The 144,179-nt window shown below is 39.4% G+C and overlaps 1 protein-coding gene across 2 annotated transcripts; it reads left to right on the top strand.

Annotated features, from left to right (window-relative positions):
- The first annotated feature begins 35,366 nt into the window (after window positions 1-35,366).
- LOC148873856 (E3 ubiquitin-protein ligase RGLG3-like) lies at window positions 35,367-133,687 on the top strand. 2 transcript variants are annotated; one of them, XM_088963637.1, is made up of 13 exons: window positions 35,367-35,740; window positions 61,921-62,094; window positions 62,556-62,648; window positions 63,188-63,272; window positions 63,367-63,507; window positions 63,595-63,708; window positions 72,812-72,909; window positions 97,529-97,608; window positions 97,681-97,786; window positions 132,412-132,536; window positions 132,627-132,798; window positions 132,879-132,935; window positions 133,315-133,687. In XM_088963637.1, the coding sequence occupies exons 2-13, from the start codon at window positions 61,954-61,956 to the stop codon at window positions 133,396-133,398; spliced, it is 1,296 nt and encodes a 431-aa protein (XP_088819763.1). In that variant the 5' UTR covers window positions 35,367-35,740; window positions 61,921-61,953; the 3' UTR covers window positions 133,399-133,687. The 2 variants fall into 2 exon arrangements, with proteins under 2 accessions (XP_088819763.1, XP_088819762.1); XM_088963636.1 differs by having other exon boundaries at window positions 35,552-35,740; window positions 61,908-62,094.
- The last annotated feature ends 10,492 nt before the right edge of the window (window positions 133,688-144,179 follow it).

The raw sequence follows: 144,179 nt of genomic DNA, 5'->3' as shown, positions 1-144,179 counted from the left end.
CCGTGCAAAAATGGAGAGAGAAAAGGAGCGGATTCTTGAAATTCTAGTCTATGCATTTTTTCATCTTGTGCTCCGATTGAAGGTCGTTTGCAGTCCGATTGAGCTAAAACTTTGTAGGCATGTTCGAGACTTAAGTTTCTTCAATCTGAACGGTCGAGATCTGGTTTGACTCACTGGTTTGTGAGATCTGAGTCCGCGAACAGTACCTCCGTTTTGGGTGAGATTTCTCCATTATCTTGAGATATTTGTTAGTTTCCAAGAAACATATTTTCTTGATGATTTGCTAATTGTATGCCTCTAGTTTTATCTAGAGAGAACCCTTGTACAACCACTTAATTGATAGTGAAAGTTTTTTGGGTGATCATGGATTTTTCTTTCCCACATCGGGAAGGTTTTTCCATGTAAATTTGGTTGTGTTCTTGTGTACTTGTTCTTTGGTTTAAGCTCTACTAAATTGTTTCCTAACAGATTCACACAAAGAGGGAGAAAATTATTTTTCCGCTGTTTTTTTTTTGTAACTTGGTTATAATTTGCTAGATTTTGTGATTCTCCCTACAAATATAACTATAGGAGACTTTCACAAACCAAAGACAAAATAAAACAAGCTTCCCAATAGAAAAGATAGGGTGAGGTTGGTCTAAGCCCTAACTGAGTTCAGGGTAAATAGTTTTGGATTTGGATTGGATCTAGTATAATCAAAGTGCATTTGGATTTACTCGGGTAAGTGCATTTACCCATGTTCTTTTATTTCCCATATAAATAAAGAAATGATCATTTTAGCCATAAAAATCTATTACTACAAGGGGCATTTTTATCCCATTTAAATGTTGGCAACTTTCCCCCAAGGTGAGAAAGTTATTTACCTACATAAGAGATGGGTATCACTTACCCGAGTAAGTGATACCCAGGAAAATAAGCTTTCCCTGATCTCAACATTAATCTGAAAAATGAAATTGGTATTCTTGGTCAATAGGAATCAAAATTCCATTGACCAACTTTCTCCCCTCTCAAAATCTAGAAAAAGAATGCCCCCTTAATTTTTCCAACATTCAGATTCTCTAGGTCTTATATCCCTGCAGTCTGAATCTAAACTTGATGAAATTTATCACCGACCTTAAATAAAATTAGGTCAGTTAAAATACTTGGGTCTGCTAGTAGTTGGAGGCCCAAAAGGGTCCATACATTTATTCTGGGGACAAATTTAAGCCCAAAAAGTCCTTCTAAAGTGGACAAGCCAATCCTTTTCCGTGAACAAATTTAAACCAATGAGAGCTCCATTCTCCAATATAAATTGTGGGTATAGGATTGTTGTGGCATCATCCCTCCACGTGGAAGAAATAAGATATATCTTGTAGAAAACAACCCTGATCAAACCAACACATTGCAACATAATAAGATAATAGGAAATTTATTTACACCTAGATGGAACCAATTCCAATGGCTTGAATAGGGTTTGGATTCAGAAGAGGTAGTGGTGCTGCCCTAGAGATCGGGACATAGACTCATACACAATGAAGAAGGGCAACAACCAGGCAAGGTTCAAAATATCGATAGTAATACATGTCGTTTTGGGACCTTTTCGATATGCCCCTATAATGAGTGAATCGGGAGTCTAACCATTTTAGAAGGTGAAGAAATTCTGAACCGACTCCTTGAACTGGTTTTGAAAAAAAAATAATAAATAAAAGATATCAATTCGCCCAATACATCTCTACTGGCATATCGGGGGTATTAATATTTTGAACCATAACCAGGTACTCTAGTTATTGATTAAAGTATTATCCTTTTCAGTTTTCACAGATGTATTGAGAAGAATGCCCACATGAGTTGCACTGCTCAAGCTTCATTAGCTCTTTTTTGAAGCCTAGCTTATTTAACTTTTTCCTTTTATTATTCAAATCAACATAAATGTTATTTACTTTTCCTTTGATTGTTGATGTTAGGCTCTTTTTCTTCCTAACTTTTTTAAGGCCTTGTGTATATTGCGGGAGATAAACAGGTCAATGGGGTAATTGACTAATTTTTCCACATTCAACTGTCAATATAATGGGTTTCAAAAGATTATTTTTTAGAGAGTATCAGTTCTCTAGGTTATCAATACTTTCCTACCCACCCGCTGAAAACGATAAAATCTCCCGCAATTTGCCCAAATAACTCTTGCCCAGAAATCATTTGCTCATATAAATAAATTGGTTATCCAAGTATCGAAAAAACAAATAAGGCCTAAGATGAAAGTACATTTAGGATGTATTTGGTTGCGGGGCAAATTTATTTGCACTTGTATAAATTAACGGGAGGGCAAATATAAAAAATGTAAAGTTTTGTTTACTTTTGTTTTGGATTACTTTATTCTACTTCATGTCTTAGTTCATTTCATTTGTACTGTAATTAAACAAAACAAATTAAAATTTGAAACAAAAAAAAAATTGATCAAAATTTACACTCAAATTATTTGCATTACTATAATTTTGTATTAGTGCAAATTTATTTACATTGCAACCAAACACAGCCTTAGGACCCATTATGTAGGCCCAACTTTGTCATGGACTGAATCAAATGTTTATTCTGATGGGCCAGGAATTGATGTTTTACTCACGGGCAAGGTCCAAAGCTTTATTATAAGAACATTACCAGTTTGAACTCAGCAATCAGCATGAACTGTTTCTTGTAGGAAGCCAGATCCGGATTATACATAGACGAGCTGAGTTTGACTTCAGTCAGGGCAAAGCCCGTTCAAGCAGCCTTTACTAGTGTGCATTGAGAATATCTCCTTACTTATGTGCTTTATTTTATAGGGAGATACTCCCAATGCAAGGTTGGGAAAGGCTGTTAGAACGATGTGGACACAGATTTGCCCTGATGGAAGCCGATCTCGAGACGGCCAGTATCCATCAAATCAAGAAAGATGAAACCGCAAATGTCTCGCCACTCAAATTTTCCATTTGGCCACAGATTCCATCTACCAGAGACTTGTGGGCCCAGAACCTGCCTGTTCATTTGGTGGTCCTTATGATGGGTGACCCAGATCTCAAAAGAATCATACCAAATGATTTGTTCTGACTTCAGAGAGTGCCAATGAGAAAACAAAATCGAGTTCAGATCTGCACGATGATGCATCAGAAGCAGAATCAATGATGTCATCATTGGGAGATGTTCCTAATACAAGGTGGGGATATGCTGTGGGACGTTAAGGGGTGCCCCTTGTTGGGTGCAGATGTGAATTCAACAAAATCAAGCATGGCTTTTTGGGTCATGGTCCACTTCTTTGATCATAATAAAGAATATATTGTGCTTTCTTGGGCTGGCAAGCATGAGAACACAGGTTCGAGTTTGAGAGTGACCACCCACAAAAAAAAATGCCAAAAGTTAAGACCATATCCAGTCTACCCTCCTAAAACCCAGATAGCTGGGACCAAATTTTGAGTAATGGCCCTTTTTATTCATTGAACTCCTTTCCTTGATACCAAAGTGGTGGACTTCTATTTTTTTTCTTCTTTTTTTTCTTTTTTGTCTTGTTTTTCTTTTGCGCTGGTGATCCAGAAAGGGTGTTTGGTTACAACTTTTACATGCATGACATTGGGGGAAACAAAGCCACACCTAAACAAATAGACGTTCCTATTTATACAACCAATAACTGAAAAAACACTAGGTTCCAACATATATATCCACCCAAAATAAGAGAAGTAATGAACCATCATCAAGGTCTTTATTCTTGGAGGTGTAGCTATATTTTTGCAAACAAAGGAAAACAAGCAAGAAAAGAATTCCAGGAAAATTGACAAGTAATATGGCATTGCTGCACTTATCAGTTAATCATCAACTACTCTCTGTGCTACTAACAATTGGGGAAACAAATTTTACGTTATATTAACACTGAAGAATAATACATGGCTGCTCAAATTATGTTACAGGAGACTGTTTCCGTAGTGTGTCAGCTCTTCTAGTCAGTTGAGTCCTACCTTGTGGTGTCTGGCTCAATTTGAAGCTACCGAACCTGGGGTCAGTTTTACCAACCGCTGGCCTCATTCATTGATCGGAAGACATGAAGTTGGCAATTCTCAAGACCCCACTAGACCTTTCCTTCATCTGAAGCAATGTGAAGCTCTGTATCCGTGGATGTTGAAGAAGCAGCAGCTACAGAATTGGTGCCTCTGGAGGGAGAAGAAGGAGGAGAAAGATCAAGCTTGGGCATCATCTGTTCCCAGTATCCAGTGGGCAACCTTGAAGCCTCTGAGAGAAGAATGAAGGCAAGGAGACTCAAAAGCAAGCCTTTGTACCACCAAGACTGAAACATCTCTTGCACTCAATGACCACCACCACAAGCTCCACAGACTGTAGCTTTAAGATACCCACTTGAGACTTTATGGAGACAGACATGTTGATTAATGTAATAATCCTGCCAACTAGCTTGTTTGGGAAAAGTTGTCACAGTGGCAGGCAAGAGAGCATTTGCTCAATATAAAACCCTAGCAACACATCTTCCTGCCTTTATTATGTACTGACATTACAAGTCAATGTCTATTAGTTTAATGGATTTGTCATTCCATCAGACCAAAATCAATTGGTTTAATATTCAAACTCTGGTAAAAAAAGTTGTTTGTTTAGTGACAGCTTTAAATTAAAAGATTTCATATCAGACTTGCTGTTGATACTGTAATTAGTAATTCTACTTGAGTAGATCCAGTCTTATTAAATGAAAATTTTACTAATCAAGTATCTTGATCTCATTTACAAAATGAGGATCTTATGGTGCCTTGGTATAATATTCCATGTGGCCAGATCATTATTTGCGTACTAAGAAACCTCCTTGATTGTGTAACGTGATGAATTTTATTTTACCTTCTGCAACCTTATCACTTATGTGTATTACACACAATCTCACATGCTTGGAGGATGATGATATCTACTATCTACTAGCCTAAAAAGTTGAGTGCAACTTGGGTCGAGTTAGGTTGAACATTAATTGAAATTTGAACCAGACCAAGCCTGTTTTCGGGGAGATTCTTCGAACCGGGCATCTTGATTTGTGGCCCTTAGAGAAATGTTAATTGGGTCAGGTACTTTGTCCTCAAGGGTGTCTCTTCCTGGTCCTACTCTTCCATTTAGGTGTGGCTGGATTTTACTGGTCTGGTTCAAGTTCAGACCAGACCAGGAGGGCTCATGGGTGGGGTCAGAGCAAGGTGCATAAGGACCACCCAAACAACTGGGTCATCGACAGGCCTACAATTAGATGGATTCAACAAGGATGGGCATCCCCATGTAACCCTTCAAATTGTTCTGTCCTTAACTAAACACATCACTGTTAGATCTTTCTCAAATCCATGGTTGGATAAACCCATACAAACCCAACCTCCTCTGTTCCTAAATACTTATCATGGTAACATGAGGAGCAGAAGCCTTTGTTTAGATAAATGGGAAGCCAGGAAAGCCTTACAAGAAAAAGTAGAGAAAAGTTGCAAGGAAAAGGAGTCCAAAAGAATCATTTTCTTATTCTGTATACAGTTCAGCCAACACTGAGGAGTGTTTACTACAGAAAAGAAGATTTATTTTTATCAGTTCTGTCAAGGGAAGTGAGATATTATCATTCCTTTTAAACTGATGAAGCCGAAGTATGTCGGATGACAGTATGTAATTCTTTTGTGGGTGTCTTGAGACAGGATGAGCTGGTGGGTGCGCTTCTGCAATCCTCTCTCAATGTTGCTGGAGGACCAATCTCCCACACTCTAAAAAAAAAATAACTCACCTTTTGATCTTTTCCTCATGGCAGTTTGTGCGGAGCTGTTCTGTCCTTCCAGTACTGGGTTTGTCCTTATTTGGAAGCTTTAGGCAATCTGATCTGGTGTAAGGGTGTAAGCTCTGGGCTGCCATTAGCATCCCAGACCTAAATTTATTCATTTAAATTACATTTGGCTTGATTTACTTCAAAATTCCTGCAGTGCCTCAGACCAGGAACAGCACATTTACAGCCATAATCTGATCATCTTGATCCCCAGAAGATTCTGGATCTGAGTTTGTGAAGTCAGAAAAGAATAAGATTGCAATTTGGGCAGGTTGAACCAGGTTTAGGGTTAATTGAGGCCCATCCCTGATATCTAGACTCAATTTAATCAATGCGACACCAGCCTTGTTAAACCTAACAGAAGTTGCTCAGAGCTTTGGATTAGGCAGGTTGATTGGGTTTGAACTTTGAAGGTTTCCTTGCGAATATTTGGTCCTCCCACCCTTCATTTTGGGGCCAGAGCTGCAACTGGATGGACTTGGGTTGAGTGTTTGTTAAAATTTGAATGGGCCTCAGCTCACCTAACAAAGCCCAATTAACCTGTATAACCATATCACATTTTATGATATGTTACTCTCTGTGGCAATGTCAGTGGACCTCACATGCACCCTGCTCTGTCCAGACCCCTTAATCCCTTGCTGTAAGGTGTAATATAGACTAGGAGTACCAATGTTTTAAAAAACAACCCAGAAATGGAATCGTTCTGGCCAATGGTTTTCAAGGTCGATGGTCCAACCGTCCAGTTTGAGTGGATGGCCTGTTCTGACAAATAAATTAAAAAAAAAGGAATTAAAAATAAAAATGATAAAAAACCGTTAAATGGGTCGACGGTTCGACCACCCGAGTCAACGGATTGTTGACTTTTTCAATGATTTTTTACCAAAAACCGGATTTTTGGTAAAATGAAACTAGTTGCCTGGATGGTTCCTAAACCGAACGGTCCGACCGTCCGGGTCAATAGAGATCCAAAAACCTTGAGGAATACAAATGCAAATATGTACTGTATAGATACAAGCAAAATAATACAAAATATAAGGTTTTGCACTCTAGTACTCCTATGCTCAGTTTGGAAGGAATACAAATACAAATATGTAAAGTGCAAAACCTTGTATTTTGTATTATTTTATATGTATTTGCACGGTACATATTTGCATTTGTACTCCTTCCAAACTGAGTAATAAGAAAAAAACTGAAAGAAAGGTTGCATTACGGTGTTCTTAATGCAGTACCAAAAAACAATGTTGTCTAACGGCACTCATTTAGCTACCTGAAACTCTGTATTGTACCTTCTTGATGCTCAGGATGATGATGCCCTGAATAGTTTTAAATTAGGGCTGCAAATCATGTTATTCAATTTGAAAACTTTTAACTATATTGGGCTCAGGTTAGGGTTTAGATCCATCGAAAGTTTAACAAGTTCCCAATCCAATCCAACCCAAGTTGCAATCTGTTGTGAATGCATGTCTTAAACAACTAAAATGTTTGTTCTCAGGGCCTACGTTATAATGACAATTGAAGAAGCCATGACCTAGTGCTGGTCCCAGCTAGATGTGATCTTCAAAAGGAAGAACTGAATGTCCAATCTCAAACACAAATCTATGCATGTTTTAAGTTAACCAAAGGAGATTGGCTAACATGAATTCTGGTTGCAGGAGTTCTCTAGCAAACTGCAAACTGAATGTGCTTGTTTTAAAAACAGTGTAGATTTGTAACCATATCAAGGGTGAGTTAAAAGATTCTACACTTCATCAGGCCCAGGCCCATGCAAAATTTGTCAAAATCTATTATTGTACTTATTGTACAATAAGCTCTGGGCTGCCATTAGCATCTCAGACCTAAATTTATTCATTTAAATTACATCTGGCTTGATTTACTTCAAAATTCCTGCAGTGCCTCAGACCAGGAACAGCACATTTACAGCCATAATCTGATCATCTTGATCCCCAGAAGATTCTGGATCTGAGTTTGTGATGTCAGAAAACAATAAGATTGCAATTTGGGCAGGTTGAACCAGGTTTAGGGTTAATTGAGGCCCATCCCTGAGATCTAGACTCAATTTAATCAATGCGACACCAGCCTTGTTAAACCTAACAGAAGTTGCTCAGAGCTTTGGATTAGGCAGGTTGATTAGGTCTGAACTTTGAAGGTTTCCTTGCGAATATTTGGTCCTCCCACCCTTCATTTGGGGCCAGAGCTGCAACTTGGATGGACTTGGGTTGAGTATTTGTTAAAATTTGAATGGGCCTCAGCTCACCTAACAAAGCCCAATTAACCTGTATAACCATACAACTAGTTACGAATTGGGGTTAACTGAATTCGGTATAGGTTCAGGTTACCCGAGAACTCAACCCAAGTCCAACCTGAGTTGAAAGCCTAGCCCAAGTTTCCAGGCCCATCTCAGTTCCGAGCTCAACCGACACAATGTGTTACTCGCTATATCACATTTTATGATATGAACTGAAAGAAAGCTGATGACCAATAACTGAGATGGTCACTCGGTGTCCTTCCAAACAGGATCAGACCCGTGTAACTGCAAGCTCTCTGTGGCAATGCCAGTGGACCTCACATGCACCCTGTTCTGTCCAGACACGTTAATCCCTTGCTGTAAGGTGTAATATGTAATATAGACTAGGAGTACGAACGTTTTAAAAAATAACCCGGAAATAGAATCGTTCTGGCCACTGGTTTTCAGGTCGACGGTCCAACCGTCCAGTTTGAACCGAATGTCCTTTCAAACACAAATCTATGCATGTTTTAAGTTAACCAAAGGAGATTTGGCTAACATGAGTTCTGGTTGCAGGAGTTCTCTAGCAAACTGCAAACTAAATGCACTTGTTTTAAAAACAGTGTAGATTTGTAACCATATCAAGGGTGAGTTAAAAGATTCTACACTTCATCAGGCCCAGGCCCATTCAAAATTTGACAAAATCCACCCGCCAAGGTGCACCCCAAACTCCCAAAGCTAAATAATCATGCGTTGTTAGAAAAGTAGTAGTTGAAATGGGGGCATTACTTCGTGTCTGAGTAAAAGATAAAAAAAAAACGGTAAAATCTTGAGCTTATAAGACTTGAGTTTAAGATTCAGAGCATTTCACTTTGTTAAAAAAAAAAAAGGTTATTTATCTGAAAATTCCCTTCGCTATTTTAACATTCTCTTAAAACTTATTGTACCTTTTGGATACATCTAGAATCCCCTAGGGATGGCAACTTCGTGGGAATTTCAGGGTATCCTACCCTGATAGGACCCGTTTATCAAACCCTATGGGATTTGGATTTTGACCTTAGGGTACATTAAAAGAAGCATATTTGGATTTTGGATATGTATGGAAATAATGGAAAAATTACGATACACATGAATATAGCATGGAAATTCAAATATTTATTAAAAATATGTGAATTTTATATAATCATGGAAAAATTAAGATACACATGGATATAGCATGGAAATTCTATACATAAGAAACACGTATTTTAATAGTTTTTAACTTTATGTGAAGTGTAATTTCACGATAGAAAACGAGGCATATAAACCATCAGAACGTCCCAAGGAAACATTGATATACACATGTATAGATTAACAAATCTCATTAATGATCATGTAAAAGGTTACAAAATTTAAAATAAACAAAGTTCTATAAATAATTGTGTTATGTGTAATAGAAAATTTACCTTCTCTTATGAAATCAGTCATCTAAAAACAATCTCTTAAATGAATAATTGACATTATAAGGGCAAAAGCATTCAAAGTTGGTTTGATTATGCGATTTATGGCTTGAGAACCAAGTATTTGCAACTGAATATTTTCTTTTTCTTTTGGTAGAAATAGGAGCTACACAAGACTAGGGGTAGCTTGGCCCCAAGCATCACAAAAACAAATTGAACTTAAATTCCTATGGATAAAGGAAGAGAAAAAACTGAAAGTGTTAAGAGGGGATGAAAGAGCTTGGTTCACCATCCAGTCTGCAACAAATTGAACTTATTTGAAACTGTAACTGACTCCACATTCCAAATCTCCAGCCAGTTTCAAACACTCCACAATGATGGTCTTCAGTCTCCGTAGGCAGTCCACTTTGTTCTTTAAGCACGATATCAGTAGAAGACAGTCTCCCTCAAAGAAAATGGGGAGACCCCTATAGTTAAGAGCTGTTGTATAGGCCTCCCATGCAGCCCAAGCCTCAACTACATTAATTGAGGAATTCCCGATAAAATAAGCTTTGGTCTCTAGAACATTTCTTCATTGATTTCTTGCAATGCGACCGATTGCACATTCGCCTTTATCATTTCTAGATGCATCAAAATTGATTTTGATAGAGCCCCCTTTTGGTGCTTTCCATTTGATAGGCTTCCATACTTTAGTCTGTATAGGGATGGAGTTAGAAATATTCACTACATTGTGATTAACATATAGAGACAAAACTCTATCTATAATGACTGAAGAGTGGCAACAACGGTTATGGAAGATTTTTTCGTTTCTATTCTTCCAAATCTGCCACAAGATAAAGCAGGATTTCACAGGGATCGTAGAATCATTCTGATTGTAAAGTAATTCATCCCACCACTCCCTAATTGAGGAGTCGTTTCCACTAGGCCCCTTAATATTTGGGTTTAAGATAATCCAAACTTGTTTAGCAATAGTACAGTTTTTAAAAATGTGATTTGTATCTTCAATTCCCTCGAAGAAACTACAAACTTCATCAATGGAGACACCTTTAAAACTCAAGAAGGACTTAGAAGGCAACCTAGAATCAAGCAGTAGGTATAAAAGGTTTTGATTTTAAGAGGGAATTTAAGTGCCTAGATCTTGCTGAGCTGAGGGTTTTGATCACCCTGACCCCTATGCATAATAATAGCTTTTTTGTAGGTTGATTTAACAGTAAAGTGTCCTTTGGGGTTCAGCCTCCAAATCAAATTATCCTCATTTGAGTCGGAGGGGATAATGATGGTCCTAATGCCACTCCAAATTTTGAGGGGAACTAAGTTATGGATCTTATTCTCCTCCCAAATATGACTTTTATGATTAATAACATCACTCACTAGCAACTCATCTTACTCAATTACAACCCTCGAAGGGTCTTTACTCAATATTCCTTCAATTGGAGCCAAGTCCAACCAATTATCTTTCCAAAACTTTATATTTTTTCCATTGCCAATAATCCAACCCATATCCTCTTTTGAGTAAGTCTCTGAAATTCAAAACTCCCCTCCAAGCCCAAGAAATCCCATTCTTAGGCTTGGTATTCCAGAAAAGTATTTGTAGGAAACCACTTGAACCCACAAATTATGTTTATCATTTATAACTTTCCAACCTAGCTTTGCTAGGCAAGCCTGATTAACCCAATGAAGGTTTTTAAGGCCCATGCCACCACAAAGAGTCATGGTTTGAAGTGATGAGAAATGACTTAAGAGCCCATAACTTAACAATGCATATGGCACCAAATAGAACACAATGGTGGAACAAGATTTATGTACCCAACCCATATATCTAGGACAAGGCTTAGTTGAGTTGAGTATTTTGACCTTTAGTATTATTTATCTTAAGCACATGCCAATGTACCTACCTAAAGTATTTTGACTAAGCTTCAAGTACAAATGTTGTCGATGAAAAATGGATTGATTTTACATCTAATGTACCTGCATAGAGTATTGTAGCCTATACCACTACCTCAAGCGCCAATCAACATAAATGAGGGATGCATTAAGCATGTCTAACCAACGAACTTCCTCTCACCATCCAATTGACGTGTACACTATGGCCAATATCACTAGTTCAAAAACCTCATTTGCAACAAAATCATCAACTCAAGCTTACCATATACCACTTCTTCTCTCCACATTCTCCAAGGAAATCTATAGGGAGAGTATATTGCCTCCACAACAACTAGATACAAGTCATTCTATGAAGAACCTATCAGCACATAGGCATTTTGATGTGTAAGGCTTGGGGAACAACTCTCAAGAAAGGTGCATGTCACAATCTGAAAGATCATACAATGTGCTCTCTAAGGGCATAAACGATAACCAAATTCTCATTCAATGTCTACATGAAGATACAAGAATTGTGTCAAATGACAAAGGCAATACAAAGACACCAAACTACTGAAGTCGGTCACACCAGCCTTCAAGCATCTCATCGACTCTTGATTTGTTGTAGCTTAATTATGATTCTCCACGCTGATTAGGAATGCCTAAAGTACATTGTATTCAAATATTTTGAAGTGGAGTGATGAACAGAGATTCAACATTCAGTCTCTGATGTTTGGCATAAGTTGCATGCTTTGTGGAAAGGTTGATGAAAAATGATGATACTTTTATGTAAATTGGTTATTCTTTGTGCGGGGTTATAAAATGATAACCCTCACCTATATTCTCTATGATTCTTAGAGGGAAAAATATCATACCTGGGAAGTTAGAAATTTCTTGATGTTTATAGCATGGACAAAGATCAAAGTCTAAACCATTACGAACCAATTTTGGATCTAGTAAAAAAATAAGAGGGAGAGAGACCCTTCAATAATTCTTATTATATTCCTTAAAGACATGAATGACTGAACTCCAACATAACCTTAAGTTAGAATAGAGGTACCAAGTATAAATAACAAACTATGAAATTTTTGGTGCATCATGGTAGCTCTAAATTACATAACACAATGTAGCACTCCTATCATCACTTTTTAAATCATATCCATGATAGTTATGTCATAAAGAAAAGTAATTTACCATTCTATGAGGGTTGTCAATGCTCTAGATGATGATTTAATATGCTTAGTCAAATTTTAGTTTGTTTCTCATAACAACCATTAGGCCGAAAACAACCATATCATCCCAAATTAAATGCCTAATAAAGTAAAATAATTTAACTAATAATCCCCTTGCAAATTATTGTACAATGATTAAAAATATTAGATAGGAAATCTTGTGCCATTACAATTACAACATAAACACAAGAGGCTGGAATTGATATTTTGTAGGTAACTAATTTCTTCCATGATAGATTCCTCCCCCAAACTCTATGTTATGAGGACTTCTAATTGAAAATTACCATTCAAATATGTTTTCCTAAGAAAATAATATGAAATTAAAATATTTCAAAAAGAAAAGAAAAGAAAAGTAAATCCATAAATAAGATTACCATTAGGAAAGTTGCATTAACAAAACAAATTTGAAAATAATAGCTCAAGAATGCACACCAACAATATGGGAATTTCAACAAAAATCAATACAATATAGGGATAGCAAAGCAAAGTACTTGTCAAGAATCTCTAAATATTGTTAATCAACAAAAGCAATATCCCTTTCCCTTTATGCACAATATGCATCTAAGCACAATAAACAAATGGCTTATTCATCTATATTCCATCTTCCATCCATATTAGACTCATAGTTTCATATTTATCATGTAGCATTATAATTTTTTATGAAAATTTAACACTTTAATCTACAACAATGCATATTTCATTTTGAAGGCCACAATACATACTAATATAGAAGACTATTACCTAAGTTCTAATGTTTATAGTCTTGTGGTTGTCTTGTACTACATGGGGAAAAGGTAACAAACTTCTTAACAAGCATATTTATGTCATGTACCCCTATCTTGACTCAATTCAATGCTAATGTGTGGTCTTATCAAGTACCATAACCCTTTTGCATTTAGTGTTAAACTATTAATAAAGTATCATCTGGGTGAAGCATAACTGTATAAAGAACTGCATTGCCAATCACCTAAAAAAATAGTGAAACCCTTAATTCTATTGAAATTTTGGAGTTTTAAGAAACATGAATGGAAAACTTTGTAATAATTAAAATATTTTTTCAATTTGACCAATTGTCGAACATGTCATGTGTCGGATGGAATTAAGTTGATTGCAATGGTAAATTATAGAAGCTCAATTATAAGAATTCAAAACTCCATATAATTGCTAATAGTGAATCAATCCATTTAAAGTCAATTTGATTAACACTTGATTAATAAATGCTTTCTTTATAACAAGTATCAAGAATTTAAACACGGAGGAAAGTAATAACAATCTACTTTGAATTGTAAAATCATTTCAACCTCTTGTTGAAAAATAACTAAGCTCTCTTAATCCTTTGCGTAGTAAAGGAATGGTACAAAGAAAAACATGAAACCAGGGCAGACACACAATATTGCTAATTATTTATCGAGTGTTTAGGAAGGAAAAACGAGTTTAAATCCAATTTGGTGAATAGACCAAGATTCTACCTCTACACAGGAATAAACATTAGCAATAAAGGTAAGTGGATAACAACATTTACCTTTTCCTAGCCAAGACTATGAAGAACATAAACACAGTCAAGAACATGAATATAATGAACAATGAGCCATGATTAGTAATTGTAAAGAGAAGAAGGAAAAGGGAAAGAAGAAGAGGAAGAGAAGAACAAGCCTAAGTCCATGCTTCTCGATTGTTGGGGGTAGAGAGTTTCTCTCATTCGAATTTCTGTCAAAAGTATTGGAAAGCTAAAAAGCCCAAATAAACCATAAGCTTGGCATGGGGTTTCTTAGATCTAGACCAGTTTGGTTTTTTAGTGTCTTTCTTGGGATCCTATATTTTGGTCTAGTAGGCTTTCAATAGTCAAATAGAAAAAATGTCATTTTTGGCCTATCAAGCTTCCAAAAGCCAAAAAGATCTTTCAAAAGGACTTGCCAAATAGGACTTGAATCTTGAGCATTCATCTTAACATCCTTTTATTTCCCATATGGTGCAAGTATCCTTTTTTTTTGTTCTCATTTACAAGTTTCTTCCTTTTTTTTTCAAATTGAATAGAGGCAACCTCAATTTGAACCTTGCTTCCTTTAGTGTTAGACTTTGGTGAGTTTAATCCTAGATGCCTAATGCATCATTTGTGATACTGGGAAAAGAAAATAAAGGTTTTTTGTAGGCTACAAGACCATTAACTAAACCAAAGGAAATAGTTGATGTGATGCAAGTTAAAGGTTTTAAAAAGGCTAATAAAGGCTGAGCCATCCAAGTTAGTGATGAAGTTCTCTCATTCATGTTGATCTATTCAACAAAAACACTTTCTATAGAGTACTTAACATGATTTTTTGTGATTGTGATTAAAAGCGCTTGCTCCATCATCTTTTCAGCAAAAACATACACTGACACAATTCTCTTTGTTGGCATCCATAATACTACTAAAAATATTTAGTAGTAGATTTTTTGTGCTTTAGTGATAGATTTATCCATCGTTATAGACCAGTTTTCTTACAGTGTATGCACGTATGTGGTTGGTGTGTAAGTTTGAGTGCACTCCATTTATGTTGCTTTGTGCTTAGAAGGCTATAATTACTTGCTATACTTTCAAGCTTGATTGTACTTAAGAATAAAATAAAGAGTGAATTTTGATATCCATGTTTGTCTTAGATTAGGATTATTATCAAGTCTTATTTCAATCTTATTAAAAGTTAAAGAAAAAAATTGAATCTTAAATAAATGATAACTATAAATAAGAAATCTATAAGAACAAATGATCATTCTAGGAGAGTTATGTTAGAGTGATAAACTAACAACTACTGACAATGAATTGTTATAGCGAGGTAAATAGTACCCCTAATTGTGATGTAATTATCAACCACCTCTACATGGGAATCTAGAACTCCATGATATGCAAATAGATGCAACTGAGCCTTTGGTTTTCTAACGTTAGAAGAATTAGATGTCTTTCCTTTGACCCAACAAACCATGGAAAACCATTTGTATTTTAGTAACTCAAATGATTTTCAACACCTTGCCTTCTACTTCTCCAAATATTCTAAAACTATTCAAAAAAAAAACAAAAACAAAATGCAAATAACATGGATTCAAGTTGTTTATATTTTGAATATTTTCTCTATGAACTAGAATTATAATATCTTGTCTCTTTGCAAAAAACAAGAAAACTACCATTCTCACTCCCTTTAATACGTGAAAATGAAGACAGAAATATAAATCAAATAAGGTGGCTCCTGTTAGTACCAAGGCTTCATAAAATTAAAATTTATATTGAAGCATTTGTATACTCGATACCTATCCAATCTAATATAAGCCATGCCTATCCAATACTAGAAACTCCATTTGGTTATTATAAATTACTTCTCCTTGAGGTTTAGCCACTTCTTAGTAGAGAGTTACCTCTAGCAACATGTTTAGAGGCAACTACTTTTTCCTAAACTCTCTCCAGGGGATGAGGAAAAGTTTTTGGGTTCTGTTTATTTCCATCTTTTACTCTATCAATAATGTTATAATAATATATCTAGTATATCTTAGTAATACTTCTTAATTATTCTACCAAGAAAACGGTATTATCTTAACATTATTAGATGGTTTAATTAAGAGTTGAAATTGTCTTAAAGGGTTGGACCTAAAATGGGTTTACCAAACCTAGGGAGGTAAACTAGGTATTTCAATAATCATGGAGCATCCTCTTCAACAAACATTTGAAAATACAATGTATATAATTATTTTTCTAGTTTATAGGATAACTTACTAGGGATAATTAATAATTTTAAAATTTGAAAAACTTAAGTAGGGATATCTAGGTTATTTTCTCAATTTCTAATTTTATGTGATTAAAGGTTCAAGTAAGATGATCCTTTATTGTCTCTGACATAGTCTCAATCTCATTTTGGTTGTCTTTGTGTAGGTAGGAATTGATGGAGGATGGAGTGCAACTCATAGTTTTATTTCATTCTTGGGACTTGGATTGGACAAGATAATTGCTTTTTTTTTGTTTGGAGATATGGATACCTCAACACCATATTCAAATTTTTACCATGCATAGGATGAAAGCAAATCAACCATGAACTTTGGGCATATTAAAACATTTAGGCAAAACAATATAGGATTGACTTGTAGATGAGAGACCACATGAAGATCATTAGAAGCACAAATTAGAATAAATTGTATGGAGACCACATAGCAATGAGAAGTAGATAATAAGGTTTTGAAGTTGAGAAGAAGAGGAAAATAGCAAGAAGGGAATTAAGGTTTTTACTCAAGAAGACTGAATAAAAGAATGAATAGAAAGAATCCCCATTCCTTCAAAGGAAGGATCTCTATTTATAGGTGAAGAGAAAATGCCTATATGCGGATGGAATGAAGAATTTCATAACATTCCTAAGGTGATTAAGATTAGATCCTTAGGCCAATTCAATGGAGATACATGTCAAATTGTAGAGTGGGAACTAACTAATAGCTTGTATAGGTTGTCATTATGGTAGATTCGAGCCGAGCCGAACCGAATATCTAGCTATTTGAGCTCAGCTTGCCAATAAAGTATAAGGCTCGAGCTCAAGTCAAAAGCTCATAAGCTCTAGCTTGGCTCAACTCAAGCTCGATTTTAACCAAATGTTTTATAAAATAAAAAAGTTATACATATAAAAATATTTTTTATTGACATATAAAAAATTGAGAATTATATAAACTTGCTATTATTATATATAAAAAATAAAAGTATTATATATAACAATTTTATTTTTAATATATATTCTTAAAATACCCTTATGGTTTAGATAATTAACTAACTCTACCCCTACTATTTAATTATTGTCTTGCGCTACTCCTATTGTTTCTGACAACTACCATCATCGTTAAATCATAACAAAACATATGAAATGTCTATTTTTTCCTTAAGTCAAAAACTCGCATGAAAGTTAAAATTATTTTTTTAAACCTTGATTTAATACATATGTGTAGGTTAATCTCAAATGAGCAAGTGGCTGAGTAGAGAAGGAGCACCGTCACCATCACTTGCAACGATTGTCGCTGCAACTCCCAACTGGTGGTACAACAACTAGAATTAGTGTGTCTTCAACATTTTTTTTTATTGTAAAAGAACTATTCACCATTTTTTACATTTTTTATTTGGGTTTAACAATAGTGGGTAGCTACAACGAGTTGCAACCGCCACAGGTTAGAGTTGCAGTAGTGGTGGTAGAACAGGGGAGGGAAGAAGGCTGAATCATAACATTATGTTTATTTAAGATTGAATCAGCTTCACCATTTTTTACATTCTCTCTTATTCCCTCTCACAGTGGTCACCTCCTATACCTTGTACACTCTTCTCTTGCCAAGCCCCTGTTTTGTTACTATTGTTGCAACGGTAGACTTGTATCACGTCACTGCTTTCCTTCAGTCTTTCTCTCACTCTCTCACTCTCTCCTCTCATCTATTAATCTTTTTTCTCTTTTTCTTCTACTGAATGCCTTTGTCACCATCACCTTCACTGGTCTCATCGCTACAAGTTGGTGATTGTTTGCAGAGGGTGAGGCAATTGATTACTATTCCTCAAATGATGAGAACCCAACTTAAATCCATTAGAGTTTCAAATTTAAAACCCCATCACAAAAAGAATATGCACGTTACCAATTTGATTATGGGGTCCACTGAATGGAAAAGCACCGTGAGTTGCTTCTACTACTGGGTTCTCTTCATCATTTTTGATAGATGAGAAGATGAGATAATTCTTAATGTAATCATGGAGATCAAGATGTTCTTGGGAATAGAATTTGAGGTCTAGATGAATGGCATTCCTGGGCTGCTACTACTTGGGGGGTGCACTTTAGCATTTTAGTATCATGGAATGAACCATAGATGAGATTGGTGAGGCGAGGTGGGGAAGTGAGGGTTTGGTGGTGATGGCATACCTGATCGATGACAATAAGTTCAAGATCTAGAAAGGTAGGAACATAGTAGGGGAACGTGCTTCCCTGGCCCTGTCTCGCTAAAAAATGTGTTGAAGGCATCATCACCCCCCAACGGTTTTGTCACTAGGAAAAGTGAGGGAGTGCATTTCTATTCACAAGGGAAATCTTCATTGTAACAACTACCACTCTGCCACTTTTGCATAGCTACAATTTAGATTTCTATATTCTCTCTTAAAGACCAATAGAAGTGGGATGACTGAATACACATTTTAGATCAGTTTCTTGTTTTAGAAAGAGGAGAAGAAGAAGAAGAAGAAGAAAGAGAAAGGTAGAGGGAAGAGAGAGAGAGAGGAGGAGGAAGGGGGTGCCGGTGTTCTAATGCTACATCGAGAGGAAGGGGAAGAGGGTAATATAAAAATTTTAAATGTCATGTAGTGTCACATGCATATGGATTTTGACAGAATATTAACAGACGCTAACGACAGGGGAAGGGCTAGTCAATTGTCAGAAACAGTAGGGGTGGTTTATGACTACAATAGTCAAACAGTAAGAGTACCGTTTGTCAATTAGCTAAATATTAGGGGTAGGTTTAAGAAAATTTCCTATTTTCTATATGTATAATATTTTATATTTATTATTTTTATATGTATATGTATGTTCGTATGTACATACACACACATATGTATGTATGTATGCATGCATGCAAGTATGTATGTACATATGCATGCATGCATGTATGTATGTATGTATGTATGTATGTATGTATGCATGTATGTATGTATGTAAAAGCTCGATTAGGCTCATGAGCCTCATGACCTGAGCTTTATTTGGCTCAAGCTCGGCTTGATTAGCAAACAGACCTATATATTGGGATCGAACTCGGCTTGAAGCTCGATTTAAACTGAGTCACACTGAGCTTTCACCTGAGTTGAGCTCAAATAGCTTATGAAAAGCTTGGCTTGTGGCCACCCCTAGTTTTCATTGTCATCTTCTCGAGATCTCTCCATGTGTTGCTCATAGAAAACACCTTCAGATTGTGCCTGCTATATGGAGGAGATTGTACACCTTAAGTTTGTAGATTTGTGTAAGAGGTCAATAAGGAGGCATGCCACATTCTGTGTAAGCCTACTCTCTTATAGGAAGTCACACCAAAATATGTAAACTCATTGAACAAGATGACTAAATGAAGTAAATTGATAAAGGCAAATAAGAAGACAACAACCCAACAAAAGAATAGGATAAGAAGAAGAAGAAGAACTACATATAGTTGCAAGGACATGTGAAACAAAAAATCAAAACAATAATAAACACAAATATGTAGAGAAATTGTGGTTGGAAAAACACTAGAAGAGCAATCTTACAAGGTTATAAAACTTTTTCCTATAACCTATATAGCATTGAACAATTTCAAATGAGAATAAGATGGGAACCAGATCTAAAAAAAAAAGAGATGCACAAGGTTACTTTCTCAAACTTGAAAAAAAAAATGAGGGATAAGATGGGAATCAGATCTACAACTAATTAACGTTTTTCCTTCAAATGTTCCAAGAAGAAGAAATTTTTTGTAATGGCTCTAGAGAATAGGGTTGAGTCTCGCTTCAAATGGGTAGGCAACTTGAAATCAAAAAATTAAACCAAAATCAATCACTAAGGGAGGTTGTATTTTGAAATCGAAAGCAAATTTGCAAGATCAAAGGTAGTACAACTTGTAAACAAGAATAGAGATTACCATTGTATGGAGTTTTTCTAAGGAAGAAGAAGAAATTGATAGCTCAAATCTTAGTTAGTGTCACAAGATTCACTAAAAGTATGGTTGGATTCACAGTTTTTGATGTCGCTAATGGTAGATTTCATAGGTCAGAAATCAAAAGAAGTTGTTCTCCTTTTTCTCCAAAGGGCTATGCAAAACTAATTCAAGAATGGAAGCAAATGAATTGCTTGTTTTCTTTGATAGAGAATGACAGATTGGGATGCAAACGGATCAGATCCAATTCAAATAAGGGTATATCCAAATCTGATCGACACTGTTAAGGGGAGATTCGATCCGATTGGATCTCATAAACATGGATTTGAATTCAAATTCGATGAGACCATTGGGTCTCCAAATCTTATCTGATCCAATATGATTTAAAAAAAATATATTAAAAGAAAAATAAAATAAAACAATTTAAGTAAAGAAAACAAAAAAATACAAGTATGTTTTCAACTATTTTGAACATATATATATATACACATGTTTTTATAAAAATGAATAATATAATAAATTTATAAAAATGTAACATAAATAATATATTTATAAATAAATAAATAACATATATATATTGGATCGGATCTTCTTGGATCGGATAAGGGGTGATCCAAATCCGGTATGACTTCTGATCGGATCCTATTATCCGATCCGATCCGAAGATCCGAACTAGAGAGATTTGAATTCAACAAAATAAAAGAAAACAAAAAATACAAGTATGTTTTCAACTATTTTGAACATATATATATACACATGTTTTTATAAAAAATGAATAATATAATAAATTTATAAAAATGTAACATAAATAATATATTTATAAATAAATAAATAAATAACATATATATTGGATCAGATCTTCTTGGATAGGATAAGGGGTGATCCAAATCTGGTATGACTTCTGATTGGATCCTATTATCCGATCCAATTCGAAGATCCGAACTAGAGAGATTTGAATTCGACAAAATAGGATTAGATCTTGGATCAGATCGGATCATGATCTGATCCATTTCCACCCCTAATGATAGCAAAATTTGCTTCTATTTGTTTGAAGCAAAATTTGATATTGTTTTCAATACAAACCTTGACACGTTTACAAATTTGCATCTATTACTGATGTAATTTCATGCTCTTACCAAATGGGTGTAAAACTGAAGTAGAGCATATATTTACAATGGTTCAAGGTTTGAACTCTTACCAAACATAACTTTTGTCAACACATCCTTAATGACAAAAGCAGGAAGTGTAAAGTTGGCATTATGGTGTCCCTAGTTTTATGGTCTCTTATTTCATGCAAAATATTAGTAACAACACAAGTGGGTAATTAGTTAATTTTGTTGGGCATGAACAATGTTTCATGCATAACATATTCAAAGATGTGAAACATACCTAGAACTCTTATAAAGAATCATAAAATGTTGTAAGGACATGATGAGCTAATTGGGCCTAAAAAAGCCTATTCTATGGAGGGTTGGGCCAGATATATATTGTGCTAGTCATTCGGCCATTAAGGAGCTCACTGCCTACTTAACAATGGATATGGCATTAATTTAAGTTTCCATAATATAACATTGGATATGGCATAAAACAAAATGGAATGGCTAAATATGCATTATTCATGTTGTCAAGCCCATATGGTTGGGATAAGGCCTTGGATGATGATGATGATGCCCACTTCATGACTTGTCCACTAAAAGAGAAGACTACAAGCCATTCAATTCAACTATCTTTCCAAACAATCCTTTAGACTCTTTAACCCTAATAAGAATTGTCTTGGAGGGATAGTTCCTTTTATATTTGCTTCAAATTTTTTTTATAGAGAGATGAATTAACATCATATATGAACCCAATGTGTTCAAATATATATACTTTCTATTTTAACACCTTAAGGAGTCAACAAAGTATATCATAGGCCATAACAAATAGGGATAAGGTGTGAAGGGCCACCACTCTTCTATGAAGGGCGTATAACTAAGGATGTCAATGGGTTGAATTCGTTATGAGTTTTCCTTGACCCTAACCTGATCCTCTAATGTTCCCATTGATGATGATTTCTGGAATTAGTGATTTTTGAAAAATCATCAAAATTTGTTGTTTGACATCATTTATGCCATGGAAAAATCAGCTTTGAGTCAGTTTTTATTGATTTTCAAGGGCCGATTATTTTGTATTAGAGTTATTATTCATTGCCATGTTGGATACCATGTCATCCTCAAAAAATTGGAATCAGTTAAAAATCAAGAAATTACCAGAAAAAAGGTGATCCCCGAAAAGGCCGATTATGTCAATAATCGATTTTTGGTTAATTTCCCAGAAATCGACATAATCGACCAACTAAAGAAGAAAAAAATCATTAATTCTTCAAATTCTGATGTGGACCCTACATGGCTTCGCTTTGTAGAAAATCATCATTGATGCCAAACATCACCTAAGATCCCAGTTCTTCCATTAATAAAAGAAGAAAATTCAAAATAAACATGAAAATAAATCCTAATTTGTAGGAGGTGCCAAGTGACGTGGGCATTAGTAGGCTAGTTGTGGTGGAGATGCATAAGCAAATTCACAAACATTTACCACGATTAGAAGTTGTTATTTCCATAGTGCACATCCTTAATCAAAAGGACGATGAGTGGCCAATTGAACTATCGAGTCATGGGCAGGATTATGTAAATACACATACAATATATAAAATATATGTACATTTTATAAAACATAAAAAAGTTTTTCCCAACATTTTTTTGGATTACCTATAATGATTTAATATAAAACAAGTGTAAGGGCTTGTGACATGCACATGTACAAAATAAAGGGGTAAAAAAAAGAGGAAAAATTTTGGATTTTAATTTTTACTCCACTTAATGTCTTGAAACATTTAATGGATTTAAAGATTAATCATGATATGATACTATTAAAAATTACTATTTGACTTTTATAGCTTGTATAAAAACTGATGGTGCACAATCTGACAGTTTCCTACTAGAGGACAACTTAGATGTTGGGCTGGTGAGGTCGCCTAGTCGAGCTACAAGAAAGAAGTGATCAGTGTCCGGGTTGCTTTATTTGGGGTGGGCACTCCGATACTTAAGTCAGCAAACTAATATTTGATAGCAAGAAAGCTAGAGAGCTAGAGTTTGTGAGAGCTAAATCTTGGGTACCTTGTGAGGTTGAAGGTGAGAGGCCTTTATATAGGCAAGCTACCATGAGCCTCATGAAGTGTGTCCGAGATCTCTGGCCCGTCTAATCCGAAGGTAGTTTCGCACCCAGAGACGGGCTCCACGTAAGCCGATAGCACTTATTTGGCTCCATCTGAAATAGGCAAGGCGAAGATCAGCTCCATAGGTGTGGCATCGTGATCCCAAGGGAATCGAGGACGATGACCCACCTATGGAGGAGGTCACCCGCCACATAGGTAGGTCGCTAACCATATTTGAGCTACTCATTTGTTGGACTACCGTGGTAATGCCATAGTGGGTGTGAGGTGTTGTCCAAAGTCCTCTTGGAGTTTACTTTCATGGTGCCGAGGTGTCACTCTACTGTTCCTCGTTGCCAAATATCATGATATTATTGGAGGACCAAATCACCCCTCATCAATTCTCCCCCACTCCCGAGTCCGATGTGACCAGCTCAGTGAGGGAGTATTATTAACCCAATGTGGTTTGGTCCGAGTTCTAGTTTTGACCACAGTTCGGCCAATGGCTTGGGGTTGGGTTTGACTTGATCGGTCCGGCTTGAGAACGAGGTTGCATTACATCCTTGTGAACCATTAGGTCCCACGGACGTCAAAGATGCGATGAATCAATTTCGCCTCAGAATACGAACCGTCACATCCTTGTGAACCTTTGGAACCAATCTATCTGAACCACCAATAGCTTGGCACAACTATCTATAAATAGAACTATCGGGGGCCCATTTCCCTTGTCCCTAACTTTGGAGTTCTAGTGCATAGTGAGATCACAGAGCTTGGCATTTTCGAAGTCATCGGTGTAGTCAGTGAGGTGAGTCATCTTCCCTTGGTTCTGTTCTTTGCTTTTATCATGTCTAGTGTTGAGTCTGGGGAAGATATGGGCCCATCCTACCAAGCCGATGAGGGGTCCTCGACTCAAGAATGGTGAGGTTCCCATAAGAGAGCCTCATCCTCCTATCGTCCACCTAAGACTAAATCCGAGTTCAGTCCCATCAAACTAGTTGTCAGGGACATTTACAAGCTTGTAAATTGATATAGGATACCGGACCAATCCAGATATTCCCTTCCCCTTGGATAGTACCTGTGGGCTCATGATGAAAATGAGGTCACTGTCTTCAAGGCTTGAAGGCGGGTCTTCAGTTCCCCTTTCATCCACTTATTCCCAAGGTGTTGAACTATTGCAACGTCAACCTAGGTTAACTTCACCCTAATTCCATTAGGACTCTGGTTGGCACCATCTCTTATCACCATGTCGGCTTCCCTTTATATGTCAAGACCTTTGTCGGCATATACCACATAAAGCAAAATCCCTCCTACCACTCTAGATGTAAGTTGTTGCACGGCTTTCCCTCCAAGGTTCAAGACTGGAAGAGGAGGTATTTCTTCCTTGACCGGAGTGGTGGATGGTCGTTCCCACTGGCCTAGAGAGAGGAAACTAGGGACACCGGGGAGGATACATTGAGTAAGCGGATGCAGATAAGGGTGCAGCTCTTAATGGATAGGACATTGGAGCTAAGTGAATTCTTGGCCGAGGAGAAGTTGATCCAGGTCGGGCTGAGTCCTCTAGGTAGGTCATCGTTTTAGGTTTTGGCATATTCCTTTCCCTCTTTTGTTTTGACTTATCCTTTGACTTCTCATGTAGAAAACATGTCAGGCGTGCCAACTTTCGGGCTGTTCCAAGCTATGAAGAGAAAGAAGAGGAAGGTGACTCCTCAAGAGGCTCCTCAAGTCATTGCTTCCAAGCTTGTTGGGCATAGTGCAGTTGAAGCCATGCCGGTAGTAGACCTCATTGAGGAAGACTAGACAGAGAGGACCTTGCTAGAACCCAAGGCTGTTCGGACTTCTGAAGAGCCCCTACCACAACACGAGGCTGGGGTGACCACTGCTTCAGACGCCAGGGACGTTATTGAGGAGAGACGTACCATCATGGACTTTCGGACTGCCCTAGTAAAGAGCAAGGAGATCGTCTTTCTAGAAGAGGTCACGGAGCTCCATGAATCACGTCCTGGTGAGCTCGGTGGGAAGCTTATGCGTTGCCTTCTAGTGGTATGTGTCCAACCTCTTCCTTTGTAGTTATGACATTTATTGTAAATGAATAAAGTGCATATTTGATTCATGTTCCTATGGTGTGTTTTTGTCTAATACCCTTAAATCGGACACTTACGAGACTTGTGTTGGTTTAGAACATTCACAGCCAGTGGGTCGGTCTGGGGAGACCTATCCTGATAAGGCTGACACTGATATGCCGCAAAGTCAGTTGGGGTGGCATGTCTCTGCCACTAGGGTGAGACCTGAGGTACATGCAATGTAGGATTAATTGAATATATGAATCGGACTAGATTTTCAGTATTGCCCTGGACCTTGGAGATTGATGGGCAAAACTAGAAAGTTACACCTGACCCCTAGACTCGATTATAATACTGCACTAAGTGTCGGATTGAGCTGTCTTTGATATGCCAATCAGTGAGATCCTTAGCGAGGGTCAAAACCTGGGTATGTTGGGACAGTCTAAGAATTCATCTGAGTGAGTGATCATAGTGACAGGATCAGCCTCTTTGTCAGACAAAGGTAATGATTGGGGATGCACTCTCTCTTATGGAAACCAAGACTACCGGCAACCGATTTCAATCGTTGAGATTTGTTTTGCAAAATATATTTTATATGAGATATAAAAGTATATATATTACGATTTCTAAATGTTTGCAAAAGGTTTTAATTCCCGGGATCCATGTGAGTAGAGAGTGCAGCACTGTTGGGCAGTGTTTGATCATTATGGGCAGAGAGGTTAAGTGTAAGGCCATTGAGGGTAATACCTGATGGGTTAATCTTGCATCTGTCCACAGTCCCTGGGTGTTACAAGGTGGCTTGGCCTAAGGACCACTTAGGGTAAGTGTTGGGCCCATAAAGCCCATGTGATGGGCTTCAGGGGGTGCACTGTCCATAACAGTGTATTCGGCCAGGCCTTGTAACAAAGGCTGGGCTGAACCCATGTGGCTGATGTGCAGATCAATGTTTGGGTCCCATGCCATACAAGGAAGCCCAACTGGGTAGCAATTTGGAAGGCTAAGTGAGCACATAACCTTATTGGGCCTAAAGCCCATTCTGAACTGGGTTGATTTGATCAGTTAAATAAAGAGCGAATTCTGATATTAGATTAGCATATAGGATTGGGTGTTAACCCTATCAACTCAGAGAGTCCAGATCTGAATGTGATTCAGATCTAGAAACCTCCTAATAGGATTAGGAGGGAGCTTATCTAATCTATAGATAAGATAATGGTTTACTCTTATCACTTAAAGGGAATTCTGATTTAAATATGATTTGGATTAGCAACTTCTAATGGGATTAGAAGCTGGTCTCTTTAAGCTTATAAAAGGAGGAAGGGGCGGCAACCTTTAGAAGAGATTCACATTTACATCCTCTTCAGAGCTGAAAACACAGAAGAGAGAATTCAGCATCACTACGCTAAATTCTTTCTTGCCGCCTCCTTCCTGCCGCCGCCATATCTGCTAGTTCGATCTCCTTTACTCAGTGGAAGTGATCAAGATTGGATCTTAATATCAGTCCTTTGTGAAAGGGCTGATTGGAAGTAGTGCTCACGTGCCATCCAGCTGACTCTTGCGAAGGATTTGGTTCTTTTGAAGAACGCTGTTGATTCTACTCCATCCTGTACTATGCCATCTTCAGTGGGAGCAGTTTTTTGTTCTTTCTTTGGGCGTGAACACCTCCATTGGGAGATACTATTTCTTTGTATCAGGTATATCCCTCTCCTACTATTTTTGTTCAGATCTAGTTCGGTTCTTGGTTCAAGATTGATCCTTGAAAAATATGTTTTCTCTAAAATAGGGAATACGATTCCCAATAGGATAGAGAGAAATTTTTGAAATTCGCTCATTCTATTCCGCAAGATTTGGGCATCCATACGATGGATATCTCATCCCTTCAACTAATACACTATTTTTTTTCTCAAGTGAACACCATGGCCCACGCATAGTTGGGTCAGGCTGAGAGGGGAATTGCAAGGACCTAGGCTCTTAAAGAGGAGGCAATGGAAAACTGATCTCGCTTGGAATGGGCTAACCGACTCGACCACTACTCAAAGGCTGAGATTGTTCAGGAACAAAGTCATAGTGTCGACATGGCGAGCACAATCGAGAAAGAAGTTGATCAACGAGCTAGAGAACATGGGCCATGAGTTACGAGAGAAGGAGGCCGAGCTTGTAGGGCTATAGGGGAAACTCCTCAACGACATTCGTGCTCTCGAGGTCCGAGCTATCAAAGACTTCAAGACCTCACTTGAATTTTTGAAGGAGAGGAAGGAGTTTAGGATAGGTGCCTTTTGTCGGGGTTTCGAGCCATGCTGAATGTTGGTGGCCTCAATTTGCCCCAACTTCGAGTTGACCAAGCTAAAGAGTTCGACGTGCACCGATGAAATGATGACTTGGGTCGACCAGGAGCCTGACTCTAAGGGGGAAGACAAGGTTGTTGAGGACGTCAAGGGCAGTGTGGTTGGTGAAGCTGGTACCAACACCAATGGAGTTGATGATGTGGGCGTTGAGGAGCCAGGAAATATTTGAACTTCTTACCTCTTTTCTTGGACCCCTTGTATATATTGTACGTCGAGCCTTCGAGCTCAACAACTTCATAAATATCTATTTCTTTCTTCTTATTTTTTTGAGTAATGATGTACTTCTTTTATTATTTAATAGAATTGGATTTTTGCATATATCGTGCTCCCCTTTCTCACCTTCTATTTTCTATCTCTAGAAAATAGGCTAAGTGTTAAAACGTGAGTCGAGGTTGCCGAGGTGCACCAATGCCTAGATGACAAATCAACTAAACTTGCGATTTCATCTAAGTCAAAACACTGCCAAACTGTGCATCTCCTTAACTAAGTAAAAGCACTGTCGAGTTACTGAACTTCCGATGTCTTCCATGGTCGACATATGGAGTTAAAAGTGGTTTGGCTTCCCCTTGTTCATTTCACAGTTTGACCAGGTCATCGTAGCGAGTAGTCTATACCTTTGCTCTTGCAGACGTAGCTTGAAACTTCTGAGCTCATAGGTAGTATTTTCTTAGGTTATCAACGTTCCATGCACATGGTACCTACCTCCTCTCTAACGTTTCAAGCTTATACATGCCTTCGCCGATCACCTTGAGTACTCTATAGGGGCCTTCCTAATTTGGATCTAGCTTTCCCATGCTGGGCTTAGGTACCATAACCTTCCTGAGTACCAAGTCGTCAAATTGAAGCTAGTGTTCTTAACTTGGGCGTTATAGTACTGAGCTACTCATTGTTGGTATGCCATGGTCTGAATGTAAACTAAGTCATGAACTTCCTCCACTAGGTCGAAGTTAGTCTGTAGCTTATCCTCATTAGCCTCCTCATCATACATCTCAGACCACAAGGTTGGCACTTCAATCTCGGATTGGATGACAACCTCTACCCCATACGTCAGGTTAAAAGGAGTCTCATCGGTTGCCATCAGGATGGTAGTTTGGTAGGCCTATAGAACACTGGTAACTCATCTACCCACAAGCCCTTAGTTTGGGAAAGTCAGGCTTTCAGTTCGCAAAAGATTGCCCTATTCGTCACTTTGGCCTGACTATTCGCATGGGGTGGGCCATTAAAGCGAAGTTATGTTGGATTCCCATCTCGGCACACCAGTTCTGAAACTTGATTTCTTCAAACTAATTCTTGTTGTCTGATATCAACACACTGGGGAGTTTGAATCTGTAGACGGTGTTCCTCTAGAAAAAAAAATCTGCTCGTTCCATGTTGTGATTGACACCAACGGCTCGACTTCCACCCGCTTAGTAAAATAGTCCACTGCAACCACTAAGAACCTCCTCTACCCGATCGCAAGTGGGAAGGGACTAAGGATATCTATCCCCAACTTTGTGAATGGCTACGGGCTAGTAAGGTATCTCAGGTTGGTGGCGGGTTGGTGTGGTATGCTAGCGTGTCATTGACATTTGTTGCACTTCCAAACTAACTCCATAACATCCACTTTCATTGTGGGTTAGTTGTAGCCAGGTTGGTGGCGGGTTTTCTGGGCTAGTGCCCTGCCCCCCCTTCCCCCAATTGTCTTCTGCAAAGACCTTCATGGATCTCACATAACACCTGGTAAGCTTCTATTGGAAGCAAGCAACACAAATAGATGAGCGTGAACGACCTGTGGTACAACTACTCACCAATGATAACATAGCGAGCTAACTACTGCTCTACCCTCCGAGCTATGCTACATTCTATTGGTAGGGTCCCGTGGTGAAGATAGTCAATGAGTAAGTCTATCCAGCTTGGTTCCGTAGCAAAAACAAGAGCGACCTCTTTTTCCACCCTTTCTATGTTAGGTCATGGTAGGTCTTCAATGTAAACTATTCTCTTCGTGATGTTTGTTGCACTGTCCATCTTCGAGAGCATGTCGGTCTCGGTGTTCTTAGACCTCGAAACTTGTTGCATATACCAAAAGTGAAAGTCGGGCAGGAGCTCTCTAACCTTGGCCAGGTAGGCAAATATGACCCGCTCCTAGGCCTCATACTTCCCATTCACTTGATTCACCACTAGTTGGGAGTTGTTGCACACCACGAGATGTTTTGTGCCAACATCCATTGCCAATGATAGCTCATCTATCAGCGCCTCATACTCAGTTTCGTTGTTCGAACCTTGAAATGTGAATCAGAGAGCATACTCCAACTTCACCTTGCCAGGTCCATATAGGATTAGTCCACCTCCGCTTGCATGCTGGTTAGATGAGCCATCCACATGAAGGATCTAGGGCTCCTTGTTCCAAGTCGGATCGAGCACCGCACTAGTAGATGCCTCTGAAGTGGCCATGGGCTCGACAATATCAGGGGCCTACGTGCTGAATAAGCACTCGATGATGAAATCTGCTAGGACCTGGGCCTTAATTGCTAGGCATGGCTCAAACCAAATGTCAACTAGTCAAGACTACAATGCTCAAACCCATTTTGTTAACCTTTCCATGACCTTGAACTTCTAAAGGACTTGCCTTAAAGGTCAACCAGTCAAGACTACAATGGTATGGGCTTGAAAGTAAGAGTGCAGTTTATGACCGTTAGCACTAGCGAGAACGCTAGCTTTTCGATGTTCGAGTACCTAGTCTCAACGACGTACAAGACTTTACTTACGTAGTAAACAGGTCGTTGCACCCTGTCCACCTGACGAATTAGAACCGAACTGATTACCTCGTTACTCACAGAGTGGTAGGGCTTTATCTCATCTCTAGGTTCTGACCTTGTTAGCAAGGGTGGTAAACTTAGGTACCCTTTTAGCTCATCAAATGCAAGCTAGTAGTCTTCGTTCCACTTGAAGTCTTTGTTCTTTTTTATGGCTTTGAAGAACGGAATGCACTACCTAGCCGACTTACACATAAACTGGTTCAGAGCTGCTATCGGGCTTGTTAGCCTTTGAACTTTTTTAATCGACTTAGGGGGTCTCATATCTAGGATGGCCTAAATTTTATTCGGGTTGACTTCAATGCCACGTCGGTTCACTATGTACCTGAGGAACCTGCTTGACGTGACCCCGAAGATGCACTTGTTCGGGTTGAGTTTCATGTTATATTTTCTTAGAATGTTAAAAACATAATTTAGGTAAAAAATTAAAAAGATCAAAAACTAGGTTTTAACAACCATAACATCAACATAAGCTTCTATTTTATTTCCAATCAAATCAAAAAATATTTTGCTTACCAGACGTTGGTAGGTCACCCTAGTGTTTTTTTTTAACCAAAGGGCATAACTTTGTAACAGTACAAGCCTGTTTCAGTTACAAAAGCTATTTTTTTTTGTTGGCTGGACCCATCTAGATTTGGTTGTAGCCAGAGTAAACATCCATGAAGCTCAACAACTCGAACCCTGAGGCCACATCTACCAGTCGGTCTATCATAGGGAATGGATAGTTATTCTTTGGGCAGGCTCTATTGAGGTCAGTGTAGTCAACATACATGCGCCACTTGCCGTTGGCTTTCTTCATGAGCATTGGATTTACAATCCAATGGATATTGGACCTCTTTAACGAAGTCTATTGCGAGGAGCTTTCCTACCTCATCGTCTACTACCCTCCACCGCTCCTGGGTGAGGTTCCTCTTCCTTTATCAGACTGGTCTGACTAAAGGGTCAACATTCAGCCTATGAGTTATGACAGAGGGGTCTATGTCAGGCACTTTTGTTATCGACCAAGCAAAAATATCTAAATTATTAATTAAAAAACTTACTAGTTGAGAGCGCAATGGTTCCTTGAGTTAGGCTCCGACCAGCACCATCTTCGTGGGGTCAGTATTTTAGACCAGCACCAGGACGGTGTCCTCCGTGGGGCTAGCTCTCTCATCACCGTTATCCGGGGTGGCTCCAAGTCGACATCGACAACCTACTTTCCTTTCCCTTTTAGCGCGGCCACGTAGCATTTTTGAGACCCGATCTAATCACCTCACACCACTCCAACTCCATAGTCTGCCAGGATTTTCATCGATAAATGGTAGGTTGACACCATGACTCTGAGGGTGTGTAGGATCGGTTGGCCCAAGATAGCATTGTAGTGTGAGTGAGTTGTAACCACTAGGAAGTTGTAGTAGAAGTGCACTTGGTTTAGTGTTGAGCTTGCTGTCACTAGTACTCCTATTTTCCCTAGAGGCCACACTACTTCTCTATTAAAGCCGACCAAGGGGATGTCAGCTGATGGCAGGTCCTTCCTCTCCAACTCCATCCTCTCGAATACCTCCAGGAGGATGATATCTGTCGAACTGCCAGAGTCAACCAGAATCCACTTTACCTCGAAGTCATTTATCACTAACTTGACCACGAAGGCATCATCATGTGGATATTGGATCCCGCAAGCGTCATCCTCAGTAAAGTAGATTACTTCCTCTAGATTCTCCTCCTCATGCACAAGCTCCCGAACTGAGTTCTTCTCGGTTGGTGTACTGCATCTTGCCACGATGGACCCGCCCGTGGTCATGTTCATTACTCCACAGATGGGCTGCTTTTCTAGTGGTGGGTCTCGTGGAGGCTGGTCCCTACTCAACTACTCTAACACTTCTCTTAGATGGCCAGTAGGTCGGTGTCAGTCTTCCTACTTGATGAATTGTTTCAAGTAACCTCGGTGGATCAACTCCTCGATCTCATCCTTGAGGTTACGACAATTCTTTATGTCATGGCCGATGTCCTGGTAGAAATGGCAGTACTTATTTGGGTTTCTACTAGTGGGGTCCCCTCTCATCCGAGGTGGCCATTTGACATACTCGACTGTCTTTATATCTACATCAGGATTTCTCCCCTCTTTTTGTTCAGTGCAGTGTAGTTACGGTTCTAAATGGGAGGGGTGCGAGAACCAGCCTGAGGATCTGCTACCTCTGTAAGGGGACCTGCTTCTTCTCCAAGACGACCTACTACACCGGTTACAAGGGGACCTGTTGTGCCTCTGCTTGTTGCTCCCTAGCTCGTCTTCTGATCTCTTTCGTTTTTCACTCGACTCTAACCGAGACTTGAGCGCTTCTTTGGCCTTCATGAACTTGGCGACCTGGTTGAGGAACTCCTTCATAGAGGCCGAAGGGTTCAACTCGACCTCCTAGTGCAAGTCAAGATGTTAGACGTCATTGAACTCCACGATGAGCTATACGGCTAGGTTGAGGTTGGGTATCTAAAGTCGCTCTAGGTTGAACCGCTTGATGTAGTCCCAAAGCTTTTTATTAGGTTGTTGAACCACGTTCAGAAGACAAGCCGCTGACTTTGGATGTTGCTTGCTAGTTGCAAAGTGAAGTGGTGAAGAGGTTGGCGAACTGGCTCCAACTCTTAATTGATCCAACGGGCAGTCCCGAGTACCACATTTGAACTGTGCCCTGGAAGGTGGTTGGAAAGGCAATGCAAAGGCTCATGTTGTTTGCCCCATATAGCTACATCAGAGCCTGGAATCTCTCGAGGTGGTCGACCGGGTTGGTTGTTTTGTCATAAGATTCTAGGCTAGGGGCCTTGAAGTCCTTAGGCTGTGGGGCTATGAGGATTTCAATGGCCAGTGGCGAAGTGCAAGTCACCGGCTGTGTTGATGAGGTGCCGATCTGGCTCGTCTCTTTCTTCTCCTCTTCTTTCTTTTCTGCCTCCTCGTTGTCATTCGGGACAAGGTAGCTCCTTCCTACATTGCGGTTTACATGTCTACGATGCCTTCTCCTGGACCCCTTAGTGGAGCTTGTGGCCTCGGACATCACAACTTGGGTCGATTCCATAGTGGAAACCTAGTTCGTATCGTCATGACGGTGAGGTGGGTCTGGTACTTGGTTATGGTTTTGGTCACCAGGCTGTTGATTCTAGTTCACGTATTGGCCGACATCTTGATGTTGTTGGTGTTGTTGCTGCTACTGCTATTGCATCCCTGCTATTGTCGCAAAATGACCTTCTAACATTCTCATCTACGGGTTTATCCCGCAGACAAATTGCACCATCTGGTGAAACTGGCAGCCATCAATCCCAATGGGAACTGTGGAGGGTTCGATTGTTGGAAGAGGCACGTTCATGGTGGGATGAGGGAGATTTGGATTCTACATGGTAAGGATGCTTGGTAGGGTTAGGGGCACAGTGAAGTGCTCGATAGTGATAGAAGGGACCTCAGTGTGCACGGTGTGCTAGTCCTGCCCCCTTGTGACTGCTCTGTCAATGCATGCGTTGTCGAAGGGGTTGTTGCTGGAAGATGCCATTGAGCTTGTAATTAGAGAGAGAGTGTGTGAGAATAAGGTTTTTGTGTAGCGTTTCCCATAGGCGATGCCAATTGATGGTGCACGATCTACCAGCTTCCCTAGTTTAGCAACAAGAAAGAAGTGATCAGAGTGTCTAGGTTGCTTTACCTAGGGTTGGCACTCCAATGCTTAAGTTAGCGAACTAATGTTTGATAGCAAGAAAACTAGAGAGCTATAGCCTGTGAGAGCTAAATTGTGCGTACCTTGTGAGGTTGAAGTTGAGGCCTTTATATAGGCAAGCTATCGTGAGCCTCACAAAGCGTGTCCGAGATCTCTTGCCCGTTTGATCCGGAGGTGGTTTTGCACTTAGAGACGGACTTCACGCAAGTTGATAATGCTTATTTGGCTCTGTTCGAAATGGGTGAGGCGAAGATCAGCTTCGTTAACATGCTGTCCGAAGACATGCATGCGTAGGTCGCTATGGAGGAGGTCGCCCGCCACATCGGGTAGGTCACTAACCAGATTTGAGCTACTCAAAGGTTGGCCTGCCAAGTTAATGCCGAGGTGGGTTCGAGGTGCTGTTCGAAGTGCTCCTGAAGTTTGCTTTCATGGTACCGAGGTGTCACTCTATCGTTCAACGATGCCACGTGTTGTGATATTATTAGAGGACCAAATCACCCCTCATAAAAAACCAACAAAAGTATCGATATAATATAATATATAAGCAAAAACAATTTTGATCTTATATATAATATGATATAATATATTTACAAAATATGATATAAAAACAAATTTTATCGTATATAATATGATATAATATATTTACAAAATATATATAATACAGATATGTAGATAAATATAGATGCTTACAATTGTCATTTTATACAAGATATAAGAAAGTTAGGGTCTCATCTACTTGGATCAGTCTTGTTTCAGGATAAGCATAGGGTCTAGGTTACTAGGTCGGAACTCGGAAACGGGCCAGTATTGATGTTTTCTTATTGGATCAAGAGTCAAGACCGGGTCTACAATGATAGATCCAGACCAGACTATTGACTATCATTGTCGACCCGGTCTGGTCTGGATCTATCATTGTAGACCCGGTCTTGACTCTTGATCCAATAAGAAAACATCAACACTGGCCCGGTTCCGGGTCAACACTTTGCACAATTGCACATCAAGAGTGAAAGCAGTCAGACTCACCGAATCCGATCCCAAAACTTAACCCACCGAATCCGATATTAAATTTGACCTACCAAGTACCAATCGGTCCACGGGTCCAACCCTACTTAGAAAACGTACCAACCCTTCTCGAAAATCTTATATTCCATGAATTTTTTAATGCGGAGAGATGCGTGTCTGAGGCACCTATATCGAGGAGAATATTAGAAAAACTTGGCTGCTTGGGAGCTTTCTGCGCATGACACACGTAACCATGGTTAAGGGGTAAAAGAGTATTTACAAGCAATAATCCTTAACTGAAAATACAAACCAGGAATTGAGTGGTGGTATCGTGTCAACCGGGAGAAGCTCCTACACAGCCAAACTTTTTCACATGCCAACTCAAAATGTCGCAGAGGTGGATCAGGATGATGATACGTCTATGACTTCTAAAAGTAGTTTGGCTTTTCTTACGGGAAAGAACGAAAGATTCATGGAATAGCCAGCCCACCTCTGCAAGTGCAAATTCGAGAAGGTGAAGTTCATGGTTTTCTCCCTTCCTATTATTTTTATAATAAATTTATCTCTGTTCAGTGTTTTAATTTCTTTTTGTTCATTCGTCTTTCATATATCTGTGTCTCTAAATTCAAGACTGTAACTGTTATTTCATTCAGATTTTTTGTTGAACTTCATTTTTTTTAATGTTGTTTTAGTTATATATCTGTTTGTTTTTGTAGTTGACGTTATGGGTTGGAGGGAATTAACCTTCCTTGTGCCTCAAATTGCTGGGGCCTCTTTGAACCAGTGGAGAATTGTTTATAAGGCCATAATAGAATCTCAGTGTAGGCTAAGGGAGAACAAATTAAGAACTAAATTTCAAATTTTAAACTAGTGGAGATTTATAGATTCAATGTTTCAACTAGAATTCTTTTCCTGGTTTTCTTTCTTTTTTTTCCTCTTCTGTTCGTTGGTGCATTTGCGTTGCTTGACCATTTAATTGTGGATATAAGATTCACAGAAAGTAAAAGTTACTTGAAATGAACTCTTGGGTGGATTTTATGGTTTTCTTGCTATTGAAGTAACAAAAGATTAAGAATTTACAGTGGATTTGGAGGCTGCGGAAGAAATCTCTCCACTTGCAGTTTGATTGAAAAGAGAGATATGTGAAGAAATCATTTTCTTCTTCTTCTTGGAACTCAATTGTTAAAAGTTGGTGGCTGTTTGGCACTTGGACCCTGGCAAGCTAATTTGTTCTGATTGACTATATCAACTTTTTCTGGTTCATGCTTGGTTCTCGTTGATTTGAAATGATCATTTAAATTATTTTGAATGGGAAACGCCGAATATGCAGTCCTAGATGATGAAGCTTCCAAGTATGTTCTATTTAACTTCAGGATGCCAAAGGTTAGGACCATATCTAGTCTACCCCTCCCAAGATCTCAGATAGCTGGGACCAACATTGGGTAATGGCCTGTTATGTGTCATTAATCATCAGTATAACTTGATTTTACATTGTAACCTTCCAAAAGAAGGCATGTACTGTTTTGATTTTATAATTCTTTCATGAGATAGTTGGAGCAGGTTAGGAATTCTAGATGTGCAAAGTCCTATCTATGCAGAAGAGTATTGTTACACATTACAAATTGTGGGTTTGTGAACTCTCATCAAAGAGAGATTAACTAGTAACTTTGAGGCCTTTTCTACCAACTATGGTATCCAGGCATGGCTTGGAAAAAATGTCAGGAACAGAATTTATTTTCTGGTTTGGTTACTTATTTTTTTACTGTAAATTCCATGTCCGATACCTGGCACAACTGTGTCTTTCCATATTTGGGTAACATAGGCCTTGATTGCATTGAAACTATATGACAGAAAGTTACATGAGATGGTGTACAGAGATACATAGTCTTATAGTTATAGATAGACAGTCCTACCCAATTCATAAACACACAAAGACACAAAAGGGAAAAAAACCTACTTTAGTGAGGATCATGACACAAAAGGCACAACTGTGTCACTTCCCAGTCTAGCAAGACCATCTGTGGCATTTTTATCCTTGTTTCTGTCTGTTTGAGCATGCGTATTGGTCATGATCTACCTAATTTCATTAAGGTAGTGGATCAACTGCTAAGGGCCACTGTTGACACTTTGATACCACAAGATCACATTAGCTGAATCTCCTTTAATGACCAAACAATAGAGTTTTGACTATTTTGCAATATGAACTCACATATGGAGGGCATGCACTTAACTTTGATTGAATCATTTCACTAATAGGACCATCAGAGGCCCAGAAAATGCTCACATCAGTCCTAAAAATAATCCTCCAATTTCTAGATGGACCAGGATTGCATCTGGAACTGCAATCCAGCTTCAACTTAACTCTCCATTTGGGGTAGGAGATGGGGCTAAGGGTGTCAATGGATCCAGTTGTGGATTGGACTCTGTCCAAACCAAAATCGACGGTTTGGATGGACCAACAAGACATATTGAATTGGACCAATCCAGTGCAAAATATTTATTGGATTGGATTGGACCTGGTCCCTCCGTAATGAATTTATATTGGATAGGGTTGGATTAAGCCAATATCTGGTCCATTGATATAAGATACAAACATAGGTGTCAATGGACCGGGTTTGGGTTGAAACCAATATAAATTAAAACGAATTTGAACAGATTGGATGATCCAGACATTGAATTGGACCAATCCAAAATGGTCCAAAATATTTATTGGATTGGATTTGACCTGGTCCATTTGTAAAGGACTCACATTGGACTGGATCGGATTGAACCAAATCCAATCCAATTGACACCCCTAGATGGGGCTACTTTTCTTGGGTCTTCATCAGAAGACTATTGGGGATTCTCTGGGAAGTTTCTCTTATGAGCTTTATTTCAACTCATCAACAACTAAACCTAAGAGCCTAAGTGGTAAAGTACCCAAATCCAATTCCTGAGTGCCTCAAAGGTGCTTCTTTGTCCCCGAAGATCTCTTTTATTTCTCTCTTCCACTCCCAGACTTCATCCTTTCAATGGTCCAATAAGGAAGTATATCATCAGTGCCACCTGGTGCTACTGCCACCCATCATTGCAGACCCACCAGCCCTAGAGAGAAATACCATATCTGTTTTGTGACTGCACAATGCAAGAGGATTGCTGCTATAGCTTGTTAATTGCCTTTGTGAAGCTTAATAATTTTGCATCTCTCTACCCCACATAAGGGTATGAAGTATAGGAACCTGATGGGAATGATAGAATGAGTTCTATTCAGATTTTTGTGGATGGGTCTTTCGACCCAGATTCTGGCCAAGCAGCTTATGGTTTTCTGTTAATGTCAGCAAATGAGAAAGTGCCAGTCGCAGCAGGAAATGAGTGCCATGCTCGTGGAAGTTCTGATGTTGAATGGAGAGCTATGATAGCTGCTTGAGGCTTGGATTTTAAAAATATCATTGTATTATGCGGGTTGGGAGCTGGAGACGATTGGTGAAGGTATAGGAAATGGGTTCAAGAGTTACAGGATTCATGAGGGTTGGGAGCTGGAGAAGATTGGTGAAGGTGGAGGCCAAAAATCTGCTGTTTGAGAGCTGCAGAACTCAAGGCAAACTCACCTTGAAGGTAAGGGAGATGAATGTTTCGATGGTGATGTTAGTGGGAAAAGAAGCAATAGAACGGTTTCAGGGGTTTGTAGTAGAAGCCTTATCTCAGAGAAGAGAGGACACCTGCAAGAGCATGAAGGTTGAGGCAAATAGAGAGTTTAAGGCGGAAAGAAAATCAAATGCTAAAGGAAGGTTCATAACATTTTATGATTTTTTTGGTAAAGGGAAAAACAGTTGATATGCTTGCCTGAAGGTTGGAAAATTGAAGGACGGAAGGAAATCTTAACAGTTTTGGGAGAGTTCTTGGAACAGAGTGAGCAGCAAAGACCCAGGTTTTTAACTTAGAAAGGGATACCATTCCAGTAGTGAATGATCATGTAGAATCAGAGCAGGTCATGAAAGAGCAGAAGGATCCAACAGCTGTTTCGATGGTAATCAGAAAGTCTAGTCAGGGAAGTAGGGTGATTACTTTTGGAGGTATGGAGGAATGGAAAAAGAAGTTGGTGATTAAAGCAGCCAGTGGATTGGAAGGTCATGGCAGAAATAGTGATGAAGGAGTTAAAAATAACAAGGTCCATTATTATTATCCCATTTGGAAAATGTAAGTCTCTAGTTGGTATACTGGATAATGAGAAAGAGATAGATGCAACAAACATCAGTTCCTCTTCTGTTCTGTGACAGTGTCAAGATAGTGTCCTTTGTCTAATGCTAGAGAAACTGGTATTAAAGATAATATCATTGTTAGATAATCAGGTTGCCCTTTCATCTGTGGAAAGAAGTTTTTGAATCCTTGGCATCCATTTGCAATTCTCAGTTTTGTGATCTTCATTCATCAGCCTTAAAGCTCAATGGTGTGAAACCAAAAGAAATATCCTGGAAGGTGGAGCTTGAAACAGATGGTTCATCTTATATTGTGTGGATGATAACCTCCATGGAAGCCTCACTGTGGAAGGAAGGTAGAAGGGAAGAAGATGAACAGGTGGAGAGGGAGTCTTACATGACAAATTCTGGTTTCTTGGGGCATTAGGAATTGAAAGTTTCACCAAATTGGAATAGCAGAGATGGAGTGTGGAGAAAGACAAATGGTAGGTTGAAGAGTTTTCTACTGAAAACAAAAAAACAGTGACAAGCAGCTCTTCATATGCCCAGGTGTTAAATTAATAGTTTTAAAGAAGACATGCATGCGTAGGAAAAAGAGATTTTAAACTCAGGCCTACGATTAGGGCGAGGAGTTGTTGGGGTCAATCAGAAGGGAGAGTCGAACCAGGTGGGCCTAGCAGCTCAGGCCCATCTGGTGACTCTTTAAGTAGTCATGTGAAGAAGGCTGGGCTTGAAGAGGGAATTGGGTCGAGTTTGTCAAAAGAGATATATGGTGATCAGGTGCTGGAAGGTGGGCTGACTTTAAGGCCCATAAAAGAGAGAGCACATGATCTTTTAAAGACTCGCGTGAGTCAGTTTGGGGGGACAATGGGAGACGGTACCTCAGATCCATCATTTTCCTCAGCCAAAGCTCAATAGTTGAGTGCAGGGATGGAAAAAACTCCCACACAGACGGATTTGAGGTGGCTCCTAAGAGAAGAAAACTTTGGTAGATCGTTGGAAAAGCACAACCCAAAATCTGTTCGATGCTCAAGAAGTTAGCATGGGTTGGGGTGTATAGTAGGATGGGGAAGGTTAGTGCATCTAACTGGCTGAAGGCGAAAAAAGTAGCAGGATTTAAAAATCATGCCTCAAAACCTCCCAACTGTTTAGGAAAGAGGAATAAGGAGGTTTAGGAATGGGTGGCTACAATGTTTGTTCGAACTGAAGAGCTGAGTTTGTCAGTTTGTCTGAGAAGTTTGAAGGTTGAATTAGGTCCAGTTATGATCCCAGCTAAATCTCAAGTGATTCTGCTGGAACCAAGTGATGGTGTCATGCAAGGAAGGGTTAAGGTAGAGGAGAGTCCTAGGGTCTCGACGGCAATTAGCTCTACTGAACCTACCGAGGTTAAAGGGGATGGAGTAAGTGCTCTAGGTAAGACATCAAAGAGTAAGGTAGTTTCAAGAGGGACTAGCAGTAGGGAGTCAAACCTGGTTTTTGAAGGAGAAATGAGTGTAGTGGATTTGGATCAGGTTTGTGAGGAGAAAATTTTGAGAAAATCGGTTTTAGTAGGAAAATTGGGGGTGGATTTAGGTAGGAGAAGGAATGAAGGAGTCTCAATGAAATTTTGCTAATGACACACTTCAAACAGGGGAGCTGAGAAAATCAACAGGGTTGGCAATAGGCAGCTGGTTCATGTGACCAAAGTATTTCATAGGCTTAAGGAAGGGCTAATTGGGGATGTCCCTTCCTGCAGATTCAAGAGAATCTACAAAAAGGAAGGGTTTGAAAATAAAGGCTAGAGGTCAAATTTTGATGAAAGATAGAGATAAGGTAACCTCTTTGCAGGCAGATGCAGCAAACAAGAATTCAGGTTCTCTCCCATCCAATGATAATGCAAAGGACTCACCAAGGGAGAAGAGGGAAAGAGAAGGGTTAAAGCTTACGGAAGAAAAGATGGGTCAAGAGAACTTCGCTGAGGAGGTCAGAGAAAAGGTTGCAGTGGAGGGAGGGGGGAAGTGTGCTAGATCTGGAGTGTTGGGAAATATGGCTGTTGTAGATTCTCGGTTTGAGGAAGAAGAGGTAAGGAGAGAGGGAGTTAGGGGGGAGTGGAGTTGAAGAGTCTTATAAAGAAGGCAACTTGGAGAAGGGGAGAGTGGGTATTGATCGGTTGGTGGATAGATAGGTGGAAGAAGTCTCTGGGGGAAGTCTTGGGAGGAAAACGAAGGGGCAGAGGAAGGAATTTTGGATGAAGAATGATAGGTGCTGGGGCGAAGTGGCTGCTGTCAAGGGGGGACGGAGATGCAGCAGAAGTCTTGGGCTTGGAGTGTGGGTTCGTTTATTCTGTCTTCAAGGTTATGGTTCAAGACTGTCTTTATCCTGGTTGGAAAAGAAGAAAGTCCTTTTTGAAATGCAAGGCCATCAGAGGATCAAGCTGTGGGCATATGCTGGTTTTCTGTTGTTTCAGAAAATTCCTAGGAGGGGCGGTTTTGTGAGTTTGTAATTTGGTTTTGAAGTTTTGTTGCCTTTTCTTGTGCCTGTTGTATAGTGATAGTACCCCTGCGGTACTATACACATAAAATAACATCTGTTAACACTCCCCCTCAAGTTGGAGCATAGATATCAATCATGCCCAACTTGTCACATAAATCATGATGTCTTGAGTGATGTAGTCATTTTGTAAAGATGTTTGCAAGTTGGTCCTCAAAGCTGACATAGGGAGTACACAATTCGCCTGTGATGACTCTTTCTAATGAAATGCTTGTTGACTTCGATGTGTTTTGTTCTATCATGTAGCATTGGGTTAGCAGCAATGTTTATGGCTGCTTTGTTATCACATAATAGGGTCATAGGCCTGTCCACTAGAAAACCCAACTCACTCAACAGATTCTTTATCCACATACTTTCAGCCACTCCATGAGCCATTACTCGATATTCAGCTTCAACACTGGATCTAGCCACCACACTTTGCTTTTTACTTTTCCAGGTAACAAGGTTTCCTCCTATAAAGGTGCAGTAGCCACTAGTATACTTTCTGTCATTTAGAGATCTAGCCCAATCTGCATCAATATACACTTCAACTTTCAAATGCCCGTGTCTTTGAAATAACAAGACAACACCTGGAAACCTTTTAAGATATTGGAGGATTCTTTCTACTGTTTCAAGATGAGTGGACATAGATGCATGCATAAACTGGCTAAGGACACCAACAACATAAGCAATGTCTGGGCGGGTCATAGAAAGATATAACAATCTCTCTACAAGTCTCTGAAACTGTCTCACATCCTTGATAGGTTCACCTTGGCTGTCACCTAATTTATGGTTGGGATCAATGGGAGAGTCAATTGGGTTCACTCCCATTTTTCCAGTATCCTAGAGTAAATCTAGGACATACTTCCTTTGGGAAATGAAGATACCCTTTTTTGAGCCGTTAACTTCAATTCCAAGGAAGTATCTTGGAGGCCCTAGATCCTTTACTTCAACCTCTGGATTTCATCCTTCCAGTCACTAGTGACAATTATATCATCAACATATACTATCAAAGCAGCAATTTTACCTTCTCCTCTTTTCACAAACAGTGTGTGATCAGATTGACATTGCTTGTATCCTTTCTGCTGAACCGCAACATGGAATCTGCTGAACTAGGCTCTTGGTGATTGTTTCAGCCCGTATAAAGACTTATTCAACTTGCACACCTTCTGTTCATTGCCTTGAGCCTAAAACCAGGGAGTTGTATCATGTAAATTTCCTCTTCAAGGTCCCCATTCAAGAATGCATTCTTGATATCAAGCTGATGTAGATCCCAGTCAAGGTTAGCAACGAGAGAATAGAACTCCAATGGAGTTCATCTTGGCAATAGGAGCAAAAGTCACTGCATAATCAACTCTGTACACTTGTGTAAACCCCTTTGCCACTAAACGAGCTTTATACCTCTCCACTATGCCATCGGCCCTATGTTTGACGGTGAACACCCATTTACATCCAACTGGATCATTTCCCTTAGGAAGATCTACAAGTTCCCATGTGCCATTTTTATGAAGGGCATTAATTTCTTCCTTCATGGCATCTATCCATTCAGGTACTAAAAGAGCTTCTGCCACATTCTTAGGGATAGGGACACTGTCAATGGAAGTAAGAAATGCATGAAAAGAGGGTGAAATGTTTTCATAGGAAACAAAGTTGGAAATGGGGTGTTTAGTGGTGCACGATCTAACACCTTTCTTGTGAGCAATAGGACGGTCATGGTCATTAGCAATAGAGGTATCAATTGTAATGGGGTCAGGGACATCATTGGGAACCAAGGTACTTGAGTGAGTATGATCCGCCCCCGAGGAGTTTGATGGCACTGGAGGTACAACTTCTAGATTCTCCACAACTCTTGAATTTGGTTGGCCTTTGTGACGATGGAAGAAGACACGAAAAGGCGGAGGATCAGGAAGAGGAGGGAGCTGAATCAGTTTCTCCTCATTCCTACACTCCCCCTGAGGAGAAACAGGGAAAATAAGCTCATTCTCAAAGAAAGAGACATCCATGGAAAAATAGAATTTTCGAGAAACAGGATCAAAACAATGGTATCCCTTCTGAGTGAAGGAGTACCCTAGGAATATGCAATGAATAGCACGAGAATCCAATTTCCCACGAGTGGGAGACAGATTTTGGACAAAGCACCGACAACCGAATACGCGAGGACGAATGGGAAGAAGGGGGGCCTTAGGGAAGAGAAGCTGATGTGGGGCTTTGCACTCTAACCAACGAGAGGGCATACAGTTAATGAGGTAGGTAGAACAAAGGACAGTCTCAAGCCAAAAACGTTTGTGCACATTCATATGGAGTAGTAAGCCTCAGGCCACTTCAAGGAGATGTCGGTTCTTTCGTTCAGTAACACCATTTTGTTGTGGTGTTCGGGCACAAGAGCTACGGTGAAGTGAACCACGCGAAGCAAAGAATTCCATGAGATCACTATGAAAATACTCTTTTGCATTATCTGATTGAAAATTTTGGATTTCAGTTTGAAATTGAGTGAAGACCATCCGCTGAAAATCTTGGATAATTTTTGGTACTTCCTCCTTGGTTCGCATGGGATATACCCAAGTATATCTAGAATAATCATAAATGATGGTAATAAAATACTTGTAACCACTCTCAGATGGTAAAGTAACAGGGCCCCACACATCAGAATGAACAATGTGAAAAGGAAATTCAGATTTACTATTTTTTGGAAGAAAATGAGTTCTACAATTTTTACTCAATTGACACGTTTGACAAGAGAAATCTGAAATGGACACTGACTTAAACAGATCTGGAAACACCACTTTCAAAGACTCAAAAGATAAATGACCAAGGCGACAATGCCATAAATAAACTTGACTCTTACAGGACTGACTCTTAGACTCTGTAACATGAAGACTAGCCTTATTCTCCAGCATGTAAAGCCCATCAACCATACGTCCTCTACCAATTGTCCTCCCCGAGGTCAGATCCTGGATCACATAGTAAGAAGGGAAAAAGGTCACTGAGCAGTTTAAGGAATTAGTAACACTACTAACAGAGAACAAATTAATGGGAAATTTTGGAACGTGTAAAACATCAAAGAGGGTAAGGCCGAGGGGAAGAGAGACGGTTCCTTGACCAGCTATGGAAGCATATGATCCATCAACTAGTCTCACCTTGTCTCTTCCAGAAAGAAGATGATAGGTTTGAAAGTAAGAGGACGTACTAGTCATGTGTTTTGACGCTCCAGAATCAATGATCCATGGAGAGTCAAGGGTATGAGAAGCAACATGGAAAGTTGTGGCAAAGTTACCTGATGTAGACGCAAATGAGGTTGAGGGAGGAGCATCCATCTGACGAATTGCTCTACCATAGAGCTCTAAATGGTCACGGAAGGAATTCATAATATCCTTCCTTGGGTTAGATCTAGATGAATGTGTCTGAGTTATAGTATGGATGGGGAGTTGATTCTCTCGAGTAGCCATGTTGGCCATAGTGTGTTTCTTTGTACCTTGCTGTCCTGACCTTTTATTCATATCTGAACTTTGCTTCTTATTCAGATCTTGAGCCCATTTCGGCTTTCCATTAAGATCCCAACATGTATCTCGGGTGTGTCGGGGCTTCTGGCAATGAGTACACCACAATTTATCTTTGTCATCCATTTTTTTCTGAAGATCTCATTTCTTGGAAGAATTTCCTCCACTAGTAGTAACACTCCCTTTCGCGGCCAACACAACTGCATCTCCACCAGAACTGTTCATCAAATTCCTTCTGCTTTCTTCAGATTGCACAAGAGCATAAACTTCTTAAACAGATGGAAGATCCTTAGAACCGAGGATCTGGACCTTGATAGACTCATATGTAGGGTTCAAACCATGTAAGAAAGCAAACACTCTCTGTTGGGAGACGAGTTTTTTGTACAATTTTGCATCTTCATCACACTTCCATTCCACACTCTGATAATGATCCAACTCCTTCTAGACAGAAGTCAAGTCAGAGTAGTATACAGATAGACACCTCTCCCCCTGTTTACAAGTAGACGATTCTGCCTATAGTTGGTAGATTTTTGCATAGTGTCGTAGTTCCGAATATGTTGATTTTGCTTGATCCCAAATCTCATTTGCCGTTTCAGCCCACATGAAATTCCTTCTAATTTGAGGTTGCATAGAGACTAAAAGCCAAGACATAACCATGTTGTTTTCCTGATTCCATCTATCATATTCAGCACTCCCAGAATGTGGTTCTTTTATTCTCCCATTAATATAACCTATCTTCCCCCTTGCAGTGATGTATAGCTTGATCCCTCTTGACCACTCTAAATAATTCAAACCATCAAGAGGGACAATAGCCATGGGAAAGGATAGGTCCACACCCCCACTCATTCCATTCAGCGTTGAGAAAACTCCGGATGTAGCAGAATCTTCACCACTCATGATTTTAGATTCAAAAAACAACACCCAAAAGAGGAACACAACCTTAAAAGTTGTTACAGAAGGTACCGACCACTTCCAGACCTTCAGTTCACCAAAAAAAAGCTGTTGTTGCAGCACATAAACAAGGTCCTTACGACCTACAGTTTCATAGGGATCAAACGACCCCACAAAAAAGGAAAAGAAAGAGGTGCAGCTCACCTCACATCCAATCGGCAGACCTAGTACAGGTCCAGTGCAGGCACACGACCAGAAAAGAGAAGAGAGTAAAAAAAAAAGGTTACTTCAGTCGAACATTAGGACAACCGAACAACAGATGAACAACAGATGATAACTTCTGAAAGTCTATCACCCTCGAAACAAAGTCTTCTACATGCTGGAAATCTGGTGCGAAGAAGAGGAAAAGACAGACTGCTCGACTTCACCCTTCAGACCTGGACGTCCTGCTCTGATACCATGTTGTACAGGAAGAAGAGAGAAAGGGAGAGAGGAGAGGAGAGACGAGAGGACTGAGAGCCCAAAAAGATACTGCAGGCGGCACAGTATGTTATATTAATATTAGGGCGACAACAACTAAACATAAAGAAAAGGAAAAGTACAATAGTACCCCTGCGGTACTATACACATATAAAATAACATCTGTTAACAACAACAAACTGAAATAACTACCAACTAACACTGACATAACTAACAAAGAATACATGTGCTTCCATATGAGCACATTGGGGACCACAGTCGTGGGGTCCACATCAATGTTTTTTACACTCCCACTCAAGTTGGGAATAGATATTTGTCATTCCCAACTTGCATAGGTTTGCCTCTAACTTCTTCCTTGGAACAACCTTGGTGAGAAGATCTGCGAGCTGCATGCTGGAGGTGATATACGGGAGACACATTTCTTGAGATGAAACCCTTTCTCTGACAAAATGTCGATCAACTTCGATATGCTTAGTTCTGTCATGCTATACCGGATTGTGAGCTATATTAATAGCAGCTTGATTATCACAATACAACATTAAGGGCTTTTCATAATCAATACCCAACTCTACAAGTAATGACTTCAGCCATAGGATTTCAGCCACACCATTAGCCATCGATTTATATTCAGCTTCAGTACTAGAACGAGAAACAACACTTTGTTTCTTACTCCTCCAGGAGACAAAGTTACCTCCTACAAAGGCACAATATCCAGAGGTAGACCTCCTTTCACCATCACTCCCAGCCCAATCAGCACCTGTATAGAGCTCTATATTCATGTGATCATTATTCTTGAATAATATACCTCTACTTGGACATCTCTTCAAGAATGCTAATATTCTCTCAACTGTAAGGAGGTGAGTAGTTCTAGGAGAATGCATGTATTGACTGACAACGCTGACTGCATAACTGATGTCTGGTCGTGTAAGACAAAGATAGAGGAGTTTTCCAACCAATCGTTGGAACATAGCTTTGTCTTCAAGAGGCTCTCCACGCTCTGCACTGATCTTGTGATTTTGTTCAATGGGTGTATCTGCAGGCTTAACACCCAACTTTCCAGTTTCTGCTAATAAATCTAGAACATACTTCCTTTGAGAAATAAAGATCCCGTGTTTAGATCTAGCAACCTCAATACACAAGAAGTATCGTAGCTCACCCAGATCTTTCTGAAAAAATGGTAGGATCCATCTAATGGACACCATGAAGGGTGCGGAATGGTGGGCGAATTTCAAAAAAATTTCCTACCTTCTTCCAATCTGGGAATCATATTCCTTAGATTTAGAATACATTATTCAAGGATTCTTCTTGAACCATAATTAAACCAGATCTGAACCAAAGGAAACAGGAGAGATTATACTTGATCCGGAGAAACAATATCTCCCAAAGTTGGTGTTCACGCCCAAAGAAGAAACCAAGGACTGCTCCTGCTGAAGACGACACAACTGTGGATGGAACGGAACCAGTAGGGTGTGTCCTACAAACTGGATTCTTCGCAAGAACCCTCTGGAAACCTTGAACACCGAATCCTTTTGTCTTTCTTGCAAAACAATTGTCAAGAATTGATTTCTTGACTTCCTGTTGCTGCAAAGATCCAATCTTCCAATAGGGAGTGGCGGCGGCTGGAGGAGGAGGAGATCCAGGGACGAAGAGGGCAGAATTGTCTCTTCTCTCTGGAGTCTGTGAGAGATCTAATCTCAATTCGCAGGATGTGTTTCTTGCTTACTCAAACCCCTAGTTCAAAATCTGATATTTCTGTTAGGGTTTTCTCCTCTTTCTTCTTGATTAAGAAACCTCCCAATATTTTTGGGAGTTATCCCAATCCATATCAGTATTTGGATAGGGGTTAATCTTAATCCTATTTGTAGATTAAGTTAGTTAACTCCTGATCTTATCAGGAGGTTACCAGATTCAAATCTAATTTGAATTTGGTCTCTTAGAGTGGATTAGGTCAAAGACCCAATCCTTTTACTAACATTAATCTCAGATTCGCCCCATGAACAGGTGATCATATCAGCCCAGTTCGAAATGGGCTTTTGGCCCATTAAGTGTTCAGTGTTTAACTAGTTTCCAATCTGCTGCCCAGTTGGGCTTCTTTGTATGGCGTGGGACCCAAGCATTGATCTACACACCAGCCACATGGGTTCGGCCCAGCCTTTATTACAAGGCCCAGCCGAATTCACTGAAAGACTCAGTCTTTGAGCCCATCACATGGACCCTATGGGTCCAACACTTACATTAAGTGGTCCTTGGGCCAATCCATCTTATAAAAACCTAGGGACTGTGGGCAGGTGCAAGATTAGCCCATCAGATATTATCCTAAATGGTCTTACACCTAACCTCTTAGCCCTTAATGATCAAGCACTGCCCGACAAGAGAAGACCTCTCTCTCAGCTGCCAGGAACAGTGCCACACTCTCTACTCACATGGATCTCGGGTATTAAAACTTTTTGCAAATCTTTTGAAACCATACATATATATATATATTAATTTTGCAAAACAAAATTCCAACGATTGAAATCAACTGCCGGCAGTTTGGTTTCCATCAGAGAGAGTGCATTCTCGATCATTACCATTGTCCGATAAAGGGGCTGATCCTGTCACTATGACCACTCACTCAGATGAATTCTCAGACTGCCCCAACATGTCCAGGTTTTGACCCCCACTAAGGATCTCACTGATTGACACATCAAAGATAGCCCGATCCGACACCTAGTGATGTGTCATAATCGAGTCTAGGGGTCAAGTGTAACTTTCCAGTATTACCCATCTGTCTCCAAGGTCTAGGGCAACACTGGAAATCTGGTCTGGTTCAAGGGTTCAAGGAATCCCATACTGCATGTGCCTTGGGTCTTACCCTGATGGCCAAAACAAGCCATCCCAACACTTGGTGGCACATCAGTATCAGCCTTGGCAGGATAAATCCCCCAGACTTATCCAATGGCTGTGAACATTTAAAACTAACACAAGTTTCTATAAGTGTCCAGTTTTAGGGTCTTACACAGAATTATACCAAACAACATGAATCAAACATGCACTTTAATTTATTTCCACTAAATAACAAAAGTACATTAAATCCGATTGAAGCTAAGGGCATACAAAACTGTCTAATAGCTCCCACTTGCACTTAGGTCCAATCTGGTACAAGTTGGAGTCCCATACTTTCCACGTGTTTCTCAAACACCTTCTGTGTTAGTGGCTTAGTCAATGAGTCTGCCACATTATCCGCTGATGCTACCTTCTGAATTAGGACATTCCCTCTACCAACGATCTCCCGCAGTACATGGTACTTCCTCTCGATGTGCTTTGACTTCGAGTGGGCCCGATGCTCTTTAGCTTGGGCGATCGCTCCATTGTTGTCACACAACAACGGGATGGGTGATGTGCTGGACAGAATCACTCCCAATTCGTGTATGAATTTCTTCATCCACACGGCTTCTTTGGCAGCTTCACTTGCGGCAATGTACTCGGCCTCGGTTGTGGAGTCTGCAGTGGACCCCTGTTTGCTGCTTTTCCAGCAAACAGCACACGATCCTATTGTGAAAACATACATAGATGTAGACTTTCTATCATCTGGATTCGACTGGAAATCGGCATCGGTATACCCCAGAACTTGTAGTGAACTACCATCGAATACCAGACAAAGCTCTTTTGTCCTTCAAAGGTATTTAAGTATGTTCTTCACAGCACTTCAATGCTCCTGCCCTGGGTTAGCCTAGAATCTTCTTACCACACTCACCGCCTGAGCTATGTCCGGGCGAGTGCACAGCATGGCATACCTGATGCTCCCTACGGCTGTGGCATAGGGAACGTCTCTCATGCCCTCAATCTCCTCAGAAGTCTTGGGAGACATCTTTTTGGAGAGAGTTACTCCATGTCTGAAAGGAACATTTCCTTTTTGGAGTTTTCCATGTTGTACCTTTTGACAATTTTGTCAATGTAAGTAGCTTGGGATAATCCAATTATCCGCTTCGATCTATCTCTAAGTCGAAGACCCAGTATATATGAAGCTTCTCTAAGATCTTTCATGGAGAACTGCTGTGATAGCCATACCTTGACCGAAGTCAACATTCCTACATCATTCCCAATGAGTAGGATATCGACCACGTACAATACCAAAAAGGTAATCTTATCCCCACTGGACTTCCTGTAAACACAGGGCTCATCCGGATTCTGCTCAAAGTCAAACGTTTTGACGGTAGAATCAAAACGGATGTTCCAACTCCTAGAAGCCTGCTTAAGTCCGTATATGGATCTATTGAGTTTACATACCATGTGTTCCTGACCAGTAGCAATGAAGCCTTGCGGCTGTTGCATGTAGATATCTTCACTAAGATCTCCATTCAGGAACGCGGTTTTGACATCCATTTGCCAAATCTCGTAGTTATGGTATGCTGCTATAGCTGGCAGGATCCTAATGGATTTAAGCATGGCCACGGGCGAAAAGGTTTCCTCATAATCGATGCCTTCTTTCTGAGTATACCCTTTCGCCACCAAGCGAGCTTTGTAGGTCTCAATCCTGCCATCGGGGCCCTTCTTCCTCTTGTAGATCCATTTGCAACCAATTGCTTTTACCCCGGAGGGCAGATCTACTAGAGTCCAGACTCCATTGGTCTCCATCGAGTCCATCTCAGCTCTCATGGCCTCCACCCACTTCTGGGAATCTATGTCTAACATAGCTACCGCGTAAGTCACGGGATCCTCTTCACTAGTCAAGGCTTCTACCAGGTAGGTATCCTGGTCATAACCATATCGGACTGGTGGTCTGGATACTTGGGTGGACCTTCTAGGTTGGTCACTACCTGGAACTTGTGGGACATCTCCCACTGCTCCTGAGCTCTCCTCATCAAGAACTATTTCCTGACGGTGAGTGTCCATGATGTATTCAGATTCTAAGAATTGGGCGTTTCGACTGCAGAACACTTTCTGCTCACTTGGGTCATAGAATAGATAACCCACTGAATCCTTTGGGTAGCCTATAAATAGGCAACGACTGGTTTTGGATTCCAACTTGTCCGCACTTGTTCTTTTAACGTGTGCAGGACAACTCCAAATCTTCAAGTGTCTCACACTTGGCTTCCTTCCGGTCCATAGTTCATATGGAGTTTTCGGAACTGATTTGGTTGGAACCCGATTCAGCACGTAGATAGCAGTCTCTAATGCATATCCCCAAAAGGACGTGGGTAATTTTGAGCGTACGAGAAGTGACCGGACCATGTCCAACAATGTCCTATTCCTCCTCTCTAAAACACCGTTGAGTTGAGGTGTAGCAGGAGGAGCTAGTTGTGACACTATCCCATTGTCCTTTAGTAGTCCCTGAATTCGTCAGAGAGATACTTGCCACCTCGATCTGATCGAAGGGCCTTAACTTCTCTCCCTAATTGTTTCTCGACTTCCTGTCTGAACTCTTTGAACTTTTCAAAGGATTCAGACTTGTGTCTCATTAGGTACACGTAACCATATCGTGAAAAATCATCTGTAAAGGTGATGAAGTATACGTGTTGATTCCGTGTCCTAACACTCAGGGGACCACATACATCAGTATGTATTAGGTCAAGTGTGCCTCCAGATCTTTTAGGCTTACCGTCAAATGGCCGCTTAGTCATCTTACCTTGAAGGCAAGGCTCACAAGTGGGAAGATTTTCTACGGTTAGAAAATCCAAAGGACCATCCTTTACCAGTCTTGTGATTCGGTCAACACCGATATGGCTAAGTCGGTAATGCTAGAGGCACGTGGGATTAACTGTATCACGATTCCTTTTCTTGGGATTTTCGACCGACGTAGTTTCAGTTAGGTTGGTTTCTAGAGAAGGATGTAGAACATAGAGACCATTCTCCAATTCCCCGTATCCGATGAATTTGTTATTCCGTTTAACAGTAATCATATTACTAAAATAAACAATATATCCATCAGCACACAGTTTAGGAACAGAAATTAAATTTCTTCTCAAGTTCTGTACATAAAGACAATCTTTAAGTACAAGGACTCTTCTAAAAACTAATTCTACGGTTCCTATCGCCGCAGCTGCAACACTTGCAGTCGTTCCCAAGAATAGTGTCACTTTGCTATCACTCAATCTTCTGCTAACTTTGAACCCCTGCAGTGAGTAACTCGCATGAGTTGAAGCCCCAGAGTCAACACACCAGGACACAGAAGCAACTAACATATTAGTTTCTATGACACAAGTTTCGATGTTACCTTTCTTAGATTCCAGGTAGGCAGGACAGTTCCTCTTCCAGTGGCCGGTCAGTTTGCAGAAGTGACAGACATCAGATGCCTTGTTCTTCTTCTGCTTCTTGGGTTTGGCAGCTTTCTTCTGGGGCTTCTTTGCCTTTCTCTTTTTCTTGCCCGATTTGTTAGCTTCAGCAAGCATAACCACAGGCTCATCCTTCCTTAAAAGATCCTCGGCCCTCTGCAACATATTGCTGAGTTCGTGGACGCTGACATTCAGCTTATTCATATTGTAGTTCATAGTGAACGCATTGAAGGAAGAGGGCAAAGAATTCAGGATGGCATCTACTTGCGTGCCAAGATTTAGCCCGGATCCAAGAGCTTCGAGTTCGTTAATGTATCCCATCATTCGAAGACAATGGTCATGAACTTTCTGCCCCTTGGACATCTGCGCGGTCATGAACAATTTCAGGACCTTTTGTCGAGTAGAACGGTTCTGCTCTTCATACATTGTTCTTAGACTGTCCAATATGTCATTGGCTAATTCGATATGATCGAACTGCCTCTATATTGAGTTGTCTAATGAGGCAATGACAAAGCAGCGGGCTAGGGAGTTCTTATCCTCCCAATCTTGGTAGTCCTTCCTGCGGGCCTCAGAATCCCTATCACCAGGACGTTCCGGGGTAGGATTTTTCACCACCTTATCCAACTTTTTAGAAGTTAGGACCAACATAAGATTTCTGTACCAGTCGGCATAGTTTGGGCCCTTAAGTTTGTTATCGTCTAGAAGTTTTGCAAATTGACCGTTTGCCATTTTCTGATAAAACAGCAAAACGTTAGTCCACAACCTTAGTTTGATTCATGTTACCTACATAGATATGGCTTTTAATCTATGTTCAATTCCCATTTATTCATCTCTGAGATTTTCCCTCCCTTCTCAGTGACGGAGACGACGGAATGTCTCTGGAAATGTGGGAAATCACATAGGGTGCGTGAAGCCAATTGTTTCAGCTGCATAACTCCACCACCTTTTTGTGACGGATCATATCCACTCATCAAATAAGTTTCCCTTTGGCCTCTGTCAGACAAGGTTCAGAGCCGTTTTTAGGTAAACCTTTCTGTCTAGTGAGTGCATACCCATCATATTTAGGTTACGGCAAGGTACCGTGAGAGAGTTCCCATTTTCTGGTGAAGCCCCTCCCACATCGGTCTATGACGCCCCTATCATCTAATGAAACACTCTAACAGATCCAACAACAAATGGATAGCCCAATTTTATGGTGTGTTTCCTCATTACTAATGGACCCATCATTGTGCTAATGACGGAAGGCCTTTAGAGAGTCCATCAAATGGATCTCCCTATCACACACATTCATATTTGCTGGAGGGAACAAAATTACGCCCTAGTTCTAATTTAGGTCAAACCAAAGTGGCTCTCACTGACTTTCATAAAGTCAGATTTCTGGTGGGCCTCAATCGGTTAGGGGTTTCGTACGCATCCCTTTTTAGGGTTGTGGGGCCCACCAAGTAGAGAGGGGGTCATCCAATGACCTTAAGGAACACCATGGCAATGATGTGCATTCAGCCATGGTGTGCGCAAGAGCCACTAACGAGTCAACATGGGCCAAGTGCTTATGGCCCATGGTCGTAGCACATCATACATCCAAACATCACATGTAAAGGAGGAATTGATCCAATCAATTAACTACTGTAAAGTCCATCGAATAGCCCATTTAAAAAACTTAAAGCATTAACAATTAATGTCTACTAGGTGTATGGGCTGAATAGGAGTTAGCAGTTCGGCCCATATAGCTTTTCTTACAATAATGGGCTTTTGCAGTTTTAACCCTTTAAAACTGGGCATTATAGGTGGGCCAAATTAATCCCTGTAATTGAACATCAGATTTGGAATAACCAGTGTGAGAAATATGGACTGAAAAACAGCCCCTTCGAATCTCAGATTCGGTCCAAATAGTTTTTGTCCAATCTAGTCCGAAATGGTCCAAAACTGATTTTCAATTCAAGAATTAATTCATGAGAGATCTGAAATTAATAATTTTGATTTTAGACAATCACAAATCAAATATGGACTGTTCGTACCACCTGCAAAACAGAGGTTAATCACAAATGTTACAGTTTCATAAACTGTAAATCGCAGTAGGCGATTTCTCCATCTGCAAATCTCCAACGCCGCCATCTTCTTCCTTCTTCTTTAATCAAGAAAATAAAAAAAACAGAAATCCTATTTCTATTAATTAATTACATTCTTGATCAAACCCTATACATTCAGTCTAGAAAATAAAATAAAAAAATTATTTACAGACCGAATTGAATAAAATAAATGAAAAAGGGTGCGCAGACCATCTGTGCCAAAACTGCACTGCGATCTCCAGGTTCGAACAGTCCATTAAATAAAAAATAAATGAAGAACACTTCTAAATAAATTTTTGGATTTAACAAAATTAATTTCAGATCAATCGCCCTTAACAAGAAACCTTTTCTTGGAAAAAAAGAAAGCAATCTGCGCAGATCTTGGCAGAACATCTTCTGTCCATCTGCGCAGTGTCAGATCTGATTTTCTTTTGGTTCAAGATTTGAACCTGTGGCTCTGTTACCACTGAAAAAATGGTAGGATCCATCTAATGGACGTCATGAAGGGTGCGGAATGGTGGGCGAATTTCAAAAAAATTTCCTACCTTCTTCCAATCTGGGAATCATATTCCCTAAATTTAGAATACATTATTCAAGGATTCTTCTTGAACCATAATTAAACCAGATCTGAACCAAAGGAAATAGGAGAGATTATACATGATCCGGAGAAACAATATCTCCCAAAGTTGGTGTTCACGCCCAAAGAAGAAACCAAGGACCGCTCCTGCTGAAGATGACACAACTGTGGATGGAACGGAACCAACAGGGTGCGTCCTACACACTGGATTCTTCGCAAGAACCCTCTGGAAACCTTGAACACCGAATCCTTTTGTCTTTCTTGCAAAACAATTGTCAAGAATTGATTTCTTGACTTCCTGTTGCTGCAAAGATCCAATCTTCCAATAGGGAGTGGCGGCGGCTGGAGGAGGAGGAGATCCAGGGACGAAGAGGGCAGAATTGTCTCTTCTCTCTGGAGTCTGTGAGAGATCTAATCTCAATTCGTAGGATGTGTTTCTTGCTTACTCAAACCCCTAGTTCAAAATCTGATATTTCTGTTAGGGTTTTCTCCTCTTTCTTCTTGATTAAGAAACCTCCCAATATTTTTGGGAGTTATCCCAATCCATATCAGTATTTGGATAGGGGTTAATCTTAATCCTATTTGTAGATTAAGTTAGTTAACTCCTGATCTTATCAGGAGGTTACCAGATTCAAATCTAATTTGAATTTGGTCTCTTAGAGTGGATAAGGTCAAAGACCCAATCCTTTTACTAACATTAATCTCAGATTCGCCCCATGAACAGGTGATCATATCAGCCCAGTTCGAAATGGGCTTTTGGCCCATTAAGTGTTCAGTGTTTAACTAGTTTCCAATCTGCTGCCCAGTTGGGCTTCTTTGTATGGCGTGGGACCCAAGCATTGATCTACACACCAGCCACATGGGTTCGGCCCAGCCTTTATTACAAGGCCCAGCCGAATTCACTGAAAGACTCAGTCTTTGAGCCCATCACATGGACCCTATGGGTCCAACACTTACATTAAGTGGTCCTTGGGCCAATCCATCTTATAAAAACCTAGGGACTGTGGGCAGGTGCAAGATTAGCCCATCAGATATTATCCTAAATGGTCTTACACCTAACCTCTTAGCCCTTAATGATCAAGCACTGCCCGACAAGAGAAGACCTCTCTCTCAGCTGCCAGGAACAGTGCCACACTCTCTACTCACATGGATCTCGGGTATTAAAACTTTTTGCAAATCTTTTGAAACCATACATATATATATATATATATATATATATATATATATATATATATATATATATATATTAATTTTGCAAAACAAAATTCTAACGATTGAAATCAACTGCCGGCAGTTTGGTTTCCATCAGAGAGAGTGCATTCCCGATCATTACCATTGTCCGACAAAGGGGCTGATCCTGTCACTATGACCACTCACTCTGATGAATTCTCAGACTGCCCCAACATGTCCAGGTTTTGACCCCCACTAAGGATCTCACTGATTGACACATCAAAGACAGCCCGATCCGACACCTAGTGATGTGTCATAATCGAGTCTAGGGGTCAAGTGTAACTTTCCAGTATTACCCATCTGTCTCCAAGGTCTAGGGCAACACTGGAAATCTGGTCTGGTTCAAGGGTTCAAGGAATCCCATACTGCATGTGCCTTGGGTCTTACCCTGATGGCCGAAACAAGCCATCCCAACACTTGGTGGCACATCAGTATCAGCCTTGGCAGGATAGATCCCCCAGACTTATCCAATGGCTGTGAACATTTAAAACTAACACAAGTTTCTATAAGTGTCCAGTTTTAGGGTCTTACACAGAATTATACCAAACAACATGAATCAAACATGCACTTTAATTTATTTCCACTAAATAACAAAAGTACATTAAATCCGATTGAAGCTAAGGGCATACAAAACTGTCTAATAGCTCCCACTTGCACTTAGGTCCAATCTGGTACAAGTTGGAGTCCCATACTTTCCACGTGTTTCTCAAACACCTTCTGTGTTAGTGGCTTAGTCAATGAGTCTGCCACATTATCCGCTGATGCTACCTTCTGAATTAGGACGTTCCCTCTACCAACGATCTCCCGCAGTACATGGTACTTCCTCTCGATGTGCTTTGACTTCGAGTGGGCCCGATGCTCTTTAGCTTGGGCGATCGCTCCATTGTTGTCACACAACAACGGGATGGGTGATGTGCTGGACAGAATCACTCCCAATTCGTGTATGAATTTCTTCATCCACACGGCTTCTTTGGCAGCTTCACTTGCGGCAATGTACTCGGCCTCGGTTGTGGAGTCTGCAGTGGGACCTAGATCTGATAAAGGGACTGTAGTACCTCGATCTGGATCTGCAGAAAGAACTGGGACTGGCCTGGACTACTGATGACCGAAATCAACCTGCCTTCACCGCTTGTGATAGACTTTCAACTCCTGACACCTCTGACAACCCTCCCCATTACATCCCTCATCACTCAATGGAATGGGTAAAGGAACTTCTGATGAGTTAACCCCACTCTCACAAACCCCATTCTCACTATTCTCCCCCTGAGGAGAAACCCTAGGGTAATAGGGTACTTTCTCAAAGAAAGTAACATCCGTCGAGACAAATCTCCTCTCGGAAGTAGGTTCATAGAAGCAATAACCCTTTTGAGTTTGTGCATAACCGAGAAAAATGCATTTGGAGGCCTTAGGGTCAAATTTAGAACGATGAGGTCCAAGAATCTGAACAAAGCAAGGGCAACCAAAGGTTTTAAGGGGAACAGTAAATAATTCTTCATCGGGGTATAAAAGGGTAAACGGAGGCTTCATGTCAAGAACCCGTGAAGGAACTTGATTAATTAGATACACTGCTGTAAGAATAGCATCGCCCCAAAAACGGATAGGCACATTGGAGGTAAACATAATGCTTTTATCCACCTCCAATATGTGCCTATTCTTCCTCCTGGCAACCCCATTCTGCTGTGGTGTATAAAGACAAGTACTCTGGTGAATAATCCCATGATCAAGTAGATAAGAGGCCAGTGGCTTGGTAAAGTATTCTTTTGCATTATCAGATCTGAGGATTTTGATTTTGACCCCAAACTGGGTTAAAATCATTTGATGAAAGGTCTGGGTCAGAGCAGGAACCTCATCTCGAGTACGCGTAAGGTAGACTCAAGAAAAACGGGTATAGTCATAACAAACAACAAGAAATATCTGTACCCCCCCCATAGAAGGGATGTGATACGGGCCCCAAACATCGGTGTGCATAACATTAAAAGAATTACTACTTTTATTACTCAAGCAATAAGATGTTCTACAATGCTTTGCAAGCTCACAACTCTCACATCTCAAATTTGACATCTGAACAGACTCAAACAAATTAGGAAACAAACTCTTCAAAGACCGAAATGATAAATGACCTAACCGATTATGCCAAAGCATAACCGGACTAACAGACTGAGAAACAAAAGACTTCTTATCTTCATGATCTTTCCAATGAGAACTCTCTCCAAGAAGATAGATCTCATTCGTCTCACGGCTAGTCCCAATCACTTTCCTTGTCTCCAAGTCTTGAAAAACACATCGGTCAGGGAAGAAGGTTACTGAACAGTTTTGATGTTTTGTAATACTACTGACTGAAAGCAACTTAGTATCAAGTTTAGGAACATGCAAAACTGAGGATAAGTAAATGGTATTTGACAACTTGATGTCTCCCTTGCTAGAAATGGGAACAAGGAAACCATTAGCAATTGACACTTTATCTCTACTAGAAGATAAGTGATAGGTAGTGAACAGTGATGGCAAGCTAGTCATATGGTCTGATGCACCTGAGTCTATTACCCAACAATGTTTAGTGTTACCTGGAGATGAAGCATGGTAAGCTGAGGCCCGAGTACCTGAATGAGCAAAGGCTGATGTGGAAGGAGTTGATGATGACTGAGATGATTGAGCTGAATTCCCAACTTCATTTTCCAACTGTGTTAGGGCAGCCCAAACAACAGCTAAGGTGTCTAGAGGCGTGCCTTTTGTGCTCGATGAGGATATAGAATTGGTATTAACAGCCATATGGGCATTACCCCTTTTGTTCCTCAGTTTTGTTGGGACTAGATGAGGGTGCAGCTTCCAACATGTGTCTTTAGTATGCTTAGGTTTCTTGCAATGTTCACACACTAGATCCCGCTTATTTTTCTTCTTTATATCCCTTTCTGTATCACCCCCAGACTTAGGTTTAGCTGCTGCCAAGACTGGTGGGAAGGGCTGATGCTGCATTATAACCTTTCTCCTAGTCTCTTCACTATGCACCAATGAGTAGGCTTGAGATAAGGTCACACTGTCCCTTGTTATTATCTGTTGTCTCACAATATCATAATCAGAATTTAGACCAGCTAGGAATTCAAAAACTCTATTAGTCTCCACTTGCTTTCTATGAGTCTGTGCATCCTTCTGACTTTCCCACTCAAGTGTTTTTAGATAGTCAATTTCATGCCACAAAGATTTCAAAGTAGAGAAGTAAATGGAGATTGGTTTCTCTCCTTGCTTGAGGTTATTAACTTCACACTTCAATTCATAGGCCCTAACAACATTAAGGGGTTGGGAGTAGGTCTCTTTCATGACATCCCAGATTTCCCTGGTTGTTTTTGCCCACAAATAGTTTCGACTGATATGTGGCTGCATAGAGTTGCACAACCATGTCATAACCAAGTAGTTCTCCTGAACCCATTTGGTATATATTTGGTCCTCCTTAGATGGTTCTTTCACATCTCCCAATAGGTAGCTAAGTTTTCCTCTACCCCCAATAGCCATCATGGCCGATTGGGCCCATTCTAAGTAGTTGGATCCATCAAACCTCACAGTTGTAATCTGAAATGCATTCTCAGACATATTACTAGAATTGCTAGTCCCAAAAGCACCTTCCCTTTGATTCTTGAACTCCATTCTTGGTTAAGAATTAGCAATCAAAAACTTTTGAAGCTACTGTAATAGGAAACAACACCTAAGCAACTAATAACAGCTGGCCTAGGTCTTCCACAAACAAGGGGAAAACAGAATTCTGTATGAACCCAGTTCCGATCTGATCTGAAACCAATTGACAGTTCTGAATTTTAGGGTGAACCCAGTTCAGATCTGATCTGAAACCAATTGACAGTTCTGAATTTTAGGGTTTTCTCTCAAAACCCTAAAGAGAAAAAAGTTTCATCCGCACCTCTCAGAATAGACCAAGATGGTTCTTTCAAGGTTGTTCTCAAGCAAAAAACTTACCTTGTGAAAGAAGATCTCTGGCCGCCGCCTTCTGTCTGATGCGAAACCCTAATCTTGGGGATCCAAAGCCTTTTCTAATTCTTCCTGACTACTGGAACTCTCCCAGCCTTCTACAATCTTCTTAGTAGTAGCCGCACACTACCAGTAGCCTCCAAGAATCAGCCGATCCTCCTTCTTAGTCTCCCAGCCCTAGGCAACTCTCATGTGGTTGGCTGGATCAGACTCACATGAGAAACCCTAATCCTTGCTCTGATACCAAGTAGTCGATCAAGACTACAATCAGTCTTGAATCCGAAAGTAAAAAGAAAACATTTCAGAAGGAGAAAAGAGGAAGAAAAGAGGGAGAAAAGCAGAAGCACACGAAGGGTTTTAGAAAATAAGAGAGAGAGGGTCGAATTGTTCTGATCTGCCGACCCACTCTTAATATTTATATGTTTACTAATTGTAAAAAAAAGGCTGAATTGCCCTTATTGCTTACATGGCAAATAAACTAATAATAAAGCTGAAATAACAAGCTGTAACAACAAACTGAAATAGCTACCAACTAACACTGACATAACTAACAAAGAATACATGCTGTGCTGCCATACGAGCACAATGGGGACCACAGCCGTGGGGTCCACATCAGTGTTCTCTACAATTAATATCCAGCTTATGTGTCCAAGTCTTATTGATAGTAAAGTATTACTAGGGAAAAGCAGCTTTGTTTATAAAGCAAAAGTTTTTTCATAATCAATTCCTGAGTTTGAATGAGATTGTAGAAACAAGTCTTGCCTTGTACCTACCAGTTGAACCATTTCTTTTTATGCTTTTAAAGTTTATACTCATTTTCATTATACCACACCATTTCCATCATAAGAAGTTGTTTACTTCATTTGTTCAATCATGCATCTCTTTAAAGATACTCAAGGAAGGATTCCTTTTTTGTATCATTATGTAAATCTTATATACTAAAACTTTTCATTTAAAGTAGTCCTTGCTTATTGGAGGTAATATGTGAGGTCTGTAAGAAATAATTTGTAGCATTAACACTTTCTTTTCAGATTTTCTTTACAGGACTATTCTTGAAGTAGGTATAGTACCAATACCATGGGGAACAAGGAATCAATAGATGACTCTTTCCATGATGAAACTCAACGGGGGCCAACTTATGCAGGGACTTCAAGGGAACCTTACTACAGTACACAGCAATCGTCATACATACCCGATAATTTTAGCTCTTTTGATGAGGTGTTTATCACGACTTCAACTTCCTTTTGGATGCTATTTAGTAATCTTGTTTAACTGAAGAACAACAGGAAAACATTTTCTTATTTAAATTTTTTAATGAGATGGCATGGTGCTTTGATATAGAGTGTACTGTGTTGGTACCATGAATGCCATGGCAATAGTAGGAACCATCACTATAGTGGTACCATTGCCATTAACTACCTTGACACCAAATCAATAAAAGAACAGGCAATACAAAAAAAAAAGAAAAAAAATAGAGAGAGAGAGAGAGAGAGAGAGAGAGAGAGAGAGAGAGAGGAAATGCCTATATTTTTGGTCAGTTATTTTTATTTCTTGTCCATTCATGTAAACTCCTTTAGTGAATCCTTTTCCTAAACTGTTAGTTTCCAGATTTTTGCTACCTATATTATCACAGGAATCACTAATCACTATATGACTCTTTCCATGATGAAACTCTGCAGGGGCCAACTTATGCAGGGACTTCAGGGGAACCTTACTATAGGAGTACACGGCAATTGTCATACATACCTGATAATTTTAGCTCTGTTGATGAGGTGTTTATCATGGCTTCAATTTCCTTTTGGATTCCATTTGATAATCTTATTTAACTGAAGATCGAAAGGAAAACATTTTCTTATTTAAATTTTTTAATGAGATGGCATGGTGCATTGATATAGAGTGTACTGTGTTGGTACCATGAATGCCATGGCAATAGTAGGCACCATCACTGTAGTGGTACCATTGCCATTAACTATCTTGAAACCAAATCAATAGAAGAACAGGCAAAAAAAAAAAAAAAAAAAAAAAAAAAAAAAAAAAAAAAACGAGAAAGATTGGCTTTCCAGTCTGCGGAATCTGACATTTATAGAGGAAATGTCTATATTTTTGGCCATTTATATTTATTTCCTGTCCATTCAAGTAAACTCCTTCAGTGAATCCTTTTCCAAACTATTAGTTTCCAGATTCTTGTTACCTAATATTCTCACAGGTTTTCATTACCTTTATTGCTGGTATATATTTAGTAGTAGGCTGCATGTGGTAGTCCTGTTTCAAATTAAAAGAACAAATAGAGATGTGGTACTCATATTTCCAGGTTATTTCTGCATTGAGAGAAGCTGGTCTCGAATCATCCAATTTAATCCTTGGTATCGACTTTACAAAGAGCAATGAATGGACAGGTGATATTTGATTGATTTACTCTATGCTGTAATCAGATTTTGGAAAATCTCCTCAGTTGAGGAAAAAGAAAACATCATCTTTTAATGATTGTAGGTAAATATTCATTCAACAGGAAAAGCCTTCATGCAATCGGTGGCATTCCTAACCCATATGAGCAAGCTATATCCATAATTGGCCGTACATTGTCTCCTTTTGATGATGACAACTTGATACCTTGTTTTGGATTTGGTGATGGTTAGTTTTGTTTTGTAGTTGAATTTGTAACTGAAATATGTCGTGGCTTTTCTTAGAGCTGGTTATCTGATTGCTTTTCCTTTGTAGTGTCAACACATGATCAATATATTTTCAGCTTTTTCCCTGATTTTCGATGTTGCCATGGCTTTGAGGAGGCTCTTGCACGATATAGAGAGATTGTTCCTTATTTAAAATTGGCAGGTTTGTAATGTTGTTCTTCCTTATTCCTTATCTTATGCTGTAAACTTCATTCTAGGGGCTGAGTGCATCTAATAATTATGAAATAATATGGGAATTCAGTGCTGCTAATATGAACATCCTAACATTTCTACATAATGTCACCATGAATTGGTTACATTGTGGCTTTGTTGATAATTGCACAATGCATACCTCTAATAGAAGCACCCAAACAAACTAAAAGTCAATCATGTTATTTAGGATTTAAGAATAGGAACCTGAAAATGATGAGACAAATAGACATGCAAAACAATTATAAAAGCTCTGATTAGAGAAAGATCCAAGTAATGTTTTAGTTGTCAAGAAGGTGACTAATTTCCAGTTTCCTCTTTTAACTTTATTGAGAAGCAAGAGCATTCATCACCTTTCTTTAAGTACTGTAGAGAGACTGGGCCGAATGGGCCCTAGTGTCTTATTATCTTTTGTCTTCTTTTATTTGTTATGTTTATGTTAATGGGCCTTGTTCATGTGGGCGTGTTAACCTTTTTTTATTTCTTTTAAGTTATGCTTATGAGCTGGCCGCCCCATTAAGGGCATCATTGTAATTAAACCATTGAGATTATATTAGTAAAATTAATTAGGAGAAAGGAGAGAAGATGGATTGATCTCTCTTCTCCTTCTCCCTTTTCTCATTTCTTCTTCTTTCACTCCTGATTTCTTCTACTTCTCTATCTTCTATCTAATTTCAGTTTCTATTGTTATTTCTTATGGACTGAATCACATCTAGTACTTACCCAAAATTTGTTTCAGTCCTTATCAATCTTTGACTTGAAAATGAAGCCATATATACTTTGGGGTCTTGGTACTATTGCATGGTGATGCGTAGGAATTGGAATGCACGTCTAGGAGGTCTGACTTTCAGGACAAAAAAATGGACTAAGAGGCACTAATACTGTTATAATAGTCTTATATTTGGAATCCTAACATAGTATACCCATTATTCTTTTTTGATAAGTACACAATATTTCATTAAATAAAAAGATAACCAAACTGCTCAGAACAAAAGCAGCTAGCCTGTAATTACAATGACTTCCTTTACATAAACCTACAAGAAAATAAACAGAGAGCTCTTACAAGTAGGGAATGCAATTTTCCCCATCCCTGCTGGGTACCTAGCCTCCCTGACCTGATGGGGGTCAGGGATGGAGATTGCCTTGGCAGGGGTGGCGATGGGGATGGGGAGTGAAGTCCCCACCCTGCCTTAACCACAATTATGTATTAAATATTGTTTATGTTAAATATATTATATATTAAATATATATAATATTATTTATATTACTTATAATGTTATTTATATTATATATCAAAGTATATTTTAAATATTATTTAATTAAAAAAATTTCCTTTATTTTAAGTAAATACATTTTCCATAAAAGCTTTTAATTAAAAAATTTGGAAATTTGGGTCCCCTACGGGGAACTTGTCACCGTCGGGGATTGGGGATGGAGGGTAACTTTTATGCCCAGTGGGGATTGGGGTCAGGATTGGGGATGGGGATTTGTTTCAAAGTCGGGGTTGGCGATGGGGAGTATGGTCCCCACCCCATTGCCATTCCTACTTGCAAGTTACAGCCTGGTCCTGGGCAGCCTCATTCCAAGTAAGCTCTCTCTACCCCATTTCTTGCCGAGTCAACTAGCATATTAACACTCCTAAGGATCCAGTTGAATGAGGTGTTCAATCTGGCACCTAAGGAATGAGACAACCTCACAATATGCCTGAACTGCCAAGGAATCTGGTCCTGAGATTTCATCCAAAATATTATTGTTTGACAATTCCCCTCCACTTCTATATTCCTTAATCTCTGCTGCAATATCAGTTTTAGACCTTGGCAATGTTCTATTGGAAAATTTTTGTTCATCATGTATATAAGCTATTCGGTTATGTGACCATGACTCCTAGAAATTACAACACCTGATCTTGCTCTGTGGGATATTGGGAGCTTCTTTCTCCCAATTTCAGCCCTAATAGGATTTTTTTTGATTGTTTACTTTTCATTTTATTGATTGATGATAAAAAATATGGCATGTGTACTTAGATCACCTTAAAGAGGTGCATTCGTGTCTGTTCTGGGTATTTGAGTGTTTGGTGCCCTAATGTGAGTGGTAATTACCTGTAGGTCCTGAAAACACAATAAAATGGTTAACAAACCACTTGGAAGCAAGCAAAGACCAATTTTGGACGTCACCTGTGAATACTCTGTTTTTGTCTTCGGAATACATTGTTATTGTAGTAAAATAGAGTATTCTAGAGTTGTGATACTCTGTTTTGCGCTGCACAACACGTGTGATTTGGCATTTTGGCTTATTCCAAAATGACTCAAACCTTAATGAAACTTGGAATAACAACAACAATAAGCATCATACAACCAAGAAACATCAAAACAACAAGGAACAAACATACAACACTTTCATCTTGAAAGTTGTAGCCGTAGTAATCCGGGGGTTTCATGACAGGGGGGTACTTAAAGATCATAACAGAACCATTTTACTTGGCTCTTCAGGCCCTATAGGACAGGGAGATTCCTTGAGTGCAAGTGATGGCCATGATTCAACATATGAAGTTAATGTGCATGCATGGGATGAAGGATGCGGAAGTGGAGGGAGATTGCTAGACAGTTATATATTGGCTTTAGAAGCAGGAAGACATTCCTTGGAGGTTCAAGCCCTTGGTTAGACAGGTGCAATTTCTAGGCAACAGAGTGAGCAGCTCATTCAATTGGGTGCCTAGAAGTGCAAATTCTATGGCTGATCCTTTGGCTAGGGCAGGGGCTCTTAAGGATCATTTGGTGCAAGGTTGCCTAGGGCCAGGCATTGATCTGTATGGGTATCTTATTGGGCTGTTTTTTTCTGTGTTCTGTTTGGATTTGTAGCTGTTCTTCTTTGGCCTGCTGCCCCTTTTATGGTGTAGTTGGTGATTTGTTTTGTTTGAAATTAAGTTATTTATCAAAAAAAAAAAGAAGAAATTGATTGGGACATTTGCAACAGAACTTGACTGAACCATATAATCTGGGAAACAAGTAACATGTTTGGAACTTGGGAAACATAAAGAGGAAAGGAAAGCATCATAATGTGGGAAGAAAATAAAAAATTGTCTGGCGAAAGATATTCTCTAGCTGCATTGTTGTACTGAAATTCTACTTCGCCTTAGATAAGTCAAATCTTTTACTTTGTCTTCTAAGTCAATTGAGAATTTGACATCTTGTTTTTTCATATTCCTTCTACATTCATGTTCAAGGGGAACAAAACTGATAGTAATTGTTAAGTGTTGATAGTAATCGTAGAAGTATCTGATTCATATAACATATTAACATTATCTTTCACATAAACTGCATAATAAAAAACTATACACTATCCTTGTCCCTCTGCAGTCCATTGCAGGTGATATTGGTATGATATTGACTTCGGTCAGGGCAGGACAGTGCTCACACCGTACCAACAGCCTCTTGCAACCTTGCATCGGGAATATCTCCCCATGAAATAAAGTACGTAAATACGGAAATATTCCCAATGCAAGGCTGTAAAGGCTGTTGGAATGGGCGCTGCCCTGACCGAAGCCGAACTCTATTGGTATTGGATCTTGTTGGAATAATGTTAGAATAACTTAGTTGCAGTTGTTAGGGCCTGTTTGTCTAATTAAAGTGTTTTTTTTATTTCGTTTTTTATTTCTGTTATGTCTGTTATTGTCCTCAGGGGCACAAGAGTCTTTTCCCTTGTTATTTCTGTCGCCCTATATATATTAAATAAACACTGGCGCCGCCAGAACTGTTGCATTGCAAACTCTCTTTTCTTTTCTCTTCTCCTCTTCTCTTCTCTTCTCTCCTCTCCTCTTCCACCTATCTCTGGCCGGCTACACTGTCAAGATGGTATCAGAAATACTGATTAAAAGAGAGCAGACCGATCAACCCTACTGTCAAGAGAAGATCGATCAACCCTACTGATTAGTGGAACAGGCTAGCAGAAAGGAAATCTGATTCTGGACTACAGAATAGCTACGAATGGTACAGTTCTTCCTCTATTTTTCTCCTCTTTACTCTCCTTGATCATGGGCCGAGTGAAAACCCTATGAATCTGGGGCGGCTGAATGCTATCGAACCTGTGTAACCCTAGTTGTCTTGGATGGTGTGATCCTGTTGATGTGTTAAGACAACTGTAGGTCAATGCTGACCTGTCTTCTCAAATGGTTTGAGTTGACTATAAGCAAGAAGGATCTCTCCTGCTGGTTAGTGGCTGTTAGCCATTCTAGAATTCTGATAGGCAGGTCTGAAACTGCCGTTTATTACCTCAGTTTTGTCCAGAATTTGGTACGGCTTGTGCACAATCTGGTTGGTAAACCCTAGTGTGTGGGTGTGAACTGAGTGGAGCATTGCTTTGTAGAGTAAGGAGGGGTTCTAAATCCGGTGTGTGGGACTGAGTAACTGCTTGACCATGTCGACTGAGAATTCTGCTACTTCAGAAATCTCAGGGAGCCACAATGGAGTGAGTGGGGGAATGGATATGAGCTTTCCCATGGCTGTCATTCCCTTTGATGGTCTGAATTACCTTGAGTGGTCTAGGGGGATAAAACTCTACATCACTGCTAGGGGGCGAATAGGATACATCAATGGGAGAGTAAAGGAACTGAAGTATGGAAGTGCTGAGCATGATAGGTGGGACCAAGAGAACAGTATGGTGATGTCTTGGCTCTTGGTTTCAATGCTGCCACAAATAAGGAAGACCTTTATGTGGGATGAAACTGCTTGTGAGATATGGGAACAAACGAAGTCCACTTATTCAGAACAGAGACACTATGCCAAGATATATCAACTACAAGCAGAATCTTCTACTTGCAAGCAGGGGGAGAGGAGTCTCTCGATGTACTATTCTGATTTGACATCAATATGGAAAGAACTTAATCACTATCAAAATGTGAATTGGAAGTGTGATGAAGATGCAAAAGCCTATAAGTCACTTGTATCACAGCAACGTGTGTTTGCCTTTCTCCTAGGGCTGAATCAGTCATATGAGTCCATTAGGGTACAGATCTTGGGTAGTAAAGACTTGCCATCAGTCCAGGAGGTGTATGCCTTGGTGCAGTCAGAAGAAAGCAGAAGAAGTGTGATGAATGGTGTAGAAGGGGAGTCAGTTGCCCTAGCGGTCCGGGCAAATTCAGATACAAATGTCGGAGGTGGTTTTAAAAGAGGTGACACTCAGAAAAAAACAGAAGATAAAAGCAAGCTTTGGTGCACTCACTACCAGAAGACACAACACACTAAAGATACATGCTGGAATCTCCATGGAAAACCTAAATGGGCACAGGATTTGGGTAAGAAGTCAGCACCGGATCAGGGCAAGAAACCAGGCCAGCAGAATCAAAGAAGGTATAACTCAGCTAATCTGGCATCGACAGAGACTAGTCCTTTTGTAACTCAGGAGAGACATCCCGGTTCTGACCCTAAGGAAGATATTATCAATTCCTTCCGTGAACATTTGGAATTGTATGGTAGGACTCTCCACCAGGTGGATTCTGGGCCTACTCCTTCTACCTCATTTGCATCTACATCAGGTAATGCCACAGCCTTCCATGCGTCATCTCATACTATTGATTCACCTTGGATTATTGACTCCTGAGCCTCAAATCACATGACCGGTAAGTCAAATTTGTTCCAGACATATAACCTTCTCTCTGGGAGAGATAAGGTAAGACTGGCTGATGGTTCCTTTTCTACCATAGCTGGCCAAGGCACCATATCTCTCCCACTTGGCCTTACTCTACCAAATGTCCTGCATGTTCCGAAATTACCTATTAATTTGTTGTCCATTAGTAGTATTACTCACTCTTTGAACTGCTCAGTCAAATTTTTTCCGTCTTCATGTGTGTTTCAGGATTTGACCTCGGGGAAGACGATTGGTAGAGGAAGCATGGTGGATGGTCTCTACGTGTTGGAGAATAATGCTGGTCTAGTGGCGACTGAGTCCACAAGTTCGGTGAGTGAGAGTCGGGCCTATTTATGGCATAGTCGTTTAGGTCATCTTTCTTTTGAGTCGTTAAAAGTTATGTTCCCAAAGATTTTCGAGTCCTTGTCAGTGAGTCAATTACAGTGTCAAACTTGTCAGTTGAGTAAACATTGTAGAAGCTCTTTACCTTTAAGAAATAAAAGATCTGAATTTCCATTTCATATTGTTTATTCTGATGTTTGGGGCCCTGTTACTTTACCTACTGCGGCTGGCTTTAAGTATTTTGTTACGTTGATTGATGATTATTCTCGATACACTTGGGTTTATCCTATGCGATCTCGAGATGAAGTGCCACAAATTGTGAAAGATTTCCAATGCATGGTGTTCACTCCGTTCCAAACGGAAATTCATATTTTCCAGTCGGACAATGCAAAGGAATATTTCCATAGTGATCTCACGAAGTTCTTTGCTTCGAGTGGGTCACTTCAGCGAAGCTCTTGTGCCAGGACACCCTAGCAAAATGGTGTGGCTGAACGAAAAAATCGTCATCTACTCGAAGTTGCTCGTGGCTTACTGATTCATATGAATGTGCCGAAACAGTTCTGGATGGATGCAGTATTGTGTGCGACATATATCATCAATCGCATGCCCTCTCGGCTACTAGAGTATAAGGCCCCACATCAGCTCCTGTTCCCTACAGCCCCGCTGTCCACCATTCCGATGCGTGTCTTTGGGTGTCGTTGTTTTGTCCATAACCTATCACCTACTCGTGGTAAACATGACCCTCGAGCTATTCCTTGTGTTTTTCTTGGTTACCCTTCATCTCAAAAGGGGTATCGTTGCTATGATCCCATTGCCCGTAAGTATTATGTTTCCATTGATGTCTCATTCTTTGAGAGTCAACCGTTCTTCTTGGTTTCTCCTCAGGGGGAGAGTAGGGTTGAGGAGAAACAGGCGACGACTTAGATTCAACTACCTTCTTTACCCGAGCCTCCTCCGTTCCGGGTTTTCCATCGTCGTCATAGGAGCCAGCAGAGTTCAAGAGCCGTGGAGCCAGACACTATGCAACCAACATCATTGGATTCACCCGAGGCAAATCCGTCTCATCAGCCAGGTACACTTGCTCCCATTGCTCCTTTAAATGTTGATTCACATGTCCCCAATGATCTTAATATTCCTATTGCTAAGAGAAAGGGTGTTAGATCTTGTACCACTAATCATCCTACCTCTAACTTTGTGTCCTATGAGCATGTTTCACCCTCGTACCGTGCCTTCCTCTCCTCTGTGGACAGTGTTCCCATCCCTAAGACCATGGCAGAAGCTTTGTCAAAACCTGAATGGACAGATGCAATGCAGGAAGAAATTGATGCCTTACATAAAAATGGTACGTGGGAGTTGGTAGATCTTCCTGAGGGGAAGGAACCAGTGGGGTGCAAGTGGGTGTTCACAGTGAAACACAAAGCTGATGGAACTATTGAAAGGTACAAGGCTAGACTAGTAGCAAGAGGCTTCACATAGGTATATGGAGTGGACTATGCAGAGACTTTTGCCCCTGTAGCGAAGATGAACTCCATCCGGATTCTCATTTCCTTGGCAGCAAATCTTGACTGGGATCTTCACCAATTGGACATCAAGAATGCCTTATTGAATGGTGACTTGGAAGAGGAGGTGTACATGACCCAACCCCCAGGGTTCTGTGCCAGAGGCAGTGAACAAAAGTTGTGCAGGTTGAAAAAGTCCCTATATGGAGTGAAACAATCACCTCGGGCTTTGTTTAGTAAGTTCCATGTAGCAGTCCAACAAATGGGATTCAAACAATGCCAATCAGATCATACCTTGTTTGTAAAAAGAGGTGAAGGTAAAATTGCAGCTCTTATTGTGTATGTGGATGACATAGTGATCACAGGTGATTGGGAGGCTGAAATCCAGAGACTAAAAAAATTCTTAGCCACTAAATTTGAGGTGAAGGATCTAGGCTCCTTACGATACTTCCTTGGAATTGAAGTTGCCCGCTCTCACAAGGGCATCTTTATTTCCCAACGGAAGTATGTACTAGATCTACTAGAAGATACAGGCAAGTTGGGGGTAAAACCATTTGATTCACCTATTGAACCTAATCACCATCTGGGAGACAATCAGGGAGAGTTTTTGAAAGATGTAAAGATGTTCCAGAGACTTGTGGGGAGACTTCTGTATTTGTCTATGACCATGCCTAATATTGCCTATGCAGTGGGTGTCCTTAGTCAATTCATGCACAGCCCGATGACAACTCACTTTGAAGATGCAAAGAGGATCTTGAAAGTGGAAGTATATACTGATGCAGATTGGGCAGGAGCAGTCAATGACCGAAAGTCCACCAGTGGTTATTGTGCCTTTGTAGGAGGAAACCTTGTCACATGTTGAAGCAAAAAACAAAGTGTGGTGGCTAGATCCAGTGCTGAAGCAGAATATAGAGCGATGGCTCATGGGGTTGCGGAAATCATGTGGATAAGAAATCTGTTAGGTGAACTGGGTTTTGCAGTAAAGAATCCTATTTCACTCTACTGTGACAATAAAGCAGCCATCAATATTGCTGCTAATCCAGTTCTGCATGATAGGGCGAAACACATTGAAGTGGACAAACATTTTATCAGAGAGAAACTTGAAAGTGGAGAAGTGTGCACACCATATGTCAACTCGGAAGAGCAACTTGCAGATATCTTCACCAAAGGTCTTCATCATGTGCGGCACAAAGATTTGTGTGACAAGTTGGGCATGATTGACATCTATGCTCCAACTTGAGGGGGAGTGTTGGAATAATGTTAGAATAACTTAGTTGCAGTTGTTAGGGCCTGTTTGTCTAATTAAAGTGTTTTTTTTTTATTTCGTTTTTTATTTCTGTTATGTCTGTTATTGTATTTAGGGGCACAAGGGTCTTTTCCCTTGTTATTTCTGTCGCCCTATATATATATATTAAATAAACACTGGCACCGCCAGAACTGTTGCATTGCAAACTCTCTCTTTTCTTTTCTCTTCTCTTCTCTTCTCTCCTCTTCCACCTATCTCTAGCCGGTTACACTGTCAAGAGATCTCAAAAGACCTTTATGTATGATTATAATTGTTATTATGTTCTCATCAATTGTTTTGTTGTACAGGTCCAACATCATTTGCTCCAATAATTGATGCAGCAATTGATATTGTGGAGAGAAGTAATTGGCAATATCATGTCCTTGTCATTATTGCTGATGGACAGGTTTGTGAATTTCTGTATGCTGAGATGTTGGGATGATACCGGATTCTTTTGTTTCTTTTATTTTACTTTTCTTTATGGTCTTTGGTTGTGATGGCCTAAGGATCCTTTTTATAATTTATTCTTGCAGCCACACCATTAGGGGTGTAGAGAGACTGGGCCGAATGGGCCCTGGTCCATTAGTTTCTTTCTTATTAGTTCTTTCTTGTTATGTTTTCTTATTGAGCCTTTAGCTCTTGTTCATGTTTTCTAAGTATAGTGCTGATGTGTAAGTCTACTTAAGGGCAATCTTATAATCAGTAATTATTGGTTTGAATCACATCTTTGTATCAGAGCGGGTCTCCCTTCTGCTTTTCCCTTTTTTTTTTATTTTTTTCCCATACACTTTTTTTTAATCGAAAGGTGTATGGAGAGACAAATTGCTGATTATTCAGAGATCTTGTTTGCCTAGTTGGTAAAGGGTTTGGAGAGTCAGAATCTGGCTGAAGGTTGCTAAGAAAGTGGGATTGCAGATTTTTTTCCCAAAACCCTAGCCGACTAGAGAATTTCTAGTTACGGGTTGAAGAGGCTATTTGGGTGTGGCACTCTAGGCTTGGAGGGTTCCTTTTTTATCTCCAAAAGTGGGTGGCTACAGTTGGAAGTGGTTTGGATAGATCTGGTTTGAGCGGCTACCTCTTATCTCTCTCTCTAGAGGTTGGGTACGGTGAAACCCTAGTTTTGGGACTTTTGAGTGCTTGGCTGACCTTAGTTAGGTTTATAAAGGTTGAAAACATTGTTTTTTGATTTTAGTTTGATTGATGGAGCAATCTGGAAGTGAGGTAAAGCAGATCCTAGTGTCGGGGGTTGGTCCTGTAGATTCCATTCTGACAAGAGTGACTACAATTAAACTTGATGGAACAAATTACCTCGCTTGGGCACAATCTATTACGATCCATGTCTTTAGTAGAGGTAAACTAGGGTTTCTAACGGGTAGTAAGGTGATGTCAGATGAAATTGATCCTACATATGAGAAATGGATGCAGGATAACTACACAGTTATTGGGTGGTTGGTAAATTCTATGCAACCCCACATAAGTCAACACTATCTGTGGATGACTTCAGCTAAGGAGATTTGGGATATTGTGACAAAGATGTACTCTCAGAAATTAAATGTTGCAAGGGCCTACAAACTGAAGAATGATGTGAAAAATTTAAAACAGGGGGAGAAGAGTGTGGCTGTCTACTATTCGATGTTGAAGTCACTATGGCAGGAGATAGATGTTATGGAAGCATTTGTATGGAAAAGCACCAAAGATGCAGATACTTTTAGGAAATTTGTGGAAAGAAACAGGGTGTTTGAGTTTCTTCAGGGCTCAATCTTGAATTTGATATTACAAGGCAGAATATCCTGGCCAAGGATGAAGTGTCACTTGCTTAGGCATACTCTGGTGAGTAGTGAAGAGAGCAGGCGATAGGTACAGTTACAGACCCCACCTCCTCCAGAACATTTTGCACATGCTGGAATAAAACCAAAGGGTCTAAATGAAAAAAAAGGAGGTGATATATGAATACTGCAAGAAATCGAAACATACTAAGGATTCTTGTCAGAAGCTTCATCTAGATCTTCTTCCTGAGAGGTTTCGGAACAACAACTTTAAGAAGGGTGGCCAGTCTGGAAAGCCCAAGAATGCAAATGTTGCTACAGTATCTGAATGTGAATAAAAATCTGCTGTAGAACAGCTAGCAGCAGTGAAGGCAGAATTTGAGAGATTTGGGAAGTTGATAAACCACTTGGAGTCTACTGTTGCATCTTCCTCCTCAGGCACCCCATCTACATCTGCTTTTGCCCATTCAGGTATTCGTGCTTTTGCAAATCATGCTACAGCCTCAAGTAATCGTAGAATTCCTTGGATCATAGATTTTGGTGCATCAGACCATATGACTAGCATACCCAACCTTTTTTGTTCATACTAGCTCCTCTCGGGTAAAGAGAAGATTTCTCTTGCCGATGGGCCTCTTGTTCCCATCTCTGGCAAGGGGAATATTAAAGCCTCTGACTCACTTGTATTATCCTTTGTCCTTCATGTTCCCAAACTTAGCATTAACCTTTTATCTGTTAGTAGTTTAACAAAATCAATGAACTGCAACATAACCTTCTTTCCTACTTATTGTGTTTTTCAGGACCTGAAGTCTCAGAGGACGATTGGGAGTGGCCATGAGGCGAATGGGATATACTTGCTGGATGTCTCTGATCAAAGTCCTAGATTACCTAGTGGAGTAGGTTTGAAGTCAGTTTTATCAGAGTCGGTTAATGAAGTCATGATATGTCATTTCAGATTTGGTCATTTGTCTTTTTTAGCTTTGATTTAGTTGTTCCTAGAAATGTTTAAGGGAATACCCCTATCGAGTCTTCATTGTGAGTCATGTGAACTTGAAAAACATTGTAGACAATCTTTTTCAGTGATTAATAAAATATTTGTTTCTCCTTTCCATATTGTGCACTCTGATGTGTGGGGGACATATCATTTACCTGCTATGGGGGGTTACAAATATTTCATTATTCTTATTGATGATTTCTCTTGTTACACATGGATTTACCTTATGAAATCTCGGAATGAAGTATCAAATATTGTACAAAAATTTCATGAACTTATAGTTACCAGTTTAACACTCGGATCAAAATATTCCGATCTGATAATGCAAAGGAGTATTTTGAGAAGAGTCTTTCCTTCTACTTTGATACCTTTGGAGTTATTCATCAAAGTTCCTGTTCCTACACTCCTTAACAAAATGAAGTGGCAGAAAGAAAGAACAGACATGTGGTTGAGGTTGCGAGGAGCCTCCTTTTTGCTTTCCATGTTCCTGTTAAGTTTTGGGGTGATGTTGTCCTTACAGCTACATACTTGATAAACCGAATGCCTTCTTGAGTTCTGGGGTTTAAAACTCCCTTTAGCTTGCTTTTCCCAAATGAAGATCTCTTCTCTCTTCCTCTTAGGGTGTTTGGGTGCACTTGCTATGTTCATGTTCACAGCCATCAAAGACATAAGTTTGAGCCTAAAGTACACAAGTGTGTCTTTTTGGGATATGCCCCCACACAGAAGGGGTACTGCTGTTTTCATCTGGTTCGTGGCACTCACTCTGTTTTTAAAGATGTCACATTTGCAGAATCTGTTCTTTTCTTTGGTACTTATCTTGAGGGGGAGCATTCAGAGGAGTTATTTGAATTGTCACAATCTGTTCCTCTTCTAATTCCCATTGAATCTTCTATAGAATCTCCTCTAGTCGAGTCATCTATCCCTGCTCCCCCTCCTCTTCCTACTCACCCCCCTACTTTTCCTTCCCATCCTATTATCTAGAGGTGGTACCAGAGACAAAGACTCAGAGACATGCAAGTTGTTTTCACGCCTTAAGATGTGCCTCTTGTTCCTCCCATCACTACTGAGGTAATAGGTTAGCCCTCTTCTACCACTTCGGATACCTTCCCTGACCTTGATCTCCCTATTGCCCTTGGCAAAGGCAAACAGAAATGTACAAGTCATTGCATTTCCAAACACCTGTCCTACAACCTTCTTTTCCCTTCCTACTATTCCTTCATTGCCTCTGTTTTCACACATGTGACTCCCAGATCTGTCCCAAATGCCTTGTCCAAACCAGAATGGAGGGATGCTATGATGATTGAACTAGATGCTTTGCATAAGAACAATACTTGGGAAATTGTGGATTTGCTTGAGGGAAAGGAACCGGTTGGTTGTAAGTGGGTGTTCATTATTAAGTATCATTCTGATGGTACTGTTGAGAGATATAAGGCCCGTTTGGTTGCTAAAGGATATATTTAGATGTATGGTATTGACTATTTAGAAACTTTTGCCACAGTAGCCAAGATGACTTCAGTTCGAGTTTTGCTATCTTTAGCTATTGCTTTTGATTGGCCTCTTCATCAATTTGATGTAAAGAATGCTTTTTTGAATGGGGGCCTACATGAAGAGGTCTATATGTCTTTACCTCTAGGGGTGTATGGGAAGGAGATGCAATGAAAGGTCTGTAAACTAAAGAAGTCTCTTTATGGCCTCAAGCAATCTCCTAGAGCCTGGTTTGACAGATTTCGGGCTGCTCTTGTTGCTTTTGGGTACACACAGACTCAGTCGGATCATACTTTGTTTGTTAAGAGGAGAGATTCCTTATTGACCCTTATGATTGTCTATGTTGATGATATTGTTGTTACTGGTAATGATACTTAGGAAGTTGTTCATCTCAAAAGCTTTCTTAACATTGAGTTTGAAATTAAATACTAGGGAGAACTCAGATATTTCTTGGGAATTGAAGTTGCCAGATCTAAGGATAGTATCTTCATTTCTTAGCGGAAGTATGTTCTTGATCTCCTTATAGAGACTGCAAACTAGGGGCTCGACCTACTTCTACTCCTATAGATGTAAATCATAAGTTGTCAGCTACTGAAGGTGAATTGTTGCCTGATAAGGGAGTGTTCCAGAGACTGGTCGGGAAGTTATTATACCTTTGCATGACTCGACCAGATATTTCCTATGCAGTTAGTGTAATCAGTTAGTTTATGCATTCTCCCAGAGATACACTTTTAGCAACTGCTGAGAGAGTTCTGTGCTATCTAAAAGGGACTCTAGGGAAAGTATCTTGTTTGCTAAGCATGGACACATGAAGCTAGAAGCATACACTGATGCTGACTAGGCCAGATATACTGATGATAGGAGGTCCACTTCAGGTTACTGTGCTATGGTAGCAGGGAACATTGTATCATGGAGGTGTAAGAAGTAGTCTGTAGTGGCAAGATCCTCAACTGAAGCGAAGTATAGGGCAATGGCACATGGAGTTTCTGAACTTTTGTGGTTGATATCACTTTTAGATGAATTGGGTATAGACTGTGAGAAGCCAATGATGTTATATTGTGTCAACTAGGCTGCTATCAGCATTGCACATAATTCTCTCATTAATTATGATGGGATCTAATAAAACTCAACTAGGGGGCTGGGAGACAGCTATTATTGTTTTCTCTAAACCCTTCTTTTCTTCTTCTTCTTCTTATCCTTTCTCTTCTTCCTTTTATTCTAAATCAGTTTCTTTTAGGTGACGTTTGGCAAGTCTTTCTGTGCAGTCTTCTAGGCTTCAGCAATTTCCGAAGACCAACAAATTGGTCTTTTTCTGTTTGGTAACCAAAAGCTGGAAAGACCAGAATATGATGCATGGATGGTTCCAAAAAGACAAAAAATGCCGAATTTTGAGAAGCTTCAAATGAAAATTTTTTGTCTTTCCATGTGATAAATAGCCTTTAAATGTGTTTTTAAAAGCTCAATAGACTGAGCCACTTACCAAACAGTCTTTGTCTTTAAAGACAAGACCCCAAAAGCTCAATACGTCTTTTGACCATTTGGGCTACTGGAAGATCCTTCTAAAAAGACTTACCAAATGGCATATTAATTTCTTTGATTGAATACATAGATTTGTTGCAATTTATCAAAAAAAAAAAAAAACATAGATTTAGCAGTTTTCATCAACTTGGTATCAGATCCAAGCCGCCTTCATTTTCTCTTTTCTTTCAACCCATACACTCCAGGATCAGCAGTGCGTGTGGAGTACTAAGTTTCTGATCATCTATAATTGATTTTGCCTGGTTGGTGATGCTTTAGGAGTATTGTTTGCTGCCCGGAAAGATTACTGGAAAATTTTGCCCTAAATCTGAACAAAGTCAACCAACCCTGGTGGGCCCTTGTTTAGATCGATCTGCATTGGAGGTTGTTTGGTGTTTACTGGTTGGAGTGGCTTCACTTTCTCCAGTTTCTCCTAGGTCCCAGGTTGAGGTCCTAATTGGAGTGGCTTCACTTTCTCCAGTTTCTCCTAGTCCATACATATTTATTTGGAGTGGGTTCAGTCCTAATTGTAGGTCAATTGATTCCACGCAATGTACAAATCCTGGAGTTGGTCTAGTAGGGACTGTAGAGAATTTTTACAATCCTATGACTATAGTAAATCTAGGTGGGATGAATTATTTGGAGTGGGCTCAGTCCATACATATTTATTTGTATATTATAGGGAAGCTAGGTTATCTTACAAGCAATAGTAAGAAACTGTAGACAATTTTTACAATCCTGGAGTTGATCTAGTAGGGACCGTAGACAATTTTTACAATCCTATGACTGTAGTAAAGCTAGATGGGACGAATTATTTGGAGTGGGCTCAGTCCATACATATTTATTTGTATATTATAGGGAAGCTAGGTTATCTTGCAAACAGTGGTAGGAAACTTGAGGAGACTAATTCTTCTTTATAAGAAGTGGAGGTAGGAAAATTACATGGTAATTGGATGGCTTGTGAATTCAATACAACCTCACATTAATAGGTATTATCTGTAGATGGATTCACCCAAGGAAGTACAGGAAGTCTTGTTGAGACATTCTTAGAACTTAGAAGATGAATGTTGCTAGGGCATACAAGCTGAAAAATGAAGTCAATAATTTGAGATAGGGTGAGAAGTCTTTGGTGGTATACTACTCCATGTCGAAGTCTTTATGACAGGAGATTGATTTACTTGAAATTGTTGTGTAAGGTTCAAAATATCAATACAACCTAATACAACAGAAAGGGGTGTATCAGTACTTTGAACTTCATTCTTTATATTTATATTTTTAGTTTTTTTTTCAAAATTTTAAAGGGGCCTTTTTATGTTATTTAATTATTAAAATCAAAGCTTTTTAAAAATACTTTAGAAACGGCATATCGATCACGAAAAGATACTTGTCGTATTGAAAATTTGGACCTTGTTTTGTAGAAGAGTACCAAGGATGCAAAGACATATAGGAAGTTGGTTGAAAGAAACAAGTTGTTGAATTTATTATACAACTCAACCATGAATACGACGGCATTATAAGGCAAAACATACTCTCCAAGGATGACGTTACTTTGTCCCAACATATTCCTTGGTGAGTAGTGAAGAGAATAGGAGACAAGTGCATCTCATGGTGGTTCCATGGGCCATTTTTTTCATGCTGGTGTGAATCCAAAGGGTAGTAAAGATAAGGAGAAGGTAAGCATCTATGATATCTGCAAGAAGCCCAAGAATACTAGGGAAAGTTATTGGAAATGACAACCTCATTTGATGTTTGGTAGGTATAGAAATAACAGGAAAGGTGGAAGTTCTAATGTTGTTACATACCAGAAGGTAAAAAGGGCCTAGTGAGGAAAAGTTTAATATGGAGCAGTTGGTAGTTGTGAAGGTTGAATTTGAGAGAAGTATGGGAAAATCCTCAATCATTTAGAAAAGGAAGTTGCATCCAACCCTGTAGGCAATGCATTTTCTACCACATTGGGGCCTTTTTATGTTATTTAATTATTAAAAACAAAGCTTTTTAAAAATACTTTAGAAAAGGCATATCGGTTACGAAAAGATACTTATCGTATTGAAAATTTGAACCTTGTTTTGTAGAAGAGCACCAAGGATGCAAAGACATATAGGAAGTTGGTTGAAAGAAACAAGTTGTTGAATTTATTATACAACTCAACCATGAATACGGCGGCATTATAAGGCAAAACATACTCTCCAAGGATGATGTTACTTTGTCCCAACATATTCCTTGGTGAGTAGTGAAGAGAATAGGAGATAAGTGCATCTCATGGTGGTTCCATGGGCCATTTTTTTCATGCTGGTGTGAATCCAAAGGGTAGTAAAGATAAGGAGAAGGTAAGCATCTATGATATCTGCAAGAAGCCCAAGAATACTAGGGAAAGTTATTGGAAATGACAACCTCATTTGATGTTTGGTAGGTATAGAAATAACAGGAAAGGTGGAAGTTCTAATGTTGTTACATACCAGAAGGTAAAAAGGGCCTAGTGAGGAAAAGTTTAATATGGAGCAGTTGGTAGTTGTGAAGGTTGAATTTGAGAGAAGTATGGGAAAATCCTCAATCATTTAGAAAAGGAAGTTGCATCCAACCCTGTAGGCAATGCATTTTCTACCACATTGGGGCCTTTTTATGTTATTTAATTATTAAAAACAAAGCTTTTTAAAAATACTTTAGAAAAGGCATATCGGTTACGAAAAGATACTTATCGTATTGAAAATTTGAACCTTGTTTTGTAGAAGAGCACCAAGGATGCAAAGACATATAGGAAGTTGGTTGAAAGAAACAAGTTGTTGAATTTATTATACAACTCAACCATGAATACGGCGGCATTATAAGGCAAAACATACTCTCCAAGGATGATGTTACTTTGTCCCAACATATTCCTTGGTGAGTAGTGAAGAGAATAGGAGACAAGTGCATCTCATGGTGGTTCCATGGGCCATTTTTTTCATGCTGGTGTGAATCCAAAGGGTAGTAAAGATAAGGAGAAGGTAAGCATCTATGATATCTGCAAGAAGCCCAAGAATACTAGGGAAAGTTATTGGAAATGACAACCTCATTTGATGTTTGGTAGGTATAGAAATAACAGGAAAGGTGGAAGTGCTAATGTTGTTACATACCAGAAGGTAAAAAGGGCCTAGTGAGGAAAAGTTTAATATGGAGCAGTTGGTAGTTGTGAAGGTTGAATTTGAGAGAAGTATGGGAAAATCCTCAATCATTTAGAAAAGGAAGTTGCATCCAACCCTGTAGGCAATGCATCTTCTACCACATTGGGGCCTTTTTATGTTATTTAATTATTAAAAACAAAGCTTTTTAAAAATACTTTAGAAAAGGCATATCGGTCATGAAAAGATACTTATCGTATTGAAAATTTGAACCTTGTTTTGTAGAAGAGCACCAAGGATGCAAAGACATATAGGAAGTTGGTTGAAAGAAACAAGTTGTTGAATTTATTATACAACTCAACCATGAATACGACGGCATTATAAGGCCAAACATACTCTCCAAGGATGACGTTACTTTGTCCCAACATATTCCTTGGTGAGTAGTGAAGAGAATAGGAGACAAGTGCATCTCATGGTGGTTCCATGGGCCATTTTTTTCATGCTGGTGTGAATCCAAAGGGTAGTAAAGATAAGGAGAAGGTAAGCATCTATGATATCTGCAAGAAGCCCAAGAATACTAGGGAAAGTTATTGGAAATGACAACCTCATTTGATGTTTGGTAGGTATAGAAATAACAGGAAAGGTGGAAGTGCTAATGTTGTTACATACCAGAAGGTAAAAAGGGCCTAGTGAGGAAAAGTTTAATATGGAGCAGTTGGTAGTTGTGAAGGTTGAATTTGAGAGAAGTATGGGAAAATCCTCAATCATTTAGAGAAGGAAGTTGCATCCAACCCTGTAGGCAATGCATTTTCTACCACCTTGGGGCCTTTTTATGTTATTTAATTATTAAAAACAAAGCTTTTTAAAAATACTTTAGAAAAGGCATGTCGGTCACGAAAAGATACTTATCGTATTGAAAATTTGAACCTTGTTTTGTAGAAGAGCACCAAGGATGCAAAGACATAGGAAGTTGGTTGAAAGAAACAAGTTGTTGAATTTATTATACAACTCAACCATGAATACGACGACATTATAAGGCAAAACATACTCTCCAAAGATGACGTTACTTTGTCCCAACATATTCCTTGGTGAGTAGTGAAGAGAATAGGAGACAAGTGCATCTCATGGTGGTTCCATGGACCATTTTTTTCATGCTGGTGTGAATCCAAAGGGTAGTAAAGATAAGGAGAAGGTAAGCATCTATGGTATCTGCAAGAAGCCCAAGAATACTAGGGAAAGTTATTGGAAATGACAAACCTCATTTGATGTTTGGTAGGTTTAGAAATAACAGGAAAGGTGGAAGTACTAATGTTGTTACATACCAGAAGGTAAAAAGGGCCTAGTGAGGAAAAGTTTAATATGGAGCAGTTGGTAGTTGTGAAGGTTGAATTTGAGAGAAGTATGGGAAAATCCTCAATCATTTAGAAAAGGAAGTTGCATCCAACCCTGTAGATGCATCTTCTACCACCTTGGCCCACTCAGGTGCTTGTGCCATCACTAATCATGTCCTATTTAGGTAATCACAGTATCCCTGGATTATTTATTCTGGTTATTCTGAGCCTCTTTCACCTCCTATCAACTTTTACTTGGATGAGATAAGATCTCTCATTGATGGTTCTCTTGCTTCCATTATTGGAAAGGGAGACATTAGAGCCATTGAGACCCTTAATCTTCCTTTTGTCCTTCATGTACTTAATACCAATCTTCTTTTTGATAGTAGTTTGACCAGACCCTTGAATTGTTGTATAATCTTTTATCCAACACATTTTGTTTTTCAGGACTTAAAGTCTTAGAAGGTGATTGGGGTAGCCATGAGGCAATGGGAGGTTATGTTACGTCATTTCTGTCTTGGTCATTTATCTTTTTTGTCTTTGCATTTCTTATTTCCTGAATTGTTTAGAAGTCTTAGTCCATCTAGTCTTTAGTATGAGTCATGTCAATTATCAAAGATACCATTTGCCTTTTGATATTGTGTACTCTAATGTGTGGGAGCTTTACCATTTATCTTTATGGTGGTTACAAATCATTTATTTTGTTATTGACAATTTTTCTAGATACACATGGATTTATTTGATGCATTTTTAGGATGAGATTTCAAAGATAATAAAACGGTTTCATGATCTTGTTCTTACTCAGTTTATAGCCTGTGTCAAACTATTCTAAACATATTATGCTAAGGAGTACTTTGATAAGGGTCTCTCCACCTATCTTAAAAACTTTGGGGGTATTCATTAGAGTTCTTATTCTTACACCCCTTAAAAAATTGGGATGACTAAAAGGAAACATCAACATATGTTGATATCGCAAGACATATTTTGTTTGACTTCCATGTTCCTTAAAATATTGGGGAGATGCTATTCTTATTTCAACCTATTTGATTAGCCATTTACCTTAAAGGGTTCTTGGGTTTCCCTTTTAGTCTTCTTTTTTCTTGATGAGGATGTATTCTCTATCTCTCTTAAGAGTGTTTAGTTGCACTTGCTATGTCTACATTCTTAGTTTTCAAGGACATAAATTTGAACCTAAGGCCAAGAGATTTATTTTCCTTGGTTATGCCTCCACACAAAAGGATTACTACTGAACCTAGTTTGTTTCCATAGATGCCATATTTGCTGAGTCTATTCCTTTCTATTTTGTTCCTTTTAAGGGGCAGAATCCTACTCTGTATGATATTCCCCTTCCAACTCTCGTCCTTTGTGATGTTTCCAATGAATAATCACCAATATTGATTCCTCTACCTCCTTCTCATGCTCCCTCTTCTCCCCCTATTGATCCTTCTGCTGTCCTTCACCTTCTACCACCTAATGGATGTTGGTATATCTTAAGCATACACATGGGAAGATTATTCCCCCTGCATCACAAGAGCCTCTTTCACCTCCTATCACTAATGATGTGACATCCAACACCTCCCATCTTGCCTTCACCTACTGTTCTTGATTTTGACCTTCCCATTGCCATAAGAAAAGGTAAACGTAAGTGTACTGCACATTGTATCTCTAAGCACCTTTCCTATAGTTTCTTATCTCCCTCTTATTATTCTTTTTAGCCTCCATTTCTTCTCAACCCATTCCCAAAAATGTGTAGAAGCTTTATCTAAACCTAAATGGAGGGATGCTATGAGAGCTAAAATGGAAGCACTTATTAGCCACAATGCATGGGAGATTGTTGGTTTGCTTGAAGGAGTCAGTAGGTTATAAGTGGTTATATACTATTAAATACCATTCTAATGGATTTATTGAAAGGTTTAAAGCAAGGTTGGTTTTTAAAGCTTATACTTAGGAGTTTGGGATTGATTACTTGGAAACTTTTTCTCTGATCGCTAAGATGAATTTTGTTCAGGTTCTCTTGTCCTTGATAGCTTCTTTGTATTGGCCTCTATATCAATTTAATGTAAAGATGCCTTGTTAGAGCTAGCCAAATAAGGGTAGATTAGTCATTTTATTCAGTTTAAGTTATGTGCTTATGTGGCAGTTCTAATATAGACATCCTGTACCATACTTAAGTGGGGCAGTTTAGTCATTGTACAATTAATTAGAACCACTAATCTACATTATGGTTGACTGGTAGGGAGAGGCTATCAAGTTCGACTGTGTTAGAATTCGGCCTGCCTTTGAGTTCTGTTAGTTTGATAACAGTCAAGAAGAAAGAGGAAGAAAGAGGGAAGAAAGAGAGAGAAAAAAGAGAGAAGAAAAGTCTAGTTCGAATTAGGGTAAAAATCACACTCCCATTCGGCCAGACATGTTTTTATATTATTAACATAATGGAAAAGACACATGTATCCTTATTTAAGTGAGGGACACTAGTTCTAATATAATATTACAGATCAGCAACCTCAAACATAAGTATAAAGAAAGAAATACCCCTACACTAACACTCCCTCTCAAGCTGGTGAGTATATATTATAATCCCAGCTTGTTACATATGTAGTCCACTCTTCCCCGACTCAACTCTTTTGTAAATAAGTCTGCCCACTGGTTCCCTGTATTAACGTATGTAGTGTCTATCACTCCATTCAGCACCTTCTCTCTCACAAAGTGACAGTCAACCTCTATGTACTTGGTTCTTTCATGAAACACCGGATTAGAAGAAATATGAATTGCAGCCTGATTGTCACAATAGAGTTTCATTGGAGTATTAATGTTGTATCATATCTCCTGTAGAAGGTTCCTTAGCCACACTAATTCACAAGCAGTATGTGCCATAGCTCTATATTCTGCCTCGGCACTGCTTCTTGCCACGACTGTCTGCTTCTTACTTTTCCATGTCACCAGATTACCCCCCAGAAAAGTGCAATAACCTGTGGTAGACCGCCTATCAGACATAGAACCAGCCCAGTCAACATCAGTATACCCTTCTATTTCAAGTGTTCCACCACTTTTGTATATCAAACCACGAACAGGGGCCCCTTTTAAATACCTCACAATTCTTAGAACCGAATTCTAATGAGGAACCATAGGTTTCTGCATGAACTGACTTACCACACTAACCGCAAATGAAATATCTGGCCGAGTAATGGTTAGGTAGTTTAGTTTACCTACAAGTCGTCGGTATCTGCCAGGGTCTTCAAACACTTCGCCCATATCATTGCTCAACTTAATATTTGTTTCCATAGGCATTTCAGCTGGTTTAGCACCTAACAAACCTGTTTCCTCCAGCAAATCAAGCACATATTTCCTCTGACACAAATTAATACCATGCTTAGACCTTGCTACTTCTATCCCCAAGAAATATTTCAATTTACCTAGGTCCTTTGTTTGAAAATGTTCCTCTAGAAAAGTCTTCAACCTGTCAATGCCCATTTTATCATTCCCGGTAATAACAATATCATCTACATACACCATCAATAGTATTTTTCCTGCCGGAGAGTCATGACTGAAGACGAAATGATCAACTTGGCACTGTTTCATACCAAACTTCTTTACCACCTCACTAAACCTACCAAACCATGCTCGAGGAGACTGTTTAAGCCCATATATAGCCTTCTTGAGTCTGCATACCTTACCATCCTCCCCCTGAGGAACAAACACTGGTGGTTGCTCCATGTAGACCTCCTCAAGCAAAACACCATGCAAAAAGGCATTCTTGATATCAAGCTGATATAGGGGCCAATCATACATAGCTGCAAGAGAGATCACAACACGAACCGACCCTATCTTAGCAACTGGGGAGGTCTCTGTGTAGTCAATACCATAGGTTTGGGAGTACCCTTTTGCAACCAATCGAGTTTTCAGGCACTCAACACTATCATCAGGCAAATACATAACAGTATAAACCCACTTACAATCGACAACCCGCTTCCTAGGAGGAAGAGCGATGAGTTCCCAAGTATGATTATGAAGTAGAGCTGAGAGCTCTTCTTCCATTGCACGGCACCACCATGGAGAGGCAAGGGCTTCCTGGACATCCTTAGGAATAACAACTGAGGATAACAAAGAAATAAACTGGCGATGGGAAGCGGAAAGGTGAGTGAGTGAAACATGGTTAGAAATAGGATGAAGGGTGCAAGTGCGTTTAACTTTTTGCAAGGCAATGGGAAGATCAAGATCAGGTACGGTGTTCGGGGCTGGTGTGGAGACAACTGCCGGATCTGTCGGCGGTGATGGAGCTGGAGGAGTAGCAGCCGGTACACGTGGGCAATGTGTATACACTTGACAGATAGGTGGGCGTTCAACAGGTGGTGGCATCGGAGGTAAGGACTTGGTCACGATTGGAACAAGGGAAACTGAATCAACAACTGGAAGTGGAAGAGGGGGAGGTGATGAGGAAGAAGAAGTATCACCGGACCCCAAGAAAAATGGAGTAGACTCAGAAGGTAACATCATCACACACAAAGGAACGGTGAGAACTAGGATGGTAACACTTCTACCCTTTTTGGGTCCGAGAATAACCAAGGAAGATGCACTTAAGGGATCGTGCATCTAACTTGTCATTCCCGGGGCCCAGATTATGGACGAAGTAGACACACCCAAATACCCGGGGAGAAAGAGGAAACAGAGACAAGGTGGGAAACAAGGTAGTAAATGGGTAATGACCATCAAGGATAGACATGGGCATCCGATTAATCAAGAAGCAAGAAGTAAGCACCGCATCACTCCAGAAGGGTTTGGGAACATTCATGTGTTGCATGATGGATCGAGCTATTTCCAAGAGATGACGATTCTTTCTCTCAGCCACCCCATTTTGTTGTGGGGTGTAGGTACATGAGGTCTGATGTATAATGCCATGTTGGTCCAAGTATTCTTGAAATGATGAAGATAAATATTACGGCCATTATCAGAACGAAAAATTTTAATGTGAACACCAAATTGATTGTGAATCTCAGCATAAAATTTCTGGAAGATGGTAAACATCTCACTTCTTTCTTTCATTAAATAGAGCCACGTCATCCTTGAAAAATCATCAACAAAAATGACAAAATATCTATATCCATTGTATGACATCACTTTATAAGGACCCCAAACATCCGAGTGAATCAAAGAAAAAGGACTCGACACACAGTTATCAACTCTAAAACTAAAGGGAACACGATGGTGTTTCCCAAACTGACATGACTCACAATCTAAAACAGAAAGTTGACTCAACGAAGGGACCAAAGATTTCAAAACTTTCAGCGAAGGATGACCAAATCGACAGTGCCACTGGAGAGGAGAGAGAGATGACTGGAGAGCTGTTGATGTTCTTCAACCACCATCGAGATAATACAATCCACCAGCTTCATGCCCTTCACCAATCTTCACCCCCGTCTTGAGATCCTGAAAAACTCACATAGAAGGGTAAAAGGTAATGGAACAATTAAGTGACTTGGTCAGCTTACTAACAGACATAAGGTTAAACGGAAATTTAGGGACATACAAAACTGAGGATAGGGATACAGGGTCCAGGTCAACATTACCAACACCAATGGAGGATATGGAACCATTAGCAAGGGTAATAGATTGTGATGTTGAGCAATGAGAGAGGGAATAAAACACACCTGGAATTCCAGTCATGTGATCGGAGGCTCCAGAGTCAATAATCCAGGGATTGGGTGTGGATGCCAAACAAGCCATACCTGAGTCAGTAGTCGTGTTCTGCTGAGATGTGGATTGGACAAACCTCTCATACTCATCACGTGGAACACTCACCATCTCCTTCCCAGAACTATATGTGGATGTAAGAGGCATCTGATCAGTTGACGATTCTCCTGTCTGGAACTGGAACTGGTGTCACTAGTCATGGCATGATTGGCCCAGGTTGAGGGTGGACCATGCAAGTCATAGCAATAATTAATGGTATGTCCATCCATACCACAATGAATACACCTCCTCGGACCTGAGCCACGTCCTCTACCATGGGCTCCCCCTGAATCTCTACCTCCAGTACGAACACTACCACGGTTATAGGTAGGTCCACCACCGCCACTCCGGCCATATACCGGACCACTGCTACCGCCACGGCCAGACTGAGCTCCTCGAACTCCACCTCTACCACCACTACCCCTTGACACTACAAAGGCTGATCTATTTGAGACATTAGAGTTCTCAGTAGATCCAATAGGAATCCTCCGAAGTCGAGCAAACACCTCTTCTAAAGAAGGGAGAGCTGACCCTCCTAGTATCTGAGCCCGTACTGGTTCATACTCTGACTTCAGCCCCACCAAAAATCGAGTCGCGTCAAGCTGTTCTCTTTGTTTTTGCTGAATTTTGACATCAGAAGTGAGGGGGTGATAAACATTCAACTCATTATAGATGTTTCTCATACTAGCATAGTACTCCTCAAGACTCTGATTGCCTTGTTGTAGATTAAAGTATTCCTGATACAACTGATATGCTCTGGTTGTATTGTCTTGACCAGAATACAACTTCTTAGCATGGTCCCACACATCTTTGGTAGTGTCAAGAAACATGAAATTTACACTAATCTTGGGTTCCATACTATTCCATAGCCATGTGATAATCTGTGCATCCTCTTGTTCCCAGTCTTCATACTCATGAGAATCAATGGAGGGTTTCTCCTCCCTTATGTGTTTCACCTTCTTCTTTGCCTTCAAAAAAACTTCTACAGATTTAGCCCAAGGTACATAATTCTCTCCATTCAGTTTAATGGAGGTCATTTGAACATTCAGGTAGTCAGTAGGTATCATCACATTAGATTTGCTATCACTATTATCTCCCACTGCTGAATTCGGCACACAGCACACTGTTTGAGCACACTGATCACACTCGTTTCAGCACTTGTTATTGCTGAAGACTGCACTCTTTTACACCACAAACCCTACCCTACAACCACCTGAAATCTCACCACTATATGAGCACCACTCCTTCGAATCACACACAAAAAAAAAGAGCATAAACCCTAGCACACTACAGTCTGAAATTCCATCATACGATCTGAAACATAATTCCTATTTGATTCATAACAGAAAATATGCACAGAAATCTCTTACCTCATCACTTGAAAGACAAACCACACGAGAAGAAAATCAGTCCACACAAGACACCTACTGCACCACACGAATCAGCTCTCTTCTCTTTATCGATTAGGGGAGGGCTTCTTAGAAACCACAGCAACACAAGACACAACTGGAGGCATATAAACCTCCAAGGGAAGAGGGCGACCACTCCTTTTCAGCCCTTTCCCTTATCTCCAATCGATGGTAGAGAAATCAAGTGAAAACCCTAGATTGAGTGCACAGAGAAAAGAAATCTAGGCAGATCCGAGTTGCTTAGTTTGCTCTGATACCATGTTAGAATTCGGCCTGCCTTTGAGTTCTATTAGTCTGATAACAGTCAAGAAGAAAGAGGAAGAAAAAGGGAAGAAAGAGGGAGAGAAAAGAGGAGAAAAAGAGAGAAGAAAAGTCTGGTTTGGATTAGGGTAAAAATCACACCCCCATTCGGCCAGACATGTTTTTATATTATTAACAGAATGGAAAAGACACATGTGCCCTTATTTAAGTGAGGGACACTAGTTCTAATATAATATTACAGATCAACAACCTCAACATAAGTATAAAGACAGAAGTACCCCTACACTAACAGACTGTTCTTCTTCTTCATCATCATCTTCTTCTTCTTCTTTCTCCCTCATTCTCTACTAGTTCGAACTACTGAAGCACAACTGTTAAAACATGGCATCAGAGCCATAAGTGAAGGAGAAGAAGGCTGCGATTTCAAGTTTTCCATCCTGCGACTTCAAGTTCTCCCTCCTTTTTTTTCTTCTTCTCTGGGCTGCGAATCTGAGGTACACAATCTGATAACTGCAGCACCTGTTTATTTTTTTTAGGACTGCCACAATCCCTATTACAAGTGTCAGGAAGGTGCGGCAGCCCTAGGATATCAGTCTAATACTGCTGTCACCTTGTGTGACAGCCCTAGTCATGTGGTGGTGTTTGTGGTGTTTACCCTCTACTGAACAATTTCAAGAGGGTTTGTGTGTGGTTGCTTGAGTTGTTGAGTTGCTGTCATGGTGACTAATATTTCTGGGTTGTCAGTAGTGGTGTGAACAGATTTTTTTTTTTGCTGAAAGGATTGTTCGAATATCTCTGCCTAGTAGTTTTCATCAATGTTTTAATCTAGATGGTAGTCGAATCTATTTGAAACATCCAGTTCCTAACCTGAATGTTGGTTTACATCAAATTGTTGATTGTGACTAGTTGTGAGATTGTTATCAGTGTTTTGGAGACTGCCGTAGTGTTGCCTTGACAGCAGTATTTGTTTGGTGACTAAGAATTCAGCATTAGAAATAGTAGCGGGGGACATAATGGCAGCAACTGGAGATGGTTCTAGTGATCAGAAACCGAGTGTGATGATCCCCTCCGACTATCTGGGTGTGCAGATGACTTCAATTAAACTTGGTGGTGAGAATTATGTGTCATGGGCCAAGTCAGTGGAAGTTTTCTTCGAGGCAAAGAGGAAAGTGAAACACGTTAAGGAAGATAAACCATCAGCTGACTCTCCGGGGTTTGATGACTGGGAACAGGAATATGACCGAATCATGACATGGTTATGGAACAATATGGAACCCATAATAAGTTCCAACTTTATGTTCTTAGATAAAGCTAAGGACATATGGGAATATGCCAAGAAGTTTTATTTTGAGCAGGATAATACTACAAGGGTATATTAGCTGTATCAGGAGTATTTTGATCTACAACAAGGGGATAAACCCTAGAAGAGTACTATGCTAGTATGAAGAACCTCAGAAATGAACTCAATGTCTATCATCCCCTCACTCCAGATGTTAAGGTTCAGCAACAACAGAGGGAGCAACCAGATGTCACTAAGTGGGGCTGAAATCGGAGTATGAACTAGTTAGGGCCCAAATATTGGGAGGCTCTACTCTTCCAACACTTGAGGAAGTTTTTGCATGGCTTCGTAGGATTTCTTTGGGATCTACAGAGTCCCACACTGTCTGGCAGATCAATAGTTGTGATAGCCAGAGGATGTGGACGTGGTACTAGAGGGGGAGGACATGCTTCCCGAGGAGGTCGTGGTGGTTTTATATTTGGCCATGGTGATGGTCGTGGCTCAGGGGGAGGCCGTGGTAAAGGAAAAAGTAACTCTACTAGGAAGTGTACCCATTGTGGTAGGGACGGACATTTAGTGAATTTCTATTATAATCTCCATGGCCCACCTTCTACATGGGCTAATCATACAGTAGCTGGTGGGGTTGATGTTAGTGATAACCAACAGACAGATCTAACACCTTCCACATCTACATCTGTTTCCGGGATAGAGATGATGAGTTTACCGCACGATGAGTATGAGAGGTTCCTCCAGGCTACTTCACAACATACTATAGCCACCCTTGCACACTCAGGTATAGCTTGTCTGGCATCCAAACCCTCTCCTTGGATTATTGACTTTAGAGCCTCTGATCACATGACCGGGACTCCAGGTGTGTTCTCTTCCCTCTCTGAAACTTCCACATCTCAAACAGTTACCCTTGCCAACGGTTCCTCTTCTCCCACCTGCAGTGTTGGTAATGTTGACACGACTTTTCTTTCTCTATCATTTGTTCTATATGGACCTAAAATTTCCATTCAATCTTATGTCAGTCAGTAAATTAACTAAGACCCTTAATTGCTCTATTACATTTTCCCCTTCCTTTTGTGTTTTTCAAGATCTCAAGACGGGGAAGAAGATTGGTGGGGGTCATGAAGCCAGTGGATTGTATTATTTTGACGGTGGTGGATCGTCAGTTGCACTTCAGACTTCACTCACTCCTCTACAATAGCATTGTTGGTTGGGACATTCATCTCTCAAGGCACTCAAGATACTGGTTTTGTCTTTGAGTCATTTGTCGTTTTTACAGTGTGAGTCGTGTTAATATGGGAAACACCATTGGGTTTCCTTCAGTCCTAGAGTTGATAGTCGTATGTTGTGTCTTTTTGCTTTAGTTCATTCAGATGTTTGGGGTCTCATTAAAATAGTCTTATAATAGTTACAAGTATTTTGTCACTTTTATTGATGATTGTTCAAGGATGACATGGATTTATTTAATGAAAGAAAGGAGTGATTTATTTTCCATTTTTCAAAAATTCCATGTTGAAATACGTACACAATTTGGTGTTCCAATCAAAGTTTTTCATTCAGATAGTGGTTGTGAATATTTTCTTACTTCCTTTCAACAGTATTTAGAACAGCATGGCATCATTCATCAAACTTCATGTGCATCAACTCCTTAACAAAACGGGGTGGTTGAACGAAAGAACCATCATCTCCTTGAAACTACTCGGTCTATTCTTCATCATATGAGTGTTCCTAGACGATTTTGGAGTGATGTTGTGCTTACTGCTTGTTTCCTTATTAATCGGATGCCTTCCTTCATCCTTCATGGCCGGTCTCCCTTTTCTATTCTATTGCCCACCTTGTCTCCCTTTCCATTAACACTTCGGGTCTTTGGCTGTGTGTGCTTTGTTCACAATCTCAGTCTTGGGTTAGACAAACTGGATGCATGCTCTATTAAGTGTATCTTTCTTGGCTACTCTCAGACCCAGAAAGGGTATAAGTGTTACAATCCCATTATTCGGAAGTTTTATGTTTGTCCTAATGTCACATTTTTTGAGTCCGTCCCCTTCTTCTCGAGACCTGAAGTATCGGTATCCCCTCCTTTGCTTCCTCTTTCTCTTCCATTCTGTGATCCCGTTCCGATTGTTCTAGTTGGGGCTGACCCTTCACCTCCTCCAGTGTAGATTCCTATTGAACGACCACCGATCTGGCACATGTATACTCATCGACAGACACTGGCTCCTCCTCCAGCTTCTACCTTGTCTACGGATCCTGTTGTTGCTCCTGTCCCAGAACCTTCAGAACTTGATCTTCTCATTGCTTTACGAAAAGGTAAACGTAGTTGTACCCTTCATCCCATTTCCAATTTTGTTTCAGTCTCTTGCCTTTCCACTTCACATTGCAAGTTTGTTTCACTGTTGTCATCTATCTCTATACCTAAGAATGTCCAGGAGGCCCTTACCTCATCCGGGTGGCGTCAAGCAATGGAGGAGGAACTCCCTGCTCTTCAGCATACTCAAACGTGGGAGCTCACTACTCTTCCTCTCGGTAAGCATGTTGTGGGTTGTAAATGGGTGTATACTATTAAATACTTGCCAGATGGCAGTGTGGAGCGTTTGAAGGCCAGACTTGTTGCTAAAGGTTATTCGCAGTTGTATGGGGTGGACTATATGGAGACCTTCTCTCAAGTGGCTAAGATTGGCTCTGTCTGTGTCTTAATTTCCCTGGTAGTTATGTATGATTGGCCCTTGTTTCAACTTGACATTAAAAATGCCTTCCTTCATGGTGACCTTATGGAGGAGGTATATATAGAGCAACCACCTTGGTTTGTTGCTCAGGGGGAGGATGGTAAGGTGTGTAGACTGAAAAAAGGCAATTTATGAGTTGAAACAATCGCCTCGTGCTTGGTTTGGGAAGTTTAGTGAAGTGGTGAAGAATTTTGGAATGAAACAACGCAGGTTGACCACTCAGTGTTCAGCTATGATTCAGAAGCTGGAAAGATTTTATTAGTAGTTTATGTGGATGATATTGTCATAACTGGCAGTGACAGATTGGGGATTGATAAACTAAAGGTCTTTATGCAAAATCATTTTCAAACAAAAGACCTTGGGAAGTTGAAGTATTTTTTGGGTATAGAAGTTGCCAGATCAAAACAAGGTATAAACCTGTGCCAAAGAAAATATGTTCTTGATCTGCTAGATGAAACAAGACTGTTAGGTGCAAAACCGGTTGAAACTCCCATGGAATCAAATGCTAAGTTGAGTAGTGATACAAGGGAAATATTTGATGATCTTGGAAGATACAGACGATTAGTGGGGAAGTTGAATTATTTGACTATCACAAGACTAGACATCTCCTTTGTAGTCAGTATGGTGAGCTAATTTATGCAGAACCCTCGGATACCTCACTAGGATGCAGTTCTTAGAATTGTAAGGGAGATAATTGGGCATACGGATGTAGATTGGGCATACGGATGTAGATTGGGCAGGCTCAATGTCGGATAGAAGACCTACTACAGGTTATTGCACATTTCTTGGAGGAAATCTTGTGACGTGGAAGAGTAAGAAGCAGACCGTTGTGGCAAGGAGTAGTGCTGAAGCTGAATACAGAGCCATGACACATGCTACGTGTGAATTAGTATGGATGAGGAACCTCATATAAGAAATTGGATTCTCCATGGATAGACCTATGAAATTGTACTATGACAATTAAGCTGCACTTCACATCTCATCTAATTCTGTTTTTCATGAGAGAACAAAGCACATAGAGATTGATTGTCACTTTGTGAGGGAGAAAGTCCTTACTGGAGAGATAAGCACAGAACATGTGGGCTCAGGTGATCAATGGGCAGATTTGTTTACAAAAGGCTTAAGCTCAGGGAGAGTGAACTATATACGTAACAAGCTGGGATTATATGACATATATTCTCCAGCTTGAGGGGGAGTGTTAGAGCTATCCGAATAAGGGTAGATTAGTCATTTTATTCAGTTTAAGTTATGTGCTTATGTGGCAGTTCTAATATAGACATCCTATCCCATACTTAAGTGGGGGCAATTTAGTCATTGTACAGTTAATTAGAACTACTAATCTACATTATGGTTGACTGGTAGGGAGAGGTTATCGGGTTCGACTGTTCTTCTTCTTCTTCTTTCTCCTTCATTCTCTACTGGTTCGAACTGCAGAAACACAACTGTTAAAACATGCCTTTTTGAATGGAGACCTTCATGAAGAAATATGTGTCTCTTCCTCTAGGTATATATGTAAGGTAAGGAAATGGCAAGGAAGGTTTGTACACTAAGGAAATCTCTCTATGGGCTCAAGCATTCTTCACCAAGGCTCAAACTATCAATACACCCTTTTAAGGGGTGTATTGGTACTTTGAAACTAGCACTCTTTCATTTTTTAGTTTCTTTTTCAAACTTTTAGAGGGGGTGGAAATGATGCTATTTAACATTTTCTTGACAGTTCAGCTAGTGGGTCGACAGCTTTATGGGCCCAGTTTTCTTTTATGTTTTTATGTTTGTTATGTTCTTTTAGTTGATTGGCCTAAGCCCACTTGTTTTTATTTCTTGTTTTATATTTCTAAATTAGTGGTCCCTCTCAGCCCAGCTGTCCTATTAAGGGCTATTTCATATTTTATACTGCAGATTTACATATAAATAGAATTGGAGGCAGCTACAGAACTTTTTGCCTCTCCTCTTTTTGTTCTCTTACTCATTCTCTGTTTTTTCTTCTTCTTCTTCTTCTTCTCAGAAACCTACTTCTTTCAATTTCTTTCAGCAATCTGCCTTGATTTACCAATTCCCTACTCATTTAAAATTGACTTTTTAAAAAACCTTAAAAATATTGTATCAGTGACATGTTGATATGTGTCGAAATTTTGATCCTTGGTCTCCACAAGCTTGGTTTTAGAGTTTCCTTATTGATCTTATCGGGGTTGGCTATACAGATTCAATTTGACAACACCCTCTTTATAAAAAGGAGAGATACATTGGTTATTATTCTTATTGTATGTTGATGATATTGTTGTTACTAGGAATGATGTGGAAGAGACTAGGAATCTTGAATACTTTCTCAGTACTGAATTCGAGATTAAGAATCTTGGTGAGCTATGATACTTCTTAGGTATTGAAGTGGCAAGGTCCAAAGATGTCATTTTCATTTCATAGAGGAAATATGTGCTTGACTTTGTTGATTGAAAGGGGTAAACTTAGTGCTAAACTTGTCTCCACTCTAATTGATGCTAATCCTAAGTTGTCTACCATGGATGGGGAGCTGTTGGCTGATAGGGGAGTGTTTTAGAGGCTTGTATGCAAGTTGTTATACCCATGTATGATGTTACCTGATATATCTTGTGCAGTGATTGTGATCAACTAGTTTATGCATGTTCCTAGAGACACTCATTTGGTTGCTTTTTGAGAGGATCCTATGCTATTTGAAGGGATCTCCTGGAAGAGGCCTTTTGTTTGCTAACCATGGACATAGGAGGATAGAGGTTACATGTAGATTGGGCAGGTAATATTGATGACGTGAAATCTACATTCGGATACTATACCTTGGTTGTTGGTAATCTAGTCTCTTGGAGAAGTAAGAAACAAAATATAGTGGTAAAATATTCAGTAGAAGTGGAATATAAAGCAAGGGCTCATGGAGTGTCAAAATTGTTGTGGCTCAGATCTCTTCTAGAGTTGGGTATTAATTATAATAAACCAATTATGTTGTATTGTGAAGTAGCTATCAATATAGCTCATAATCCTATTCAGTATGATAGGACCAAACATATCGAGGTAGATAGATACTTTACAAAAAAGAATTGCATCTAGTGAAGTCTGTCTATCATTTGTTGCTTCAGAGGAGCAATTGTTAGATATTCTTACTAAGGGAGTTCCTAAGGCTAAGCTGCAACATTATGTAAACAAGCTGGGTATGGTTGATATCTATTCTCAGCTTGAGGGAGCTGGGAAACTGCTATGATTCTTTCCTCTAAACCCTTCTCTTCTTCTTCTTCTTCTTCTTCTTCTTTCTTCTTCCTTACTATTGTTCTAGATCAGTTTCTCTTAATTTCTTTGATTGAATAAACAGATTTATTGCAGTTTTGTCAATGACTCTTTACAATTAACTGCTATTCATTTTTTTTCCACAGATTGCTAATATAATTTCTTTTTTCACATTGTGCACATAGGTCACCAGGAGTGTTGATTTACCACCTGGAAGGTTTAGTCCACAAGAACAAGCAACTATCAATTCTATAGTTGCTGCTAGGTAAAACATTCTCATGTGGTCAGTTTGCACCAGAACTATGCTCTTTTTCCTAAATTAGATTTTGATACACAGTCAATATCCTCTCTCAATTGTTTTGGTTGGAGTTGGAGATGGACCATGGGATGAAATGCAAAATTTTGATGATAACATTCCTCACCGGGCGTTTGATAACTTCCAGGTACTTATGTTACGATGGTGATAAATCTGATTTACTTTTCAATTCATATTTTTTTTTCTAATAAGGTCTAACATGCATTACCATTCTAATACTCTTTCTAATTCAATTGTTGTCATAATCTGTCCTTGATTACGAGTTTAGTAAGTCTTGCATGCAATGCAAGAAAGTTGGTTGCTTCCTTTTTTAGAGTTTCATGCTTTTATGCTTTTACTGTTTTTTTGTCCTACCATTCTCCATTTTCTATTTGAGTTGGGCTTAATTTGGCTTTGTTTTCAATTTGTTAATCAGAGAGGCTGATAAGTTATGATATCATGGTCTAGAAAATAAAACTATTTTTTTAAGATGAAAGAAAAAACTATTTAGAACCATCATCCCATAAGGATAAAGCAAATTGAAATCTAACACATGATTCAAACATCAATGTCATCAAAATTCCTGCTGAATGGGCTCAGTGGAGTTCCCAATTTATTAATGTGCATAATACAGAAAGAGTATTGTTTATTCAAAACTCTTAACATTGTACAGAGCCAATGCCTGCACTTTGCATTGTACCTATAGTGTTGCCCTTTGAAAAATTTTCCATTGACCTTAGAAGTCGTACATGGTATCTTCAGTTAAGAGTTAAAGAGCATCAATGCTTTAACCCAATGTACCACCATCATTTAGATACTACAGTTGTTGATCACCAAATCCAGTTAAGACTAAGAAGAGGAAGAAAGAGTAGAGAAGAAAGAAGAGAATAGTATAGGATATATTTGGTTGAGTAATGCATAGTTAGAGGAGTCTCCAACCAGCCTCTGATACATGGCATGATCCTCTATAAGCTTCCCTTGATAGCACATACTTCCTCTTAGATTTAGCTGCCTCAGTGCCAAAAAGGTACCTCAACCCACCAAGATTCTTAATCTCAAATTTTAAGTCTAAAAGCTACTCAAGCAAGATCATTTGTTTCATTTCCATACATCATTTTGTCATCAACATACACAATGAGTATGGTCATCAATTAACCATTCCTTTTAATAAACTATTAAGTGTGCACGTGCTTTGCACGTGGCAATTCTAGACGATGATAATGATAGTAACAATGTATCCAAAATTTTCAAGAAACTTTATGCATTTTTTATTTTTTTTGTTTGTATATCTTGACAGTGCAGCCGGCCAGAGATAGGTGGAAGAGGAGAGAAGAGAAGAGAAGAGAAGAGAAGAGAAGAGAAAAGAAAAGAGAGAATTTGCAATGCAACAGTACTGGCGGCGCCAGTGTTTATTTAATATATATAGGGCGACAGAAATAACAAGGGAAAAGACCCTTGTGCCCCTGAGTACAATAAAAGACATAACAGAAATAAAAAACGAAATAAAAAAACACTTTAATTAGACAAACATGCCCTAACAACTGCAACTAAGTTATTCTAACATTATTCCAACACTCCTCCTCAAGTTGGAGCATAGATGTCAATCATGCCCAACTTGTCACACAAATCTTTGTGCCGCACATGATGAAGACCTTTGGTGAAGATATCTGCAAGTTGCTCTTCCGAGTTGACATATGGTGTGCACACTTCTCCACTTTCAAGTTTCTCTCTGATAAAATGTTTGTCCACTTCAATGTGTTTCGTCCTATCATGCAGAACTAGATTAGCAACAATATTGATGGCTGCTTTATTGTCACAGTAGAGTGAAGTAGGATTGTTTACTGCAAAACCCAGTTCACCTAACAGATTTCTTATCCACATGATTTCCGCAACCCCATGAGCCATCGCTCTATATTCTGCTTCAGCACTAGATCTAGCCACCACACTTTGTTTTTTGCTTCTCCATGTGACAAGGTTTCCTCCTACAAAGGCACAATAACCACTGGTGGACTTTCGGTCATTGACTGCTCCTGCCCAATCTGCATCAGTATATACTTTCACTTTTAAGTGACTGTGTTTCTGGAACAACAAACCAGCCCCAGGAAACTTCTTGAGATATCTCAAGATCCTCTCTGCAACTTCAAAGTGAGTTGTCATCGGACTGTGCATGAATTGACTAAGGACACCCACTGCATAGGCAATATCAGGCCTGGTCATAGACAAATACAGAAGTCTGCCCACAAGTCTCTGGAACATCTTTACATCTTTCAAAAACTCTCCCTGATTGTCTCCCAGATGGTGATTAGGTTCAATAGGTGAATTAGATGGTTTTACCCCCAACTTGCCTGTATCTTCTAGCAGATCTAGTACATATTTCTGTTGGGAAATAAAGATGCCCTTGTGAGAGCGGGCAACTTCAATTCCAAGGAAGTATCATAAGGAGCCTAGATCCTTCACCTCAAATTTAGTGGCTAAGAATTTTTTGTCTTTGGATTTCAGCCTCCCAATCTCCTATGATCACTATGTCATCCACATACACAATAAGAACTGCAATTTTACCTTCACCTCTTTTTACAAACAAGGTATGATCTGATTGGCATTGTTTGAATCCCATTTGTTGGACTGCTACATGGAACTTACTAAACCAAGCCCTAGGTGATTGTTTCAATCCATATAGGGACTTTTTCAACCTACACACCTTTTGTTCACTGCCTCTGGCCCAGAACCCTAGGGGTTGGGTCATGTACACCTCCTCTTCCAAGTCACCATTCAAGAAGGCATTCTTGATGTCCAATTGGTGAAGATCCCAGTCAAGACTTGCTGCCAAGGAAATGAGAATCCGGATGGAGTTCATCTTCGCTACAGGGGCAAAGTCTCTGCATAGTCCACTCCATATACCTGTGTGAAGCCTCTTGCTACCAGTCTAGCCTTGTACCTTTCAATAGTTCCATCAGCTTTGTGTTTCACTGTGAACACCCACTTGCACCCCACTGGTTCCTTCCCCTCAGGAAGATCTACCAACTCCCACGTACCATTTTTATGTAAGGCATCAATTTCTTCCTGCATTGCATCTGTCCATTCAGGTTTTGACAAAGCTTCTACCACGGTCTTAGGGATGGGAACACTGTCCACAGAGGAGAGGAAGGCACGGTACGAGGGTGAAACATGCTCATAGGACACAAAGTTAGAGATAGGATGATTAGTGGTACAAGATCTAACACCCTTTCTTTTAGCAATAGGAATATTAAGATCATTGGGGACATGTGAATCAACATTTAAAGGAGCAATGGGAGCAAGTGTACCTGGCTGATGAGACGGATTTGCCTCGGGTGAATCCGATGATGTTGGTTGCATAGTGCCTGGCTCCACGGCTCTTGAACTCTGCTGGCTCTTATGACGACGATGGAAAACCCGGAACGGAGGAGGATCGGGTAAAGGAGGTAGTTGAATCTGAGTCGTCGCCTCTTTCTCCTCAACCCTACTCTCCCCCTGAGGAGAAACCGAGAAGAACGGTTGACTCTCAAAGAATGAGACATCAATGGAAACATAGTACTTACGAGCAATGGGATCATAGCAATGATATCCCTTTTGAGATGAGGGGTAACCAAGAAAAACACAAGGAATAGCCCGAGGGTCAAGTTTACCACGAGTAGGTGATAGGTTGTGGACAAAACAACGACACCCAAAGACACGCATCGGAATGGTGGACAGCGGGGCTGTAGGGAACAGGAGATGATGTGGGGCCTTATACTCTAGTAGCCGAGAGGGCATGCGATTGATGATATATGTCTCACACAATACTGCATCCATCCAGAACTGTTTTGGCACATTCATAAGAATCAGTAAGCCACGAGCAACTTCGAGTAGATGACGATTTTTTCGTTCAGCCACACCATTTTGTTGGGGTGTCCTGGCACAAGAGCTTCGCTGAAGTGACCCACTTGAAGCAAAAAATTGTTGAGATCACTATGGAAATATTCCTTTGCATTGTCCGACTGGAAAATATGAATTTCCGTTTGGAACTGAGTGAACACCATGCATTGGAAATCTTTCACAATTTGTGGCACTTCATCTTGAGATCGCATAGGATAAACCCAAGTGTATCGAGAATAATCATCAATCAACGTAACAAAATACTTATAGCCAGCCGTAGTAGGTAGAGTAACAGGGCCCCAAACATCAGAATAAACAATATGAAATGGAAATTCAGATCTTTTATTTTTTAAAGGTAAAGAGCTTCTACAATGTTTACTCAACTGACAAGTTTGACACTGTAATTGACTCACTGACAAGGACTCGAAAATCTTTGGGAACATAACTTTTAACGACTCAAAAGAAAGATGACCTAAACGACTATGCCATAAATAGGCCTGGCTCTCACTCGCCGAACTTGTGGACTTAGTCGCCACTAGACCAGCATTATTCTCCAACACGTAGAGACCATCCACCATGCTTCCTCTACCAATCGTCTTCCCCGAGATCAAATCCTGAAACACACATGAAGACGGAAAAAATGTGACTGAGCAGTTCAAAGAGTGAGTAATACTACTAATGGACAACAAATTAATAGGTAATTTCGGAACATGCAGGACATTTGGTAGAGTAAGGCCAAGTGGGAGAGATATGGTGCCTTGGCCAACTATGGTAGAAAAGGAACCATCAGCCAGTCTTACCTTATCTCTCCCAGAGAGAAGGTTATATGTCTGGAACAAATTTGACTTACCGGTCATGTGATTTGAGGCTCCGGAGTCAATAATCCAAGGTGAATCAGTAGTATGAGATGACACATGGAAGGCTGTGGCATTACCTGATGTAGATGCAAATGAGGTAGGAGTAGGCCCAGAATCCACCTGGCAGAGAGTCCTACCATACAATTCCAAATGTTCACGGAAGGAATTGATAATATCTTCCTTAGGGTAAGAACCGGGATGTCTCTCCTTAGTTATGGAAGGACTAGTCTCTGTCGATGCCAGATTAGCTGAGTTATACCTTCTTTGATTCTGCTGGCCTGGTTTCTTGCCCTGATCCGGTACTGACTTCTTTCCCAAATCCTGTGCCCATTTAGGTTTTCCATGGAGATCCCAGCATGTATCTTTAGTGTGTCGTGTCTTCTGGCAGTGAGTGCACCAAAGCTTGCTTTTATCTTCTGTTTTTTTCTGAGTGTCACCCCTTTTAAAACCACCTCCGACATTTGTATCTGAATTTCCCCGGACCGCTAGGGCAACTGACTCCCCTTCTACACCATTCATCACACTTCTTCTGCTTTCTTCTGACTGCACCAAGGCATACACCTCCTGGACTGATGGCAAGTCTTTACTACCCAAGATCTGTACCCTGATGGACTCATATGACTGATTCAGCCCTAGGAGAAAGGCAAACACACGTTGCTGTGATACAAGTGACTTATAGGCTTTTGCATCTTCATCACACTTCCAATTCACATTCTGATAGTGATCTAGTTCTTTCCATATTGATGTCAAATCAGAATAGTACATCGAGAGACTCCTCTCCCCCTGCTTGCAAGTAGAAGATTCTGCTTGTAGTTGATATATCTTGGCATAGTGTCTCTGTTCTGAATAAGTGGACTTCGCTTGTTCCCATATCTCACAAGCAGTTTCAGCCCACATAAAGGTCTTCCTTACTTGTGGCAGCATTGAAACCAAGAGCCAAGACATCACCATACTGTTCTCTTGGTCCCACCTATCATGCTCAGCACTTCCATACTTCAGTTCCTTTACTCTCCCATTGATGTATCCTATTCGCCCCCTAGCAGTGATGTAGAGTTTTATCCCCCTAGACCACTCAAGGTAATTCAGACCATCAAAGGGAATGACAGCCATGGGAAAGCTCATATCCATTCCCCCACTCACTCCATTGTGGCTCCCTGAGATTTCTGAAGTAGCAGAATTCTCAGTCGACATGGTCAAGCAGTTACTCAGTCCAACACACCGGATTTAGGACCCCTCCTTACTCTACAAAGCAATGCTCCACTCAGTTCACACCCCCACACTAGGGTTTACCAACCAGATTGTGCACAAGCCGTTCCAAATTCTGGACAAAACTGAGGTAATAATTGGTAGTTTCAGACCTGCCTATCAGAATTCTAGAATGGCTAACAACCACTAATCAGCAGGAGAGATCCTTCTTGCTTATAGTCAACTCAAACCATTGAGAAGACAGGTCAACATTGACCTACAGTTGTCTTAACACATCAACAGGATCACACCATCCAAGACAACTAGGGTTACACAGGTTCGATAGCATTCAGCCGCCCCAGATTCATAGGGTTTTCACTCGGCCCATGATCAAGGAGAGTAAAGAGGAGAAAAATAGAGGAAGAACTGTACCAGTCGTAGCTATTCTGTAGTCTAGAATCAGATTTCCTTTCTGCTAGCCTGTTCCACTAATCAGTAGGGTTGATTGGTCTGCTCTCTTTTAATTAGTATTCCTGCTTTGATACCATCTTGACAGTGTAGCTGTCCAGAGATAGGTGGAAGAGGAGAGAAGAGAAGAGAAGAGAAGAGAAGAGAAAAGAAAAGAGAGAGTTTGCAATGCAACAGTACTGGCGGCGCTAGTGTTTATTTAATATATATAGGGTGACAGAAATAACAAGGGAAAAGACCCTTGTGTCCCTGAGTACAATAACAACATAACAGAAATAAAAAACGAAATAAAAAAACACTTTAATTAGACAAACAGGCCCTAACAACTGTAATTAAGTTATTCTAACATTATTCCAACAGTATATTTTTTTGTTTTTTATTATTAATTGTATGCAAATTGCAAAATACAAATCTGATTACATAAACACCTCATCCAAATATGTGATAATTGAATCGAGTTGTGAAGTTTCAAGTATCATTGACAAGCCTACCTGCTTGGCTAGACTCTTTTTTTTGTAATATTTTATCTTTTTGCTATATCTTTTTTTCTTCATTTATAAAAAAAATGTAAGATTTAAATAGAGGGAATTGAATGAGGTGAAAAGTAGTAGTTCAATTTACAATTTAAACCTTACAATTAAATAGAAACTAAATTCAAAAATGAGTATTTTAGTCAAAAGAAAATTCCACAATCTTATTCATATTTTTAATAGTAGTGTAAATATAGAATTATAGATGTGTTTAACTTTTTCTATATTTTTTTTTGTATTTCTGTGTGAAAATAATTATGGTATGTCACACTTTTTGCAAAATTTATGTATTTTATATTTTATTATTTATTTATGACATTAAAGGTTAACACATTTGACCCAAAAGTTGAACTATTGATCTTTGTTAAACAACAAAATAATTTAGGGGCTGTTTGGCAAGTTTTTTTGGGAAGATCTTCTAGTAGCTCTAACAGTCGAAAGAAGCATTGATCTTTTGCATGAAGATCTGAGCAGCTCGAAACTAGTTTGGCTATCATTTGTCTTTTTGTGTCTTTATTCTCGCGTGGAAAGACACAAAAAGACAAATGATAGCCAAACTAGTTTCGGGCTGCTCAGATCTTCTAGTAGCTCTAACAGTCGAAAGATGCATTGATCTTTTGCATGAAGATCTGAGCAGCCCGAAACTAGTTTGGCTATCATTTGTCTTTTTGTGTCTTTCCACGCGAGAATAAAGTGAGAAAGATGCGAAAAGCTCCATTTGGAGCTTCCCGAAATCAGCCCAAAATGGGCTTCTTGTGTCTTTTTGGTGCACCAACTTATGGCAGTTAGATCTGTAATGGACCAAATGGAAAAAGACCGCGGCACGGTCTACTCAGCTTGTAAATAGCCGAAAGACGCGCCAAATAGGGCCAATTTTTTGTTAGCTCTAAATTATGTATTTCTTTTCATTATCAATAAAAATACTTCATGTTTATTACTCTTATTTTTTTTAATTTAAATAATAAAAATATCATAAATGTGTTTAAATTTTTCTACATTTTTGTAATTTTCTATGTTTATTTCTATTTTTAAAATTTTATTACTTGACTATGACTTCATAGGTTGATGTTGATCAAGTTGATTTGGATGGTTGAATTTCTTAGCCACCACTTGGATAAAGAATGGTTTTGTTTTCGAGTCAATTTTAAAATATATGGGTTTATATTGTTAAAAATTTTGACATAGATCTAATTTGTAACATTTATTAGTGAAAAAACAACTTAAATATAGTATTTAATAACAGAAAATGAGAGTTAATACCTTAAGTATAAGACTTAATGAGGGATTAAATGAGGGGGAAGTAATAATTGAAGTTGAATTTTCAACCCTTCCAATTAGAGATGTACTAAATACACAAATATGGGCATTTTAGTAACCATTAAAGCTAGCATTAAAGCAGTAATAAAATGGCTTTTATATTCTTTCTCAAATAAGGAAATAAAAGGTAATTTTAGTCCAAAAAAACTTTCACTCTACATCCACACTTTTATATATAGTTTAGATTAGACTTGTTCATGGGTCGAGTAGCCTGATGGCTCAGCCCGGCTCGACTTGTTATAAGTCAGGCTTAGTCATTATTTTAGGCCCGCGAGCTCGAGCTCGGGCCTAAAGCACCAGGCCCGACTTTTTTCCAGGCTGGGCTCGGGCTTTCTCAAAAAAGCCTGGCCTAAGCCCGAGCCTGACATAATACTATATATTAAATAATAAAAAATATATATACAATATTTTTTCTTTGTTCTCTTTTTTTTTTCAAGTAATAGTGAGATTTTTATTATTTTTGAGTTTTAAAGGTTTTTAATATAAATAAAACACTTTTTTATTGAACAAAAAAAGAAAAAAAATTATGTTTTCAAATTTTTGGCCAGGCTCGGGCTCGGTTCTGAATGTATTTTGTTGATACATAGACAAAGCCTGACCAGGACTTGGCTCGGCCCGGCCTATGAACAAGTCTATTATAGATATAGTATGGTCATACTATTGGAAGGATTAGAAATCAAGTTTCAGATGGCTGAACCAGGTTTGGTGGCTGACCGAATTTTTAAATTCTTTTAACCCAACCCGGTAACTGATATCCCGGTGATTTTGAAATTTGAAATTTGAAATTTTGGGATCAATCTTGCACTGAACTCGACTAGATTTGAAACCCAAATTAAAGTTGATCATACTTGATATGGAGACCATAGTGTGCAGCTCCCAAAGTGGTAGTTCATGCCCAATATCAGTTCAAAGTCGGTTTCCAACTAAAGATGGCGTAGTGTGTATGTGAAGCCAATTCAATAACACCGTTTTAGCAAAACCGTTTCCTAACTTGTTTGGATCGATGTGGGCATGTGAACTTGATATCCTCTGATGTTTTTCTTGCGAAAACACAATAGAGAACTGATGGAAACCAGTCCCTATCACAGCTAAGTCAAATTAGGGTTTTTGGGAGGCAAGGGAGAAGAGAGCAAGAGATTGGATAGAACTAGTGAATTTTCCCCTCCCCTCTTAGCCTTTATATAGAGCACTCTCCTAATCTAATTAGGAGATTATCCAAATCCAATTTGGATCATGACTTTATCTTTAATTGATAAGCATTATCTTCTTAGGAGAATGGGTGCTTCATACCTAGATTTGTGCTCATTTTCAACCCAAATCACATAAGTTGTCATGTGATCTCTTAACTAATCATATTAGTAAAGGGCCTTAGGCCAATTTTTTAATGGTTCACGTCCCAAAGTGTTGCATGGCCACTTTGGGCCTGAATATTGTATGGTGTGGAACCCACAAAGGTCTCACACAAGTCTATAAGGGTTCAGCCCTACCTCTGAAAGAGGTTAGGCCAAATTCATTGCTTAGGGGCAGTGAACCCCTGACCCAATTACCTTGGGCTTAGTTTGGGCCCAACATTTATACATTGATCCTAGGATTCAGCCACCCTATGAAGACCCAAGGGCAATTGACTTATTTAAGATAAAGCCCATCATGTAACTAGCCCTGTAATGGTCTCTTACACCTTGCCTCTTGGCCCATAATCATCGAAACACTGTCCACAAGGAAGGACCTCTTCCCTGATTGCAAAATGCAGTGTCACACTTTCTGCTTGGATGAATCCCGAGATTAAAACCTTTTGCAAACATTTTCATAAAATAGTAATATAACATTTAAATATATTTTGCAAATCAGATTTCAAATATAGTTAAAATCCACTACCGGTAGTTTAGGTTTCTATCAGAGAGAGTGTAAACCCTGATATTCACTTTGTCTAACAAAGGGGCTGATCCTATCACTATATTATCACCCACTCAAGTAATTTCCTAAACTACCCCAACATACCTAGATATTTAACCCTTAATGGATTTCACTGGTTGGTATATCGAAGGCAATTCAATCCAAAACTTAGTGCAGTATCATAGTTGTAAATAGGTAAACTAGTCCTATTCAGTTCTAGGTTTGAAGTATGTAAGAAGAAGAGAAAGAGAAGAAGAAGAGTTCGGCTAGGAGAGAAAAAGTCCCACAGCCTAGCTAACCCACTTTGTATTTATAATATATAATCTGAATTACAAAAGACAATATTGTCCCTTATTAGAGATGGAACACGTAACTTAAACTTGAATAAAATAGACCATTCACTTTTAATTAGATAGACAAAAGACCAAAATACCCCTGTACTGTCGAATCTAACACTCCTCAAGCTAGAGAATATATGTCATATAGTCCCAGCTTGCCATATATGTAATTTACTTTGCCCCGAGACAACCCCTTTGTAAATAGATCTGCCCACTAGTTTCCTAAACTTACATGAGATGTAGTTATCACTCCATCGATCACTTTTTCTCTTAAAAAGTGGCAATCAACTTCAATATGCTTTGTTCTCTCATGGAAGACTAGATTAGAAGAGATGTGCACAATAACTTGATTATCACAGTATAACCTCATGGGTCTGTCAATTGAGAACCCCATTTCTTGTAACAAATTCTTCAGCCATACTAGTTCACATGTTGTATGAGCCATAGCCCTGTACTCAGCTTCTACACTAGCCCAATCAGCATCTGTATACCCTTCTATCTCAAGAGTTCCTCCACTTTTGTATAATAGACCATGACCCGGAGCACCCTTCAAACACCTAACTATCCTTAGAACTACTTTCCAATGAGGAACCCGAGGATGTTGCATAAACTGACTCACCATACTTACAATAAATGATATGTCTGGCCGTGTGATAGTCAGATAGTTCAATTTTCCCACCAACCTCCTGTACCTTACAGGATCATCAAACTCTTCACCTGCATCAATACTCAACTTAGCATTTGGTTCCATAGGTGTTTCGGCTGGTTTGGCACCTAACAACCCTATTTTTTCAAGCAGGTCAAGGACATATTTCCTTTGACATAAGTTAATTCCATGTCTTGACTTTGCAACTTCTACTCCTAGGAAGTATTTCATCTTACCCAGATCCTTCGTGTGGAAGTGATCCTGTAGGAAGTTTTTCAATCTGTCAATCCCATTGCTGTCACTGCCAGTTATGACAATATCGTCCACATACACCACTAGCAAGATTTTCCCGTCTTTTAAGTCATGGCTGAACACAGAATGATCTACCTGGCACCGTTTCATCCCAAAGTTCTTCACTACTTCGTTGAATCTACCAAACCACACACGATAAGTTGTCTTTTTAAGTCTACAAACTTTACCATCTTCCCCTTGAGCAACAAACCCTGGTGGTTGCTCCATATATACTTCCTCAATCAGATCACCATGTAGGAAGGCATTCTTGATGTCAAGTTGTAAGAAAAGCCAGTCATACGTTGCTGCTAATGAAATCAATACCCGAACTAAGCCAATTTTAGCCACAGGAGAAAATGTCTCTATATAGTCAACACCATACAACTGAGAATAGCCCTTGGCCACTAACCTGACCTTTAATCATTGGAAGATACTTCACTATTATAATCTCTCATGGAGAGTGGGAGACGAGAGAGAGAGAGAGAGGAAGAGAAGAAATGGGAGATACGATTGAAAAGGAAGAAAGTTACTACTGGCTGCCGCCAGTTCTTTATTTATATTAACTTAATAGAAAGAACAGAAATTACAAGTATGCCCCTGGAAGCACACCTTAGAACCAAACTAATAAGAAAAAAAAAAGACAAGTACCTAACTAACAGTATCTTAAGAAGTCAGCCTACTAACAACAACAATACAGTAACAATTAAATAAGCCTTACAACAGTCCCCCTCAAGTTGGGTTGAATATGTCTATCATGCCCATCTTGTCACATAACTCATTGTGCCGCGAGTATAGAAGCCCTTTTGTGAGGACATCAGCAAGTTGTTCCTTGAAGTTGATATAAGGGATGCAAATTTCCCTTTTTTCCAATTTTTCCCTTATGAAGTGTTTGTCCACCTCAATGTGCTTGGTCCTCTCATGTAGGACAGGGTTGTTGGCGATGCTTATTGCAGCCTTGTTGTCACAATAAAGAGACATAGGACTATGAATAATCACTCCAAGCTCCCCTAGAAGATTCTTTAGCCAAAGGACTTCAGCCACCCCATGTGCCATAGCTCTATATTTAGCTTCAGCGCTTGACCTCGCTACCACACTTTGTTTCTTGCTCTTCCAGGTCACTAGATTTCCTCCCACAAATGTGCATTACCCACTTGTGGACTTTCTGTCATCCACAACTCCTGCCCAATCAGCATCTGTAAAGACTTCCACCTTTAGGTGATTGTGTTTACTGAATAGTAGACCTGCTCTAGGATATTTCTTCAAGTATCTAAGAACTCTCTCCGCTGCCTCCATGTGTGGTTTCTTAGGAGAGTGCATGAACTGGCTTAGGACCCCAACGGAATAGGCAATGTCTGGATGGGTCATGGACAAATAAATCAGCTTTCCCACTAACCTTTGGAACTGTTTCACATCTTTCAGAGGTTCACCAACACAGTCGCCTAACTTGTGGTCAACATCCATGGGAGTATCTTCAGGGGACCTAGATCTTTCACTTCAAATTTAGATGCAAGGAATTGTTTAAATTTTTGTCTCTCTGAGCTCCAACTTCCTGTAATGATGATATCATCCACATACACTATCAGTACAGCAACCTGTTCCTGACATCTCTTCACAAAGAGTGTATGATTAGACTAACACTGTTTGAAGCCCATTTGTTGAACCGCCATGTGAAACTTATTGAACCAGGCTCTGGGAGACTGTTTTAAGCCATAAAGAGACTTTCGCAGCTTGCACACCTTATTTTCACTTCCCTTGGCACAGAATCCAGGGGGTTAAACCATGTATACTTCCTCCTCAAAGTCACCATTCAGAAAAGCATTCTTTATGTCCAGTTGATGAAATTCCCAATCAAAATTAGAAGCTAAGGGCAGGAGAACCCTAATTGAGTTCATCTTAGCTACTGGAGCAAAAGTCTCATCATAGTCAACCCCGTATACTTGTGTGTACCCTTTAGCTGCTAATCTTGCTTTGTACCTTTCAACTGTTCCGTCTGCCTTGTGCTTAACCGTGAACACCCATTTACACCCCACAGGGTCTTTCCCCTTTGGAAGATCCACCAATTCCCAAGTTTGATTTTTTTGAAGAGCATTAATCTCCTCCTTCATGGCATCTGTCCATTCAGGGTATTTTAAGGCTTCTACAGCATTTCTGGGAACAGGGATGTAATCAACTACAGATAGGAAGGCTCGGTATGAGGGGGAAATGTGATCATAGGAGACAAAATGGGTAATGGAGTGTTTGGTAGTGCATGACCTGACTCCCTTTCGTTGAGCAATAGGAATGTCAAGGTCATCCACAGTAGGAGTAGGGTTAGGGAGTGGACTTACCTCCTGGGAGTCTAACGGTGTCGGTTGCTCAGTGTTTGGCTGCTCCACATCTCTATCACACCGCTGATCTCTACGGCATGTACGTTGGAAGACACGAAAGGGAGTAAGGTCCGGAATAGAAGGAAGAGATACCTGAACCTGCTTCTCCTCTTCCACACTAGTACTCTCCCCCTGAGGAGAAGTAGGGAAGAATGACTCAGACTCAAAGAAGGACACATCCATAGACACAAAAAACTTACGACTAATGGGATCAAAGCACCGATACCCTTTTTGAGAGGAGGGATACCCCAGAAAGACACAAGGAATTGACCGAGGGTCTTACTTACCTCGAGATGGAGACAAATCATGGACAAAGGCACGACAACCAAAGACTCTCATGGGAATGGAAAATAAAGGAGACTGAGGGTACAATAACTGATGAGGGGCCATGTAGTTCAGCACTTTGGAGGGTATGCGATTGATGACATAAGCAGCTACAAGTATAGCATCCACCCAAAACCTTTTGGAACATTCATATGTAGCATCATCCCGCGAGCTAAATCAAGGAGGTGTTTATTTTTTCTTTTGGCAACACCATTTTGTTGTGGTGTTCTGGCGCATGAGCTCTTATGAATAGATCTGTGGGAGACAAAGAACTCATTGAGCTCCCCATGGAAGTATTCTTTTGCATTGTCGGATTGGAAGATCTGTATTTCAACATGGAACTGCGTAAATACCATCCTCTGGAAGTCGTTCACAATCTTTGGAACTTTGTCTCTACTACGAATAGGAATTACCCATGTATAGCGAGAGTAATCATCGATCAATGTGATAAAGTACTTATATCCGCCCTCAGAGATTACATTGGTAGGCCTCCATACATCAGAATACACAACATGAAAAGGAACATTTGATCTTTTATTACTTGAGTGAAAAGTTGTTCTACATTGTTTGCTTAACTGACACGTTTGACACTATAACTCTGACACTGAACATGACTTAAATAAAACCGGAAACAAAGACTTTATTATTTCGAAAGAAACATGACCTAAACAGTAGAAACCACTATCTGCTGATTCGGTCAAGCTTCTCGTGAAAGGAAGAGGAGAAAGTTGTAGATTTCAGCAATAGAGAGAGAAAAGGGAAGGAAGGAGAAGAAGGCCATGGCCCTATATTCCGCTTCTGCACTTGATCTTGCCACAACTGTTTGTTTTTTACTCTTCCATGAGACTAGGTTACCCCCAACTAGGGTGCACACTCCTGAAGTTGATCTTCTGTCATCAAGGCATTTTGCCCAATCCGCATCTGTATAAGCTTCTAGCTTTAACTGTCCATGATCAGTAAACAATATGCCTCTGCCTGGATGTCCCTTCAAATAAGCAAGGATCCTGTCAACTGCCTTCCAGTGCTGGTCTCGTGGAGCATGCATGTATTGACTCACTACACTTACTGCATAGGAGATGTCTGGTCTTGTCATACACAAGTATAGTAGCCGACCCACAAGTCTTTGGTATCTCCCAAGGTCCTTTACTGGTTCACCTTCTGATGCACTGATTCTATGGTTTTGATCAATGGGGGTGCTAGCTGCCTTTGTTCCAAGCTTCCCTGTCTCTTGGAGAAGGTCCAAGACATACTTTCTTTGAGAGATAAAAATTCCATGTTTCGATCTTGCAACTTCGATGCCTAAGAAGTATCTCAGTTCTCCAAGATCCTTAATCTCAAATTCCTTATGCAGGTTCCTCTTTAGACTATCAATCTCACTTAGATCATTCCTAGTGACAACAATATCATCCACATAAACAATTAAGATTGACACCAAAGATCCCCTGCGCTTCACAAACAAGGTGTGATCAGATTGAGTTTGAGTGTAGCCAAAAACAATCAAGGCCTTTCTGAATCTGTCAAACCATGCTTTGGGAGATTGTTTCAAGCCATATAGTGACTTCTTCAGCTTGCATACCTTTCCCTTTTCAGCATTATCATAAAAACCAGCTGGAAGATCCATATACACCTCTTCTTGCAGATCCCCATTTAGGAAAGCATTCTTCACATCCAGTTGAAAGAAGGGCCAAGAGTATGAGGCAACAAGAGAAAGGAGTATCCGAACAGAGGTCATCTTTGCAACTGGTGCAAATGTCTCTAGATAATCTATGCCATAGGTTTGTGTGTACCCTTTTGCAACAAGTCTTGCCTTGTACCTTTCTATACTTCCATCTGCCTTATACTTTACTATGTAAACTTATCTGCATCCAACTGTCTCCTTGCCTTCTAGTAGGTCCACAATCTCCCATGTCTGACTCTCAATCAAAGCCTCCATCTCTTCCTGCATAGTTGTCTTCCACTCAGGTTTGGAGAGAGCCTCACTAACACCCTTGGCTATAGACACTGAATCAAAAGAAGAGAGAAAAGCACGGTAGGAAGGAGAAAATCCACTGTAGGATAAGTACTGTGAAATACAATGAGCAGTGCACATTCTCTTCCCTTTTCTAAGAGCAATAGGGAGATCAAGGTTATCTGTAACAGTGTTAGTAGGACCAATGGGAACTGCAATAGTAGTGGGATCAAGAGGAATACCTGAATCCGTATCAGCCAAATCTGGAGTCTCCAAGGGATCGACAGGAAGTGGTGTGAGTTTTGCTATAGTGGAATCAACCGCCTTATGAAGTCTCTGCCGTGAGTAATGCTGTGAGACGGAATGCAAAGGAGGTGGCAAGGTAGGTGACATCGGGTGGTGGTCAAGCACAAGAGTAGACACAGGGACTGGAATTGGGAGAGGGATAGACTGCTGACTTATTTCCCCAAAACACTCCCCCTGAGAAGGATTCCTTGAGAAGAAGTACGTAGATGCAAAAAAGGTAATGTCCATAGTAACAAACCGGTTCCCAGAGACTGGATCATAGCAGCGGTACCCTTTCTGATTCTTTGCATATCCAAGGAAGACACATTTCTTTGCCTTGGGATCAAGCTTCGAACGGTAAGTACCAAGGATATGCGCAAAGAAGACACGCCCAAACACCCCTAGAGGAATATGAAACATCTCCCCGTGAGGAAAAAGAAGGCTGAATGGAGTGCTGAATCCAAGTATACGAGAAGGCACCCTGTTAATCAGATATACTACCGTGAGAACTGCATCACCCCAAAAACGAATCGGAATTGTAGCTGTGATCATCATGCTTCTTGCCGTCTCAACAATGTGTCTGTTCTTCCTCTCTACAACACCATTCTGCTGTGGACTGTAGGAGCAACTACTCTGATGGACAACACCATACTCCAACAAATATGAGGCAAGATGTCTCTCAAAATATTCCCTAGCATTGTCAGATCTGAACATCTTTATTCTCGTTCTAAACTGTGTTAGTACCATCTGATGGAATTGCCTCACCAAGGATGGTACTTCATCGCGGGATTTCATCAGGTAAATCCAAGAATATCAAGAGAAATCATCCACAAACAGGAGAAAATAGCGATAGCCACCCATAGAGGGAACATGATAAGGGCCCCACACATTTGAATGAATAACATCAAAAGGAGAAGAACAGCTTTTATTACTAGGTTTAAAAGAGTGTCTACAATGCTTTCCAAGTTCACAACCTTCACACTTCAAACTTGACAGACTCGCAGACTCAAACAGTTTTGGAAACAAAGAACTCAAGGAAGAACGACAAATGACCTAGACGATTATGCCTAAGTATAATCTGATCCACAGATTTTGACTCACTGTCCCTACAAACATGATGACTTTGGTGAAAAGGAAGAGCATCCAGGAGGTAGATTCCATTCACTTCACGACCACTCCCAATCGTCCTCTTTGAATCCAGATCCTACAAAATACAGTGTCTAGAAGAAAAAATTACTGAGTAGTTCAGATTCTTAGTCAAACTACTAACAGATAATAAATTGGTGCTCAATCTAGGCACATGGAGGACATAGGGTAAACAAACGGAATCATTAATCTTGACAGATCCCTTCCCAGCAATAGGAACATGGGATCCATCAGCTGTGGAGACCCTATCTCTGCTAGAACAGAGCTGGTAAGAGGAGAAAATAGTGGAGCAATGGGTCATGTGCTCTGAGGGAGTCTATAATCCAAGGAGATCTCTCCTTACCTGAAGCAGAAACATAGTTTGCGGTGACATGTGAACTACTTGTGTGGGCAAAGGAGGTAGAGTGAGCTCCACCTGTGCTACCTGTACCTTGTTGTCCGCTTGCGGATGAACTGGAACTAGTTGTATCCCTCTGATTCAGAAGTAACCCAAACCTCTCAAGCTCGGCCCTTACTGCAGCAACTGCAACGGACTCTAAAGCTGCTGTAGTAGGGGGGGCCGGAGTGTCACCAGTAACTACCATGTGCGCATTTCCTTTCTTATTCTTCAATCTGGTTGGCACAAGATGTGGGTGAAGCTTCCAACAAGTATCTCTTTTTATGCTTAGGCTTCTTATAGTAGTCACAGACTAAGTCCCTTTTGTCTTCCTTCTTGTTTTCATTGCCATTCTATTTAGATTTCACAGCACTTACCATAGCGGACTGATCAGAAATGAGATTCTTCATCATTACATCCCTCCTACACTCCTCTCCTAACACAAAGGCATATGCTTGGGAGAGAGTGACACTGACCCTAGAAAGAAGATGCTGTTGTGCAATGTCATACTCAGGGTTAAGGCCAGCAAGGAATTCAAACACCTTAAACTTCTCTAAGTGTCTTTGATAGGTAGTTGCATCCTTGGTGGTTTACCAAGCAAAAGTCTCTAGATGGTTGATCTCTTGCCACAGGGTCTTAAGGACTGAAAAATAGGCTGCAACAGATCTATCTCCCTGCCTTGTAGCAATAATCTGATTTCTCAGTTGATAAGCCCTAGCAACATTCTCCCTTTGTGAATAGGTTTCTGCAACCCCATCCCGTATCTCCTTAGCAACATTTGCCCATAAAAAACTTTTACTTATATGTGGCAACATGGAATTACATAACCATGTCATTACCATATAATTTTCCTGCACCCACCGGGAGTTGCCAATTTCAGGTTTCACCTCTTCACCAGTAATATACCCCAGTTTTCCATGAGCCCCAATGGCCATCTTTGCAGATTGGGACCATACCATCCAACCTAACTGTAGTAATGGTCCCAGCTCCGAAGGGGTCTCCCGCACCTCCTCCCACAGGTCCCATTTCATTCTCGGGCTTATATTCAACTTTGTATCCCTCCATGCTTCTCAAAAGGGTATAGAAAACAAATAAAAAATGCAGCAAGAACAAACAAAACACCTTCTAGAACCAATGACACTCCTTTGGTGTCTTGGACTTTCTTTCCACGAAAGATTCCTTTTCTGTGGGATGGGAGAAGAGAGAGAAAAAGCAACCGCCCTCTCTAGAAGCCTCCAAACCACGTGGGACTTGAATCGCCCCTTATAAAAAACTCCAAGGAACCCTAAAAAATTAGGGCGCCACTACCTAGGTCAAAATTGAAGAGTTCAACAAAAACAAGACTCTTCCCCTTTCTCCAGTTTTTCCTGATTCTGATGAGAAACCCTAGACCAGCTACAGGGCATACAGATCCACCAAGAAAATCCAAAAAATGGGCTTACCTGAGAGCGTCGATCAGCCTCTTAAATCTCCATGCAGTCGGCCGATCTAGGGCTGCATGAGAGAATCACTTCCAGAACCTTCAACCCGCTCTGATACCAAGTAGAAACCACTATCTGCTGATTCGGTCAAGCTTCTTGTGAAAGGAAGAGGACAAAGTTGTAGATTTCAGCAATAGAAAGAGAAAAGGGAAGGAAGGAGAAGGTCAACTAGGATTGTGTATGATTCCCTAGCTGCCTGCCCCTCATTCTATTTATATTTAACTTAAATATGAGATATTACAAAGATGCCCTTAGTAGGGCGGCAACTCAAACTAAATTGTGACAACCCTTTTAAAAATAAAAACTAATGGGCCCAAGGCCCAACAACTTCTTAATTTAAAAGAAAATAAACTAAACACAAATCGGCCCACTCAACATAAACGACTATGCCACAAAAAAAATTGACTCTTATTTGACTGGCTATATGACAAGGATGACACGGAGAGACCAGCTTTGTTGTCGAGAATGTAGAGACCATCCACTAGGCTCCCTCTACTAATTGTCCTCCCAAAAGTTAGGTCCTGAAAAACACACGAGTCAGCAAAAAAGGTTACACTACAGTTTAAAGAGCTTGTAATGCTACTAATTGAAAGCAAATTTATAAGAAGTTGAGGGACATGCAATACACAATTTAGGTTAAGGCCATGTGGAAGAGATATTGATCCTTGGCCTGCAATGGAGGAAAAAGAACCATCTGCAAGTCTCACTCTATCCCTTCCTAACAAAAGGGTATAAGTCTAAAACAAGTTCGGCTTACCGGTCATGTGGTTGGAGGCCCCTTTGTCAATGATCCAAGGGGAATCCGTGGAAGTGGCATGGAATGCGGAAGCCGTATTACCTGAAGTAGATGCAAATGAAGTAGAGGGAGTACCAGTGACTGAGCTGTCCATTTGTCGCAAAGCCCTACCATAAGATTCCAAGTGCTCTCTGAAGGAATTCATTATCTCTTCCTTGGGGTCAGACTTATTAGGGTGGTCTTGGGTACTACCGGCAACCTGAGTTTCTTGGGTTGCCACATGTGCTGCATAATGTATTGTGTTCACCTTCTTTTGACCTTGACTTTTACCCTGCTCTTGATTCTTCACTGCCCACTTGGGTTTCCTGTGGATGCCCCAACAAATGTCACGTGTATGCCGTGAACGCCGACAGTGGGTACAGAACAACTTATCTTTATCATCAGTCTTCTTAGTGTCACTTTTCTTCCCCATGGAGTTATTATTATTCATTGCAGCCAAAGCAACTTGTTGCTCCCCCTCAGCTGTAACCATCACACTCCACCTGCTTTCTTCCGATTGAACAAGGGAGTATACCTCGTGAACTGTAGGCAACTCTTTGCTTCCTAGGATCTGAACCCTCAACGGTTCATATGCAGGGTTCTGTCCCAACAAGAAGGCAAACGCACGTTGCTGAGAGATCAGCTTCCTGTAGGCCTTAGCATCATCATCATGTTTCCACTCTATAGCCTGATAATGATCCAATTCTTTTCATATGGAGGTACGGGATGAATAATATGAACACAAACTACGGTTTCCCTGTTTACAGGTTGAAGATTCAGCTTGTAACTGGTAAACCTTGGCATAATTCCTTTGCTCAGAATAGGTAGTTTTGGCTTGTTCCCAGATCTCACTAGCGGTGTCTGCCCACATAAAGTTCTTCTTCACATTAAGTTCCATGGCTACGAGGAGCCAAGACATCACCATATTGTTTTCTTGGTCCCACCTATCATGTTCAGCTATCTCACCCTTGGGTTCTTTCACCCTTCCATTAATGTAACCAGCTTTACCCCTTGCCGTTACATAGAGTTTTACGCTTTTAGCCCACTCCAGGTAGTTCAGACCATTTAAAGGGGTAATTAGCATGGGAAAAATCATGTTTTCGCCTCCCATACCAGCTGTGCTGCGGGTTGATGTAACCCCCGATGAGGTTGATTCATAACTCGCCATAGGATACTGCTGAAAACCAGTCCAAACACCACACAACTACACAACAGCCATAAACAGAAAACCAACCCTCAAGGAATTTACTTATAGGATGTGAGGAAGAGAACAAGACACTGTTGAAATCAACTCTGAGATGGTTCAGTCATTAAACTAGCCCGGTAATCAGTTCAACACAACCAAGGCAGACATTGCTATCAGTCCGACTGCAGTTCATACAGTCTAACAAACCAGCATCCAAACAAGTATATATAACCAAGGAATAAGCCCTTCATACCATTGGCCAAAGAAGACACAAACAAGAACACACCTGTCCAGCACCTGTACGAAGATGCCAACCTGAAATCAACTTCACAGCATCGAACAGAGAAGGAAGAGAGTCTCTATCAGCATTGCCCTTCTCCGACTAGGGTTTCCTTGGTATTACGACCAAGGAAAAAAACATAGGAAGTGCTGCCAGAAATCTGCTAGGGTTTCTGCCAAAAAAACTACTAGGGTTTCTCTGTCTTCCACGTCCAAGAATTTAAAGAAGGAAACCTTGATCAAAACAGGAGGGATCATAGGTCTTTTACAGCCCAGAAAATCTGCTCTGATACCATGTAATCTCTCATGGAGAGTGGGAGACGAGAGAGAGAGAGAGGAAGAGAAGAAGAGGGAGATACGATTGAGAAGGAAGAAAGTTACTACTGGCTGCCGCCAGTTCTTTATTTATATTAACTTAATAGAAAGAATAGAAATTACAAGTATGCCCCTAGCGGCACACCCTAGAACCAAACTAATAAGAAAAAAAAGACAAGTACCTAACTGATAGTAACTTAAGAAGTTAGCCTACTAACAACAACTATACAGTAACAATTAAATAAGCCTTACAACAACTGTGTAGACCCATTTACACCTAACAACATGCTTACCAGGAGGGAGAGTAGTAAGTTTCCACGTGTGATTGTGTTGTAAAGCAGACAATTCCTCTTCCATTTCTTGTCGCTACCCTAGAGAGGTAAGAGCTTCCTGGGCAGTTTTGGGAGTGGAAATAGAGGATAGCAAGGATATAAAATGGCGATGGGAAGCAGAAATGTGAGAAACTGAAACATAATGAGAAATAGGATGAGATGTACAACTAGTTTACCTTTTCACAATGCAATAGGAAGATCAATGTCCAAAAGGAGGAGGTGCAACCCTAGGATCTGTCAACGAGGACTGAACTGGAGTAGGGGCCGGTGCTCTTCTGTGAGTATACACTTGTCTGATCGGTGGCCTCTCAGTAGTAACCTGCACTGGAGGAGGGGATGGAACAGGAACCACGGTAAGGGGATCTGCAACCGGAACAGGAACCACGGGAAGGGGGTCCTCAACTGGAACATGAAGTGGAACTAGGAGGGAAGGAGAAGGAACCTCAGTACTCGAGAAAAATGGGGCTGACTCAAAGAAAGTGACATTCGAACACACAAATGACCTATGAGAGTTAGGGTTATAGCACTTATACCCTTTTTGGGTTCTGGAGTATCCAAGGAAGATGCATTTAGTAGCACTGGCATCTAACTTGTCTAAACCAGGCCCTAAATTCTGAACAAAACAAACACACCCAAAGACTCTAGGGGTAAGAGGAAATGGAGACAGAGTGGGAAACAATACTGAGAAAGGGGATTGACTTCCAAGGATGGACATGGGCATCCGGTTGACGAGGAAACATGATGTCAGGACAGCACCATTCCAAGAACATTTTGGGACATTCATATTAAGCATAATGAAGACTGTAATCAAGCCGTTAGGGTTTTGGAGATGATGAATGGGATTATCCACTCAAGGCTTCAGTTTCAACGATTCACACGCTTTCTCAAAAGAGTTATTTAATGAGGACTGTAATCAGTCCAATTTCTGATGTAAATTTAATGAGAAAGATAACAGAAAAAGAAGAGGAGGAGAGAATGGAGGGAAGAGAGAAACAAACGAGAGAGATGGGAGAAAGAGTGTGGGTTGACTAGAGTTTCCATCCCACTCAGCTATTTATATTAGCAACATAAATAATGCAGCAATTATACTAATGCCCCTACTGCTTACATAAACAAGTGGACTGAAATAGTTAACATAACTAACATCACTAACATCACTAACAGCAACCTAACAGCAAATATAGAGCATAAAGCAAGTAACAGCAGCAGTGGAGACCACAATAAATAAACTGCAGCAATATAACAGCAATCATTATTGCTCTACATCTCTACAGATATCAAGACAAAAATATATTATTAAATATCTTTAGTCTTGGACCAACAGGTAAGTGTGCAAACTCTGAAATCTGTGATGCTCTTTTTCCCTCTATATTCTCTCTTAGTTTCATTTTTTTTATCAATAATAAAAGCAATTTCATTAATAATGAACAATTAAGTACAAAGGGGGGGGGAGATAAGCTCTCTTAGCTCTCCCCAAGGAAGATTCAAATTCCAACATAGCCAAAAACAAACTGTTCCTTCCCACCCCTTGTTTACCTACTGTGCCAGAAAAAGCATTGGCTTCTCCTCATCCAATTGAATGTCACCTCTACTCCCTGTAATACACTCATAACATTCCTTTTCATAGATGTAATACAGCAATCCATCTTCCTCATCCTTTCAAAGCCAATTTATTACCAGCTTAGAATAACTATTGGATATTCAATTCCTTAGCCTTTTGAATCCCTTCCAATACAACAAGAATTTAGGCCCTCATTGAATCACCTACTCCAATTGGGCCCGAGTAGATTGCAATAAATTTTCCTTCCTCATTTCTAAAGACTCCTCTAGTGCTAGACAAACCTAGATTACCTTCATTACTTCCATCAAAGTTAAGCTTAATAATTCCTTCATATGGTAGGGACCAACAAGACCTAACATCCTCCATAGTGGGAGATGAACCAGCTACCTCCCTCCATTTCCTCATCGATTCTCTCTTAGTTTCTTCTTTCTCTTTTTCTCTTTAATCTGAATTTTTTCCTTTCTTTTACTAATATGTTGTGATGTATTTCTTTTCTATAGTCTTTGTTTGCATTTGGCGATATTACTAACCTTGCTATTTCCAATGGTAGAAGGAGAAAGAATTTTACTTCATTGATGGAATTGGAGGATAGATAATTACAAATCAAGAGGATATTGCAAAGGCCTTCATGGATAATTTAAAATCAATTTATAGAAGGCCTTTAAATGGAATATGGTCAGTAGATGGCTTAGATTGACCTGTTTTGGAAAGATCTAATAATCACTCCCTAGTGAAGAGGTTTGGAATGGAAGAAATTAAAGAGGCAGTGTTTTCTATGAATAGATCTAAGGCACTAGGCCCTAATGGTTTTATGATGGCTTTCTATCGAGATTGTTGGGATACACGGATGATCTTTTTAGTGTTTTCAGGGAATTTCATAGATGTGGAAGAATAAGTTTGGGAATGAATTCTACTTTCATTGCCTTGGTGTTGAAGAAGGTTGATGCTAGTCACCAAAGAGATTCTAGGTTGATTAGTTTGGTTACTAGCATTTACAAAATAATTGCAAAGGTTTTGTCATTGAGGATTATTAAAAGAGTGCTCCCTTTGATTGTTACACAATTTCAAGGGGCCTTCATCTAGGAAAGGCATATTGTAGACCAAATTCTTGTAGTTAATGAATGTGTAGAAGCACAAAAAATATCAGGGAGAAAAGAAGTGGCAATAAAGCTTGATTTGGAGAAGGCATATGGCCTTGTGGATTAGGACTTTCTACTTAGACATTTTGAAGAATTGTTGTTTTAGATATTTGTGCTGTAAATGGATTGAAGGATCTTTACAAACCTGCCACTTTTTCAATAACTGTTAATGGATCTGTGAAGGGTTTTTTGGGTTAGTACAGGGTTAGAGGCAAGGTGATCCCTTTATCCCCCTTTGTCTTTACTTTAGTTGCAGATGTGTTGAGTAGACTGATCTCGAGAGTTGACAGATTGCATTTATGAAAGTATGGACTATTGGAAGAGATAGGGTTGTGGTAAATCATTTACAATTAGTGGATGACATAATGATTTTTTGTGATGGAGAGAATAGACAATGGTTTGAGAACTTGAAGTTATTGCTAAGCTTGTTTAAAAGAATGTCCAACCTAAAGGTTAATTGGGTAAAGAGTGTGGTAGCAGGCTAAATCAAGATGAATTAAGATCTTTGGCAGAGACTTTAGGTTGTGAGTGTGGGGAATGGCATTGAAAAAGTATCTAGGCTTATCTTTGCTAGCTTTTGGACTTTGGTGTTAGAAAGGATAGAGAAGTGATTAGCTGTTTAGAAGAGGAACTACATCTCTCTAGAGGGCGGGTTAACTTTTGTTAGAATGTTAGAGTGATGTTCGGCTGATAAGAGTTCTTATTAGCCCAGTCTTATGTTTAACTTATCTTGTAACTGGGCCTGTGTTAATGGGCCTAATCCTGTTTAGTGATTTAAGTCATCTGGGTGTCCCATCACTAATCAGGGGCATCCCAGTAATTTCTTGTATCTTGTACTATATTCATCTATAAATAAAAGACTGGTCGACTGCCTAGTACAGTTCGACATTCTCTTCAGTTCTGTGGTTCTCTTCTCCTCCTTGCTACTTTGAGTATAGCTCTTCAGATTACATGGTATCAGAGCATTAGCTCCTTCCTGGTTTCAGCAGGTGCACTCTCTTCTCTTGTTGTCTTTTCATCTTCTCTCTTCTTTTTCTGGGTTGTTGCAGTAAAGACCTAGGAGTGTAAGAGAGTAAAGCAAGTTCGAACCTAGGGTTTCTCTTGGTTGCAGGACTCAAGGGAAGTAAGACCCAGAAGTAGATGTCCTACTAGATTATTTTCAGTAAGTAGTAGCTATTGGGCTACTAAGAGAGGTCTGTATAGGACAGACGTGGTTGAGGGCTGATTCAGCAGTCCTAGCACTATCCGAGAGGGGGAGAACTTCCTCTACAGTTGCAGCTTCGTGCTCCAGCAAGACTTGTGCAGAACAAGTGGTAAAGACTTAGCTTCTTCTACAGTTGCAGTTTCGGTGCATCAGCTTCTACAGTTGCAGTCTCGGTGCATCAGCAAGACTCTTACAGAACTGCGGCAACTTCCGTTACAGATTTTCTTCAGGTCGGTTATCAGCCCTACTCTTGGACTGAACTGGTTCAGTTACAGACCTTTATTTTTTACCAGAACTGCAGCAACTTTTGCACCACACAGTTTCAGCCTTAAACTTTTACCAGCACTGTGAACTGGTTCAGTTACAGACCTCTACTTGCTACTGTACCCGAACTGTGAACACTTCTACCAGTACTGTGAACACAGTGACCAATTTGGCCAGTCCTTAACAGAATCACCTATAGTACTGTGAACAACTCTTGGACTGAAGTCAGGTTGTCCTCACTATCCGGTGAAGTTTCCTCTAGAGATAACAGACCTGTCACAAGGTCCTCAAACCTGGAAAACCCTAATCTGCACAGCTTGCAGATTACAAGTGTGCCACTAGATGAGTACAACTTCAGAGAGTGGTCCGTCTCTGCAATGCTGTTCATTACCTCTTGTGAACTCACTGGCTATTTGGATGGAGACAAGAAACAACCAGAAATGGGCAGTCCTGAATACACCGTGTAGTGCAAGGAAAATGCCACAGTCATGTCTTGGTTGCTGGCCTCTATGACTCCTAGGGTGACCAGAACTGTTCATCACTTCCCTACAGCTGCTGAAATTTGGGAGAAAGTATCTAAGACATATGGCCAAAAAAAGAACAATGCTAGAATCTACAGGCTGAACCAAGACATTGCAGCCCTAAGGCAAGGAGACATGTCTGTGGCAACCTACTTTGCAACACTAGAAGGCCTCTGGGAAGAGCTTGACCACCACTTGATTTTGGATTGGAAAAATGCCAATGATAAGGGGAGGCATGACAAGCAGATTGAGGAGGGCAGAACCTTCAAGTTTCTGGTGGGTCTTGACCCTGTATATGAAGGTATAAGGTCACAGATTCTAGGGAGAGATGAATTACCTGAGCTTGACCATGTCTACTACTTGGTGAGGAATGAAGAAGTAAGGAGAAAGGAGATGCAAGTTGACTCCCAGACACATTCAACAGAACTACCTGGAGAACATTTAGCCTTAGTCTCCACTAAGGGGAATAGATTTTCAGACAAGAAGTCCCTCAAGTGTACCCCTTGTGGTGGTGAGAAACACACAAAGGAGAAATGTTGGGTCTTGTACCCTCATCTGAAGCCAGCTGCTCTGAGAAAGGACAAAAGGCAACATAAGGGCCACACAGTAAGTGGGAATCTTGCCACCAACAATAGTAGTGATAACTCACAGAGTACTCAGACAGTGTCCTCTTCCACAGCAAGGTAGGCTGCCGACTCCTCTGGACCAAGTACTTCGGGATTCACAGCTAGTGAGGTAGAGGTTCTCAGCCGGGCATTAGCTCATCTGAAGAACAATTCTTTAGCTTCCACCTCTCATGCCAAATCAGGTACAGCCTCTACATTTAGTGCAACTAGTTCCATTAATTTTACCTCTTGGGTGATTGATTCCGGAGCCACTGACCATATGACACATATGTCCTCCTTATTCTCTACATATCATTTGTTGTCTGGCCAGGATAAGATGAGAGTAGCTGATGGGTCCCTCTCCACCATCTCTGGAAAGGGGGTGGTTGGCCTAAGCAAGGATCTCTCTCTTAAATTAGTCCTACATGTTCCTAGTCTTACCTCAAATCTGTTGTCTGTTTCAAAGCTTACAAAAAATTTGAACTGCAGTATAACTTTCTTTCCTTCTCATTGTGTCTTCCAGGACAGATTGACGAGGAGAACGATTGGGAGTGGTCATGAGTATGGGGGCCTCTACCATTTTGATGAAGATGTCAGCTCAGCCTTGCAAGCTTCTACTACTAGTCTGGAATGTGTGGAGTCAATAGCTAGGCTGCACTTGTGGCATGCTAGCCTAGGTCATTTGTCTTTTTCTTCTTTAGCAATGTTGTTTCCTGAATTATGTAAGGGCATTCCGAGTCAAAGTTTAATTTGTGATGTGTGTCAAATGTCAAAACAATGCAGATCAATGTATCCAATTTCTAGAAATGAAATTCAAGCCCCTTTTGATTTGGTTCATTCTGATGTTTGGGGTCCTTCTCCCATTGTTTCCATTGACGGCTTCCGTTACTTTATCAGTTTTATTGACCATTATTCTCGGTGCACTTGGATTTATCTGTTGAAAGGACGTGATGAAGTTCCCCGTATAACTATGATGTTTTGCAAGATGGTTGAAACACAATTTGATAAAAAGATCAAGCAATTCCATTCAGACAATGCAGCTGAATACTTTGAAAGATCCCTGAACTCATTCATGGAAGATGCAGGCATGTTACATCAATCATCATGTGCTTACACCCCTCAGCAAAATGGGGTTGTTGAGTGCAAGAACAAGCACCTATTGGAGACAGCTCAAGCCCTTCTTTTCCAACACAATGTGCCCAAGCAATATTGGTCTCAAGCTATTCTCACTGCATCATACCTGATAAATCGGATGCCATCTAAGGTACTGGGTATGAAGACCCCTTTCTTTGTTTTGTGTTCCACTATTCCAGAATTTCCTCTTCCCCCACGGGTTTTTGGTTGTACATGCTTCATACATGTGAAAGATCCAAAGAAAACCAAGCTGGATCCTAAGGCTACAAAGGGAATATTTTTGGGGTACTCTCCTACACAAAAGGGGTATAAGTGTTGTGATCCTATCTCCAAGAAAAAATGTCACCAGAGATGTAGTCTTTTTTGAGTCTCAACCCTATTTCTAGTCTTCTCAGAATCCTCTTCAGAGGGAGAGTAGTGGGATGGAAGAGGATTCTCATTCTCCCTTCTTTTTTGTTCCCATTTCATCACCTTCCACTACTACTAGCTGTAACATTCTGGGTCAACCTAGTGAGACTCCCACTGTGCCAGTTACTTCTCCAGATTCGGCTGATGCTTCTGAAGGTTCCGGTGAACAAGAGAAAGAGATACTTACATACAGTAGAAGGAAGAAGGCCCCTCAACCTCATGATTGCAACCAGTTGAACTCAGATCAATCTGTCTCTACAATCCAAGGTAATTCCAACTCTCTCAATTCAGATTTGGATCTTCCTATTGCTCTCCGTAAGCCTGTTCGCTTTTGTACCACTTGGCATCCCATAGCTGATTATGTTTCTTACTCACACTTATCCCCTGCCTATCACTCCTTTTGTCTGCTCTTTCCTCTGTATGTATCCCTTCCAGGTATTCAGAGGTGGCATCTGATCCAAGGTGGAAAGAAGCCATGAATGAGGAGATGAAAGCCCTAATGAAAGAAAGGACGTGGGAATTGGTGGACCTGCCAGAGGGGAAAGGCATTGTTGGGTGCAAGTGGGTATTCACAGTAAAGCATAGGGAAGATGGGCCAATTGAGAGGTACAAGGCCAGACTTGTGGCAAAGGGATTTACACAAAAGGAAGGAATTGACTACAAGAGCTCAACACAATCAGGGTTCTACTGTCACTAGCAGCAAAATTCTCTTGGGGACTTCATGAAGAGGTATTCATGGAACCCCCACCTGGATATGATGTTGGAAAGAAGGTATGTAAACTAAGGAAAGCATTATATGGTTTGAAGCAATCTCCCCGGGCATGGTTTGAGAGACTTTGTTTGGCTATGAAGAAAGTAGGGTACACTCAGAGCAGTGCAGATCATACATTGTTTACAAGGAGACAGGGTGACAAACTTACAACACTCATTGTGTATGTGGATGATATGGTGATTACTGGAAATGATGTGAAAGAGATGAAGAGGCTGAAGGAGTTCTTAGCTTCAGAATTTGAGATCAAAGACCGGGGAAATCTGAGATACTTTCTTGGGATTGAAGTTGCTAGATCAAGAGAAGGAATCTACATATGTCAAAGAAAGTATGTGCTAGATCTTCTAGAGGAAACAGACATGATGGGGTGCAGGCCAGCAGACACTCCAATAGAACCAAGCCAAGGATTACAAGAATCAATGGGTGAGGAATATTGTGATAAGGAAAGGTACCAAAAATTGGTAGGAAAACTGATATACTTATCCCTTACTCGGCCAGACATTGCCTATGCAGTGCATGTTGTCAGTCAATTCATGCACTCACCAAAGGCCCCTCATATGAGAGCAGTGGAAAGAATCCTCAGATAATTGAAGACTTGCCCAGGGAAAGGAATTCTATTCAGAAAAAACAGTAGACTTGAAATTGAAGCCTACACTGATGTTGATTGGGTTGGGTCTGTTGGAGACAGAAAATCAACCTCAAGTTACTGTACATTCTTGGGAGGAAACCTAGTCACATGGCGCAGTAAGAAGCAGAATGCTGTGGCTAGATCTAGTGCAGAAGCAGAATACCGGGCTATGGCAGACGGGGTTGCTGACTCTTATGGCTCAAAACTCTCCTTAATGAGCTTGGTATCAAGACTGAGGGTCCTCTCAAGCTGTATTGTGATAATAAAGCTACTATCAACATTGCCAACAATTCCGTACAGCATGACAGGACAAAACATATTGAAATTGATCGACACTTTGTCAGAGAGAGAATTATTTCAGGAGAACTCTGTGTACCTTATACTCCATCAGAGATGCAGATTGCAGATGTATTAACAAAAGGGCTGGCATCAACAAAGTTCAGGGACATACTTGGCAAGCTAAACATGATTGATATCCATGCTTAGCTTGAGGGGGAGTGTTAGAATGTTAGAGTGATGTTCGGCTGATAAGAGTTCTTATTAGCTCAGTCTTATGTTTAACTTATCTTGTAACTGGGCCTGTGTTAATGGTCCTAATCCTGTTTAGTGATTTAAGCCATCTGGGTGTCCAATCACTAATCAGGGGCATCCCAGTAATTTCTTGTACCTTGTACTATATTCATCTATAAATAAAAGACTGGTCGACTGCCTAGTACAATTCGACATTCTCTTCAGTTCTGTGGTTCTCTTCTCCTCCTTGCAACTTCGAGTATAGCTCTTCAGATTACAAATTTGATTAAGTCCACATTAGCAAATCTTCCTGTGTATTACATGGTGTTTAGGATGTCTTAGGTGATAGTGAAAAGGATTGAAAAGATGAGATATTTTTTTTTGTGGGAATTAGGGGAGGGAAAGAAAGATCATTTGGGTTAGATGGAAAAAGGTGACGAGGAGGAACGTGGTTTGGGAATAGGTAATGTGAGAGAAGAATTTGTCTCTGTTGGGTAAATGGTTGTGGAGATTCACACTAGAGAATGAAAAACTTTGGCATAGTGTGGTAATTAGCATTCTTAGGCCCTCAGAGAGGTTGGGAATTTGGTTTGTTGCACAGAGCTACCCATGCTACTCCTTAGAAAGCCATACATGGTGATCTTCCTTTGTTTCTCAATCATATTAGGTATGATTTGTCCTTGGATAATAAGATTAAATTTCGGGAGGATGTTTAGATTGGGGAGTCTCCTTTAAAAGACCTGTTTCCCTCACTGTATATACTGTCTATCCTCAAAGGGAGACTTGTATTTGATTTTATCAACCCTCTTTTTCATCCTTTGGACTGGCTTGGAATTTAGGCTTAAGGAGGAATCTTAGAGATTATGAAATTTCCATTCTGTCTAACCTTTTGAACCTATTGGGTGAGGTGGCCCTTGACAATTCTGTTGGGGATGGTTGTGTGTGGTCTCTTAATATTGCTGGCAGTTATTCCTGCAAATCCTTTATTAATTCCTTAGTGGCCACCATTTTTTCCTCAACCTTCCCTGTGAATTAAGTTTGGCAGTATCCTATTCTGCCAAAAATTAGTGCCTTCTGTTGGGAGTTTTTCATGGATGCACCAACACATGCGATTTGCTACAAAAGAAAAGACCAATTGTCTTTTGTCCTCTAGATGGTGTGCTGTGTGTAGATTTAATGGTGAGACTGCCTACCACCTCTTAATCTCCTGTCCATTCCTTTGTTGTATTTGGGAATGTCTTTCTACTCTTCTTGGATGGTGGAACCCCCTCTGCTGGTTTGGACAAATTGCTCACCTCATCTGTGATGAGATGCACAAAAAGGAGGGGCAGAATCATGTGGAAATACACAAGGGCAGAGGTGATTTGGACAATTTGGGAAGAATGGAATGCAAGAATTTTTCATGAGAAACAAAGAAGTGGGGAGGTATTCAGTGTTTAGGAAACTGGACCGGATCAGCTAGTCAGACTGGTTGAACCATGACCTGGCCCTATATCCGGTTTGGTCATACCCTAGAAAGCAGAGTAGATAAAAAATCACCCAAAACCAGTTGACTAGCCAGTTCAACCAGAAAACTGGTGAATCAGTCTTGGTTTCTAGGTATTGCCCAGGTCTCAAATGTGTGGAATTTTTATAATGCAAATGGGAAGATTCAAACCCATGACCTTTTTTCCACTCATTGTCTTGTTACCATTAATCTAATTCATTAATTGTGTTCATTTATGAATCTTTAGTGTACATATTGCATTAATAGACATGTATATTCTAAAGAAAATGTGAGTTAGGACTTTTGAATCCTAGTCAATTACTTTGAAGAGCAAGCCATCTATCCACCACATTCAAGTATAATATATTATTTGTAGTATTTAAGTGACCCATGGTATATATGTATATGCCATGTCATCATGGTTTGACCTCTGGTTTGACCATGGTTGAACCTCTGACCCGTGAAGCCCTTTTGTGTTTCTATGTTTGGCCCGGTTCTTTGAACATTGGTATTAATTGAAACCATCAATGTAAGAGTAGCACAATGGTTGAGGACTTTGGTATTGCTTTCAATTTTCATTATGAAAGATATCCTTAAAAACCGGGGAACAAGAGCAGGGTAATCCTCTTAAGAAACCGAAAATAAAAGAAGATTGGAGTCCTCTGAACAAAGGGTGGGGAAGTTGAACTTCGATGGCAGTAACATGGGTAATCCTGGGCCTTCTGGGATTGGGGTACTGATAAGGGATGAGAATGAACATATCTGTGTAATGTTTTCAGGTCCAACAGAAGGTGATTCAGTAAGGGAATAACTTTAGGTAGAGTAGTGTTTGGGGTACAAAAAGATAAAGAAATAGGGGTTGAAAGGATGTTCATAGAAGGGGATTCAAAGGTGGTAGTGTGGTGGTTAATGAAGGAAAAGAATGTGGTCTGGAATTTCAGTAATGAGCCTATACAGTTCAAATGGTTTTTGAAAGATATGCAATTAAAAATTCAGATGTAAAAAGGTTTAGCTAAACAACGGGTGAATAGACAGCAAATGTTTTGGGCTCAAATGTAAAAAGGTGATGGGTTATATCTATAATGTGTATGTTTTCTTTTTAACCCACAAACACTTGTATCTCTCTTAAATTTAATGAATGAATTACTTCTTTGTTGCTGATAAAAAAACTCTACCTATGTGGTGAGGTAATGACTAGGCGGTGCCTAGACACTATCTGGTTGTCAAAAATTGATCTGTTCTAAATTTAATATATTGATGCATTCCCATAATTAATATTAGATTTCAAATATGCATTAAAGAATGATAACAAAAATTTAGTTAAGAGTCTCTTTTTTTCTAGAATAAAAAATTGAGGGCTACATAGGCTGAGATAGGGACTAGGGAGTCACAGCCTAGGTTGACTAGTTATTAATGAACTTAGTTGACCTAGTTCATGCTTAGCTATCTCAGGCAACCACATCATGAATATCACCAGCGAGTTAATGATGCAGTCCAACTGGCCTTCAACTGATTTGTCTGTTGATTAATTGATGACTGATTGTGATTGAAACGTTGTATTTACTGATTAAAGCTCTCCTTTCCCCTCATGAATAGGAATGGCAACGGGGTGGGGACCATACTCCCCATCCCTGTATTTCTTTTAATTAAAAGATTTTTTTTGGGACAAAGATTTACTTAAAACAAAGAAAATTTTTGAAGTATAATAATATTTTAAAGGGTGATATCTGAAACATACAACCTTCTTTCGGAAGTATTACATCCATATGAAGAGTGGTTAAATTAACTCCTATTTTCCATAAAATTAACAATTAATATTTGAATTATGAAATATGGGTAACATTTTTTCATTTTTTAAATCCTGCAATTTAAGGTTGATTTTTTATAGAAATATTTTCTAAATAATGTTGTATTATATTATTTAAACAAAGAAAAATTTAGGTAAGGATGTTAACATCTATCATAAAACCAGGTAGAGATGTTAGTATCAAAAACAACACATGAGGTTCTGAATATGGAGAAATTGTTAGGAAGTCCATTTATTGCAGCTGCACCATGGTTATGGCATATTGGTGCAGCACTGACAAACATCAAAATGCAAATAGATTGGAGCTTGTAGTTCTCTTAATATATATAACAAGGTTCTTTTACGTCTTCCTGTTGGTATTTTGGAACCTTCCACTTGCATTTGATTATTTCTTTATCCCTAGTACTTCAGTTGGTTGTAATTCTGCAAGGCCAAACCATCTCAATCTACTTTAATTAAGTGGTAATCATTTCTCTATAGAACATAGGCTAGTCTTATAGTTCCCAATCAAAATGTTCTGTTGCAGTTTGTTAACTTCACAAAGATAATGTCCGAGAACAAAGAAATGTCAAAGAAAGAAGCAGCCTTTGCACTGGCTGCACTCATGGAAATTCCTTTTCAGTATAGAGCCACACACAGCTCAAGTAGAGAGTAAGGCCAGAAACAACATCAATCCAGTCAATTTTTAGCTAAAATTATAGCATGGAAATTGCTAAGCTTTGGAGTCATCTTCTCATGCAGAGGGGTGAAAGCTGGGACGCCTCGTACAACACCACTTCCTCCTCCACGTGAAGTGATCGATCATGACAGCGCAGTTAAAACATACCCCCACATGACAAGCTTTCAACCTGTTGAGGAGTCATCCACAAGCTTTCAACATGTTGAGCCTGTTGAGTCAATCACTACAGAGCAGGTAATTTTCAGTTTCACATGCTAGAATTGTATCTTCATACTGGCATATTATTCTGAGAAATTTTTTGGTCTTTATTCAAGGTCTGCGCTATATGCTTGACAAATCCAAAGAACATGGCATTTGGATGCGGTCATCTGGTAAGCATTTCCTGAAGCTCTTATATAAAGTTAGTGTCAATATGAAGTATACAATATAGAACCATATATATTAGAATGCAAAGTATTTATACCTTTTTAGGTTTTTTTGGTAGAGATGCATATTTTTTTAGGTTGGAACTTTTTTATTTTTCTTAATTAGATTTCAACATACCCAATCCTCTTCCAGTTGTCACTAGGAATTGGGTTCTGCTTTCAGAAGACAGAACTCAAGATGCAATTCAATTAACTAATCTATCTTATTTAAAATGTGCATGAAAGACACATGCATGTAGCTGCGCATATTACATATTCCTGATATTGCCCTGCCATTATAGCAGAGTTAAACTTATTACATCTGTTTTCTGTTTTTCTTATTCAGACTTGCAAGGATTGCGGTGCAAACTTGACATTCTGCCCTATGTGCCGTGAGCCAATAAGAACACGGATCAGATTATATTCATGAGCAGATGGTTTCTTCACCTGCCAAAGGCTTGGGACTATGTTCTTGTGTTGTAGAAATGTGAAATAATTGAACTAGCATAGCACTCTCCAATATTTCATTTATCATTGAAAATCTAGATAGTTCAGTGTAAATTACCAAGTGATCTGGAAACTTTTTATTGTTTAATTCTGTTTATCTACAAATGGTTTTATATAGGATTGGATTGGCAACACTACCAACAGAAACTGCATCATATTTTGGTTGTATTTGAACTGAACAAGATTCTGAAAACAGTTGCATTGTGCTAAAATGCAGGAGTTTTGGCATGTATCTAGGATACACGGGCCAGGTTGGTTTGGTTGCAAGCTTTATGACCAAGACCAGCCAAACCGACCTGGTCAGGTTGGTGAATAGGGAACCGAAACCGACTGACCATGAGGGAAAACCGACTCAAACATGAATGGTCAGTTTGGATCAGTTTTTCGGTTTCGGTTTGATCATCAGTTTGGGAGACGACCATTCACGACATCTTTCTAGAAAATTCGAAGATATAATAAAAGGTTTTTAAGTCAAACACTGTTTAATAGGCTGGCTCTATAGATAGTGTCTATAGGCTGCTGGTTCTGTATAGATGAAAGAGATGTTTCTGTTTTGGTGTATGAATTTCCAATTTCAAAACTAATGCAAAAAAAGGTATGTAAACTGGAGTCCAACCGTTCAAATTCAATAGACTTACATTATTCTTTAGGGTCATTAATTAGAACACCCCTGATTTATTTAAACCCGTCTTATAGTTTTAATTTTACTAAAACACCCCTATAGTTTGTAACCTATTTATATAATTGACCTTTAACTAAGAAATGTTTGTTTGCCATCTGAAAATAGTAGCATGTTCACCTAAACTGAATGAAAAATGCTAAAGGGCAAGGGCCTATGATTGTTTATTCTAAAACTACGTTTAAACTTCTTCATACATAAAACAAACCAAATACAGCCAAAAAGAGTGGTTGTTCACTTGTTTGTGTTTTATTGAGGACAAAAATGATATTTTTATTTTTATTTCTTTTGACTAAATTTATTCAAATGAATGTGAAGGTCAAAACTGTTATTTTCCACTATTAAATAGTGAAAGGTCAATTAAGTAAATCTAGTGTAAATTATAGGGGGTGTTTTAGTAAATGACCCTATTCTTTAATGTAAAATATTAAGAGTTAAGCCTTTTACTTTAAAGGTTGAGTTGAAGCATTGAAGCTTATATGTAAATATATACATCGAGTAGTTGGTACGTAAACTGGATTGTCGCAGAAGAGATGCGGTTTCGAGCTCGGCTATTGGTTCCACCACCTTTGAAGGAGTTATTATATTATTGCTGAAAAAGTGTTGTACTATGTCAAGAAATAGGGGCACAAAGCTGAGTGGTTCAATACTAAAAAAAATGTGAATCTATAGGATATCAAAGTAAATTCACTCTTGCTCTGATCCATTCTCAACAATTTGAAATGAAAAACTATTCGTGGGGATATAAAAAATTGTAAAAAACTAGATACATCACTTGCTGAATTAGATTTTCTAGGGCATTGTTTTCTTCAACGATTTTGTGGTTTGGGTTAGGGATGATCATTTCTAGCCCAGCCTAACCCATAGTAAGAAGCCTAGCTGAGTCGGAACCCATGACCCATAATCTGGGCTTTGATCCAAATTTGTAATGGGTGGACCATTCACGTGTATAAAAATTTTATGTAATCACTAATCGTCCTTAACCATTGTATAATTATATATCATGTTCTGGAATTAGGCCAATGATCCTTTTTTTTATTAAATCTCAAAATGAACTCCCAGTGGAGGGTTGGTTACTGTAAATTTTATTAATATATACAAATCTATTTGGGGGAGGGGGGGGGACATGAAAACCCCTCTGAAAAATCTATTCAACAGCTAATAAAATACATTGCAAACTCAAATAAGTGCACTGTTGGTGAACTTATCATGTTCCTTTGCAAATTTTATCAATTTTTTTTTATTTTTTAATTTGTATATTTTATTAATTTTTATTACTTATTTATGACAATAAAGTTAATACAATTAACCTAAAAGTTGAACTATTTATTATCAATTTTTATATTTCATTTTTTGTTTATTTTAAATTATGTATTTCAGTTTTATTATCAATAAAAAATAATTGTTATTTATTACAGTTTTTTTTTTGTTTTGATTACGTAAACGTGTTTAATTTTTTTATAATTTTTGTAATTTTTTATATTTATTTCTATTTTAAAAGTTTATTAAATAATTATGACTTCATAGGTTGATCAATTTGATTCGGATGTTGAATTGCTCAGCCACCACTTGGATAAAGAATGGTTTTATTTTTGAGTCAATTTTAAAATGTATATGGGTTTATGTTTTTAAAAATATTGACATAGATCTAATTAGCAACATTTATTACTGAAAAATATCTTAAAATATAGGATTTAATAAGATAAAATTGAATTTAATACCTTAAGTATACAACTTAATGAGATGGGATTAAATGAGGTGAAAAGTAATTATTTAAGTTACATTTTCAACCCTTACAATTAGAAATGGATTAAATACACAAATACAAGCATTTTTGTAGCCATTAAAGCTAGCATTTTAGTCCAAAAAATGCTTATATATATAAGCATTAATTAAAAAATGTAAAATGACCTTTTTGTTATAGCTTGTTTTCTAATTATTGAACAAAAGTTCTTGTGTCTTTTTATCAAATAAGTAGTACTAAATGAAGATATAAAATAACCATTTTACCTTTCCTTGTTTTCCAACAAACATTAGAGAGGGGCATTTATTGTCCAATGAAAATTTTAAAAGCTAGAAACACCTATTCACACTTTTATAAATAGTACAGATAAATCTATAATGTATATAAAAGTGTGGATGCAGAGTGGAAGTTTTTTTGGACTAAAATTACCTTCTATTTCTTTATTTGAGAAAGGTTATAAAACTTATTTTATTATAGATTTAATGCTAGCTTTAATGCTACTAAAATGCCCATATTTGTCAATTTAGTCCATCTCTAATTGTAAAGGTTAAAACTGTAACATTAATTATTACTTTCCATTGCTCTAAGCCCCTCTCATTAAGTTTTATACATAAGTTATTAACTCACATTTTCTCTTATTAAATCCTATATTTAAGTTATTTTTCATTAATAAATGCTACTAATTAGATCAATGTCAATATTTTTAACAACATAAACTGATATATTTTAAAACTGACTGAAAAACAAAACCATTCTCTATCCAAGTGGTGGCTAAGCAATTTAACCATTTGAATCAAATTGATAAACCTATGAATTTATAATTAGGTAATAAAATTTTTAAAATAGAAATAAATATAAAAATTACAAAAGCGTAGAAAAGTTAGAAACATTTATGATATTCTTATTAATCAAATTAAAAAAAATAATTGTAATAAACAAGAATTAATAAAAATTAACATTTAATGTATTAACAGTTTGGAAAGATTAATAGTTTAACTTTTGCCTCAAATGTATTAACATTTAATGTCATAAATAAATAATAAAAATTAATAAAAAATAAAAATACATATATTTTGCAAAAAAAAAATCAAGCACATGTATAGTATCATATAATTAACATATTAAATAAAAAATGTGATTCATCAGAATTATTTTTACATATAGAAATACAAAAAAGAAATAGAAAAAATTGAACACATTTATAATATCATTATTTTTACACTACTACTAAATATATTAATAAAATTATGGAACTTTCTTTTGATTTAAATACTCATTTTTTAATTTTGTCCCTACTTAATTACGAGGTTTAAATTGTAAATTGAACTACTACTTTTCACCTCATTCAAATCCCTCTATTTAAATCTTACATTTTTTTGATAAATGAACAAAAAATGATACACTAAAAATGTAAAACATTACGAAATGAAGTATCTAGCCAAGCAAGTAGGCCTCCCAATGATACTTAAAACTTCACAACCCGATCTGATTATTACATATTTGGGTGGGGTGTATATGTAATCATATTTGGATTTTTCAATTTGCATCCAATTAATATCTAGAATTGCCACGTGTAAAGGACGTGCACTCTTACTAGTTATTACATGCATGCATCATGTATAAACCCTTATGCCTCTAACCTCTATTATTATTTCTTATTATCATTTGTAATTTTAATTTTAGTGAAACTTATAAAAATCATTCCACAAAAATGATAGTGAGATTCTTATCATGCATTCATTCCGTTGATTGGCTTACTCAACACAACCCAACTTGATCATGAAAGTTGGGTTATTCAGTTTGGATTAGGTGTAGGAGGCATTTGCCTAGTCTTTTTATGTGGTTTTTCAAGATTTTTGAGATTAGAAAGCCAAATTTTGGTATTTCTCTATTTGACAATAAAATGCATGAAGTTAGAAAGACCTATGTCCTAAAAAAATCATGGAAACCCAAAATGCCCAAAAATCCAAAAGCTCAACTAAAACTCTATCTTTCTGCACCTAAAATCTTTCATTTAACAGCTTTGTAGATCATGATAGACTAAGACACTTAGCAAATGGTTTAAATCTTTAAAGACAAGACTCCAAAAGTTCATTACATCTTTTGGCCATCTAAGGTGTTAGAAGATCTTCCTAAAAAAGACTTGTCAAATGGCACTTTATAGTTTCTAGCATTCATTTTTGATAAGTAAAAGAAAATACATTAAATAAACAAAGGAAAGAGGAAGAAAGAATTTACAATAGGGGCCCAAGACCACAAAAACCAAAAAACCCTAGACCCAACCCTACCCAAAGACTCAAGCAAGGAGACCCAAACACTACAAAACAGCCCAAGACCAAAAGGACAACTTGAGCCCAAAAGGGCTGAAACCTAGGGGTGAGCAAAAAAAACCAGAAAACCAAACCGACCAAAAGCAAACCAAAAAATAGTTAACCGAACTGGTTTGTTCGGTTTCGATTCGATGTTTTCAAAAAACAAAAATTTTGGTTCGGTTTCGGTTAACCATTTAAAAAAACGATGGCTAACCATTTTAATGTTTTTTGAAAATCTAATAAATGCTGAACTCAGGCATTTCAATTCGGCAATCTAGACTCTAGAGTGTTCGCCAGTCTACCAAACTGGCAGCTAGCCTGCGAACGGCCAGACTTTTTTGCCTAAAAGTAAAACCTTTGCTTTTTTCTTTCACTTTCTTTCCCTCTCTCTCCCGGATTCTCACTCTCTCAGACTCTCAGATTCCCACTCTCCCAGCTAGTTTTCTTCTTCGCTCTTCCCCAACAAACCAACGGGTGACGACCTTCGGCACTCCCAAAACTACTTATGAACTGCAATAGCTTCATAGACGGCCTTCGGTTCTCCCAAAAATCAATGGACCAATGGGCGATGGCCTTCAGCGCTCCCAACTGCAATAGCTTCAACGGACCAATGGGCGACGGCCTTCGGCACTCCCAAAAATCAATTTTCTTCTTTGTTCCAATCTCTCTCTCTCTCTCTCTCTCTCTCTCTCTCTCTCGTCTCTGAGCTCTCTGTGTTTCTCACACTCTCTCAAACTCCCACTCTCCTTGTCTCTAATTCCCCCCCCCCTTTTTTTAATTTTGAGGGCATAATTACAAAAACCAAAAAACTGAATCGCGGCTAACCGGTTGCATCAGTTCAGTTTCGGTTCGGTTGAATGTATAAACTGAACAAACCGGTTTGGTCTAGATAATTGTCCCACGGTTCAGTTAACCGAACCGTGAGCACCCCTTCTGAAACCCTTTCTTGCCTGCTGAAACCCTCTCTCCTCTTGGACAGATGCATCTCCAATCGAAGAATTTCAAGCTAGTCTCATAGGACTCATTTTGGTTTGGACCCGTTCAAATGAAATTCACTTTGGACAGATTGGATGGACCAATAAGAGATATTGAATTGGACCAGTCCAGACTTAATAGTTCAAAGCATTTATTGCTAATTCATCTGTAATAGATTTATATTCGATTGGGTCGTATTGAATCAATATCTGGTCCATTGATTGAAGATGAAGATACGACCAGGTTCCCAGTCCAACTGACACTCCTACTCCTAGCTAGCGCTCTAATTCTTAAGAGGAAAAACTCTTTTCATCCTCTACTCGCTCTTCCTCCAACCCATGCATTTTCTAGGATCCTAGTTGACCTCATTAAGATTGAGTCTTATATTAGGGTTTGATGTACCCATGCCTTAGATAGGGCTACGGCTGATCTAAGGAATTGGTTCAATTTGAATCCCCAATCCAAAGGAATTGGTTCAACAAAGGCCAATCATGGAAAGACTTGGTAAAGCGTAAGTGTAGAGACCAGAAAAACTTGCATCAACTACATTTTTTTTTTTGAATTACTAAATAGGTAATTTTGGTAATGAAGAAGGAAAATGAAATCTGACATGTATGAACTTCAAAACTAATTAATTCAAATCAAGTTTGTAGTTTGCCTTCACATTTTGTTAATGCAGAGGTTAATTGAGTCTAGTGTCAAATGCAATACTTTCTTTTGTCATGTTAATTAAATAAAAATAACAACCATTAGAACTAAATCTGTTGTAGTTGAAGGCCATAAAGGTACAAAAGGATGAACAAAAAAGATATAGATCCACTTCATAATGTTTTCAAAGGGATTTGACCTATTCAAGGTAGTGGTACCCAAACAAACGCATCAACAAAATGTTTTTGGCTTTGTTTGGATGATTTTGTTTTAACAGCCATTGACAACAGCGGCATTCTATGGATGTTTTTTTTTTTTCTTTTATATTTGTTTTTGAAATAAACGCATCAACAAAAAGTTAAAACATGTTCTTAAGCTCTATTTTTGTTTTCAAAGAAAACCAAGTTGATTTGTTTCAAAAAACAATACATATTTTTGGAACCATCAAACTAATGATTTTTAAAACAAAAATAATTTTTGTAATGTATATATTGTCTGCTTTAATATAACATAATATTAAATAACTAGATGAAAACATATTTCTGAAACTAGAAATTCAAGAACATGTTTTTGGTTTCAGTTTTGAAAACAATAAATACATGTACAGCCAATAATATGTTTTTTATGTTTTATTTTGAAAAACAATTTGTTTTAAAATTAAATGTTTCTGAAACTAGCAACAAGGATCATCATCATCATCATCATAGATAAGGGTGAGCAAATGGGTAGGTTCTACCCAGAACCAAATGGAACCATCCTATAGCCAATCTATTATAGGGTAGGTTGGAACTGAACTCCACCCGGGTCAGTTGTAGGGTCTAAGGGTTTACCAAACCAACCCAATGAACTGACCTTGGTTGGCTTTGGTGGAACCGGCCTTGGAACTGAACTTTGAAATAAATCCCAAAATATTCTTGAGGATGTGAAGATTTGAACCAAGGTCAGTTTGATCATTCGAATATTAAATGATCAAAACACTCATGGTTACAAAATTCATGGTCTCACTTTACCATTGAGTTATTTAAGTGTTTTGATCATTTGTTTTCATTTTAATATTCGAATATGTAAAATAAATAATGCAAAAGGTAATATTTACAAAAAATTAAATTATAATGACACAATTTGAATTGTATATTAATATATTATGACAATCTGCATATTAAATTACTCAATTTAATCAATAATGATAATATGTTCATTATTGAAAATCAAGTTTCTAAGGGACATGTTTCAATTTTTTTTTTTGAGGGGGAGAGTAAAGAAAGAACAGGTTCTAGGGGTAGACCTTCAAACTGACCTTGAAACCATCAATGCTAGAACTGACCCTGAAACCTTCACAGGACAGGTTTTGGTTCCGAAAACCTAGAATCGAACCCTACAGGATAGGTTTCAAGTTCTGCCATAAAATTGAACCAAACTGACCCATGCTCACCCCAACTTTATCCCAACTATCAAGGGTATAACTTGGGCAGGCTCAAGTTCAGCTTTTGTCAAATTTTGAATAGGCCTGGCCTGAAAACCAAAACCTGAAGCAGTGCAAAATGCTAACTTAGGCCAACCCCAAGTTGGCTTCAAAATAACTCACGCACATTGAGCATGAATCAATAATAAACGTCAATCCACCTTTATAGAGACATTGAGAATGATATGTAATTGTGGAAAAGAAACCATCAAAGGGTGGGCATATACAGTACTGAAGCCGACCTACCAACTTTTGCTGCAACACCCCGGGTGATGAACACAACCATTTAAGATGGTGTTGGGAATTGTAGTGAGTTATGTTATTTTCATTTAGGGCTAAACAACCAAACATCTTTTCAGTGGTTGTTTCAATTATAATCCTATTTGGTACAGATTATGCTGATTAGGCATTTTGCAAATATTGCAACATGAAAACAGTTTGGCTCGTAGAAGGTTATGTAATAAACTATTGATCCAGTACAACATGAGTAAATAGGAATGGATAGATTATTTCCATCCAATGCCTCATATTAGTTCATGCATAGTCTGATATATAAATTAATTAAAAAATCTTATTTTGCTCCAATAGTGAAAAAGATTGAATATTAATTAATATTGAGTGGACAATAAAAATAGAATAATTAATAATAAGAATATATTTTATCATAATTATACTTAATTATAGAACAAAATGCATGGATTATATATAAATTAGGCCCATTTATCATTGGAAGTAAATATTTTCATTACATACGAATGAGAAAAAAAAGATCTTCATTCTATTTTTATACTTGTCCACATGTTCCACAAAACAAGCAAGTTCTTCATCATCAATTTTAGTTTTGCAAAAGAGAAATTGTCATGGCTAGGGTTGTAAATGAACCAGATATTGGTTCAACCTGATCCGGTCCAACATGAGTTCATTATAGATGGACCAGGTCCAATTCAATTTGATGAATACTTTGGATTATTTTGGACCAGTCCAAACCATTCATCCATTTCACAAAGTCTTTGAGCCTTTTACCCTTCATTTCAGATCCCTTGTCCTAAACCACATTTCATCCCATTCACCAAGTCCTCATCGATCCTTTACAAATTGGTAATTTAACACGGGATAGACCAAGTTGGCTAGCGATGAGGGACTTTGCTTTCAACATTTTCAATCAAGCATTTCTTTCATCACAAATCCTCCTATTAAGCAAGGATTAAGGCAGTTTCCTATAGAATTCGAGTGTTTCCCAAAATGAATATATGATTGTTTCCTTTGCATTTTTTATGTACATGCCTTTATAATTGTTAGAGTTTCAATTAGCTTGTTCGAAGATGGGGGAAAATACTTTTATCTCTTGCTAAGGCATGACATGAGCCCTGTTGGACACAATTGTTCTATCCTAAATCAATACTAGTGGCATCTCTAGCTTTGATCTTGTAGCCATCCAAAAATGCATATTAAAAAGAAGAAAATTCCAGTTCCCTTTCTATTTAAGATTTCACATTGCCATTCTACTCTATAAGTACTAAAAAAAAGTAAACAAAAAAAAATAAAAAAGAAGAGAAGAAAGAGACCTAAATTGAGGGCAAACCATGGCATTTGACACCCAAATCAAACATAGAGGTGTCTCAAAGAAGAAACTCAAACTGCTCCATTGCAAAGGTCTTCCAAAAAAGGAGTTCAATTGTTCATTATGCACCAAGGGAAATAATAATAAAAAAGAAAAATTTTAAAAATGAAAAAAAAGCATATAATGAATAAATATATAGAAGTAATAAAAAGAAAAGTGAAATTTTGTGATGAATGATCAATTGATAAATCATAGTTAAACCAAATCTGTTGAGATGGTAGTTGTTGAGTCTTTAATGCATTGTGCATATTAATGGTGTTCTTCATTGCATTATGATGAGTTTTTGTTGAGTTATCATTCTCATTGCATTATTTCTGTGGTTTGGTGTTATTGTTCTCTAGCATTGCATAATACATTTTAAATTTTGATTTCCATCATATTATCCTTGCATTATGCATCATGCATTACAATTTTCAATCATATCAATAATTTTACTAATTTATTGAGTCACTAGTTTTCCACTCTCTAGCACACGAATTTTTCCGCTCTCTATCATATAAAAATTTTTTGCTCTCTAGTATATAAGTTTTGTCTATGCTATTGCACATAAGATTTTTCACACTCGAGCACATGACATTTTCCGCTCTCTGGCACATGATTTGTTTCTATTTTATCCCGCATAAGTTTTTTCTCTCTCTAGCATATGAGTTGTTTCGCTCTATAGCACATGTTTCTCCACACTATAACACATGTTTTTCTGCTTTATATTACATGAGTTTATCTGCTCTATTGTACATGAATTTTTTCGCTCTATAGCACATAGATTTTTTGCCATTTGGCACATCACAAGTCAGTATGTTTTGCTCTTTAGCACATAGATTTTTTGCCTTTGGTACATCACAAATTAATGTTTTTTTGCTACTAACACATGTTTCTCTGCTTTATACCACATGAGTTTTCCACTACATGGCACATGGATTTTTCGTCTTTGGCACATCACAAATCAGTGTTTTTCTACTACTAGGACATGTTTGTTCGCTTTATAGAACATAAGTTTTCCACTACATGACATGGACTTTCTGCCTATTTGGCATATCACAAATCAAAATTTTTTTCTCTATAGCACATGGATTTTCTGCCTTTGGCACATTACAATCAATATTTTTCGCTCTATAGCACATGGATTATTCGTCTTTTGCACATTACAAATAAAAAATTTTCACTCTATATAGCACACAAGTTTTTCTTCTTTTGGCACATGACAATCAATATTTTCTTTTACATAGCACATTGATTTTCTACCTTTGGCACATCACAAATCAG

The sequence above is a fragment of the Nelumbo lutea genome, chromosome 1 (genome assembly GCF_056320005.1).
Source record: "Nelumbo lutea isolate HS-2025 chromosome 1, American lotus-T2T, whole genome shotgun sequence".
Taxonomy (NCBI): Eukaryota; Viridiplantae; Streptophyta; class Magnoliopsida; order Proteales; family Nelumbonaceae; genus Nelumbo; species Nelumbo lutea.
Note: the sequence above shows the minus strand (reverse complement) of the source record. Positions and strands in the feature narration are given on the sequence as shown.

What these genes read in the sequence shown, in the direction of transcription:
- LOC148873856 (XM_088963637.1), top strand. Translation starts at nt 61,954, where the DNA reads ATGGGGAACAAGGAATCAATAGATGACTCTTTCCATGATGAAACTCAA. An exon ending in GGGCGTTTGATAACTTCCAG is followed by an intron (nt 97,787 to 132,411) that starts GTACTTATGTTA and finishes GTTCTGTTGCAG; the next exon opens with TTTGTTAACTTCACAAAGAT. An exon ending in AGTCAATCACTACAGAGCAG is followed by an intron (nt 132,799 to 132,878) that starts GTAATTTTCAGT and finishes TCTTTATTCAAG; the next exon opens with GTCTGCGCTATATGCTTGAC.